The following is a 144,179-nucleotide window of genomic DNA, read 5'->3' as shown; positions in this document are numbered from 1 at the left end:
TTCTTAGTAGTGTAGACTGAAAACAAATGTCTTCCTGAAAGTCACCTTTGTGAATCAAGGACTTCTCCAACCTGGCTGCTAGCGAAAACAACATTACACTCTCACAAGAGCTGTGAGACAACCTCACCGACTTCTTCCACAACAAGATCACAACCATACACAGAAACTTCAAACCCCAACCCATACCTACGTACTTCCCTGACAGATGGTCCGCTACTGCAACTGACACTAATCACAGGCTGACCAACTGGAACATCCTCTCCAATCAGGACACCACCTCCACTATGAAATCCATCTACTCAGGAGCTCCGACAGGCCTATGCCCACTCCATATCTTCAATCTTGGAAACCAAAGGATCAGCCGGGAACTCACCACCCTGCTCAACTCCTCCATCACCTCTGCACCATTTCCTGATGTCTGAAAACATGCCAAAGTCAGACCAATACTCAAAAAACCCTCTCCCGAACCCACCAACCTCCAAAAAGTACAGACCAATCTCCCTGCTCCCATTCCGAGAAAAGGTACTGAAAAGTTCCCCAACAAGCAAATCAAGACACACCTAGAACAGAACCAGTTTCTCAATTCCTCCCAATCCGGCTTCTGCAGCAATCACAGCACCCAGACCACCTAGATCGCAGCCACCAACGATGAACCCTCCTCGACCAAGGAGAAAGAGTAGCTCTCCTTGACCTCTTGGCAGCCTTCAACACCATATCCTACCGCATGCCTACTGGAGGGCTCCACCGCATCAGCATCCAAGGGTACGACCTCAGATAGATCACCTTTTTCCTCATTCGAAGAGCCCAGAGAATCACCTTCCTCCTTTTGCCTCCGAACCCAAGGATCCTGTCTGTGGGGCCCCACAGGGCTCATCCCTTAGACCCATGCTCTTTAATGTATATATGACCCCGCTGGCCAACATTGTCATATCTTAACATAATTTCCTACACAGATGACACACAACTCATACTCTCACTCACCGAGGATCTCACCGCCACCAAAACCTGCTTGCACAGATCCAGGACAAGCGTTGCGGACTGGATGAAGAATAACTGCCTGCAGCTAAACACAGATAAACCAGAAGCCCTAATATTCAGCAACAGCAGCAATACTTGAAAGGACTCCGGGTGGCCATCAGACCTGGAGCCTGCACCCTATCTGTCTGACCACGCCAGAAATCTCAGACTCATCACTGACAACAAGCTCACCATGAAATCACAGATCAACGTTGTCTCCTCCACCTGCTTCTGCACCCTGTGCATGCTATGTAGGATCTTCAAATGGCCACTCCCGTGAGACAGGCCCTCTTCAGCACCCGACTGCTCTACACAATGCTCTCTACATAGGAATCGCCGCGTACCTCCTACAGAGACTTCAGACCATACAGAATGCCGCAGCCAGACTCGGCCTCAACCTTCCCAGGCGAATCCACATCACACCCCACTTCATGCAACTCCACTGGCTCCCTGCACAGAAGAGATGCAAATTCAAGCTACTAACCCACACACACAAGGCTCTGCACAACCAAGGACCCACCTACATTAACCACCACCTGAACTTCCACCAACCATCAAGGACACTATGCTCCACCTCTCTATCTCTTGCTTATGCTCCCAGCATCTACTGAAGCAGAAGTGGAAGATGCTCCTTCTCACACATTGCAGCAAAGACCTGTAACAGCCTTACCACAACACTCTGGACCATCCCCCACAAATGGGATTCCAAAGGACCCTCAAAACCTGGCTGTTCAAATAAACCTCTAGTAACTGCAAGCACCTGGATACCCTATTGGGTGATTAGCTATGCCATATAAATCCTGATTAAGGTTGGATACAGAATCTGTACCAAGTTGCAGACTAGTGGAACCATTTCAACCTTTGTGCAGTTTATGCTATAAAGCTATAGTGGTATGAAAGTTTATGTTCACCTGTGTAGGGCAATATAGATGCAGTTCATCCTATGAAACGGCAGCTTCATGAAGATGTCCCTGATGTGTAGGGCTACCTCCTGGGCATTGACCGGTTGGGATATGCATCGAAGGGGAAAGGCCCCTTACCCTTCAAGACGCTACAGGCAAGAGTATCAACTAGCAGACATGGTGCGTTATCACTACTTACAGATGGTTTATGCCCTAGGAGTACACATACCGTGGGGGGTACAGGTGGAGGAGTCATCCCCCTTGGAAGACAGGCTACTACTCGATCTTATGCCAATCAAGGCCATTTCATTAATTTATAAGAAGATTATGAACATTACCCCAAACACACTGGGCTCCTTAAGAGATAAATGGATGGCTGACCTCGGAGAAAAAGACAATGAGGAATGGGGGGAGACACTACAAGGCCCCAGAGTTATCGTGATTAGAGCAGGGTTTCAGCTAGTACAGCTTGGCATCCTACACAGGTCCTATTACTTAACAGCACACAAGATAGGACGGGTGCCTGCATATCACTGTTTAAGATGTTGCAATCAAGATGGCATGTTTTACATATATTGTGGGCATGCCCAATTGTCCAATCCTTCTGGGAGAAGGTGACAAGACTGGTGTCAAGGGTAGTGACTATTGAGGTTCCGATGGATGCCAAGTGGCTTCTTTTAAATATACATGGGGAGAGTGATTGGCCTAAATATACAAAGTTGTGGTTGGAGATCAGGGCTGGGGCAGCAAAAAAGAATGTGGAGTAATCGTGGGGCACATGGACCCCTCCCAAGATTCACTAATGGGAGAAAGACATGGACCGGTGCCGCAGGATGAAAATGTGGTGTACCAGAGCATAGGTAGCCCCCAAAAATGGGAAAAAATAATATGGGGCAGCTGGTGTACTTCCCGTGACAATGGAGATGTCTCAGGGTAGAAACATTGATGGCGGAAAGATGGGGAAGTCTGCTGTATTGAAACGAGGCTGTTAGGGTTACTCACCTGTACATGTATTCTGGGCTACCACTGTGTCCCGACGCAATATTAATATATACCATTTCAATGTGCAGCACCTTGAATCTTCTTTTCTGCAATGTACCTGGGCTGCTGTGTTTAAAATAAAAAAGATATTAATAAAAAAATAGATTGGTAAAATATCATCAAAGCCAAACTGAAATTAATAAAAGCGACCCCTGACACGTGTTTCACTCCAGTTAGAGCTCATCAGAAAGGTGCAGCTCCCATTAAAAGTCAAGACAATACCCTTTCGGGTTTAGAGTTATGCATATATTATGTAAAAAAAGGAAGCAGGAAACTATTTCCAAACTTTGAGCCTATGAGCCTGAAAGCCAATCATGCAAGGGAGAGGGAGTGAAGGTTATCTCATTTTACAGTAACTCTTTTTCAGAAGAGCCCTAAGATGCATTTGCGTTTGCCATAAATTAAAAGAAAAAACAGAAGTTTAAATTAAAATACAGTTCCCACCAAAAGCAAATAAATATTTTTGATTATACATTAATCATTTTTATGGTTCAAGTCTGTTTTATTTATTTTGTTTTCACCAATTACACAATCATTCACCTGCAACCATCGGCTGGTGAGGTAAAACTGGGATTAAGAAATAGGAAGGGGAAAAGAGGAATAGGGAAGAATGGGTGGAAAGCATGAAAGGGTGGAATCAGTAGGGACAGGGGGTGGTTTCCTTCTTGGTGCTATCAGTGTTCTCACAAATGCAATAGTTTATGTAGCCAATCATCATGGTCCGGGACGGAGTCGGTGCTCCAATTAGCAGCGTTGTTGACCTGTTTGGCCATACAGCGGATTTTTGCAATGGCTTTTCCTTTGTGGGAGTGCAATGAGTAGGTTAGTGCATTATAGAGGCCCAGTAAGATATAGCTCAGGAGGTGGGGTAAATCTGTATCGAAAATCTCTGGCACACTCCATCACTACCTCTCAGTAGCTCTTGAGCTTGGGGCAACATCAGAGAAGGTGGGTCAGAGTGTCCACCTGCCCACATTTTCACTAGAAGTGGTCTGAGCTGCCGCACTTCATTTCGCAATTCTCACAACAGTATAATACAAATAGTGTGTCACTTTGAGTATTGATTCTTTCCTTGCCATGCTAAAGGAGGAGATGCTGGCTCTGTGAAGAATATCTGAACATTCTTTAGCAATAAACATGTATTTTATCTCCACTTCCCACCTTCTCTGAGATGGGGATTTTTTTTAGGCTTTTTTTCTTCATTCAGAAAATAATGTATGTTAGAAAGGGGGTTTTCATTATCAGTTTTAGCGATCAGCCATTACTCAATTTTTTTGATGGGGTCTACTAGCCATGGAGCGACTACGGGTTGGGTAACCCAATGTTTGATGGCGGTATAGCACCATAGTTCTCAGTCTGATAAGAATTTTCTAATTTTAAAATGCGCTGTATAGAATGTATTTAAAAGTAATTTCATGATATTATTACTTTAATATTTTTAAATGGAAAACAGTTATTAAAATATGTTAAAATTAACTCTAAATATGTACGATTTATATCATTTGTTTTAAATATTAAATTTGATACTTTTTTATTTTTAACTCTTTTAACCATCTGGTGCATGGGGCAAGCTGGTCTCGTCCTGGCACACGGTCGTCCTGCACCCGGCCACACACCACAGTCGGGGATGAAAGGGGAATCACTTCCCCTTCCACCCCCAACATCCCCACCAACCCCCAGTGATGTCTGAAGACGTCAGCACGCAAATAGCACACTGACCTCATCAGATGTCACCTCGGATGCTTCCAGCACGATCCCGGAAGAGAAATGCTTTTGCATTTCTCTTCCAACCGGGAGGTGGGGTGAGAGGGACATGAAAGGAAAGGAAACACCTTTCCTTTCCGATCGGGCAGCAGAAATGCCCACTAGGCAGCAGGGATTTTGTTGTTGTTGTAGATTTCAATAAGGGGAGTGGCCCCTTGGGCAAGGGCCACTCCTGAGGGGGCCGAATCATTTTTAGGCCATTTCTGCCCCCCAGGGGGGGCAGAAAACCCCTGGACACCAGGGCTATTTTTTTTGTTTATTTTTATTTCTTTATGTGTGGGGAGCGACCCCTTAGGCAAGGCATGGTCCTGGGGGGCAAAATTATTTTTTGACGGCCTAATATAATTAGGCCGATCTGCCTCCAGGGGAGGCAGAAACCACTAGACACCAGGGAATTTCTTTTTTTATCAATACTTACACCTAAGGGTAGCGGCCCCTTGGGCAAGGGCTACTCACTAGGGGAGCAAATTATTTTTAGGCCATTTCTGCCACCAGGGGGGGGGCACAAAACCCATAGACACCAGGGATAATTTTATTTTGTTTATTATTTTTTTTAATGTGTGGGGAGCAACCCCTTAGACAAGGGCCACTCCTTGGGGGCAAATTATTTTTAGGCCATTTCTGCCCCCCCTGGGAGCAGATAGGCCTAATCTAATTAGGCCGATCTGCCCCCAGAGGTGGCAGAAACCACTAGACACCAGGGATTTTGTTTTTTTATCAATACTTATGCATCAGGGGAGTGGCCCCTTGGGCAAGGGCTGCTCCCCAAGGGGGGAAATTATTTTTAGCCCATTTCCCCCCCCCCCGGGAGTAGATCAGCCTACACAGAAACACCCTAGACACCAGGGATATTTTGTTTTTGGTTTATTTTTTTTTATAGGTGGGGAGCGACCCCCTTAGGCAAGGGTCGCTACCCGGGGGGAGAGGAAAATTATTTTCAGGCCATTTCTGCCCCCTTTGGGGGCAGATCAGCCTATTTTTGTTAAGCCAATCTGCCCCCAAGGGGGACAGAAACCACTAGACACCAGGGATTGGTGTGTGTGAATGTGTGTGTTATGTTTGGGGTGCAGCCCCTTGGGCACAGGTCGCTCCCCATGGGGGCACATTACTGTTGGCCATATCTGCCCCCCTTGAGGGCAGATTGGCCTATTTTTGGAAGGCCCATCTGCCACCAAGGGGGGAAGAAAGCCCACCAGAGACCAGGGAAGATTTTTTATTCAAAATCAGAGGGTGGGGGTATGGCCATACTGTAGTGAGCAAGACTACAAGTAAAGAGAAAGGTAAGTCCTTTTATTAATATGTAGACCGTTGCGATGTCGCAGCTACCGCCTCAACCGTCCTCTCAACTCTGAGTGTCTCGAGCTCACTCTCATGAGCTCAGGACGTAAGACGGGAGTCGTGAGGACGCGGCAACACCATACATACCCCCACCCCAAACAAATGGGGCTAAGGTTGTTCTGCCCACCAGTGGGCAGATTGGGAAATTACCCCCGATCCACACCCCGGGGGGCAGAAAGTCTATTAGATGCCAGGAAATAAAAAATAAAAAAATTGTGGGGTGGTGGCTACCAACCAGTATGGGCCTGGTTATACCCCCACCCCAACTGAAGGGGGTAGCAGTCTTTCAGACCTTCCCCGCACACTAAAACATCTTATCTCACGGAAAGCAAGATGACATTTGAATATTTTGGGTTTTGGTTTTACATTTGGGGCATGAGAGCTTGGTAACTCTCAAAATTGTCCCACTTGGAATGGAATCTACAAGACCTACACACATCTGAAACCTAAACATCTGGTTCACATGCACCCGCACCATTTTTTTACCCAAAATGCCCTGCAAACCTCTAACTTTGCTGGAAATCACACATTTTCCCTACATTTTTGTGATGGAACCTTCCGGAACCTGCAGGAACCCCCAAAATTCCTACCAACCAACATTGTCTCATCTATACCGATAAAAATTCTGCTGCACATAACAGCCTAAAAATGTTTTTTTCCAAACTGCCCTTTTGGTCCCGCTTTGGTTCCCCCTCAATTTCAACATGTTTTTGGCTCTTCCCTGTCACAGGCACTTGGACCACCTACACAAGTGAAGTATCATTTTTATTGGGAGACTGAGGGGAACGTTGGGTGGCAGGAAATTTGTCCCGGTGATCCCACACAGAAATGTGGAAACAATTTGATTTTTTTAGCTAAATTTGAGGTTTGCTAAGGATTCTGGGTAAGAAAACATTGGGGGGATCCACGCAAGTCACACCTCTCTGGACTCCCTTGGTTGTCTAGTTTTCAGAAATGTCTGGGTTTTATAGGTTTAGCTAGATGGCTACTGAGCCAAGGACCAAAAATGCAGGTGCCTCCCCCGCAAAAACAGGTAGTTTTGTATTTGATAATTTTGATGTGTCCAGATAGTGTTTTGGGGCATTTCCTGTTGCAAACACTAGGCCTAGGTGCCGGCTGAGCTAGAGGCCAAAATCCTCAGCTAGGCACTACAAAAAACAGCTCGGTTTTCTTTGGGAAAATGTGATATGTCCACATTGTGTTTTGGGGAATTTCCTGTAGCAGGCGTTAGACCTACCCACACAAGTGAGGTACCATTTTTATCGGGAGACTCAGGGAAATGCTGGGTAGAAGGAAATGTGTGGCTCCTCTCAGATTCCAGAACTTTCTATCATCGAAATGAGAGGAATAAGTGTTTTTTTGGCCACATTGTGAGGTTTGCAAAGGATTCTGGGTAACAGAACCTGGTGAGAGCCCCACAAGTCACCCCATCTTGGATTCCCCTAGGTGTCTAGTTTTCAAAACTGTGCAGGTTTGCTAGGTTTCCCTAGGTGCCAGCTGAGCTAGAGCCAAAATCCACAGCTAGGCACTTTGCAAAAAACTGCCCTGCTTTCTTTAGGAAAACGTGATGTTTCCACGCTGTGTTTTGGGGCCTTTTCTGTCACGGGTGCTAGGCCTACCCACACAAGTGAGGCACCATTTTTATTGGGAGACTTGGAGGAACGCTGGGTGGAAGGAAATTTGTAGCTCCTCTCACATTCCAGAACTTTCTGTCACCGAAATGCGAGGAATAAGTATTTTTTTGGCCAAATGTTGAGGTTTGCAAAGGATTGTGGGAAACAGAACCTGGTGAGAGCCCCACAAGTCAGCCCATCTTGGATTCCCCTAGGTGTCTAGTTTTAAAAAATGTGCAGGTTTGGTAGGTTTCCCTAGTTGCCGCTGAGCTAGAGGCCAAAATCTACAGCTAGGCACTTTGCAAAAAACACGTCAGATTTCAATGTAAAAATGTGATGTGTTCATGTTGCATTTCCTGTCATGAGCATTAGGCCTACCCACGCAAGTGAGGTACCATTTGTATGGGGAGACTTGGGGGAACACAGAATAGCAAAACAAGTGTTATTAGCCCTTGTCTTTCTCTACATTTTTCCCTTCCAAATGTATGACAGTGTGTAAAAAAGACGTCTATTTGAGAAATGCCCTGTAATTCACATGCTAGTATGGGCACCCCGGAATTCAGGGATATGCAAATAACCACTGCTTCTCAACACCTTATCTTGTTTCCATTTTGGAAACACGAAGGTTTTCTTGATACCTATTTTTCACTCTTTATATTTCAGCAAATGAATTGCTATATACCCGGTATAGAATGAAAACTCATTGCAAGGTGTAGCTCATTTATTGGCTCAGGGTACCCAGGGTTCTTGATGAACCTACAAGCCCTATAGATCTCCACAACCAGAAGAGTCCAGCAGACGTAACGGTATATTGCTTTCAAAAATCTAACATCGTCGGAAAAAGTTACAGAGTAAAACATGGAGAAAAATTACTTTTTTTTGTACCTCAATTTCAATATTTTTTCATTTCAGCTGTTATTTTCTGTAGGAAACCCTTGTAGGATCCACACAAATTACCCCTTACTGAATTCAGACTTTTGTCTACTTTTCAGAAATGTTTAGCTTTCCGAGATACAGCATTGGTTTCACACCCATTTCTATCACTAACTGGAAGGAGGCTGAAAGCACAAAAAATAGTAAAAATGGGGTATGTCCCAGTAAAATGCCAAAATTGTGTTGAAAAGTTGGGTTTTATGATTCAAGTCTGCCTGTTCCTGAAAGCTGGGAAGATGGTGATTTTAGCACTGCAAACCCTTTGTTGATGCCATTTTCAGGGAAAAAGACACAAATAATTTTTTCCCTTTTTTCACTGTATTTTAGCTAATTTCTTGGACTCCTTCACAAGAACCTACAAACTCTGGGTACCTCTAGAAACCCTGGGATGTTGGAAAAAAGGATGCAAATTTGGCGTGTGTAGCTTATGTGGACAAAAAGTTATGAGGGCCTAAGCGCGAACTGCCCCAAATAGCTAAATGAAGGCCTGGCACCTGAGGGGGGAAAAGGCCTGACAGCGAAGGGGTTAAATCATTTATTTAAATTTAAAACTATTTCCTTTGTGATTTCATTTTAGGTCAGTAACTCTAGGATGGGGTTGCTATCTCCCTGCTACTATTTCCGGCCAAGGTGTTAGGGAAAAATATCACTAGACGCCTGGCCGAATTCCTCAAAGAAAACCAAATCATCAACACCACTTTGTTTTCAGACCCAACCACACAACTGGGGAGTATCTCAAGCAGGAACCGAGTCAAATTTCCAAGCATCAATAACTTAGATTTGTTTGGGTTGATGCACACATGCACTGACAAAAGTGATATATATATATATATAGATCTATATATATATATATATATATATATATATATATACATATATACAGAGATCTATCTATAGATATATCCGTGTAGATAGATATATCTATCTACATGGATTGATATAGCTATATATAAATCTATCTATCTATCTATCTATCTATCTATCTATCTATCTATCTATCTATCTATCTATCTATCTATCTATCTACCTATCTATCTATATATAGATCTGTATTTTTTTGGTATTTGTAGGGTTTCCTTGGGGGCAAAAATGGCCCTGAGGGAAACCCTACAACCACTAAAAAAAAAAAAAATCCCTGTCCATAGTCCCTGTCAAATTATTATTATTTTGTTTAAATTAACCCCCCAGGGGTCACTAACCTTGAAATTAAAAAATTTGGCCCTGGGTGGGGGGGGGGGGGGTTGGTGGCCCGTTTTCCGAGGGGGGCTGACCCCCCCAAGTGAAATCCCTGGTGTCTAGTGGTGTTTCCTGGCCCTCGATCACAGAGGGCCAGAAATCGCGTTCATGAAGGTCTCGTATGAAAGGGGAGAGTTTCCCCTTTCATACGAGGCATTCCCGAACGTGGGGAAGGTCGTTTGGGTCCATTTTCCCCATCGGAGCAGGAAGCGGCCCTACGGCCGCTTCCTGCTCCGATGCGGAAAACAACACTGTGACGTCACAAAGGGGTGGGCGGGGGCCGGGGGGAGACACGGAAGAGCTTCCGTGTCTCCCAAGGCTTAAAAAAAAATAGAAAATCATCCCTGGTGTTGGCCACTGGTCGTGACCCGCACCAGGGAGGTAGGGAGCTAACTACCAGGGAGGTAGTGCGGGCGTCGGCCAGTGGCCGACACCCGCACTTAACGGGTTAAGAGAAAACTGTATCCAGTGCCATCAGACATTAGCACATCTGTAAAATGTAGGTCACACAACACAAAATCCATATATAAAGGGAAGATCAAAATAAAATTTTCTTCAAATGGTCATGAGATTTTTTTTTGTTTTTACTGAGTCATTTCTTGAGAAAGTTATCACAATCAAATGCAGTCCTTCTTAAATATCCAATGAAGCCGGAGCCATAACATCATTTTTCAATTCAAATTCTTTATTCTTTTAATAATCATTCAGCATCGGGCTAGCCAACACATTTCGTCCCCAAAATGGGACTTTATCAGGGTTTTTTCAGTTTATCGGGTGATTCCTCATCAGTGTCCCATGTACTTATTCATTTCAAATACCAACCATCACCCTGTCAATAGCAAAAATACTCATAAAGTCCTGGTAGAATAGGTATGTACTCACAAATATCCAAATTTATTAAAAATGCCCCATCTCAAGTCTTAAGTCATCTTCGCACCACTTACTCAAAACAGAGTTTTCAGTATTCCACAGGGTTTTGGGTTTTTAGATGGCACTCAGTTCTTCAAATTTAGCACTGCATAAGGAAATGGGCAACCTCAGTTTCACCATTATATTCCTTTAAGCATCCAATGAAAAAGGTTTTCATTAATTCCCTGCCTAGTTATAACATATTACATTTGTCATATTCATGCCTCTAAGTGACCCTCAATATTAAGTACACAATTTTTTTAAGTACTGTACTTTCTGTGCCCTTACCACATTCCACCTTAATCAATCAAAAGCACTGATAAAGTTAGATTAGTGTGCTGGATGCCAGTATCTACAGCTATTATGCACCCAGTGACGATCATCATACTTCCTATCGCATGTCACCTAATCCATATCTGTCAGAAAACATTTGGATGTATGTCCCACCGACCTGGTACATTACTATCCAACAATACCTAAGATACATAAAGGGGGGGGGGGGCTATCATTGCAGGAATTGGGGGACCTACTGAAAAACTCTCCGAATATGTAGATCAATTCCTACAACCACTGGTTGTTAACTTGCCCTCATATGTGCAAGATACAATGGATGTTCTAAACAAACTAGAGGATGTGGTATGGATGATAAGATGATGTTTATGTCTTTGGATGTTGTAGGATTGTATACGTGCATCCAGCATGCATTCAGAATACATGCTTTGAGATTGTTCCTGAGTTCTAGGAGTGCCAGTATATGGGAGGACTCTGAAATGCTGACACAGATCAGTAATCCTATCTTGATCAATAATGTTTTTCTATTCAATGGGGAGTGGTACCAACAACTTTAGGGGACTGCTATGGGGTCCAGGTTTGTGCCCTCCTATGCCAACCTGTTTATGGGATGGCTTGCAGGGGTGCATACCTGGGCCCCAGCAGCCAAGGATTGGGCCCCATTTATATTTATGGAGGGTGATTTATTGATGACATCTTAATGACATGGACTGATTCGATAGCACAATGGAAGGATTACTTTATATACCTGAATAATAACTCATGTAATGTTCAGTTTACTGTGAACTATAACAGAAAGGTGATTACTTTCTTGGATGTAAAACTGTTCATAGAAAGAAGGAGGATTTATAGTATGTTTATTTAGGAAGACAACAGCTACAAACAATATATTGTGAGGAAACAGTGCACCCCCTCCCCCCAAATATGTCATCAGTAGCATTCCTTATAGGGAAATGGTTTGGATTTGATGGAATTCCAGTAGGAAAAAGATTTTAGGAATGAGATTAAAGCTTTAAGAAACTGATTGAGGGTGAAGGATATCAGATAAATGTTTTGGACCAGGATGATGACAGAATTGTGAGGGTAGAAAGAAGTTCTATGCTAAGGAAGAAACCAGATAGGAGAGTTTAAAGGAAAATTCCATTTATTGCGACTTACAGTGCTAATCATGAAGAAATCTATTAAATCTTACAATGCCATTAGGGTCTCCTACGGGGGGTTTCAAGTTTAGCTTGATATATTTCACCTGCAGTGAGGGAGAAGAAAAACTGGTTACCGACTTCACCAAAAGGGAATTATGAGTGCACTGAATGCAATGTCTATCGCTATAGCATCAATAAACTGAAGAGTTTCAGTTACACTTCCGTTAGAAGGTAATCGATTGGAGAATTTATCAATTGTAACAGTACTAATGTAGTTTATGTGATTATTTCTAATTGCCAACTAATTTCTGTGGGGAGTACCACAAGACAATTAAAATTGAGAATACAGGAACATGGGAGGACAATTAGAAGTGGAGGTGAGAGATGTCCCATCTTTCAACACATGAAAGCAAACCACCCAGAAAATCTAGACTTTACTTTTCATAGAATACAAAGAGTTAAACCAAACCATAGGGGAGGAGATTTTACATTAATGTTAAAACAATAGGAGGCCAAATTGATAACTAGACTGATGACAGTGGAGAGAGGTTTGAATACTGAAAAAGAATTCCATTACTTTTTATGAGTTTTTAGATTGACCCCTGATTTCTGATTTGATTACTTTTTGATTCTTAATAGACTACAAATGGCTGTACACTTATCGATGTTTAAGCATTATGTGCTTACACAAATTTCTTGCCCTCTCCTTTATGCTTTCAGCAGACATTTTGTAGCTGATGAGACTTTGCAGATACCTGTAGCAACTACTGGAAAACAAATTGCAGTACTTTCCATGAGCTTTTGGGTTAACCCCTGATATTCTGATTTGATTAGATTTTTTTAGGATATAAATGGCTGCATACTTTTCAAAGTTTACACACAATGCACTTACACAAAGTTTATTCCCCCATTTTTTTGGTTTCAGTAGACATTTTTGTGGCTCAAGAGACTTTTAGAAACCTATAAAGATAAGGGAAGAAAGATGTAATTTAATGGGATATGTTGGTTTAGGTACTGAGTAACCATGTAAAGATGACGCCCACCAAATCTTTCTTTGAAAGCTTAAATTTCCTTGTAGGTAGGTGAAATATTATCAGATGGTTATTTGGCTGGATTTATGTGGACACAGGTTTGATTAGTGTAATAGTCTCAAAGACGTTATGAGAGGTTGTGTGATAGTTGAGTACCACTTAGTCCCCGTGTATAGTTTCAAGGTGGTATCTACTGGGAAATCAAAGGCTATACGATCGGACCTACTTCTTTATATATGAAAAACCTCTTTTGGTATTTCACATGCTTTGCCATTAACTGTAAGCTTTTATTGGCGAGTGAAGCTAAATTGGATGATAATTTTGGAGGAGATCCATGTAATTATTGTGGATCAGCAAAGAAAGTAACCATTCAGGAATTCTTAGGGGGGGAAAATTCGGAAGTTATGAAGTGAAGATATTATATTTTAGGTGTTACTTGTATAGTTTCAAGATGGCGTCTACTGGGAAATCAATGTCCATAGGCTTGACGATCGGAACTACTTTTTAAAGATGAAAAACCTCTTTTGAGATTTCACATGGGTTGCCATTAATCGTAACCTTTTATTGGTGAGCAAAACTAAATTGGATGTTTATCTTGGAGGAGATCCATGGAGTTGCCATGGATCAGTGAAAAAATAATTAATAATGAAAAGCGGTAGGATAGCCGAGCGCCCATTGAGAAGGCTTGGTATGTGGACACTTTTGCTCGTACAGTTATTGATAGATTTGGTGAGTCCAGGCTAAGATTTAGGAGTAATTATTCAGAAATACTTAAGATTTGAAAATGTGAAAGTTATGAAGTGAAGATGTTATTTTTGTAATTCTTTAGTTGTTACAGGACAAACCTGTAATGTTTTAAATTGAAACAAAATGCCTTACAATATGGCGTTGGTTAACCAGCCTCGCACAGGTGAGGGGAATTAGCACTGAGTGAATGGGTTTAGAAGCAGAGTATCTGCCAAGCTAGATTCAGATAGCAGGGTGTAAGGAAACCATGCGCTGATTTGCCCTTGATGCAGATTGAAAAGGTGAGCAATAAAGAGAATGAATGGTTTTATACTGATAGAGGGGATGAGTGGTGAAAGATTTAAAAGTTTAGATGAATTAAATGATGTCTGATGTGGATACTATTGTTGGGGAATAATGTACCAGGTCGGTGGGATGTACATCCAGGTGATTTCTGACAGTAAGGCGATATGAATTAGGTGACATGCAAAGGGAAGAATGATGATGATTTGGATAGTCACTGGGTATATAATATTTGGGGGATGTGGTCATCCAGAACACTAATCTAAATTTATCAGTGTAAATTTGTAAGATCATTTGATTGATTACTGTGGAATCTGTTAAGGGCACAGAAAGCACAGTACTTTAAACAATTGTGTACTTAATATTGAAGGTCACTTATGGATCTTATTTAGAGGCATGGATATGAACAATGTGAATGTTATAATCGGTGCTTAATTTGTAAATAAAAAGGTGCCTGTGCCCACAGCCCTCCTCTTAAACACGTGGCTGCTGCAATTAAATGTGTGAATACAGAATACTGAGGTGGCGTAATCCTGAAGCCATCTCGGGCCTCTTCAATCCATATAAAGCCACTACATGCCCCTTCAGCTCACCCTAGGAGCATTCTACTTTCTCCCTTTGTGACGCTTTTTCATTTTTCTCTTCCTCCGTCTTTCCCATGTGTGTCTTTTGCTTGCAGCAAATGCTTGAGGCAAAAGAATAAGCGCCAGCCCTCAAAAATAAGTGCCCATGCTCAGCACCGGAAACAACAAGCACAAAATAAGCACTGGTTATATATAGGCAGGGATTGAATGAAAAACTTTTTTGGGTGCAGAAAGGAATATTATGGTGAAACTGAGGTTGCCCATTTCCTTCTGCAGCACTAAATTTGAAGCACTGAATGGCATATGAAAACCCATGCCGCGTGGAACACTGAAAACACTGTATTGTGTAAGTGATGAGGCGATGACTTAAGACTTGAGATCGGGCATTTTGTGATACATTTGGATAATTGTGAGTACATACATATGATATTGGGATTTTGGAGTATTTATGCTATTGGTAGGGGGATGGTTGTTTTTTAAAATGAATAAGTACATGGGACTGTAGGATATACATAAAATGGGCAATTTTTTTTTTTATGTATTTATACCTGAGGGTATACGTTTTTACGTAAAATGAAAATAAATAAAAATTGCTTTCATACAAAACATTTAAAACTTGAAAAAAGGAACAAAAAAGGGGATTTAGTATTTTCTATACGGTGTTATATTGTTTGATGAATGTTTTTTAGGCCCTGATGAAGTCTCAGTCAAGATATGAAACATGTTGGCTGGGTCTGCTGTATTGGATTTGAAAATTTTAAAATAAAGATTGCACCTTAACTTCATGGAAAGCCCCTTTTTCAGGAACATGATGGACAGTGACATGGGCAAAAAAGAAGCGTGACCACCCTCTGCTGACTGATGTATGAAATGTCCCAGAGAGTTTGAAGGAAATACTAAGTAACATTAGTGCCTTCCTCCAAAGGATAGTGAGATCAATTTTATAATCATATCCCTAAACACAAATGATTTATTTTCTAAATCTCACAAAAACTTTCAAAAACAAGAATGTAAAGTCATTACCTGAAATGTAACCTCAAATACAGGAAGCAGATTCACTAAGGGCTTGTGTTGCCCTTGCGTGACGCAATTCGTCTCTAGGCAACGCAAGTACTTTTGTGGGCTTTACCAAGTCACACAAAGCAACCTTGCATAGAGGCATTCTATGGGGAAAGTATGGGCATTCCCATGCATTCACCACAGTTTTTTAACAGAATCCCAGATTTACCTGAGATTGTGCCAAAATTGTGCCTGACCTAGGTGTAATGAGGAGAAATATTTTTATTTTTCCTCTTTACTTCCTCTATACATCCATGCAGCAGCACCCTTGCACCATGGCGTAAGGTTGCCTGCAGTGACACTAGGCAGCCAAAAGTGTCCAGCGCTCTGAGGTAGCAGATATGCACCTGATATTTATATAAGTGGCACATTTCTGCTCTCTCCCTTTCATGTAACATAGCACAGCAAGTTGTCTTGCTGCATTGTGTTGCATGAAAGAATAGTAAATCTGCCACCAAGTTTGCATTACTCTCATCCACAAACTCAACGTATCAATTAAATCCTGGAGTGACTCCTGTTCTCTTCCCAATTACAAACCAGGCATTGTGAACAATGCCAAATCATTGGGATTTGTTTTAAGCCACTTTATTAATGGCCAAGAGTGCACAGTATCAACTTAAACTTCAATGGGGCATCAGGCAATTCATTCCTTACCAGGATCTCAAGTTGGTGCTCAGTAACTTCTGTGTTCCGGTTTGCACTATGGTAACTCTCCTCTCACCATCCCAACTTCCATTCAGCCCCCCAGAGCCGGGCTAAATGTGGCTGCTCATTTTGTGTATTTTTGCAAGAAAATCGGACACATTAACCCAGGTCCAAACATCATGCTAACTGCTTTCCACAGAAATGCACAGACAATACAGCATGCAGCACTCACAAAGTCCTTCACATGTCTACTCCCTCTAACTTCACTGAGCAACTGAAAATCTCTGGTGGCCAGAGTTGATCTAGAGGCACTCAATTTCTTCTTCTTGGGCTTCTAGCATTAAAAAACATGAAGGAATATGAAGCATTCATTCTTGTTCAGTGCCACAGGAATCTGTAACTTCCTTCCTTCAGATGTAAGCACCTCTAATTGAATTGCAAACTTCTAAAAGAAGCTCAAAGACCTATTTTCTAATAGACACTTTGAGTGCATTTGAGAGGCTGCTGGTGTATTGGTTTAGCCACTTGTTCTGCTAGTGTATTGGTTTTAGCCACTGGTTCGGACCCTAGATGTCACCTGTGTAAGTACTGGTACTCTTTATCATATATGTTCTATATTTAAATCCAATGTTTCTGATCTTTGGCACTTTAGTTTATGCTATAGAAAACTGTGGTGTAGGATCAAATTATAAAGTAAAAAAACACGTGTTCATCCTAGATAAACAGTCCCGAACTTGTCTCATTAGACGTCCAGATGAGTATAGGCTGACTAATGGGAAGCACTGCGTCTTGTTCATATTGTTTACCCTTTTCATTTTATATCATGTGGAGCTTGTGTAACTTTGTACTCATATACACATTGCAGCTCCATATGTAATGCCTGTGTTACCTCCTACATTTATGTAACATGCTTTGTCTTATGTAAAGTGCACTAATGACTTTGGGCAATGTCCACACTATATAAAATGAATAAAAATACATTCCCTGGACATGATGGTTGCAAAACAAACCACCTGCGTCCTGAAGCATTTAGTGCTGGTTGTTGCTGTCCTCTTGGTTGGAACAGCCTAGATCTGCCACCTCTTCATTTGCCATGGTTGTAGCCCACTCTGCAGTCATCTTCTGCCCCTGCTTGTAAACATGCTGGCTCTGTACCACTGGCTGGCCGCTGTTTCAAGTAGGAAAACAGAGACAAAAGCCCATCAAATGACCTTTCAAGTAAAACATTTCATAATGACATGTGACACTAGAAAGAGTGTACTCAATCCCCAAAGCGGCAAGATTTTTACCAGGTGACTTGATCTCAGGGCCACAATATCTTCCTTCTCACTACGATGGTGTTGACCCACATCTGGTCAAACCAGATAGTTAAACAGGAGGGTAGAGTTTGATCAGAAACACTGATGACCTATAGGAAGATACCATACTTAATGTGATGTCACCCCCAGAGCATTTACCCTATCTGCTCTGCTGGCTTTAGATCTCTGTGAACTTTACCCTTTCTAACCAGCAGTAGAGTGCCTGTACTTCCCCCTTTAACCATGGTTAAATTGGTGTATTCCTGAGTGGCAAATTTAACTTGCCTGTATGTCCCAGATATATGGTGTATCAAGTGCAGCCATGGTCTGGAAACTAAATACTTCATGCGGACTGCAACAACTATTGTGCCATCCACAACAAAATACTCCTGCCTCTCCACTCAATCCATGACCTAGCTCGGCTAAGAAAATAGGTTTTTCCTACTCAGAGATTCTCCATAGCATCAGCGCTGATTGAGTTGACCCTCTTCATTAATCTGTCCAGTCTTGTGGAACTTATTGTCGGATATAGCCACAGCCTTTCCCCGTTGAAGAATTCTGAGCTCCTAAATAGAGACTAAGGGCTTGATTTAGAGTTTGGTGAAGGGGATAACTCAGTCACAACGTGATGGATAGCCCGTCCACCATATTATGATCCCATAATATCCTTTGGGGATTGTAATACGGGGGACAGGATATCCGTCATGTTTGTGACATAGTAACCCATCTGTCAAACTCTAAACAGGCCATAAATCTGAAGGTAAAAACTGGGACCTCATCATATGCTTCTCCGACTTCGTAAAGTCTTTTTCAGATACAGCCTACTGGCTTGCCCCTCGGAAGGATTTTGACTTCCATATAAAAAGATGAAGCCCTAATGTAAAGCCTCCAACCAGGCCTAACCTGGTTGCTTCATCTGACCAAGGCTCCATCGTGGTTGATCTTGAATCACACTGAGGTCCTGATTTACAACGACCATTGACTACTGTTGGGACTTTGCACTTCTTGGTGGTATTTTGAATTAAAACTTTAAACTCTATCTCCATTTCCCCATATTGGATTTTTGTTGTTTTGATGTCAGTTTATTAATACAATTTTACTCTTTTTTTAACTTGAGTGGGATTTTTGTTGTTTTGAGTGTTGACTTTATTACTGTTTTGGTACTGCATAAATACTTTAAACATTGCTCTATGTTGAACATGTCTGCTCTTTGCAAAAACTAGGAGAGAGCACAGCCGAGGTCAATTTAGTGATTTTAGGAGTTCGCCCTGACAAGAATTGCTTTGAGGATTGGGCATAATTCCTAGTACACCATCGTAATTCACGTAATTTCAGGAATTTCACATTACATTTCTTACTCGAAATCCTTCAAATTACTCTATTGCATCACTTTGCGTAATTACAGGCCATTCATGGTAAAAATACATGCAATTTCAGAAAACATTTACTTTGAATACAAGGGAACAACGGAACTCAAGACGGCGTTGTTCGCAGTGCTTTTGATGAGATGCATCTTTATATACATCAAAAGCATTTCTTGCTAACATAGCGCAAAACGGCAGACTTGCATTTCACATAAATATCCACAACTTCACGTATTTGTGCTGTAATTTCTTCTAATGACATGAAATCAAATTAGGTGAATTTCACACACTCCTAGTTGTGATTATTTCTTGTAATTTCTTAGAGGAACCATAAACTGTTCACTCAAATCAGCACCACGATTTTGATGTAACTGGATTGCGAGAAAAGGTATTAACCTACCATCTAACTGTACACCCCTGCAGAGCAAACATAGCTTTGAAAAGTTCATTGAATGCTATCAAATGTGTGAGTTAAAGTATTTGAATGAGCAAATCATCGACCTACAATAATGTTGCCGTGTGTCCTGCATTTGCATACAGTTCACATGGCAATATGAGCACCTTTTCACCGTGAATCTCCCAAATATTTCGTCCATGCAATCTGTGGGTCACACTTAGACCTGTAACATTGCAGTCACGTCATGTTTCATCCCTGTACAAACACAGGCATCATGAAACATTTCCCAGTTGTTATCCTGTCCACATAATTAATGATCATAGAAGAGTATTACCTTCAAAGAACTGATGAAATGCCAATGGTGGCATAGTGTAAATATTTGTTGTGTTTGTGATCATTGTGAAATTTCAAAACCAGGCAGGCGTGATGACAATGCTGTCATTGTTAGCTGAATGCACAACTTTAATATTGTGTAAAAAAACATAATCAGTCGTTAATATCAGTACAGTAGCATTGTAATGTATTTTATATTGTGCGATTTTTCATTGCAGGTAAGACTATTTTTTTTAATGTTTTACTTAAGATCATTCTTTTCATTGTCATTGTATGTAATATAATTTATTTTATGTTAATTCTTTAAATTATTTATTGTGTATGTTTTTGTTTAAATATTTCTAATGTATAGGAATTTGAAAAAATAATTTTTGGTTGCAGGGTATTTAGGGGGATTTAGGTGGGAATTTTTAATTTATTTTTTACTTTTTTTATTTGGATTTATATCCATTTGTAATAATTAAAACATATTTTTTCACGTTTTATGTGTATTGCATAGTGATGCATTTTTCCAAAATGTGTTTTAATTATTTATTTTTTATGCACTATATTACTCAGGATAAGTGTTTTTGAGGTTCCTGTTTTCTAAGAAATTGGGTTTGGTTTTAGTGTTTTATATTAATATGCATTTTTCATTTTAATGGTATTTGGTTAAGATTGGAATGTGAATGTTAAATGTAACCACCCCCAAAGTCCAAGTCTTTCTCCACTGTGATGAAGTTTGGAGTTGGAGTAGTATATGTAATACCCTGCCCCTAAAGTCCAAGATTTTCCCAAATGCTGTACAGTTTGGAATAGGAATAGTAAATCTCACCTTCCCAAGGTTCCACAGTTTTTCCAATGTCATAAAAGGCCTTATTATGACCTTGGTGGATGGGATACTCCATCACATACGTGACGGAAATCCCGTCCGCCGTATTACAAGTTCCATTGTACCCTATGGCACTTGTAAAACGGTGGTCGGGATATCTGTCACATTTGTGACAGAGTATCCCATTGCCAAGCTTGTAATCAGGCCCTAAGTTTGGAATGGGAATAATACATGTTATCCCGGAGCCCCCAAATTCCAACACTTTCCAAACATAGTTTAATCTGGAGTGGGAATAGTAAATCCCCCCTTCCCCCCAAAGACCTACACTTTTCCAAAATGAGTTAAATGTGCTGTGGGAAGAGTAAATTTGTCCTCCCAAAATCCACCACCTTCCTTAAAGGGGTTAGGTTTGAAGTGTAAATATTTGTTGTCAGTTACATAAATGAATACTTGTAAAGGACCATGAGTCAGACTGAAAGCAACTGGTTGTGCCCAGAAAAAGACTTTTAAGGTTTGGCCTGACTAGGGCCTCTAATCACACCCTCAAAAGAACTGAAAAAATATTTGAAATATTTGAAATTAGCATTCTGCTTCAGCCTCCTGAAATGCCCACCCTACAATTATAATATTTTAATTTCTTCCTTGCAATCCTTCGAGCTGATTTGAGGAAATAAAAAACACTTTAGGTGCACAGTGTGGTTTGCCTTTGTTTTTAGTGAACTTTGCTCCACAAGTCTCTTGTTGAAAGGAGCATCCATAAGAAGCTGCTGTGTTGATTTGTATCATTTGTATTCTGTTTTGATCTCCCTCTAATATCTTCCAAGGGGAATTTGTCCATAACCAGACCATATGCTTAACATGTGATATTAGCTGATCTTCAAAAGGTGGTGTGAAAAGAGGCAATATCATGTGACAAATTGTGGCACTGAGTGGACTGGCCAATCTGGATCCACATCAAATTAAATAAGATAGTGTTTTGTCCAGTACATACATCAACTCTCTTAGTCCTTGAGTTGGAAAGAGAGCAGCCGTGAATGATGCAGCAGGGATTCAAACCAATAATCCATATTTTCTTCAGCTGGAGCCAGGCAAGCCGATGGAGGCTGAACACGGATCTCTCAACACGGATCTCTCCACAAGGCCTGCAGTAGTTGGCTGCACAAGCCTGACTCAGGGATGTCTCTAACACTCCATACCTTTCCCCAAAGGGCACCCTGCATTTCTACTTTTGTGCAGGTCAATGGGAAAGATGTTCACTTCTTTGGAGGAGATCATGCCACCATGCAAAGGAGAAACCCCCATCGTATGCATTGCACTGATACAAAATATGAAGCCTGACTGGTATCTGAGGACCCTTCTGTAACACAAAGGTGCAACAGCAGCAGTGAAGGCAGAGGCAAACACCTGGGGCACTTCTGTAGTATCTACTCTGTTCACTATGTTGAATTGTTGCTTTTCAGCACCTTCTCTCCGAGGCCCCTCAGATGCCTTCACTTGGTTCATGTATAATTTGCATAGTACTCCCTGTAATGGAGCTGTTTGGACACCAACTCATTATAACCTGCAGAAGTCATTAAGAGAAGTGTGGGCTGTAGCATAAAGTTGTCTAGAAAGGCGATGAAGCAACCTTAAAAATAGGAAGAACAGATATAAAAAAATAAGAGTAACATGAAAATGTTACATGGAAATTCAGCTAATGCCACGTGGAAACTCAGGTAGGAAAAATCAAAATGTGGAAAACTACCTTTGATTGTATTTTCACACGAAAGACAGTATGGAGTTGTGAAAATGGGAGTATTTCTGGATGACTGCAAGTATAAGCATAGAGATGTATCTGGAAATAGTCCAAGATCAATGTCTGACTTTAGTGTTTCAAATACAACTGCCTAGTGTTCATATATGCTAAATATAGCAGATTTAGGGGCCCTACGGCCTCCTTGTGCTGCCCTACCATAATTATTATTTTTTTACACTAGGGTGGCGACAAGGAGTCCTTTTCCCAGTGCCAGATTTACAAAGTGGCGCACTGCATGCAGTGCGGCACTTTGTACCCCTTGCACCATATTATGCCTGCGCCAGGCAAAATGTATGCAGGGTGGCGTCCTCCCAGTAGGAGGCCCAGAAAAATGGTGCAGTGAAATTTACGAGTTTTCACTGCACCATTTTTCCCATCACTTTTAATGTATGCCCATGGCAGGTGTTAAAGTGACGCTCCCATAGTTTGCAGTGGGCCTCCCCACACATTGCTGGACTAGCGTCATAATCTTTGGCGCTAGTCAACCAATGCGCCCCAATAGCATGAACAATGTTAATGCTACTGTGCTAACGTGCGCAATGGTGCTCTACCATGGTGACGTTAGAGGGCACAGGGCGATGCAAGAAAAGTAGCACATCATGGCTGATGCACCATTTTCTTGTAAATATGCCCCTTAGTATTTCTGAGATGTTTATAAGCTTATCCTGGCGCAGAGGTTTTAGTAAAAAAAAAAAAAAACATAAAAACACTCCACTGACCTTTTGGGCCAGGTCCCACTACTATGCTTTTAAAATAACAAAATGGCACACTGCCAGACCGAAATCTCTGAGTCACGTGAATCTAAAAAATATCACCCATCTTTCAAATGAATAACATTTCTGCATGATATACTCGGAGAGGGAGACAAAGTTTTAATAAATATGTAGAGTTTTAGTTTGGTAGATGTGCAACATGCACGTTAGACTCAAATGTCTCTGTGATATTTGCACTTACTGTATTACCGAGACGTAGGCACTCGTCAGGGTATCAGAAACAATTCTATGGCCATCGAGGCTTCAGTGTGCCACTCCAGCCAGTGGTTGCCTTCGTCATACCTCTAATCAATGACAGAGTCAAACCTATAATGTAGGCTCTTAGTAGAAATTGCTAAAGATTCCCATGGTTGTTTATCCACAGTTTTGCCACCTCTCTCACTTAAAAGCTGAGCTGATTCAGTTGCTTTCAGGCATTGCTGCAACCTGCCGCTTTCATGTCCCCGAAGCGCTGGCAGATGTGCGGAGCACAGCAGTCTGGGTCCCGGGAGGTTGTGTCAATGTGACCACACAAAGTCAACTCACAGGATGCCATAAAGCCAATCACGCTGCTCAGACACCCTGAGACATTATTTAATTCTTAATTGCAATCGAGTGCTTTCAAATGACCATTGTCCTTCGGCAGATTACTCTCACCTTGACTTCCAGATGGGCTGGCTCTACACTCCCAGCCTGAGCGCGTGCGCAGCCCTATGGGAATGGAGAGATGCGTATTTCTGCTGCAGACCTCAAACTGTGCAAGCTACAGTACAGATGCCTCATATACTGCTGCAGTACTCAAACTGTGCAAGCTACAGTACAGAAGCCTCACATACCGCCACAGACCTCGAACTGTGCAAGCTACACTGCAGAAGCCTCATACACTGCAGCAGGCCTTGAACTGTGCAAGCTGCAGTACAGACCCCTCATATACTGCTGCAGTCATCGAACTGTGCAAGCTACAGTACAGAAGCCTCACATACAGCCGCAGACCTCGAACTGTGCAATCTACAGTACAGAAGCCAGCCTTATACACTGCAGCAGACCTCGAACTGTGCAAGCTGCAGTACAGAAGCCTCATATACTGCTGCAGTCCTCGAACTGTGCGAGCTACAGTACAGAAGCATCATATACTGCCGAAGATCTTGAACTGTGCAAGCTACAGTACAGAACCCTCATATACTGCCGCAGTCCTCGAAGCTACAGTACAGAAGCCTAAATACTGTTGCAGACCTTGAACTGTGCAGGCTACACTACAGAAGCCTTATATATTGCTGTAGTCCTAGAACTGTACAAGCTACAGTACAGAAGCCTCATATACTGAACTGTGCAAGGTACAGTACAGAAGCCTCATATCCTGCTGCAGTCTTTGAAATGTACAAGCTACAATAAAGAAGCCTCATATACTGACTCAGACATCGAGCTGTGCAAGCTACAGTACAGCAGCCTCACATACATAGTCCTTGAACTGTGCAAATTACAGTTTAGAATATGGCCCAGTACTCGAACTTTACAAGCTACAGTACAGCAGCCTTGTTTACTACTAGTCCTCAAACAGGACAGCAGCTCATATACTGTCGTAGTCCTCAAACTGTGCAAGATGCACTACAGCAGCTTATATACTGCTGCAGTCCTCAAACTGTCCAACTACAGTGCAGCCGCCTCTTATATTGCTGCAATCCTCAATTGTGCAAGCCACACTACAGAAGCATCATATACTGCAGTAGACCTCAAACTGTGCAAGCTACAGTACAGAAGCCTCATAAAACTGCAGCAGACCTCAAATTGTGCAAGCTACAGTACAGAAGCCTCATAAAACTGCTGCAGACCTCAAATTTTGCAAGGTACAGTACAGAAGCCTCATGTACTGCTGCAGATCTCCAACTGTGCAAGCTACAGTACAGAAGCATCATATACTGCCGCAGACCTCGAACGGTGCAAGATACTGTACAGAAGCCTCACATACTGCCGCAGTCTTCAAATTGTGCAAGCTACAGTACAGAAGCCTCAGACACTGCTGCAGTCCTCGAACTGTACAAGCTACAATACAGCCACCTTGTTTACTGTTGCAGACCTTGAACTGTGCAAGCTACAGTACAGAAGCCTCATTCACTGCTGCAGCCCTCAAACTGTACAAGCTACAATACAGCCACCTTGTTCACTGCTGCAGACCTCGAACTGTGCAAGCTACAGTACAGGAGCCTCATAAACTGCCACAGACCTCGAACTGTGCAAGCTACAGTACACAAGCCTCATATTCTGCTGCAGTCCTTGAACTGTGCAAGCTAAAGTACAGAAGCCTCATACACTGCTGCAGTCCTTGAACTGTGCAAGCTACAGTACAGAAGCCTCATACAATGCTACAGTCCTCGAACGGTACAAGCAACAATGCAGTCACCTTGTTTACTGCTGCAGACCTCAAACTGTTGAAGCTACAGTACAGAAACCTCATATACTGCCACAGACCTCGAACTGTGCAGGCTACAGTACAAAAGCCTCATGCATTGCTGCAGCCCTCGAACTGTACAAGCTACAATACAGCCACCTTCTTTACAGCTGCAGACCTCTAACTGTGCAAGCTACAGTACAGAAGCCTCATATACTGCTGCAGTCCTTGCACTGTGCAAGCTACAGTAACAAAGCCTCATATACTGCTAGAGACCTCGAACTGTGCAAGTTACCGAACAGTAGCCTCATAAATATAGTCCTCGAACTCTGCAAGTTACAGTCTAGTATATGTCCCAGTCCTCGAACTGTGCAAGGAACAGTACAGCAGCCTTGTGTAGTACTAGTCCTCAAACAGGGCAGCAGCGCATATACTGTTGCAGTCCTCAAACTGTGTAAGCTAGAGTACAGCAGCTCGTATACTGCTGCAGTCCTCAAACTGTCCAACAACAGTGCAGCAACCTCATCTATTGTTGCTGTCCTTGAACTGTGCAAGCTACAGTACAGCAGTCCAGATATTCTGGGATCCTAGCACTGTTGCAGCATCCAATGTCAGAGGTATTAAAATAGAAACAAAGACTTAGCAAATCTATGTTGACTATACACAATCAACCATATACAGCCACAGTCATTTAAAATCTTAGATTAAGTAAGCTCTATGTTGCCCTCTTAATGGTTGAAGTTGCTATACAAATGTAGATAATGTTTGATAACAGTATAAAAGGTTAAAATATGACAACATGTCAGGGATGCAACTAAAGAGCAGCTATAGTAGCTTTCACACATCCTACCCTTAATTCAATATTGTAGGACTTCTTGGGCTAATTCCCATAAAAGTATGAATCACAAAACATAACAAATATCAAATATCACGAAACTTGCTTCAGGAATTGTTTGTGAAGTCCTTAGGCTTGAGTGAACACTATTCCATGCTTTCTGTGACAAAATGGTGACAATCTGAGGCCAGATTACAAATATGGCACAATCTCCCTGTCTGCTTCCTGTCACGCATTCAAATTGGTGTTCCTGGCTCAAACAAGGACAGTGTGCCTTATTACATATAATGCACTGCTTCCATGGCAAATGCAAACTGGGGGCAGCACATCCATGAAATACAGAGGGTCTGATTGGAACAGGTGCTTAGTCTTTTACTTCGTATGTGGCGCCTATCTGCACTTTAAATGGGTGGCAGGGATATACCTGCAGGCGGATGCAGTCAGTGACTGCAGCTGCCTAGTGAGACATGAATGAGATAGGGGGCAAGTGTTCCCCCTCCTGATGGCTGCCCTCAGGGCAAGCACTGACCATGTGCCACCTTTTTGTGGTGCTGAATGCCTGCCAGAGTTATCAATATTACAGAAGGGGTCACACTGTCATCTGCAGCCCCTTCTCTAATCCTTCTCTAATCCTTCAGCGAACACGCTCAACACCTCCAACCCTGCTACCAACTTCGATCAGGAAGTGAAAAACTTCAATGTCTGGGTCACCAATTGAGCCGATAGCATCGTCCCCATCAAGAGCAACATCCAGAGAAAATCCTCCAAAAAGGCCAGCTGGTACACCCATGAACTCAGAACAACGAATCAAGACAGCATACAGCTGAAGAGGAGACGGCACGTCAGCAAGGACATCTCTGACAGAGCAGCCTACAAGATCTCCTTCAACCTGTACCACTGCCTGCTGAGGGCAACAAAGACAGCCCTTGCCACACGCATTGAAACCTGCATTAACAACACCAAGGAACATTTCAACATCATTAAGGAATTCTCCAACCTGGCTGCCAGCGAAAACAATATCACACCCTCACAGGAGCTGTGTGACAACCTTGCCCACTTCTTTCATGACAAGATCGCAACCATATACAGAAACATCGAACCCCAAACCACACCCACGGACTTCCTTAACAGATATGCCGGCACTGTAATCAACACAAATCGCATACTGACCACCTGGAACATCCTCTCCACCCAGGACATCACCTCCACTATGTCATCCATCAACTCAGGAGCTCCCACAGACCCAGGCCTGCACTACATCTTCAACCTTGGAAGCCAAAAGATCGTCCAGGAACTCACCACCCTGGTCAATACTTCTATCAATATCGCAACATTTCCCGATGCCTGGAGACATGTCAAAGTAAGACCACTACTCAACAAATCCTCTGCCGACCCCTGCAAACCCAAAATCTGCCGGCCAATCTCCCTGCTCCCATTCTCAGTGATGGTACTGGGAAAGATCATCAACAAGCAACTCATGACATACCTGGAGCAGAACCAACTACTTAATGCCTCCCAATCCAGCTTCTGCAGCAATCACAGCACCAAAACTGCCCTGACTGCAGCAAAAGATCATGTTCGAAGCCTCCTCCACCAAGGACAAACAGCAGCTTTGATTCTCCATGACCTCTCGGCAGCCTTTGACACCAAAACCCACCACACGCTGATCAAAAGACTCCAATACATCGGCATCTTAGGAGACGCGCTCAGGTGAATCATCTCCTTCCTCACCAGAAGAACCCAGAAGATCCATCTCCCACATTTAATCTTCAAATCCAAGGAGATCTCCTGTGAGGTCCACTATGGCTCATCTCTTCAACGCATATATGACCCCGGTGGCCAACATTGGCAGATCTCACCGTCTCAACATAATTTCCTATGCAGTCGACACCCAACTCATTCTCTCACTCACCAATGACCTCTCCACCACCAGAACCAGCTTCCACAGATGAATGACAAGCATCACTGATGGATGAAAAACAACTGCCTGCATCTAACACAGTCAAGACAGAAGTACTGATCTTTGGCAACAGCAGCCACACATGGAATGACTCCTGGTGGCCATCATACCTAGGACCCACACCCACTCACTCTAACCACACCAGAAATCTCAAAATCATCATTGACAACAAGCTGACCAAGAAATCACAGATCAATGCTCTCTCCTCAGCCTGCTTCCTCACTTTGGGCAAGCCATGTAAGATATTCAAGTGGCTACATGTACACATGAGACGTACCGTGACACGGGCCCTCATCACCAGCTGTCTGGACTACAGCAATGCCGTCTACATAGGAATTGCTGCACACCGCCTACAGAGACTTCAGACCATACAGAATGCCACAGCCAGACTCATCCTCGGCTTTCCCTGATGAACCCACATCACACCCTACCTTAGGCAACTCCACTGGCTCCCAGTACAGAAGAGATGCCAATTCAAGCTGCTGACTCACGCACACAACCAAGGACCCGTGTACATTAACCATCACTTGAACTTCCACCAACCATCAAGAAGACTATGTTCTGTCTCCCTTTCCCTTGCCCATACTCCATGCATCTACCTAAGCTGAAGTGGAGGATGCTCCTTATCTCACGTTGCAGCAAAAACCTTCAACTGGCTCCCCACACACCTCTGGACCATCACCTCACTTCAAGAATTCTGAAGGGCCCTCAAGACCTGGCTGTTTGCATATACCTCCGGGACCGGCAAGCGCCTGGATACCCTATTGGGTGATTAATCACCCCTTATAAATCATGATTGATTAATTAAACAGTGTCCCAGATGTGTAAAAATCATGCACACGTGCCCTTTGAATCCCCAAGGAAGTGTCTGTAATTTGATCCTAGAATGGTGTAGCATTATGGAGTGCTCTATGTGTGATGCATAAAGTCTTGAACTTGAACACAGTTATTGACTCACCTCAAGAAATGTCACTTTTACGAATGATGAAGATGCCACATTGGGTCTATCAACTAAATCAATTATTTTAAGCTCACTGATGTGAGTGTATGTTTATAAAGCAGTGCCAGCCAGCATCAGCCATTAAAAGTACATTCTATAGCCAGGCTGTACCAGTGGGAAAAGGTGGCCGTTTGCATCTTGCTTTATGTGCCTCTAGTGTTGAATCTGTCCAGGTGGCTGCAGATCGAGGGTACCGGCGCTCATTATTAGGGGTCAGGACTTATTTTTCACCATTACACTTTAATCGAGAGAAAGAAAGAGAAAGGCGCAAAAGAGAGCAAGGAGGAAAGAATGGAGAAATCTTGATGAAAAAATACTCTGCAAGAGTGAGTTAAAGAGACAGGAAATGCAGGGTGGTGGAAGAAAGAGGCATGGGTTGGAATCAAAACGAGGGGGCTTTGGTATTCGGCAGTGCCAGCTGCAGGCTTCTAAGGAAAATGATGCTCCTCTACCTTTATCTGCTGATGTATTCTACAAATTAAGAACTCTGTTATGGACCTCTCCAGTGGGAAGAGGACTTTAGTCTCCAAAGCGGCCTGGCTCTGACATTTGTACAAGCAGATAGTTCACAATAAATAAATTGCTTTTCAGATTATGTTCTTGAATACAAAGGAGTCATATAACAAAGGTTATTTCAGAACTGAAGTCAAGTCCTATTAGTCATTCTTCTGTAGCTAGAAATGGACTGTGCATCAATTAGTGCCCCTAAACGGAGAGCACTCGCTGAAATCCTAATAAACTATCAAATCATTTCCCTCTTACGTATATGGAAAATTAATACAGTCAAGTGGTTAGACTTTTTCCCAGGGTTAGGGAGCGACACTAATACAGTATGTGCATGTTTTATTAGATACAAAAATGGATATTTTGGTACAAGCACCACATGTATTGCAGATCAAACTGCTAGGCTCCTCTGGGAACCCGCCCCATCACCTTCCGAATGCAAGACAAGCAGAAAGCCACTGCAGCAATGAGGGGAAAAATATCAGCTTGAAAATAATTAAACAGCAAGGCAGCCACCCATAATGGTATTCAGCAGTGCACATTAGGGACAGTTTGCTTGGAATGCACAAGAGCACTCCAGTTGTTTAATTAACATTGAAACGGTGGTTCCACAAGAACTAAAAATCCTGTTAATTTATGTGTCTGTTAATGATGCTCATTTAAATACTGTCAACTTTTCTACTGTTTAATATTCATGATTTCTAGTCATTAAAATGCGAACATCATTCGGTGGATTTTCGTATAAACTGAGACACACATATGGCTTGATAATTACGCTTTCTGGAACTTTTTTACAGCGCTGTATAAATCTGTTATAGACACGGCACACTGGCGTATTTGTAGAGCGCAAGTGCACTCCCCCCCCCCACTGAGGCTATGGAGTACTATTTTACGTAGTCTTACATATCTTTGTGCATTGACCCCCAAAACATCTAAAATGAGAATACAATTAGAAAAAATCAGGAATATTTATGCAGCTAGTACAAATAGAAAGGGCTATGCCCTCATGGCACTTTTACTAATAGGGATTTGGGTGTTTCATGGCCAATTCATAAAGGCGTGTAAAATTGCTTAAAAGAGTACACCTGTAGTACTGCTTCCCATTCTAGTATGTGCTTTTAATCACCCTCAGATACTTGGAATCACTTGTGGCGGCCAACATTAAAAATTGTGGGGTGTAACCTTTGGCTCGAATTCCAGTGAGAAAACATGAATTCTTGGTGAGTCAGACGATGCACTCAGTCTCTCAGTACAACTCTAGCTCACTTAGGGCCAGATGTATCAAAGGGTTTTGCCCACTGATTGACTCACTTCACTGATCCTCCCACTTCTCTCTCTCACACACCCATGCACAGACATGCTCCCACATATGCAAGCTTTCTCTCACAGACACGTTCTTAACCAAAAACTCACACTGTAACCACGATGTTTAAAAGCTTTAAAGATTGTTTTACTTCCCTTGCTGCAGGTCCTGTTTTGACTCTTGTTCCTTACAGCTTCTAGTACTGGGACATAAAGCTGAAACTTCAAACCTGTACTGTTGCAGGGACCAGGTGTCAGTCTGCCTTTTCATGCCATACTTTTCCAACTTCAAGATAAGTTGGAAAAGGGAGGGTGACGGGCTGATTGGAGTGCAGCCATAGACACTGCAGGGCTTAAACCTGCAGTGCTCATGTCTACCTTTAGCTATGACACTTAGGGCCAGACTTATGCTGGCCTTGTCCCGTTCCAACTTCACATTGGCATCATTTTTTTGACACTAATGTGGTGTTGGAAGGGGAAAAACACTGCACCATATTTACAAAGTGGCGTAATGCACCAGGAATTATTTGTGCACAAGGGGGATGTTCTGGTGCTGGGGGGGGGTGTAAAAATGCCCTGAATTAATCTTTTTTAATGCCTGCTAAGTGCAGGCTTTAAACAGAGGCTCCCGTTGATTACAATAGGCCTCTGGGTGCTTTGCAGGATTAGCATCATAATTTTTTACGCTAATCCTGCAAAGTGCCAGACTAGCGTAAAAAATTATGATGCTAGTCACCTTAACTACTGCCATGGTTCACCGTATTTTAAATATGGCCCTACCATGATGGCGCTAGGGGGGCACTATGGGGCGCAAGTAAAGTGGCGCTTCACTAGGAGCAGCACTTAGTATGTCACCGAAGGGGGAAGCACAGAGGTATTCCAGGGCCCCAAGGTCAGGAATGGGATTTCTCCAGCCCTGGTAATTGTAGTGTCTAAGAACTGTAAGAGCTAGGACCACATGACTAGGTGCAGACTTTTGAAGAACATTATGTAATCGACCTGGGAGGTGTGAGGTTGTGGTTTCTTATGGTTATTAGGATTTTGAGAGTTCAGTTGAATATTGCATGCTGGTGAGTAAAGACATTAATTACGAGCTTTATTTGTGGTTTGTTCTTATGCATGCTACCAAACTGGGGAGGACAGGACAACTGGCGATGAGTAGGGGATACATGCCCGAAGAAACAGAAGTGATCTCCCTGAGAGTCTCCAAGAAAAGCAAACTGCTTGTGCATTCCACATGCTCCCAGGCTGAAATGAAGAAGCCTGCAGTTAGTGTATGTGAAGTGCAAGCACCACTACAGACCGTATGAGGCCTCGTGGAGGAGTTGAAGGCCCAACAAGGGAGCACCATTGGAAAAGCCCACCAAGACTTGCCAGCGAGGGTAAGGAAAAAAGAAGGTGCTGCACCACAACACAGAGCCTTATGCCATACAAGGAAAATGCTAATGGCAGTAACAACCAAGTACCAGAAATAAATATATACTCACCAGCAAGACCAGCGGTCACAACTGAAGCATCAGAAACACCAGTTGAAATCTGCTGGAGAGGCCGATCTGCATCCAAAACATTCTGAAACTCTCCTCGAGTGAGGTTGCTTTAAGGCACGGCCCACAGATAGCTAGTTCATGAGTTTGGCCTGAAAAAGAAAGCTCCCAAAATACACAAAGAAATGATTTAAACAACACAAAAAGACGAAAGTAAAGACCAGACCATGCAAGAAACAGAATTTGTACTCATCATCAAAAATGAAGAAGGTGCCACACATCCACTGAGCAGGTCCACTGACTCAAGTTCAGGCACTGAGCTGGTACTTCCAGAAGGCGTGGGTTCAGGTGCACAATGAGTGCTGCCTGAACAGCACATACTCTCAATGTCAGAAGAAAGAAAGTTGAAATACACTGCAGCTGCTTTCCTGAAACCTCTGCCACTATTTGATACTGCCAAAAACAGAATATTGGTGCGAGATGTACCACAGGGATCAAGAATTTTGATGATTTCATAGATGCTCTGGAAGATATAAGTGATGAGAGAGAAAATCATTACATACTTAAAGAATTTCACTGGTGATGGAGTGAAAGAAGAGATAAAAACACTTTTACAGAATGAGACAATATCTGATTGTTAAATCAAAGAAGCATTAGGAGCCAAGTTCAATCCATTGCCAAACGTCAGCTATGAACGGTACATTTTCAAAAAAGCAAGACAAAGAGTTGGTGAAACAATGGATGAGTTTGTTGAAAGGCTTGATTTGCTCATAAAATACCATAAATGTAGTGAATTTAATGATAAACAAGCCATGTGCCTCAGAGTCATTGATGGTTGTTTATCTGATTCATTCAGCAGATACACGTGTTGAGAAACAGTCTAGAAAAGTTATTATTGGGTACTTGAGCTGAGGAACGAGTCAAACACAAATTGCTGGCATGAAAGCAGGAACAGCAAAAGTCATGAAGAGTAAACACCAGCGCCAAGCAGATGCCCATAAGAGCACATGCTTGGAAAAAAAAAAATCTGTGTTTCCGATGTGGATCTTCATTTCCACATGAAATAAATGTACAGAAATTGGACAAACATGTAAAGGGTGTGGAAAAGAGAACTACTTTAGAACTGTTTGTGAAGCGAAGGAAAAACCAAATGCATTACAACAGGATGAGAAGTTGGATGCCATAAGTTTCTAGAAGCAGTCTTGCTGCATCCACAAAGACAAAAAACGATCTAAAGTGCAAAAAGTCGAAACTAAACCAAGTTGATCATCATCAGATCCATCCTTCACGAGTTCCTCAACACCATCATTAAGCAACAGTGAAGAGGGTGATCGTGAGATGATCATAGATAAAACGGAACAACATGCACAAGTGGGCCTTGCTGCTCGCACGGAAGTGGGAAAGAGGGCAGAAACAAGTGAGCTGAGAAAGCAAAATAACTTATATGTACATTGCCCCAAAATCCAACTGAAAATCAATGGTTGCCCTGTACCCTTTTTCTAATCAATAGTGGTGCATCAATCAATATCATGTTACTTGAACAATTTCACAGTTTATCGCCTGTACCATGACTCAAAGTATCAAGTACGAAAGTGTACACATAGGCTGCTTCCAAACCGTTGTGGAGTCAAGGTTCATTCATAGCAATCCTGCAACATAACAAGACGAATGCTCAGGCCCCAATTTACTTTCTTCAAGGTACTCCATTTAGTGATTGCCTACTTACCTTTGCAACTGCTGGGTTGGTATCCATCAATTACAACCCAAATATGCAACTTGAAATTGTGAGTCAATTCCTGCTACTGTTTCATGGTCTAGGAAGGCTGAAAATGATGAAGGTGCAACTTCACATTAATGAAGACATCAGGCCTGTTCCACAGTGACACCACAGGATAGCATTTTATTTACAAGAAGAGGGCGAGAAGGAGCTAGAAGCTTTGCTGAAACATGACATTATTGAGTGCTCTACTGGTCCCACACCATGGGTGTCGCCAATTGTGGTACTGCCAAAAAAGGACAGTAGAGGTGCAGTGCACATCTGGGTGGATATGTGCCAAGCCAACAAAGCAATTGCAAGAGAAAGGGACATCCTGGTCCGCACATTGCAGATATGAGTGTGCAGTTGAATAAAGCCAAAGTTTTCCCCCACCTAGACCTAAACAAGGGCTACCATCAGCTTGAACTTGAAGAGAACTGCGGGTCTATTACCACTTTTTCAACTCATGTTGGTTTAGTTAGATATAAAAGACTATGGTTTGGAGTGACCTCTTCTGAAGAAATATTCTGACATGTTAACCACAAGATTATTCAGACTGTGACACATGCCTTATATTACAGTGATGATATATTGGTATTTGTCACAACACGGAAGGAGCATGATGAAGCCCTAACACAAGTGTGTCAATTACTTACAGATGCTGGCCTCATCTTAAATGCCAAAAAGTGTGAATTTCCCAAAAACAAAGATCAAGTTCCTTAGACATGTATGTTCTGATGGAGGGATGACTCCTGATTTTGACAAAGTACAAGCACTATCAGTCACCAGTCCACCACAAGGTGTCACCATGGTACGGTCTTTCTTGGCTTAGCCAAAGTGAGTGCCCTTTTTTGAGACCTGACAAAATTAAATGTCCACTCCTGATGGTATGCTGAGTGTGTTCACAGTTTCAAAAATATAAAACATGCCATCAAAAATGTGACTGAGATGGCTTACATTGATGCTAAATTGAACACTGAGATCACTGTTGATATGAGCCAAGTGGGGTTGGGAGCAATCCTTGCTCAGTGGACATCCAAATGCTCAGAGACACACTGTGGCATTTGCCAGTAGGAGTTTGTCTGAGACAGAATGTGCCTATTCCCAACTGGAAAAGGAGAGTCTGGTGGTGGAATGGGCCTGTGAACATTTTCATGAGTTTCTGTATGAAAAGGATTTCGTGATCGTCGCTGACCACCAGGCGTTACTCACCATTATTGATGAACCAAAAGCCAAGATGCCCCTGTACATCGAGAGGTGGGGGTTGCACCTACAAGAGTACAACTATACAAGTGTGCACAAACCAGACAGGAATCAAAACCATGCAGAATACTTCTCATGAGTACCTCAACAGTGGCACAGTTCAACGTCAAAAACTGCAGAGGAGTAAATCAACGGCTTTGTCAAATCCAGCACACCTCCAGCTCTGTCCATTGAGCAGATCATCAATGCTCAAAAGGCCATGTGTGCCCTTAAATACATTATTGTAGCCCAGCCATGGGGAGTGTTTGACCTTAAAGTAACAATGCTGAATTTAAAAAATAATGCAATGTCCAAGATGAACTGTCTGTCTCTAATGAAAGGATTGTTCTAAGAGGATCCCAGATTTTCATACCTGCAAGTTTAAGACAGGGAGTTAATGAAATAGCCCACAAAGGCCACAGTGGCATTGTAGCCAACAACAGGGCATTGAGGTATCATGTGTTGTTCCCTTGCTTGGATGATAAAGTGGAGAGGGAACTAAGGGAGCGTCATTTATGCAACTGCTGTCTCGCAAGATGACCTAGCATCCCCTGATGACATCAGATCTCCCTGAGAATGCATGTGAAATTATTGCAGTTGATTTCTTTGGGCCTTTGGCCAATGGTCATCACCTTATGGTGATCACTGATGAGCCTTCCCATTTCCTTTAGTCTGGTAGAGGACATCATTCACAATTCCTGACAAAGGGCCTCATTCTGAGTTTGACGTACGGGAATGTCCATCCGTCAAACTCCCAACAGAGTGGCCGCCGCCTTCGTGGCAGCCACCCCACTGGACCTATTAGGAGTTTCCCGCTAGGTCAGCAGCCGAAAACCTTGATTTCTGCCCTCGGGCCTAGCAGAAAACAGGCTACAGCATTGTCTCCGATTCGCAATCTAGCTGGGGCAATGCTACAGCCTGCAGGGTGTACCAGTACCCTCGCAAAGTTCACTGTCTGTGAGGCAGACATTGAACATTGCGAAGGTGCTGGGCAGGGGGAGCCCTGCACTGTCCATGCCAAGTGCCTGGGCAGTGCCGGGATTCCCCTGGTGCTCCCTGCACCTGTCCTCTGCCAGCCTTTTCATGACAGAATGTGGTCGTAATCCACAGGGCAGCGCTGCCCTAGCAGATTACGATCTCTGCCACCGCCAGGCCATCAGGATCATGGATCCCAGACGTGCTGGCGGAACCCTGATGGTCCTGACTGCCACCACGAGGCTGAAGGTCTGAAGACCACCAGCCTCGTAATTAGGCCCAAAGTCTTTGAGATACTAGACAACATCCTTGCAGTGTGGGAAATACAGGACATTCTCACATCTGACAATGGTCCACTAACAGTGGTCCACTCTAATGGTTATTGGAATTTTGAAAGCTCAGTTGAATGTTGTACACTGATGAGAAAAGACATTAACTATGCGATCCGTGTGTGGTGTGTTTTTGTGCCTGCTACTGGGCTGGGGAGGAAGCAAAAGTAGTCTCTCACTGAAGACTGGTGTAAGCACTTACATGCTCCAGCCATCAGACATAGACTGTTGCCGGACCCGAATGAGGTCAGCATTTATTTCAATACCAAGAGTGCATAATAGGTTATAACTAATTTTTGGCATAATAGTAACAAACAAGCTAGAAAACAATAAGACACAGCCCCTCTGACAATTAAGAGGATTAACCACTGCTTGGAATAGACGTGGCAGTCTACTGACTCACCAGATGTGGCCTCACAGTGCGTGCTGCCTGTTGGTCTCACGTGCCCAACACTTCCAGCCCGGATGCAAAAATAACTACATAACAACACTGGCATTACAGAGAGGCTTTATCTTCAAAAGGAGGCCTCCTGAGTGAATGGCTGGATCACAAATTGATGCAAACAGTTATCAGATTAGGTTGTGGCAGAAGGCACCTATTGCACTAGTGAACTATTCTAGAAACAATCCTGCATAAAATTGTGTCCATCTCTACAGCAGATAAAAATGTGTATGCCCGCATGATTAGCATTTGTCAGCAATATTAACCTTATCACAGACACAGATTTGTCATGTTGTATTTGACCCTGGCATTGCTGAGATACACATCACGTGGGCAGACATATATTTTAGACAGCGTATCACACTAGACACCTCTCTACATATAGATTTTGAAATAGCAAAATCAAGCTAATGGTTGGGTGTTTCTTAGGCTGTGGTGGAGGATGGGGAGAAAAGAAGAAAGTAGGGGATGAAACCAGCAAGTAGTGGAGAAGGGGTGCATGTCCAAAGCCTACTGAAAGAAATTTCTTCAGCAATTGAGCCTAGTTCTCTGTGATAGGGTTCCGATTATGATCTTCTTTGGTGGATGGGTAAATGGAACATTAGGGATTTTCATGAGGAGTGGTGATGCTGATTTGAAGATACGGTTACAAAGGCAATAGCCATTTATTCTTCAGATAATTCAAGTATCAAAGACTAGGTTTTTGTTCTAAGCAAATACATTCAAAGTGTGAGTGTTCTTTGATGAGTAATTAGTGTAGGATTTTTGCCTCACATCAATAGGACATCTGAGGACAGCAGGAGCACTGTACATTTGGAACCATTAACATTTAGGGGGTCATTCTGACCGCGGCGGGCGGCGGTCGCCGCCCGCCATGCGGTTACCGCCGAATGACCGCACCGCGGTCAAAAGACCGCAGCGGTCATTCAAACTTTCCCGCTGGGCCGGCGGGCGACCGCCAAAAGGCCGTCCGCCGGCCCAGCGGGAAAGCCCCTGCAACGAGGAAGCCGGCTCCGAATGGAGCCGGCGGAGTTGCAGGTGTGCGACGGGTGCAGTGGCACCCGTCGCGATTTTCAATGTCTGCAAAGCAGACAGTGAAAATCTTTGTGGGGCCCTGTTAGCCCCACAAACCCGTTCCCGCCATCCTGGTTCTGGTGGTGTGGCTGGCGGGAAGGGGGTCAGAATCCCCATGGCGGTGCTGCAAGCAGCGCCGCCATGGAGGATTCCCTGGGCCAGGGGAAAACCGGCGGGAAACCGCCGGTTCCCCTTTTCTGACCGCGGCTTTACCGCCGCGGTCAGAATAGCCCAGGAAGCACCGCCAGCCTGTTGGCGGTGCTTCCGCCGCCCTCCGCCATGGCGGTCATGGACCGCAAGGGTCGGAATGACCCCCTTAGTGACTAGTTTGGGGGCATACTATGGGATATTGCAGTAAACTGGGACTTCCAGGACAGTGGAGCAGACAATTGTGTATTTTTGCTAACAGGGTATATGTAACTTAGAAGCATATGTTCCCCAGCAACAAATAAGATGTCCACAAGTTCTGCATATACCTTCGTCATATGGCTAAATCTTTCAATGCACATATAGACACTCAGATGGAAATACACATGTGCAAATAATGTACGATTATAGCTTCTCTTTCACTCTCTCACTGTTGTGACTGACTGTAATGTGATACTGGAGATGAAGAAATGCAGGGAGTAAAGGACTGGAAGTGAGGCCATATCCATCGAAGCACTGAGGATCTGAAACCACATCCCTCTCAAAACCCTAATCCATACCTCTCAATTTTCAGCAGCAGTGCTGTGGATGACATTTCAGGATGTAGAGTCACTCCTAGTAGAGACACTCACTTTAGCAGGAGGCTCCAGTTATTTTTTTATCCAAAAATTGACAATTGTTACTGGATTACTTACTCTTTAGGCTCTTTTGAATCAATCTATAAATATCAATTCATGGGAGGTCCTGTTTTGCCAAGCAGCACTGCTTTAATATATGAAGTCAGGGAGTTGCTCATGTCTTTGGCTTAAAACTATCATAACATGCACTGTATTCAGTGTCAGTTCATCAGAACTGCAGAGGTACACTGGTGAATTCAGCAGGCGGGTGAAGAGATGTGTACGGGCAGGCTGAGCAAAGGTAATCTTGACAGACACTAATCATAGTCAGATCACTTAGCCAGGCACTTTAAAAGCTCTAATGTGCAGGTACTTGATAGCCGGAGCCAAGCTTTGAAGAGCTGAAGATTTCATAGCCCTTAGGGTGTGACCTCATCAGTCCAACAATGCACTATGAGACCTTCCTTCTCACGATGAGAGGGAATGTCGCTGATGGAATCAGACCTAGCTGCTTCACTTTAAAAGTCCTGAAGTGCAAAGGGCTGATTGTCTATCGTGGTGCCTCACCCCATAGTACAGTGGCCTCAGTAACTCCTAATGACTCCATCCCACTATGTGACACGTGAGAGAAGGTCCTCCTCTCATTGACTGACCCATTAACAAGGTCGACTAATTAGAGGAGGCAGAGGAATTTAAAGTCATAACCTTCCTCCCTCAAAGCCTCCTGGAACCAAAGAGCCCTGTGCGCTTCTCCCTCCCACCACCCGGTGTCACTGCCGCGGCCAGGTAAATGGCTGTTAATTGTTGGCTGCATGTGTGTATGTATGCATGTGTATTTGTGCATTCATGCTGTGAATGACTGTGTGCATGTGTGTATGCTTGCGAATGGTGAGTGTATGTATTTGTGCTTGTGAATGGAAGGGTGTGAGCAAGTGTGCTTGTAGATGGGTGGGTGTGATAATGAGTGTGTGCTTGTAAGAGGTTGGGTGGAGGTGAGTGATACATGTGTGCCCATCCCACTGCTCAGCCAGATTACTGGCTGCACTAGGACTGGGTGAGATTTCCAGGGTTCGTAACACCACCAAAGGCCGGTGAGTGGAGAGGTATGCTTACCACTTGTACACCCCTGCAATTCCAAGAGGAATGGAAAACTAATTTATTCAAAGACCATTATCTACTCTCCGCCCCCTCACATCCCCCCACAAATAAAATACGTAACAGAATCGTCGCCTTCCTATTTGTAAACAACAGTGACTTACATCCGAGGTCATACACTGATCTTCAGCACTGAGTTGCTCCCCAGCTAGGTGTGCACTATACCAGTGGTTCCCAACCTTTTGATTTATGTGGACCCCCATTTTAACATTAATGGAACCCAGGGACCCCCACTGAATCATCATTGGAATCCAGGGACCCCTGCCTGATTCATTACTGGAAGCTGGGGACCTAATTTGTCAATATTTGCTAATATTTTTTAATTTTCAAAGCAGTCGTGGACCCCCTGAGAAGGCTTCGTGGACCCCCAGGGGTCCCCGGACCACAGGTTGGGAACCACTGCACTATACAAATACAATCACATGCATACATGCAGTTTGCTATATCCCGGGTTGCTGAACTACCTTGTCTGTCTGTCCAACCAAAATGCAGAGGGCTGCACTGATGAAATAGCTCATCTACGAAGCAAAGAGAGGTGCAGACGTGAGGATGCATAAAACACTGTATCCTGGCGGCGTGGTTTGAACCTGTAATCCTCCTGCACGTGTTTGGAGTGCCCTCGTGTTCCATCGGATAGACGCCTGCTGAAATGACAGCAGATGTGCCGCGAGCCTGCCTGCGTATAACGAAATAACCTTGATTGGCTGTGATGTGATTAGGCCCGTGCTGTTTAGTTACACAAAGCAGGTGACAGCTGCTTGACCCTTTAGATTACCTCATTCTTCAATCATAAAACAAACAGAGCTCTGATGCCATCGCGACGGATGCAGGCGCAGAACCCGCAGTAATTGGCCAACGCAGCATGGCTGGACTGCAGGTTTAGGCTTGTTAGCTGCTCTACCCGCGTGCAAGAACTGCAAGGCTATCTGTGGGTTGGTAGCACTTACAAAATCCTGAAACGGCCGCGTTTGCAACAGAAGGGTGCACTAATGAATGGTAAATGGGAAAATATGTTCCAGTGTTACCAGTCGCGCGGTCCTACCAGGGGTGATGCGAATGGACCAGCCATCGAGTCGCCTGAAGATCAAACGGACTTTGAAAGGGATTAGCTTTCTCTTCTTTATCTATTGCTGGTAATAGCGGGGCCTGGTTGTGGCTCATCCAATAATAGGTCGGTAACAGTGCTTAGTAAATTAAGACATGTTAATGAACCCACTGCAGAGATTATCATGAAATCTGCTGCTCCATCACATTGATTTTTGGGTGCTCAGCTATTCATCCTCCTGAGGCTGCTTTAGTGAGTACCGCTGAGCGATGTAGCAGTGGTACCGCGTATTTACAAAGATACAACGTATATTCTTAAATCCATAACCACCTAGCATTTGTTGTACAAAAAATGGTCTCAAAATAACTATCAATTTTATTGTTTTAGATGTTGGCGGAAGTCAATAAATCATTAATTACCACACAATCATGAACAATCATAAAACCACAATAACTGAATCCTTAAACCCCCTGTCATATATAATAATAAAACGTAATGCAGCATTAAAAACACATACAAAATTACAAATATTGTTACCAATGGACTCATCATTTTGTGGACATAACATAAAGGTGGTATACACAGGACAGCTATATTCAGCATTTTAAAAGTCACAAATGCTCCAATTCAGCTTTTCTAACAATTAAAGTACTTTTTCTTATATGATAATTGTTAGAAATTGGGGTTCTTGTTGGCAGAAGTATGCACCCTGTCCAAGCAGGAACCATAATCCTAGTCAGGTTAAGTCAGGTTAAGTGGGATACACACCATAATTTAACCTGTGTTCACTCTCTGGTATCCTGGCACAGATCAGGCAAGCTTAATTTAGGAGGCAATGTGTAAGGTGTTTGTGCAACACTTAAAACAGTAAAACAGTGAAAATAACACACAAATAACCCAGGTTAGAAAAACAGAGCTTAATTTAATGAACAAAACAAGACCACAACAGCAACAATCCAATAAATAGAAGCCAATATGAATTTTTGAAGAATACGTGGAAATGTTGTGCTTAAAAGCTTAAAGCATCAACCAGGACTAACTGTTCATGCTAGACCCGGGTAAATGCAAAAGTTCAGGCTAACTGCATTTGAGTGCGGCTGACTACAGTGCCCAAACCTCGTCCTGCTGAAAAAGTACCTTGGATGGAAGATGCATAGACGTTGATCCTCCCAAGGCGATGAGCAGGCGATGTGTTCGTTCCGATCCGCGCAGTCAGGGATACATCATTGTTGAACCATTGGGAATGAAGGTGATGAATCATTATCAACCTGCACAGCCAGCGATGCGAAGGGGATGCATCTGTACTGAGTGTGATGCATCAATTCTGAGCCATGCAGCAGGCACTGCAATGTCCTCATCCTTAGGGGCTGCTGGGGTGTGTGTGGAAGAGATGCAGTGGTTCCAATTTGGGCAGTGATGGCGATGCATGGATTTTTGTAGAAACAGCTGCAGAACCCACTTCAAAGGGCCCAGGATCGGATTGGCACCACTTGGCAGAGCAGGACTCACAGCAGAGCCCAGAAGCTGTAGCAGGGGTGAGTGAAGTCTCTGATATCCCTGAGTCTTCAGAGCAGGAGGCAAGTCAGCAAGCCCTTGGAGTTACTTTGGTTCTGGGGATGTAGAGATGCAGGTCCAGTCCTTCTCACTCCCAGGCAAGGAGGGCTGCAGGCAGCAGGGCAGGCAAAGTCCAGCAGAGTAACAGTCCCTTCAGCAGCACAGCAGTCCTTCCTGGCAGAATGTCTTGCGGTACAGAAGTGTACTGATTTTGGTAGGGTCAGAAGTCCAGTTCTTATACAAAGTGGTGCCTTTGAAGTAGGGGAGACTTCAAAGAGAGGCCTTAGAAGTGCACAAAGTTCTGCCCTTCCTGTTCTGGCTCCAGACACACTACAATGGGTTATGCAGCCCTTTGTGAGGGCTAAGGACACAGCTCATTTAGGTGTGAGAGTCAGCTCCTCCTTCCCACCCTGCCCAGAAAGGGCCATCAACATGCCAATGGCCACTCGGTCACACTTAGTTCCCTTTGTGTGTGGTTGTCTGGAGGGAATGCACAAGAGCCCAGCTGTCACCCACCCAGATGTGTGTTCAGAGACAGGCAGATGGCATTAGATGATTTGCCAACTTTGTAAACGTGGCATTTTCAGAATGCCACGTTTCTAAATTTGGCTTTTTCAGAATTACAATTAAAAATTTAGCTTCACGAAGTAATAAGGCAATCCCAATGTTATCTGAAGGGAGAGATAGTCCCTGCAGTAATGAAAAATGCATTTAAAAGTTTTTCACTACCTGGACATGTAAAACTTAAAATCACATGGCCAACTTTTTAAATACACTGCGCCCTGCCGTTGGGGCTGTCCAGGGCCTAACTTAGGGGTAACTTATATGTATTAAAAAGGAAGGTTTGGCCGGGAAGAGGGTTAACTTGCCATGTCAACACAGCAGTGTAAAACTGCACCATCAGGCTCTGCAATGGCAGGCCTGAGTCATGTTAGAAGGGCTACTGAAGTGGATGGCACAATCAGTGCTGCAGGCCTACCAGTAGCATTTAATTTACAGGACCTAGGCACATGTAGTGCACTATACTATGGATGAATAAGTAAATTAAACATTCCAATTGCGGATAAGCCAATTGTATCATGTTTTAGGGAAAGAGCACTTGCACTGCAGCACTGTTCAGCATTGGTAAAGTGCCCAGAGTTCTAAAGTCAGCAAAAATGAGGTCACCAGAACAGGAGGTCAGAAGGCAAAAAGTTAGGGGAACCCCACCAAAGATGCCGGGGCTAATACCAATCCATTGAGATTGCAAACAGATACAAATGTGGCACCTGGAAAGGGCATCTTCCAAATACCAAGTTGATATCTGATATATCAATACTTTTCTAATGAAATATGGTCAGAAACATTGATTTTATGACACAACAAAGGAAGTGGTACAGTATTTACAAAGGGGAAGGGATTTCCTTGGGATTCCTTCCCCTTTATGAACGTAAAAAATGTTTATTGGTCAATAGGATCACTGCTAACTCTTAAACAAATAAAACTGATTTTCTTTCTAAACACAGTCCTGTTTCTTTTAAAGAAAACAGACTGCATTAAAAAAAATAATGATTTATTGAAAAGCAGTCAGAGACATATTGGCCTGCTGGTATCAGCAATCCACCACCCCCTATGATTGCCTTCAATTGCAGTGAGTCACAATTAGCAACTAACCTCATTATTATTCATGGGATAGGTTGGATTGTGACTGTGAAAAAGTGTTTCTATTTGGGTTGTCACCTCCATTTATTGTGGAATGATACTGGTGTTTTTCAACTCTGTGAAATAGGACACTGCTACCCATGCCCGAGGGCATATGTTCTTAACCCTAAAACATAGTAAAAGTGGCTAACTCCTAACTGGTATATTTAACTTTCCTAAAAGCCCATACTATATGGAGTCCAAAATACACCTCTGGCAGGCAAAGTTAAATGCCCCCTATGGATCACAGCATTCCCGTGCCATTGCTTAGTGTGATGAAGCAAACATGGCTTCACATTTCTGGCACTGTGCTCAGGCTCGCGACAGTATTGCTTTGGTCTGGGCTCCTGCCGCAGCCTGTTTGTCCTCAAGGTGGGGTACTGGATAACCATTTTGTTTTCCCTTGCATGTCAGCTCAATCAAACCAGCAATGGATTATGGGTCTGCTTCATCATTTCATTGGTATGCCGCACTAAGGGAGGTTTTTACTGAAAACCATGGCATACTAGAATACCATTAAATATATATTAGGATACAATCTATTGTACAGTGTTGTTCCAAAATTCCTTGCAATGTACCACTATGTTATACTATGATTTTGAATATGTAATCATTAATTATTTTCTCAACCCAAGATGGCTAAACCACATTCTGATGTATGTCACTTCCTGTCTGGTACTATAAAAGGGGAGTCCATTTTCAGCCAAGTTGATTGCAATTGCTCTTGATTGATTGCTCACTCACTAGATTTGTGGAATCTTTGCTTTCTCTATTTCTTGAATGTTTCTCCTTGTTTTTCACCTTGCTGCTTGGCCTGGGCAGTTGAAAGGTTTTTCTGGTCTCAAGTTTTTCTCTTCCTCTTGGAAATTATATTCTGGAACAATTCTAGACTCCTGGTTTCATTCTGGTGTCTGAGTTTGTTTCTGGAGATAGTAGGCTGTTCCTATACACAAAAAGACTCCACTCTTGTTGCCACAAAGGCCTGTTCTTGACAATCCAGGCCTATCACAGTAGGCTGGATGTTGCAGTTTTAAACCTGTAGTCCAACCTGTCAAAATAACCCTTTTGGACAGGAGAAAACCTTCCTTTTAAATACTAACAAGTGACCCCTATGGTGCCTTGCAGCCAACAAGGCAGGCCTCGTGGTATTTAAAAGTAAGACATGTAAAATGTAAAGTTACAATGTTCTTACAGTGATTCCCTGAGTGCCCTCAAAAAGTTTCTGGTCTTGCTGCCTCTTCAGTCATGTAAAACAGTCAATCATGCTTTGATTGCTTGAGCAGCACATACTACCCCTTGCTACCCTTAAAAGATGTTCACCGTCCATTTATCTGCATCTGCAATCTTTGTAATTTGCGCAGCTAAGGTTTTCTGTGTGCCAGTCAGATGATGGGGCAGTGTGTTGATAGAATTAAATTGACAGCCTAATTGCCCTTTGAGATTGAGGCAAGGGAGAAAAGGTTACTTTTACCCAAACCTGCAAGGGTACATTAAGGAATCATCCCAAACATTGCGCAGACTAAAATGACAGTATGTGATAAAGCATTTTATAGATCTATATTTGTGTATCATTAACAATGTTTAATATGCCTTCTAACACATGCTTTTACATCTACAGTCAGACAGTGCAATTGCCTTTCAAATTATTTTCCTATGATGTATAGAACAGAAGGCATTAATGTGATTTAGTTAAGCCACATTTCTGTGTAAAATGTCATCTTAGAAAGGATGGATGCATCTCTGACACTAACTTGTGTGTCTCCCTGTGCACATTCTATCCCCAAAGACTCTGTATAACACAGTCAAACTAAGGTCATATTTGTTTACTTTCATTGCTGTATGGTTTTGCTTGTCATGACCTTTCTATGTTGGGGATGTAAGATTGAAATAAGTATCTAGGATTTCAGTTTCCTCACTGATCCTATACATTCAGAGAAAGCCTTATTGTTCAAAGTTTCATATTTGTTGAAAACATCTCTGGATGAAATTAGCATTGAGGGTTCTGAATAATTGTTCAAAGAATTGGTATGGTGCTTATTTGTTAAGGTACTGAAGTTTATTATTCTCGTATTTTGATTTGCTCACACCACAATGAGGTTTCAGTATTGCTAATACTCCTGCAAGAATTGTATATAAACCTGCTCGGTTTAGGGGTGAACCAGAAAACCTTCCAATGTTACTATAGATGCTGCCCAAGTTTTAATGGATTTGATTCCCATTAAGACTTAGAATATTTTTTAATTTTGGCATACTTTGTATAGCTCTGCAACAGAAAGCCTTCATGGCATTTACTCTGTTTTGGCTTGTTTTGAACTTTTCTAATACAACCTCTTAACTTTTTCTTGATCATAGAATTTATTTATTGAGTGGACCTCATTTACTTATTGAGCTTTGTTGCTCTGCTAATTTGATATTCGGGGAAGCACCTTAATGTGGGTACACATTGCCTAAAGAATTGAAGATTTAACACAATCTCTGATCCTTTCAACTGTGGGAGAACCAAATGAGATACATTTTGGGGTGTCTACATTTTGGGGTACCGTTTTGCTCCCACAAATCTTGGTAGCAGAGGATGGTTGCTTATTAAAGAGCAACTCCTTTTGTTAAGAGACCCCTTTGGGTTCCTTTTTACTCCTTTATGCCCAGTCCAGAGTAGACAGTGGATTTTTCAGTGGAGGTTCTGGTGCTGAGGAGTTATTGAGAGGCCTGACTTGCAGTACCTTTCCTAATAATTTGGAGTGTATATGTGAATTAGCAGAATGATTCTGTGAGTTGTGTTTGTTTCAGAGGTGACTGTGGTATGTGTTGAAATTGTGAGTTTTCGAGATGTATTGTTATGCTATTTGTGAAGTGTCTGGTTATGCAATGTTGATTTTATTGCTCAACTGGTGATTCATCACTGTTGTCTAGAGGTAATATTCTCATTTGTGATTTATGTTTTATAAAGAATTTGCCTATTGTTAATTTGTTTAGTTATCAAATTTGTCAAAATCCAGTATCTCTAGATATTGTGGTGTACCTGTCTATTATTAGTATGTAGTGCAGGTTCTTGCATGCACACAGATAGAGGTTTCTGAATTAACAAGTTTTTCTTTTCAGGGTTGCATGTCTAATCTGGGCTGATTTGCTTTGGTCCTCAGTTCACAGGAGTAATTGCATAAGCCAGGGTAGATTGCCACTGGGCAGGAGTCTGCCTAGCGCAAATTGTGATTTAAAGTGGTCCAGTGAAGGGTGCTGTTCTTGTTGTTCTTGGGTCTACTGTGAGATTTGTCCTACCTTCACTTGCTGATTGTCTTCCTATTTATGTTGAGCAGACAAGGTTTATTTCATGTATGTTATTGAGAAAGACTTTACAATTGCTTTCCTCATTCACTGAGAAGTTGCACTTTGATTGGTTAGTCAGGTAGGGAACTGTGCTGGGATTGGTGAGGTGTCACCACAAAGCTGTTCTGTCATTGGTTGATCGCTAAAAGAGCCACGCTGTGATATGTTGACCTTTGACAGAGCCGCCCTGGGATTGGTTGCTGTTCGGTCATTTATTTTGTGAAATTCAAAGAGAAGTAGCACTTTGATTGGTAAGTCAGCCAGAGACTGGGGAGACACTGCCAAAACGCTGTGCTGTCATTGATTGGTTACTTTGATCGTTTTGAGCAAAAAAAATGTGTGCTGCGTTGGAAAAGTCTAAAGTTTCTGTTGTACCTTCTACTGAGTGTCAGAAATTACCTGCCTAAGGAACACCTGTAATACCAAATGATGACAGACATTGGGTTCTATATGTGTACCTGCATTGGAAGTTGGATTATTAGTAGGTGCAGGTAGCTGCCTACAGCTAGTAATAAGGCCACAATCACACATAGGGTCCAGTCAAGGTCTCAATAAATTAATCCTTTCACAACCCTTGGTAGCTTGGCTGTGAGCAGACATACTTCACTTAGGAGACAGGTATGTAAAGCACTTAAATACGCCAACACATTAACTAAATAAGACACAAATCATAATAAAAATCCTATATCAATTTATACAAATAGCTTCTATTTGTATATTTAAAATGACACCAAAACAAAAAAAATCCAATGTTGGGAACCAGCGATACACATTTTTAGAGATTAAATGTAAAAATGTGCTTACTAGTGCTAAAAAGCAAAAAGCTCATATGAGGGGCATCTGGTCACGCGTGACCGGGACCAGGGTTTCCACCAGTTAGCCCAGTTGGAAAGGTGTGGCAGCATTGTCGCCGGCTCAGTTGGAAGGTGTGGCAGCATTGTTGCCGACTCATAATAGAGCCGGCGACAATGCTGCAGCACGCAGGGGGCACCAGCACCCCCGAAATACACACTCTGCACAGCAGACAGTGCGCATTTCAAGGGTGCTGGGCAGGGGTACCCCTGCACTGACCATGCCATGAACATGGGCAGTGCAGGGATCCCCCGTGGCCCCCAGCACTTGTTCTCCACCAATCTTTTAATGGCGGTCAAACCGCCATGAAAAGACCGGCGGAAAACAAGGTTGTAATCAGCAGGGTGGCGCTGAGTTCAGCGCTGCTCTTGCTGATTACAACCAGACCTGCCGTCAGCCCATAAGGATCACTGATCCTGGTGGGGACGGCAGTAGGTTGGCGGGTCTGCCCACAGCCGCTGCGGTCCGGCAGCCACCAGGAGGCTGGCAGTCTTCAGACCACCAGCCTCGTATTAAGGCCCTTCGTCTCTTTTCCAGAGCTTTTTCTCTTGATGTACAGCGGGTCTCCTCAGCAGGCCGGCTTTGGGTTCGACGATGGCAGCTTGCTTCATTTGAATGCCTCAGTTAGTTCCTGGAAGTCTCATCAATGACAAAGAGCTTCGGAGTATCAGCGGAGCAAACTTAAATTTCAGGCAGAGTCCCGTTTAGGCCTAGATGGCTTGTCTTTCAACAACCATTTGGTTCACTTATTGAGCTTTTTCACAAAAGTTTCCAAAATGTCTCCAAACTTCTGGATCTTCTTCCAGAAGGCTTTTTTTAGGGTTTCAAAGTGTCCACATAATCATCCAAAGTTACAGAATCTCTAACTTGCTTCTTGGAAAGTTGGGACTACAATTCCCACAATACACCTTGTCAAATCCTTAAAAGTCCAGTTGAAGGTGGTCAGCTTGGTTTTTCTTGGTGGAGATGATGCACGTGGAGCTCTTTTAACCTGTTGCTTTCAGGGAGTCTACTTCTTCAACTTTCACAGCAAGGCACGGTCTTTTTGGGCTGAAGACAAAAGTGTGCAGCAGGTGCAGTCCTTCTGAGTGCAGTCCTCTCTTGTGTAGTCCAAGGGTCCGACAGGGCAGTCCTTCTTCTTCTTGTAGTTTGAACGCAGGGATCTGAGTTGCTTGGCAGCTCACCCATATTTATTTACGCTTGTGGGCTGGTCAGGGGGGAGGTATCCCTGAGCAGTGGAGTCCCACCCTCTGTGGTAACCACTTTCCCTGAAGTGTGGCATATTCTTGTCCCACAAAGCACTTAACTTTATTCCAAAATGGAGAAAAACTCTCATGGAGCTTAAAGTCTGGCTTACCTTACCTACAAGAGTGGGTAACTCCCTAGTACTCCCCTTCTAGTCCCTCTGCTAATTAAATTACCAGGGCTCCCATCTGGCTGGTGGTACAGGAACTGGGGGTGGGCCTTTTTCTGCCCCAAACTGCAACTCCCTCTTTCAAGACCAGTTTGGCTACCCAACTCCATCCTTTCCTGTGCAAGGCAGCACCAGCTTTCCTCCCACCAGATGTCTTCTTTGTCTCAATGTAGGCCATGTCACACCTCAACAGAGCACCATGGCTCAGCCTGTCAAAGACTGCCAAATCAGGAGAGGCTTCTCTAGGACTAGAAAAACAAGTTCTATAACTTCTTTTCCATCGTAGATATAATAAATCTAACCTTGGAAAGCCGTAAGATTTCTTTTAACTATTATTTCGATACTTTGGGGCATATTTACAAGCCCCTTTTGCCACCTTGCGCTCCCCTAGCATAACTTTTTTTCTTCGCTAGGGCAGTGTTAAGGAGGCCTTTCTCCTGCGCCATATTTACATAGTGGGGCAATGCTCGCATTGAGGCACTTTGTGAACCCTTGTGCCACATTATGCCTGCACCAGGCATAATGTATGCAAGAGGGACATTGCGACGCAGGGAGGGTCGAAAAAATGGCTCAGTGAAATGTACAACATTTCACTGTGCCAATTTTTTCTGTCATTTTTAATGACTGCTCAGAGCAGGTGTTAAAATGATGCACCCATTTTAATCAATGGGCCTCCCTGTGCTTTGCTGCACTACCATCAACATTGTTGATGCTAGTGCAGCAAAGCACCACAATCGCATCAAAACATTTTGACGCTATTGTCCACCATAGTGCTCTGTTTTGTAAATATGGTGTACCCATGGTGTCATTAGGTGGGGCAGGGGTGACGCAAAAAAATTGGTACATCAGGACCGATGCACCACTTTCTTATAAATATGCCCCTTTGAATTATGATTTACTCTCATTCATGTCAATAGTCAGATTTTATTACAGTTTAATAACAGTCTTCCCGTGTTAGCCTAGGGAGCTAGTGCACTACAATGGGGAAAAAACGAAATTGCCATTTTTCCTTCACTAGGGTATTTAAACATCTTGTATCATGTCCCTGCTTATAGTTACAAGGCACCCTACCCCCGGGGCCCCGAGGGGAGACCTAAGGGGTGACTTACATGTAAAAATAAGGTTGTTTCAGACTTTAAAAGCACCTTTAATCCCAAAGTCGAATTTGCATATAACTTTACTCTAAAGGCAGCATGCAAGGCATGGCTGGCTTTTAAAATGACAGCAGGCATCACAGTAGTGCACACGTAAGTGCATTAAATTTGCTAGGCCTGAAACCCACACCCCTACCATATAAAAGGGACTTACAGGTAGGTAGGTTGTCAGTAACACTTGTAATTGTAACTAATTACCATATACTTTTTTACACAGAGCACTGGCTTCAGTTAGCAGAGCCCAGGGCACAATCATAGTCAGAAACACCAGTATTAGTCAAAAAGAGGAGCAAAAAGTAAGTGGACATCTGCAAAAAGCCCAGTTTTCTCACAACTTGGTTTTCTGAATGATATGAATATACTGCTTCTGATAAAAACCTACAATTTCCTTTAAGGGTACCTTTAATATTAGAAAGCTAGATTAAAGGCTATTATCTAGACCCAAAGAGCTGGGTGCTACACAAATGGGATAAAATGGTTACTGAGAAGGAATGAAAGAAAAGGACGAAGCAAGTGAAGGGCTCAATTAGGCAGTGGCTAGAAAAGGAGTGAGATCGATAAGAAAAATGCTGGAGGGGGATACTATGGAGGGTGGAAGAGATTTCTCATGCAATAATCAAGGAAACTGATGACAAAAAGAAATCAAATGAGGGAGAAAAACAGAGTCATGGTACATCTGAGGAGGATTCTTTTTTAAAGATCTTTTGAATGCCATACCTCCTCTATACACCGGTAGGACACAGGGAACAAGTTCAGTTTCTAGTGAAGTACCAGATATGGGTGCAGCAGAAGATAGTAAAGTGATATAAATACAGCTGTGGTTATGAGTACAATTGCAAGTGGTAAATCTGAGATTGCAATAACAATATTGCTGAGTTCTATCAAAGATATCAGTGGTGATTTCCTGATGCAAACTGATTCACCTGTTAATACGGGTGTGGTTGAGGAGTCCCCTGACAGCAGCGCTAATAATGTTCGACTCTTAGAAATTAAATTTGGGAAGATTTTGAGGGTGACAAGTGATTTAAACATATTCTTGAATTACAATATTGATGAAATGAGGTTAAAGACACAGCAAGACATGCAAATTAAGCACACAATAAATTCGAAGAAATAGCTGATGAATGTGAAAAATAAATGAAATACTATTGAAAAGATGTGGATTTAAGGACTACAATAGCTCGTATTAATGATTTAATTGAAAAGACAAGGTACTGGAGTGTGTTCTGTAGTGTCGCAAACCAGTGACGGAACTGGTCGCCGGACACTACCATCGTGACCCAGATTTTAGGGGTGAAAGCAACCCACCATTCCACCAATATCCCCCCCCCCTGCTGTGACCACCTGTTGTGGTACACCGAGATCACGAGGTGGATGACGAGCAGAAGAGCGCAATGCTCCTCCACTTAGGAGGAAGGACATCTACAAAATCTCCAAAAACCTCCTGGAGGACACCTCCAAGACGCACACTACTCTGATTGCTGCCTTGAATAGACACTGAACCCATGGCAAATACAGACTATGAGCAGGTCGTTTTTCGACAAGCCCGCCAGCAAGCAGAGGAGTCGATCGACCCATTCCACATGAGGCTAAGGGACTTGGCCAGCACCTGCTGGTTCGCAGACGAAATGGAGGAGATAAGGGGACAAATAATCCAGGGCTGTGAGTTGGTAAAGCTCAGAGAATGGATTCTAGAAGTATCAGGATGACCCCTCCAGACATACTCATGATGGGGCGCACAATGGAATTGTTTAAGGCCAGGGCGTCCCATATGGAGGCAGCCCTGCAGAGACCGATAAAGGAAGAAACCGTCAACACCGTCACTACTTCCACAAATAAGACCAGAGACCACCCAAACAAACCGCCAACGAGACAATGCGGATACTGTGGCGGCTCGTCACACAGACCCTCAGAGTGTCCGGCAAGAGGAAAGAAATGCACAGGCTGTGGAAAATTGCATCACTTTGTGAAGGTATGCAGGTCCAGCAAACAAGCCCAAACAAGCAGCGCGTCCATTAACGCAACGACCGACAAGTCGGAACATGGCAGTGATATGGACGACGATGACGCAGAAGAGCATGTCATTCACTCCTTTTTCGCCGTCCGAAACACAACACAGTCAGCAACAAAACTGCCAAAGTGCCCAGTCCAAATATGCACCCATGACATCCTAGCTGTCATTGACACAGGAGCATCAATAAACATTCTAGCTGCTGAGGAACTTCGTGAACCCAGCCCCCGTGCTAACCAAAGCGAAGATCAAAGTATATGCGTACGGACAGAACACACCATTAGTTCTGAAAGGAATGTTTCAAACTACCATCACATATGAATCCAAAGCCATCCCTGCGAGAGTATACGTAGCTGAAGAAGGACATGGGATGTTGTTGGGTTGCAAGGCAGCGGGCAAACTAGGGGTAGTCGCCTTTGCATTCAGCATACATCGAGAATCACTGACAGTGCTGCTCGACCAATATCAGAAGGTATTTCAAGGGATCGGGTGTCTAAAAGGCAAAAAAGTGAGGCTACATATTGACAAGACAGTGCAACCTGTCGCCCCCTTTGCCATCGGCGTATTGCGTTCCACCTACGACCCCAGGTGGAAAAGGAGTTAGAACATCTGGAAAAAGCAGGCATCATAGAAAAGGTGACAGGGCCAACGTCGTGGATCTCGCCCATCGTTGTTGCAAGAAAACCCAAACAACCAGGGGAAGTCTGCATCTATGCAGATATGCGACTCTCCAACGTCGCCATCAAGAGAGAGAGGCCCCTGACACCCACAATTGACGAATCATAAGTGAGCTCAGTGGGTCCTGTTGGTTTCCGAAACTTGACCTACGATCTGGATACCATCAGCTAGTATTGTCCAAAGAGACGTTATATCACAACCTTCTCCACCCCAGTGGGGTTGAGGAGGTACAAACACCTGAACTTTGGAATCTCAAGTGCAGCTGAAGTATTCCAGAATGTGATACACAAATTGCTGACTGACCTGCCAGGCACAATAAATGCCAGTGATGATATTCTAATCCATGCCCCTACGATAGCGGAACATAACTCAAGGCTCAAGAAGATACTGAACCGAATCCAAGAATCTGGTTTAACACTCCATCACAATAAGTGTGAGTTCTTAACAGACTTGAACCAGTTCTTCGGATACGTATTCTCCAGAAATGGAGTGGCGCCAGACCCCGCAAAAGTGCAAGATGTCAAAGATGCACCCCCTCCCACGTGTGTGACTGAGAGTTTCCTAGGCATGGTAAATTACTGCGAGCGTTTTATCAAGGACCTGTCATCTCTTATACAGCCTCTCCGGAGACTGACCAAGTCATAAGAATCATGGACATGGGAATCCACAGAACAAGCAGCATTTGACGCCATTAAAGAAGCACTGTCAAGTGACACAACCCTCAGGCACTTTGATCCCCAAAAAAGAGACCAAAATCTCAGTTGACGTGGGACCGAAAGGATTGGGAGCCGTGCTGTTCCAAAAACAAGAAGGTGGTGATTGGTCCCCAGTAGCTTTTACCAGCTGGTCTCTAACCGAGACAGAACAAAGATATTGTCAAATAGAGAAGGAGGCAATTGCCGTGCATTGGGGCTGCAGACACTTCCACCTCTATGTGTATGGTCACCCCTTTTTAGTAACGACTGACCATAAGCCACTTATTCCCCTGTTCAACGGCACAAGGTCAAAACCTCCTCCCAGAATAGAGAAATGGATGCTCCAACTACAGGACTACAGATGCCAGTTGGAGTATCATCCCAGGGCTGACAACCCTGCTGACTATTTGTCAAGGCATCCCCGAGAAGCGTCTGACAATGAAGTGTGTGATGCATAGGAAACAGAAGAGTATGTAAAATACATCTCTGACAGATCCAGGCCTCTACCCCTCTTGGTGGCGGATGTCGTCCAAGCAACAGCTAATGATGAATGTCTTCAGAAAGCTTTAGCTGCTATCCAGACAAATCAATGGTACTTGGTGAAGAAACAAATACCTAGTCTCACCTCCAGCTCTCAAAGCATTCTCCGAAGTTTATACAATGTGAGAGATGAACTCATAGTCGATGCTGACGGGTGTCTTCTCAGAGGTTGCAGAATAGTCATCCCCTCATCCCTCAATGCAAGGGCCATGCAGTTAGCTCACCATGGCCACCAAGGAATGGTCAAAACCAAAAGTCGACTGAAATCCAAAATATGGTTCCTCTCATTGATGAACAAGTGGAAAGCGTGGTGAGGTCATGTGAATGGTGCCAAGCATCTAGAGATCCTAGCTGACCACCCCCAATTGAAACTGAACCCGGTCCAAAATCGCCATGGATATCTGCCAGTCTTGATTTTGGAAGCCTCCCCGATGGCCGTCACACCATGGTCATGATTGACGACCTCTCTACATACTCTGAATTAGAGATCATACATGCTCTCACAGCTGAAGTAGTGATACCTCGCATCGAGAAGATAACCCATGGTCTCATCTTGGAGATCAAAACTGACAATGGTTCTCAATGGTTCTCCATTTCAAAGTAGAGAGCTAGCCGAGTACTTTGCGAACATTGGTGTTCGACACAGGCGGATCACACCTATGTGGCCCCAAGCCAATGGTGAACTGGAACGTTTCATGCGAAGCCTGAATAAAGTCACACGAATTGCTCATGCTAGTGGTCAAACTATTGACTATGCCATAAATTCCTTCCTACGGAGCTACCGCCAGACTCCCCACTCCACAACTAATCAAGCCCCGGGGCACACAGTGCTCAGGAAAGCTGTAGCTGACTCAATTCCACACCATCGGTCCTGGGCCCCCGTGCCTATAACCCATGGCCAGTCCCAAGACAAGCGACTAGCCAACAATCGCTATGCAAGCCAAAGACAGAGGGCCAGGCCCTCAGACCTCACTACTGGTGACCTTGTACTTCTAAAAGAACCACCCTCTGGCAGCAAATTCCGTATGCCTTTTGATCACAACCCATGGACAATTGTTAGGCAGAAGGGATCTGCGATAATGGTGCAACGCGGTGCCGACACTGTGACCCGCAATGTGTCCCTATTCAAAAAGTTCAATCCTTTACCCAGTGCAGCTCAAGATCCTGATCAGCCTGCAACTGATGATGATGATATGTCTGTTCCTGATGAAGACATTGTGGACAGAAACAACTACGAAGGACCTAGCGAAATCTCACAGACTCCTGATCCGAGTGTTGGGCCACTAAATAGTACAGGGCAACACACAGATCAAGGGAGGTCGGCAGCCACCAAGTACAATTTACGCAGCAACCCTGCCCCCTCTGTGAAGCTACGTGATCACCTTTTAGATGTGTCAAGTATTGTTCTGTGTTTTACTTGTTGTTTAATTTTAGGAGGAATGTAGTGTTGCGAGCCAGTGACGGAACTGGTCACCTGACACTACCATCGTGACCCAGATTGTAGGGGTCAATGCCACCCACCATTCCACCAGTATTTCCCCCCTCCCCCGCTGTGACCACCTGTTGTGGTACACCCGAGATCACGAGATACGAGCTCTTAAATAAAGGGCGTGAACCAGGGTGTGGCAGTATACGGTGCAATCAGAAAGACAGTGAGGGTGAGTACCAAGATATCTGCAGCCTAAGGCCCTGTGACACATAAAACCATAAGCCTGTGTGCCGAGTGTTTATTTGGGGTCATCGGTGTCGGCAATGCCCGAAACTACAGTCTTCAAGAAGTAGAAAGAAAAATGGAAGAGAGGGACAGCAAGTGAAAAGAAAGCAAAAATGTCAGAAAGCAGGGCAATGGGATCAGCTAGTGATCCGAAGCAGGAACAGGAACGACTTTGGAATTTCCATTATGGGGTTTACATGCAGGGAGTTTAGTGCATGTGTTTTTAATGAGAGCTGATCCTTATGCTCTTTCTACGAATGTTCCAAAATTGCAAGAGAAGCCTGAAAGATGATACAAGGAGGTTCATATGGGTGACTACAATTTCACAAATACTGTGGACTGATTTGAATCCATTATTTGAAATTGTAATCACTATGTTAGCGCGTCTGACCTTAATAAGTAAACTTACAATGGGACGCGAATAGGTCGATGGACCTTTGGACTCGCAATTAAGGTGATCCCACCATAACTCCCTCTACATGCAGATCAATAATCAATAATTCATCGATAACATCAATAATAAATAATAATCAACAATATTAGTAATCAATTGGAGTCAGTAATTGTCACACACCATGACCTTTCAGTCATGAATAACCACACCTTTTAGTAAAAGTTCGAATATTTACTTCCCCATATTAACAATGCTAAAGTCATGTTAATTAATCTCAAAATCAAATGATACACGTACATAAACAACACTGGCTGTCCAAATCTACGGAAGAACCTCAACGTAATCAAAACTTGAACTATTACACATTCTAAGGTTATGGTGCAAATTAATAACAAGAACAACTGTGCAAACGAGATCACATACATTTAGATTCAGCAGAGAAATTCATCGAACATTATTCCCTATTAACAGAGTAAGAAAACTTTAACTAACACCAGATTAGCATTGGCATGTTGGAATTCATGCAAAACAATTTAGTAACACAAATTTGGAAAACATCTAACTATGGCTCTATCCAAACCACTGCAGTTGGTACCTAGAAAGATAAAGGAAATATGCATGACATTCACATGGGTATAATAATACCTTTCCTCAGTTGGGTCAGCAAGCTAAGATAGTCTTCGTCATCAGGACATCAGTCAATAAGCAAGGCATAAGGATTCAGCATCAAAGTTCAGAAAACTTAAAGTCTTTAAGCATTAAAAGTTAAGCATGTCTCTTGTCAAGATGCACAAGAAAATATTGACTTTTCGGCCAGCAAGTAAATGGGCAATGGCTGTCTTCTCTCTTGTTAAGTTAAATTCCCTAAAACTAATTCCCAAGTCCTTATAGGTCAAGGGATCTCATGTTCACACTTTGTCCAATAAAACTAAAACTTTATATCTATGAATTCTACCACTACTCCGTTCACATGTCACTGATTGGTTTCTCCTGCAATGTCCTCATCATCCGGCTCGCCAGGTAACAATATTGTTGCAGCTTATACTCCAGTCAGTGTCTCCATTGTTCTTCTTCTGAGAAAGACAGTCTCACACACATTATACACATAAGGGGTCATTATGACCCCGGTGGTCGGTGAAAATGTGGCTGTAGTACCACCAACAGGCTGGCATTACATACTGCCACATTATGACATTGGCGGGGTGGCTGAAGCCAGCCCGCCAATATACCACACCGACCACCATGGCAGTAGCAGGCATCGGGCCAGAGAGAAGAATCTCCAACCCGGCAGCCGCTAATGTAACCGCCTGCGGCATTTCGACCCTGCCTACCACCATGGTTTTCGTGGCATTTGTAATGCCACGAAAACCATGGCAGTAGGCCCTATCAGTGACAGGGAAATATTTCCCTGTCACTGGTAGGAGGCCCACCCACCCCCCTAACACTTCCCAGATGCCCCCACCCCCCTCCATCCACGTAACCCCTTTCAATCCTCCACCCCATACACGCACACTAGCAGACACGCAACACGCATACACTCACTCACTCACACAGGCATACACGCATGCATCCATTCATTCACGCACACATCCGTACCACATTCACACTAACACACAGACACGCATTCACAGTTCCATTCATACACGCATTCTCACAAATGCACACACACATGCAAACAACACTTAACACATTCACATTCACGCACACACTCACACATTCATGAACATCCCCCCCACACACACACAACACCTCCCACACCCCTTCCCCCCTGTCGGAAACCTGACTTACCTCCATCCAGGGGGTCATCCGGCAGGGGATGGGAAGGGGCGCTGCTACTGCCAGCAGCGCCCACCAGCAGAACACCGCAGGTCGTATTATTTTTCATAATATGGCTGGCGGAGGTCTACTGGCGTGGCGCTGCTGGTGGTAGCAGCGCCACCTTAACACCATCTGCCAGTATGACCAAATCTGGCTGTGGTCATATTTTGGCGGCTGTCGCTGTGGCCGTAGGCGGCACTTACCGCCAATGTCTTAATGTGCGCCATAATGTTACATTTAGCAAGAACAGCATCTTCTAGAAGTCAGTTCTCATGAGAAAAGGAGCACATTTAAACTACAATGGAAAATCACAATTTAACTCTCTAGGACAGCCATTTATTAAACATTAAGAAATACAGCTTGACATGAGGCAGGGCAACTAGGGCAAGACCTTCACTAAGTTAAGGCCTACAATCAATAAAGCTAATACATAATGCATAACCCTTAATGTGACATATTACTTCATTAGTCAAACACATGGTCAACATTTCATATTAATAAACTACTAGTAAGTACACTTTGTGAACATTGGTGGCCACTCATCATGATCACATTTTCCAATGAGTGCATTCGTTTTCCATGTTATGTTTTCTACACAAATCCATTACTCGTACTACATGAACACCTATTAAAAATGTTTATTAAAACACCTGGGCTAGCAATCCTTCCTCTGATGACTAAATGTGTAATCACACTATCACCCACAAATATTTGCATCAGCTAAAACTCTGTCAATTTAATCCCTTCATACTTTTGTTCCCTTTTTGAGTTTTCCCTGAACATTTTTTCCCTTTTTTTCCCTTACCTCTTCTGATCATTCTCTGACCTTTTGAATTTAATTATTTTGCATAATGTACGCATTACCCATATTCCAATCAGGCAAACCATGAAAATTAATATCCCCTGCAATATTTTCAATAGAATCCCATTCCAAATATTGCTGAGACAATTTCCCACTGAACCAAAACCTTTGCCAACCTTTTCCCAAACACTTGGTTCTTTCAATTCTTTCAAATCAGCACTTTCATTAGTCAGATTAGTAATTACGTTTCTGATTTCTTTACTATTATCAGGACTATACGAGCAACAATGCCTAGCATTAATCATTCTACAAACTCTACCATCCTTCGCTAAAAGAATGTCTAAAGCAAGACGATTCTGAAGAGTCAAAGCTCTATCAGCAGCTAACTCAGTATCTATCAGGAGTATGGCCCCTGAAAAATTTGTCAGCATGTTATCCACAATGGTAGACAACTTTCGAATCTTTATCGAATTCAGAACAACTCCCACTGAGGGAATCATTGCTCCATATATATCTCCCACTATACCAGGAGGAGACTCCATCCTCTGTCTCATATGATGTAATTCATTCACTTTCAGAAGCTTCTTCAAATCATTTATTTGATAAATCTTTGGGAAAACTATCCCCAAGTAAGATGTCCCATACCATCCTTTTGGAAGACGGTAATAAGCATTAGGACCACAGATGTAAGAAATCCCAGGAATAGGTTGGTCCTGTCCATTCAACATAAACGTCCATTTACTTTGAAACAAAAACACATGTTCACATTCACTCATTCCCACAAAGTGTCAGTGCGTGATCTAGGCCTACATATACAAAGTTTCCCTATGTGTTGCTCATCTAAAACAAATTTTCTTTGCGTTTGAATTGCACTATAAGCATAATCATTCCTTTAAGTCCTTTTCTGTAAGCCTTTTTCTAACTTCTCCTTCAACGTCTTTCTCCCGTCATCTGTGTGATCAGGAAGCTTTTCTATAAAGGTGTAAGCAAGCGTGTTAAATTGTTGCAATGTGCGTAAGCTGTGCCAAATGTCAATGTAGGTTCAAAGAAACCTCTAACTATTACTATGTCATTATCCCTAGCTATTCTACTCAAATATCTAATTATAGGGACAAATGAAAACACCACATCGTAATTCGAGGAAAAGTACTGAATGTACTCCTGGTTATAAAATCTTGTTAGTAGCAGACTACAACTTATTCCATATGTTAGAGGCAGACTATGGTACGTACCTCCTTCCTCAACTCATGAAGGAATCTGAGTACACACATAACAATTCCTCGCATCCATCGTCTCAACATACTCACTCAACAAGCAATAGAAGACATTAGAAGAAAGTTCTCTTTGCGCATTAGTACTGTCATGCAAATACTTCCCATCTAACCTGAACCTCTGTATTGCTGTTTGTACAGTAGTTGTCTCAAAAGCAGAAGTACGGTTGGCTTCACTCTTATCAAGAACAGACATACCCATACTCAATTTTGCAAACAATATCCCATACATAATCGCTGATAGAAATGGGGTCTTTGGTTGGCAGCCAGGTTACCCCAGTCCAAGCAAGGACCCTCAATCTAGTCAGGGTAAAAGAGAATCACCCTCAGCTAACCCCTCCTTACCCCCTTGGTAGCTTGGCACGAGCAGTAGGCTTAACTTCAGAGTGCTAGGTGTAAAGTATTTGTACCAACACACACAGTATCTTAATGAAATCACTACAAAATGACACAACACAGGTTTAGAAAAAATAGAGAATATTTATCTAAACAAAACAAGACCAAAATGACAAAAATCCACAATACACAGGTCAAGTTATCAATTAAAAAGCAAAAGAGTGTTTTAAACACACACTAACACTGTTAGTGTGAAAATGCACCTTGGGTGCATCAAAAATAACCCACCACGGGCGAGTGTGCGTCAAAAAGGGCTTGCGATGCGTCGATTTCACTCACGAGCGAGACCTTGCATCGTTTCTCCTTTCGTCTGGTCGGGCGCGTCGTTTCTTCTCTTTGCAGGAGAGTGATGCGTCGATCCGGTCAGCACTCTTAGGTCCGGGCAGGCCTTGCGGTGTTTGCGTCGGAAATCCAGTCTCACGATGATCCGAAAACCACACAGGTTGCGATCTCCCAGCCTCCGTCAGCGATTCTGTGCGTTGTTTCTCCAGCTCCATGAGTCGATTCTTCAGTCACATTACAGGCGGGCGGGGCGTTTCTTCAGCTGCAGATTGGAGTTGTGTCGATCTTTTCCCCTATATAGCGCTCTGTGCATGGATTTCCTCCTCTTAGGCTGCCAGCTTCTCCTTTTAGGGTCCCAGGAACTGGATGAGCACCACAGGACAGAGTAGGAGTCTCTCCAGAGAATCCAGGTGCTGGCAGAGAGAAGTCTTAGCTGTCCCTGAGACTTCAAACAACAGGAGTCAAGCTCTAAATCAAGCCCTTGGAGAGTTCTTCTCAAGATAAAAGGCACACAAAGTCCAGTCTTTGCCCTCTTACTCTGGCAGAAGCAGCAACTGCAGGATAGCTCCACAAAGCACAGTCACAGGCAGGGCAGCTCTTCTTCCTCAGCTCTTCAGCTCTTTTCCAGGCAGAGGTTCCTCTTGGTTTACAGAAGTGTTCTAAAGTCTGTGGTTTTGGGTGCCCTTCTTATACCCAATTTCCCCTTTGAAGTAGGCCTACTTCAAAGTAAAGACTCTTTTGAATGTGGAATCCTGCCTTGCCCTGGCCAGGCCCCAGACGCTCACCAGGGGGTTGGAAAATGCATTGTGTGAGGGCAGGCACAGCCCTTTCAGGTGTGACTGACCACTCCTCCCGTCCCTCCTAGCACAGATGGCTCATCAGGAAATGCAGACTACACCCCAGCTCCCTTTGTGTCACTGTCTAGTGTGAGGTGCAACCAGCCCGACTGTCAAACTGACGCAGACAGGGAATCCACAAACAGGCAGAGTCACAGAAATGGTATAAGCAAGAAAATGCTCACTTTCTAAAAGTGGCATTTTCAAACACACAATCTCAAAATCAACTTTACTAAAAGATGTATTTTTATATTGTGAGCTCAGAGACCCCAAACTCCACATGTCCATCCGCTCCCAAACGGAATCTACACTTTAATCAGATTTAAAGGTAGCGCACATGTTAACCTATGAGAGGGACAGGCCTTGCAACAGTGAAAAACAAATTTAGCAATATTTCACTGTCAGGACATATAAAACACATTACTATATGTCCTACCTTAACCATACACTGCACCCTGCCCTTGGGGCTACCTAGGGCCTACCTTAGGGGTGTCTTACATGTAAGAAAAGGGAAGGTTTAGGCCTGGCAAGTGGGTACACTTGCCAAGTTGAATTTACAGTTAAAACTGCACACACAGACACTGCAGTGGCAGGTCTGAGACATGATTACAGAGCTACTTATGTGGGTGGCACAACCAGTGCTGCAGGCCCACTAGTAGCATTTGATTTACAGGCCCTAGGCACCTCTAGTGACCTGTACTTGGGACTAATTAATAAATCAAATATGCCAATCATGGATAAGCCAATTACACACACATTTTGTAAAGGAGCACTTGCACTTTAGCACAGGTTAGCAGTGGTAAAGTGCCCAGAGTAACAAAAACAGCAAAATCAGAGTCCAGCACACATCAACAACCTGGGCAACAGAGGCAAAACGTTAATGGAGACCACACCAAGGATGAAAAGTCTAACACATGTCCCCCCTAGCTGAAAGTGGGGAGCAATTACCCTACCTCATGGGAGTTCTCATCACTAAGGCGGAAGAACCTGGACAGACTATCAGCATTGGCATGCCCTGTACCAGGACGGTGTTCCACTGTAAAGTCCATCCCCTATAGGTAAATGGACCACCTCAACAGTTTTGGATTCTCACCCCTCATCTGCATTAACCATCTGAGTGGCCTGTGGTTTGTCTGAACTCTGAAGTGAGTCCCAAACAAGTAGGGTCTTAGCTTCTTCAGTGCCCAGACCACAGCAAACGCTTCACGTTCTATGGCACTCCACCTACGTTCCCTGGGTAGTAACCTCCTGCTAGGCTCTTCATTATCTGTGAGAGTACTGCTCCAATACCATGCTCTGAGGCATCTGTTTGCACAACAAACTAATTGGAGTAGTCAGGTGCCTTCAGCACAGGTGCTGTGCACATGGCAGCCTTCAGGGCATCAAAAGCGTTCTGGTAAGCCTCTGTCCAGATCAGTTTCCTGGTTTGTTTCTTCGAAGTCAACTCAGTTAAGGGGGTAACAATGGTACAATATCCCTTAACAAACCTCCTGTAGTATCCTGTGAGACTTAAGAAGGCTCCAACTTCAGTCTGGGTCTTGGCCACCTGGCCACTCCCTACCTGGATTCCTAAGTACACCACAGAACCCTGCCCTATTTGGCACTTGCTTGCCTTAATAGTGAGGCCTGCCTTCTGCAGGGCCTCTAACACTCTCCAGAGGTGTTGCAGGTGTTCCTCCCATGTGGAACTAAACACAGCAATGTCATCCAGGTAGGCGGCACTGAACTCATCCAGCCCAGCCAACACCTGGTTGACCAACCTCTGAAAGGTGGCAGGGGCATTCTTCATCCCAAATGGCATCACTTTAAATTGAAATTGTCCATCTGGGGTAGAGAATGCTGACCTCTCCTTGCCCCCCTCAGTTAAGGCAATCTGCCAGTACCCAGATGTTAAATCAAATGTACTGAGGTACTTGGCAGCTCCCAACCGGTCAATGAGCTCATTAGCTCGGGGGATGGGGTGTGCGTCAGTTTTGCTGACCGCATTGAGTCTGCAGTAGCCCAGACAGAACCTGAGTTCTGGAGTAGCACAGGTGCAGCAGCCTTTGGGACCAATACCACTGGGTTGGCCCAAGGACAGCTGGAGTGCTCAATAACCCCTGGGGTAAGCATTTTGGATACCTCATGCTTAATGCATGTCCTGACCCTGTCAGTCACCCTGTAAACTTTCTGCTTAATAGGTGTACTGTCTCCAGTGTCCACATCATGTGTGCACAAGTGTGTGACTCCTGGGATCAGGGAAAACAGTGAGGAAATCTGTCCCAACACGTGGTGACAGTTACCTTGCTGCTCCTCAGTCAGGGAGGGGGAGAGGACCACTCCCTCCACTGACCCATCTTTTTCTCCTGCAGACAGGAGGTCAGGAAGAGGCTCACTCTCCTCCTCTACCCCATCATCTGTCGCAAGGAGCATGGACAGTTCAGTCCGCTCAAAGTGAGGATTGAGTCTGTTGACGTGCAGGACCCTTAAAGGGTTCCTTGGAGACCACAAGTCCACCAGGTAGGTGACTTCACTCTTGCGCTCCACCACCACAAAAGGCCCAGTCCACTTATCCTGGAGCGCCCTAGGCTCCACTGGGGCCATTACCCATGCTTTTTGTCCAGGTTGAAACTTGACCAGAGTGGCATTCTGGACATACCAGTGTTTCATGTCTTCCTGGCTTGCTTCCAGATTCTCCTGTGTGAGACTCCTGAAGCGGGCAGTCTGGTTTCTCAAAGCCATCATGTAACTGAATACATCCTGGGGGGTTTACTAGGAGCTTTTTCAAAAGCCTCCTTCACCAGACTCAAAGGTCCCCTCACAGGGTGGCCATAAATCAGCTCAAAGGGACTAATCCCAAGTCCCTTTCGAGGCACCTCCCTGTAGGGGAACAGAAGGCATGGCAAGAGGACGTCCCATTATCGCCTCAATGGCTCTGGCAGGCCCATGATCATGCCTTTCAAGGTGCGGTTGAATCTCTCAACCCGACCATTACTTTGGGGGTGGTAAGGGGTGGTGAACTTGTAGGTTGCCCCACACTCCTTCCACAGAGACTTCATATACGTGGATAGGAAGTTGGTACCCCTATCAGATACCACTTCCTTGGGGAACCCCATGCGGGTAAAAACTCCCATCAAAGCACGACCCACCACAGGGGAAGTGATTGCTCTCAAAGGAACGGCTTCTGGTTACCGGGTGGCGTGGTCCACCAAGACCAGGATTAACCTGTTGCCCATGGCTGTCTTGGGATCCAGAGGCCCCACAATGTCAATGCCTACCCTCTCAAAGGGAGTACTCACAACAGGTAAAGGTTGGAGGGGAGCCTTACATTTCCCCCCACTCTTGCCACTTTCCTGGCAAGTCTGACAAGACCTGCAATGTGCATCTGAGTGCCTGCGCATTAGGGGCCAGTAAAAGTGGGTGACAAACCTCTGAAAGGTCTTGTCCTGCCCCAAATGTCCAGCTGAAGCCACATCATGAGCCAACCCCAGTGGGGAGGTCCTGAAGCACTGGGGTACCACCAGCACACGGGCTGACCCATGCTCAGGAAACGTAGGCTCACTATACAGGAGGTCATCCTCCCAATAAATCAGGTGTGATCCTGGCTCCTTGCCAGCTGCCTGGTCTGCAGCCTGCTGCTGCAAACCCTCCAGAGTAGGGCACGTCTTCTGTGCTGCACAGAATGCTTCACTGGTGGGCCCCCCTTTCTGCTGCCACTTCGACAGCTCAGGAACTATCCCCAGTTCAGCCACCTGTTCCCCTGTAGGCTCCGGGGCGTGACACTCAGGCTCCACCTCCTCCCTAGCTGTGGGAATTTCTGGGGCCGGTTTCCTGCGCCCCCTGCCCTTCCTCTTCTTGGCGGTCCCCTGGGCCACTGTTTCAGGCTCTTGGGGCTCTTGATTACCCTGACGGGCTGCCATTGACTGGGTGGATACGCATACCCACCCAGACAGACCCAACATCTCCAAGTGAGACCTGTGTTCCACCTCCTTCCAAGATGAATCCTCCAGGTCATTGCCTAGAAAACAATCAACAGGCATGGTTGACTCACAGCTCAAGGAACCTGAGACCTCCCCATTCAAGGGGAACCTGCACCACTCTGCACAAGTGCTCGCTCTGAGTTGTCCACTGCATCTACTTGGTGAAGTACCCGGGGATCAATCTGCTCTTCAGACACCAGCTGACTCCTCACTGTAGTCACGCTAGCTCCTGTGTCTCCCAGAGCCTCTACCCTCTGTCCATTAATAGTCACCCACTGCCTGTACTTCTTAGTGCTTTCAGGCACTAGGGTTCTCTGGATCTGGACATCTCACTGTCCCCAAGTGAGACAATGGTCATCTCAGCTGTCTCCCACCCACCCGGAACCAACTCCTCCCCAAGTGCTACACTGGCCAAACCCTGGGACGGCGCACCAGTGGGTGCCAGTGTACTTTTGGGGCATGTTGGGTCCCTCCTCACATGACCCACCTGGTCACATGCATAGCACTTATGTGGGGGACCACCTGCCACTAGCTTCCCTTTGGAGAACCATGGCTTCTTCTCACGGCGGGGGTTGGGAATCTTTACCCTGGGAAACAGTTTTGGGCCCTTTAGAGAACTCCCCCTGTTCACCCTTACCCCCCCCCCCTTTCTTCTGAGAGGGACCCTGCCCACCTTGGCGTGGTCTCCCCCATACCTCTTTTGTACCCTGGTGCTCTCCCAGCAGTCCGCTTCCTGCTCAAGCTTCCTGGGGTCAGGCAGCTTGCTGTCAATCAGGTGCTGGCACAGCTCTGGAAAACATAAACTGTACAAGTGCTCTCAAGCAATCAGATTGTAAAGCCCCTCATACGTAGTTACCTTACTGCCCTTCACCCAACAATCCAGTGACCTGCAATAAGAATCAATACATTACAACCATGTTTGGGATTCCTTCTTCTTGGAGGACCTAAACGTATCCTCGTACTTCCTCAGGGGTGACACCATACCTTGTGAGCAAGGCATCCTTCATGCTAGAGAAGGTGAGCTTCTGAGCATCCCCTAAGGCTGTCAGTGTATCCCTTCCCACTACCTCAAAGTGCTTCCACAGACCCGCCCCCCAGTGCACTTCAAGGACCAGATTCATATGGAGAACAGACTCATACCCCTTAAACCACAACTGTATGTCATCCTCCCTTTTATAATCCTTCACAAGATCTTTAGGAATGTGTACCCTCCTTTCAGGGTGCACTGTGATGTGGCTGCCACCATCCCTACTAGACTGGCTCCTCTGATCCAGCTCCCTCAAGCTGAGCTCATGAGCCAACAATCGCCAATCGCCAAACCAATACTCATATATTTACAGCACCTAGTATTCCTACCCTGCTGGCTCATGTTACTCATGCCCTGTAAAGAATCAGAAAGCAGAAGAAAATTTAGAAAACCTGTGCAAAATCAAAACAAACAAACTCTCATTTCAGCTGCTGTTTACAGCCCTCAGTTTCACTTCCAGGATCTCTTGTCAAAATCGGTAAGAAGCTTGTCAAAATCAGTTTCAAAAAGTCAAATCCGGTTATCAATGTCTCTTCTGGTTACTTTCTACAGTTTCTTTCTCACAAATTTTCTCAGATTATCTCTCAGATTGTTTCAACAGTTCAGTTCATCAGCTTCCTTCAAGTGCCAAAATATTGACCCAGAACGTCTCTATCAAAATAAAAAGACAAATATTCTTGCTGCCATTCACTTGTAGTTGCGTATGCCCATTCAGGACCTGCATATCTTCAACTTGCTATTCTCTTTCTTTTCAACTTTTGATCGCCATTCAATTCTTCTTCACTTAGATCTTCTCTCCTTGTTGTATTTACTTCTTCCTCGATTTTTGTCTCAATAACCATTTCCTTTCCCTTTCCTTGCGACTCCAGCCACTTCTCTCCTTTCAGTGGACCCTTAGTCAGTGTTCTCTTCAGAGTCGAACTTGAAACTTACCATTGTTCTGTCGTGTTTTCTCTTGATGGACCTGCAACAGGGTTAGGAGGAGTCAGACCACAGTGACTTTGAACCACCTCCACTACTTTCCCCTCGGGGTCTGGCAATTGCTCTGTTTGTCTCTTAAGATCATCTGCTTCTGGGAAAGCCCTCCTCTGACTAGGCTCTCCTGCTGCCTCAATTGAGATAGGCTCTCCGTCACCCTCCTTGAGGTCCTCTTCTTCGTCTCTCACAGGAGTGACTGAACCGTCCTCAACGGGCTCAGATCCGGTCTCAGTTTCTCTTTTGTCTCTTTCCGTCCCTGAGACTTGCTCTGCTGTTGTTGGTACTTTCAACAACTCTTATTCATGATCCAGTGGACATGCCACTTTCTTTGTGTGACTGGCATGGATCCAGTTCAGAATTCCAGCGCACTTCACAGCTGTGGTAGTTGTCAGAACTACCTGAAACGGTCCTTTCCAACAATGTTCCAAAAACGTTTTCCTCATGTGTTTCCAGACCACAACCCAGTCTCCGGCTCTCAGGTTATGACGTGGGTCATGAATCGGTGGCAGTGTGGTAGCCTCCTCCTGCTGAGAGAAAGAGCGAACCACATCAGCCAGACATTTGCAGTAGTCCAACACCATATCATCTGTAATGTTGACAAGTGCATTTGCAGGCACGCTGGCAACCTCATGGCTCGGCCCATAAGGATTTCATGCAGCGACGATCCTGTCTTCCTGTCGGGTGTGTTTCTCATGGACATCAAAACTAAAGACAATGGGTCAGGCCATTTCAAATTCATGGAAGCACACATCTTTGCAGCTCTTGATTTCAAGGTACCATTAATCTGCTCCACTAGTCCTGATGCTTCAGGGCGGTAACTACAATGTAACTTCTGCTCAATGTTCAATGCTGCACACAGCAATTTAATTACTTCGTTGTTGAAGTAACTTACCCTGTCTGATTCTAAAGAGAACGTAAACCTGACACAAGGTATCAGTTCACGAAGCAGTAGTTTTGCTACTGTGAGACTGTCATTTCTTTGTGTAGGGTCAGCTTCAATCCAGTGACTAAAAACGCAAACAATCACCAACACATATCTCAAACCTCCACATACAGGCGACTCAATAAAATCCATCTGCATTCTGTTGAATAGACCTCCTGCTCTTCCAATGTGGCTCAAATTAACAACTGTTCCTTTCACCTCGTTCAATTGTTGGCAAATGACACAACCATGGCAAACTGCTTCAGCAACCTGTATAAACTTTGGGTTGAACCAATCATGTTTGAACAACCGAATCATGGCATCCCTCCCAACATGTGCTTGACCATGATAATGCCTAGCCATTTGAAACAACAGACTGTTTGGCAAAACCAATTGACCCTCTTCTGAAACCAACAATTCATTTGCCTTTGCACACATTTCATTTTATTCATGAACCTTTCACCTCCATGTCAACATTATTCTGTAACATTTTCAATTCCTCCAAGGTGTCAATTAATTTCAATGCAAAACTTGGACATGTTTCTTCCTCTTCAGGTAACATGTCCCACTTATCTTTGAACAATAAACAGTTCAATGCGCAAAATCTTGCGACTTGATCCGCATATCCATTTTCCAATGATACAAGGTCCTGCGACTTCAGATGTGCACTGCATTTCAACACAGCAGTCTTTTCAGGCATTCAAATAGCATGTGACAGTTCTTTAATCCTTTCACCATTTCTCACAGGTGAACCAGAAGAGGTCATGAAACCTCTCTGTGACCACAACTGGCCAAAATCATGGACTATTCCAAATCCATACTGGCTATCTGTATAGATTGTAACTTTCAGCTGAGCAGAAACATGGCACGCTCGAGTAAGGGCTACCAGTTCCATTATTTGGGCAGAATACACTCCTCAAAGCCAAGAAGCTTCCAGAATACCAGTAATTGTGCACACAGCATATCCTGCTCTCAGTGTCCCTGCATTGTCTCTCAGACAAGCACCATCAACAAAGATAATTTGGTCATGCTCTTCCAATCGGGTATCTCTAATGTCAGGTCTCGGTTTTGTGCACAAATCAGTTACTTCAAGACAATTATGCTCAACGTCTTCCATCTTTTCAATTTCAACATTTTCATTTGGGAGTAAGGTTGCCGGGTTAAGCACTGTACATCTTCTCAATGACACATTTGGTGACCCTAGAATACTTGTTTCATATCTGGTCAACCTTGCACCAGTCAAATATTGGGTATTTGACCTTGTAAGTAGACTCTCAATAGAGTGAGGGACCATTATAGACAGAGGATGTCCTATCACAATGCCTTCACACTGTATAAGGCTTTGACGAACTGCTGCAACTGTGCGCAAACAACCCAGTAAGGCTGCTACAACTGGGTCCAAAGTAGCTGAAAAATATGATAATGGGCGGTTTACACCTCCATGGACTTGTGTCAAGACAGGCAAAGAACATGCATCACGCTCCTGACAAAACAATGTGAAAGGTTTTGTGTAGTCAGGCATACCCAAAGCTGGAGTCTTGCACAGACTCTCTCTCAATTCAGTGAACTCTTTCATTCCAGCCTGGTCTAACACTATGGGGTCAGTGACTTCTTTGTGAGTCAGCTTCTGCAATGGTCTCGAATTGACTGAAACATTTGGAATCCATTGGTAACAGTAACCTACCATCCCTAAAAATATCTCTGTGTGGTCGGGGGATTTATCTGCAATAGGGCCGTAATTCTTTCTCTGGATATCTTTCTTGATCCTTTCTCAATCTGGTGACCCGAATAATTCACTACTTTCTGACAGTATTGCAATTTTTAAGCGGAGACACCTTATGACCATTCTTTGCCAAATGATTCAGGAAGGCAATCAAATCACACATGCACTCATCCCTTGTTTTGGACGCAATCAGCAAATCATCAATGTACTGTACCAAAGTCGATTGATAACTCCAAGGACTCCAAATTCTTTTTCAATATCTGATTGAATATGGAAGGTGACTCTGAAAACCCTTGAGGGATTCTGCGCCAACAATAAACTCGATCTAGAAATTTGAAACAAAAGAGAAACTGGTTGTCCTCATGAAAAGGCACGGAAAAGAAGGCTTGTGACAAATTAATGACAGTTCAGCATCACATGGAATCTGGAACATTATCACAACTGGATTTGGCACCACAGGACAACATTTGACCACAATCTCATTTGTTTTCCTTAAATCCTGGACAATTTGAAGTTTCACACAGGGATTTTGCAAACCCATTATCAGTGAATTACATGGGCTGCTCAATACTTCCTTTAAAACCCCTTGCTTTGCAAAGTCTGCAATTATCTGGTCAACTTTCATAATGACATCTTGTGGCATGTGGTACTGCGGAAGTTGAGGGAAAGCTGCATTCGGCTTTACAGTAACTTTAACTGGCTCAACTCCTTTTATCAGACCTACTTCTTTTCCTGTCAAATCCCATACTTTCTCCTGCAATCAGGATAAAGCTCCTTCACTGTGAACATCGAGAAAAATTCAATCAGAGGGTACTTCTCATTTGTAGTTTCACCTTCTATCGCTGGGGCTTGGCCATCTTCATCATCACTATTCGTCTGAATCTCAATTCCATCTTTTGAACAAGTAATCAAGAATTTTGTCTTACACAGCAAGTCTCTTCCCAGTAGGGATACCGGACTTAAATCGCAGACTATAAATTTGTGCAGTCCCTGAAAATTGCCAATTATAACCTGAACTGGTTCAGTAATCGGGTTGGTCAAATACTGATTTGCTACTCCTACAGTCTGGACTGTTTTCCCTGAAAGGGGCAAGTTTGGAACTTCTGCACTTCTCACTGTAGAGAATGTAGCTCCTGTGTCAACAAAGAATGAAACTCTGTGATCCAAGACCTTTCCCTTCACATAGGGACCTCTCTGATCTACTTCTAAGGAGGTTGTAAGCACACCTGGCTCCTCATCTGAACTGTCGCTCATCCAATTATTGTTTATTTCATTCTCACTGTGTGACTGGAATTGGTGTACTCTGTTATTACTTTGGATAAGCCTCTGACCCGTGACCTGTTGAGAAAGCACCATCTGTTGCTGTTCCATTGGGGCTTGAGGTATTTGAATTTGCTGTCTAGGTTCCATGGGAATCTGCTGCTGCATTGGCAGCAACTGTGTCATTTGTACACCTGACATTTGCACCTGCTGCATGAGTTGGAAATTCTGCACCTGATTCACATTATTTTGAAAATTTGGATTAGGACCTCTCACCCTCAGTTCTCTCATGTCCTGTAACGAATTGATATCATTACTCTGCAAACGTGACATGGCAATAACTTCTTCATTCACTGCACATCATTCTGAACCAATACAGTACCTAAGTCTGGACCGATTCACATTTCCTCCGCGACCTCTAACTCTCATCTGGGGCTGAAACATCATATTTCCCTGCTACGGCTGTGATACCTGTTGAGGAAAATTCCCTTGCATACCAGTTTGAGCAGCTTTAATTTGCATCACCATCGCCTTATCTTTCAGATTTCTCTGCTTTAACTCAATCTCATCACCATAGTACTTTGCATACTGCAACCCTTCATCAATCGGCTTTGCTTGGCAGCAAATCAAATGACTCTTAATCATCTGGCTAGTTTCAGGTCTCAAACCTTCCACAAATCTGAACACAAAATGAATCATGTCTTTCGCCTCAATTGTCTCTGTACCACTGTAATGCCTGAACGCTTGTAACAATCTCTCATAATACGCATGTATCGACTCCTTTGCTTCCTGAGCTGTCCTGTCAATCCTCTGCCAATCAATATTCTTGTTTTCAAAAATTCAGTCACCATATTGTAATATTTCATTACCTCGTAGACGGTGCACCTGTATTCTTGTCTCTTTCTGGTTCGCTTGTTAGCCAAGCTACACTCCTCTTACACTCTATCCACAGATCAGCTGGAACCACTTTCTCTAGTAATGTGTTCAAGTCTTCCCACAGGCACTTTGCAAGTTTCACAAACCTGTCTGTCTGCTGGTACCACTCTACTGGCTTCTTTCTCAATTTTGGATAATCATTTGTAAATGATAGAATGTCACTTCTGCTCCAAAGGACATGAATACAATTCCCTCCTGGAATCTCTGTCATTGGTAAACTCTTTACTGGATCCTTATCCTGCTGCACATTTGCAGTCAGCTTCACAGAATCCCTTTTTCTTTTGTCTCTTTTCTCACCCATGTGCCTTCCCCTTTGTCTAATGCTCCCCAAGTCTGGGCACATTGAAGCAATTCCTTAAGGTGTGCCCTCATTCCGGCTGATCTCATGTGTTCAAAATCTTTAGTCTCAAAATCTAATCTATAACTCCGTTTCAAATGCTTCGTCTTCTCTTTTTTTATGCCGTATTTCTCTGCCAGGTCTGCTAGTTTCTGATGCACATTGCTGACTTCCCTCGTAATCTTCGGGCACAAATATCTCAATTCTGCCTCTGTGTACGATTCTAACCTATTCACACCCATAGTTCCTTTAATGAGCTCACCCTCTTCTATGCTTAGCCTAGCATAATTCAAATACTCCTCTCCCTTAGAAGCACTCTGGAGGGTGTTCAGCTTTTCTAACTATTCAGTCAACTGCTGAGCTTTCAATACTTGCAACAAAATGTTACCGGCTTGTACTGGTGGCACCTGCTGTGCAACTGCATTCGGGGACTGCGGTGTCAACAATTTCAAACTCTGGCTAAGGTTCGACCCTACCATAGTGTCTGGAAGTGTTCCAAATAGACTAAGGTCTAACAATGATCTTGATCCGTCAAAAGTCTGTCCCACAGGAGAGACTACTCCAGCATTTTCTTCATGTCCTCCCCTCATCATATTTTGGGACATGGCACACTGTTCACCTACACTAGGTTTCTTTTGTGCAAATAGGGGCATGTCTGGACCAACAGTAATAGGTAACGATATAGCATCTGGGGTTGGTCTGGCACTTACGCTTTCTGGGAGAGTAACTCCCATGTTCTGATTCATCACTGAAGTAATCTCTGACTGTGTCCCTGTTACTGGACTGAATCTCGGCATGACTTGTGGCTGAACCCGAGGCAGTAAAAGCGGAGTTGGTTCAGTCTGACCCAACATCGGTCTCGGGTAAACCTGTTCCATAGGCACAATTAAGCTCAAAGTTGTTTCCATAACGGGCACATCAGGGTAAATTCTTTGAACCTGTGGCGGTTGCACCTGGCTTTGTACTGCAAGAGTAGTAGGCATGTTAAAGCCACTCTGCATCGTATTCTGTGTCAGGCTAGCATTAACCTGCATCGGGCTCACTATCTCATTAACCTGTGTCGAAGCTGTGGGATCAGCACTGGTGCTCGAACCACCCTCATGTGCTGCATATGGTGGTAGGCGATTTCTCAGTAACTGTGTATGAAACTCATCATCATCTGACTCTTCCTCCATTGTCGAAGACTTTCTAGCCTCCCTATTTTCAGATGGACTTCTGTTAGTCTTTCTAGTAGCTTTCCTTCCTTCTTTCTCCTTGTCCTGTGTAATTGCCGGAAACAACTTAATTCCGTGCAAAGTCTCCATCCTCCAAACTCTCTGATCACTGTCACACCTAGCCTCTGTTAAAGTCTTTTCTGCCTTTCTCATCCTCCTCTCAAATTTCTCTTGCTGTTGCTGTCTGGCTACTAGCTCCCAAATCGCTAAGGCCTCAAACTGTGCTGGTCTTGGAAGGGGCTTCGATTCTTATAGCACCATTCTTAAATGCTCCAAAACTCTCAAATTGAACATCCCATTCTTCTCTGTCACTTTGTACCATTGCATTAGCCAAAGACATGGCGTGACACCCTTCTCTTCCATTACAATGTAAGCTGGTGTACTTTCTGACGGAGTAGCTTCGCTTATACTCATTGTAATATAGGTATCTCCCCTTAAAGCACTCTTTAAAGCTTTGAAAAATGTCATCTTCTCGACCTTTTGTTATGCATATACAAATCAGGAAGTGACTTTTAATCCCAAAATTCCATTCATCTACTTTCTCAACCAATTGCCTCTCACAGACGGCTGCCAAACTGTGTGCAACCCTTCTCACTAATTAACCTATCCCAGCGTGGCTCCAATGACATCACACTCACACGTTCTGCAGCTGACAAAGTCTTGTGGCTTGTCCTCCCAAACTTCGATTCACACAAAACTAATGCGAAAATTGCAAGCACTAATCAAAACCCAAAAACCAAATCTGCTGGTTCACTACAGGAAAGGTAACACAATTGCTTTCAGAAACTTTATGGATTTTTCACTGACGGCTCTTCCCGCACTTACAGCTACTCCTTCTTTCTCAGTCTACCAGACTCGCAAGCAAAATTCGACCCGCAAATTTTACTCTCAACTGATTAGTGGGTCTGTCCTGGTGCACACAGGACTCGCCAGATCTCAGTCAAAATTTTCTTTCACTCACTTTGACTCACACTGTGACTTGTCGACCACACCCGATCGACCTACTAAACCAGACAGATTACAACATAAAACCAAGTGTCTCATACACTTTTCAATTTACTCTGGAGTCTTAGACCACGCAGGGTCCATATATCAGCAACCACGTGGACATTTTTTAGCACAAAGTGGCACACACATGTGAAGTTCGATGACTTCCCTACTCTCACACTGCAGAGTCGCACACTCCTTCTACAACTTCATTTGGAGTACTCAAACTCCCTAAACACTCACAAACCTCACAATTCACCTGTGATTTGCGTAAGCTGTGCAAGCGCAACCTACTTCATTCACACTGTCACTAGAACACCAAGAACATCCTCAAACAACAATTAGCAAGATCCAAGATTCTGGGAAAGTCATTTTTGGACTTAGGGAAACATGTTCTCTCCAATTGGCATTATTGAAAAATAAAATCCAAATCTCAGTAATAATGAACTCTCAAAGGACCAAATCATCAAGCTACCACCATCTCTGGGAACACCTACAACAGGCTCTTAGGGAGACGAACTATCTCTGCTATCTTCTCTGTACCAGAAGTCTATGGTGAGCTCTTAAGGAGACAAACCATCACCCCTCTGCTCTTACTCTGCACTGGACATCTATGGTGAGATCTTAAGGAGACAAACCATTACCTCCCTGCTCTTATTCTGTACCGGACCTCTATGGTGAGCTCTTAAGGAAACAAACCATTACCTTGCTACCATTACTGTTAGTGCGTCTGACCTTAATAAGTAAACTTACAAGGGGACGCAAATAGGTTGATGAACCTTTGGACTCGCAATTAAGATGATCCCACTATAACTCCCTTTACATGCAGATCAATAATCAATAATTAATCAATAACATCAATAATCAATAATAATCAATGACATTAGTAAACAATTGGAGTCAGTAATTGCCACACAATGACCTTTCAGTCATGAATAACCACACCGTTTAGTAAAAGTTAGAATATTTATTTCTCTATATTAACAATGCTAAAGTCATCTAAATTAATCTCAAAATCAAATGATACATGTACAGAAACAACACTGGCTGTCTAAATCTACGGCAGAATCGCAACCTAATCAAAGCTTGAACTATTACTCATTCTAAGGTTACGGTGCAAATAAATAACAAGAACAATTGCGCAAACGAGATCACATACATTTAGATTCAGCAGAGAAATGCATCAAACATTATTCCCTAATAACAGAGTAAGGAAACCCTAACTAACACCAGATTAGCATCAGCATGTTGGGCTTCATGCAAAACAATTTAGTAACACAAATTTGGAAAACATCTAACTATAGCTCTATCAAAAAAGTGTGGTTGGTACCTAAAAAGATAAAGCATATATGCATGACATTCACATGGGTACAATAATACCTCTCCTCAATTGGGTCGGCAAGCTAAGATAGTCTTCGGCTTCAGGACATCAGTCGATCAACAAGGCAAAAGGATTCAGCATCAAAGTTCAGAAAACCGAAAGTCTTTAAGTATTAAAAGTTAAGCACGTCTCTTGTCAAGAAACACAAGAAAATATTGTCCTTTCGGCCAGCAAGAAAATGGGCAATGGCTTGTTAAGTTAAATTCCCTAAAACTATTTTCCAAGTCCCTATTGGTCAAGGGATCGCATGTTCACACTTTGTCCAATAAAACTAAAACTTCAAATCTATGAATTCTACCACTACTCCGTTCACATGTCACTGAATTGGTTTCTCCTGCAATGTCCTCATCATCTGGCTCGTCAGGTAACAATATTGTTGCAGCTTATACTCCAATCAGTGTCTCCATTGTTCTTCTGCTGAGAAAGTCAGTCTCACGCACATTACACACATAGGCCCTCATTACAACCTTGGCGGGCGACCTCGGTTGAACCACCGGGCGGCCGCACTCCCGCAGGGTCTATTTTGAGATCCCCGCTGGGCTGGCGGGGATCTCGGCCGCAACACAGGAGCTGGCTGTGCGATGGGATGCAGACAGTGAAAAGCTGCATGGGGCCGTGGCAGGGGGCACCGCGACTCTTTCCGCCAGCCTTTTCATGGCGGTCCAAACCACCACAAAAATGCTGGCAGGAGGGGGACTCGTAATCCCCTGGGTAGCGCTGCAAGCAGCGCTGCCCTGGGGGATTTAAACCGCTGGGACTAAAGTGGCGGGAAACCGCCGGTCTCGGCGGTGCGACCGCGGTGGAATTCCCCTGGAAGCACCGCCAGCCTGTTGGCAGTGTTTCCGTCAAAACAGCCCTGGCGGTCGAACACCACCAGGGTTGTAATGACCCCCATAATGTTACATTTACATTTAGCAAGAACAGCATCTTCTAGCAGTCGGTTCTCATGAGAAAACTTTCCAGCTACGAGCACATTTAAACTACAATGGAAAATCACAATTTAACTTTCTAGGACAGACATTTATTAAACTTTAAGAAATACAGCTTGATGTGAGGCCGGGCAACTAGGCCAAGACCTTCGGTAAGTTAAGGCCCACAATCAATAAAGCTAATACATAATGCATAACCCTTAATGTGGCATATTACTACATTAGTCAAACATATGCTCAACATTTCATATTAATAAACTACTAGTAAGTACACTTCGTGAACATTGGCGGCCACTCATCGTGATCACATTTTCCAATGCGTGCATTATTTTTCTATGTTATTATGTTTTGTACACAAATCCATTAGTCATAATACATGAACAACTATTAAAAAATTTTATTAAAACACCTGCTCTAGCACTTGTGACTTGTGTTCTGAATGTAAGGTTGCTCTCCCTTGGCCAACTAGCTAAGGTTGCTCCTAATAATGCTCCTTTTGAGTAGGTAGCTAAAAAATATAGACAGGATACTGAACATTTGAAGGTGTCGGAAAAGGATATTAATTGGCCAAAAATTCAGAGAAATTATGGGTTTGCATCCTGAACATAGTAATCATACAGAACAAATTGCAATGTGCTAACAGACAAAGAGAATACATGAGATTTTGAAGCTGGCCAAATACAATAATGATTGGTTTGACAAAAAGAAGAAGAGGATCAAGGAGAAGCTCATGGTTGCCCAGACAGAGCAATTTGAGAGGAGTGGTTGGAATCAGTTGAAAGGTTCAAATTTCAATTATGTGCAATCTGGAAATGTTGGAATGAACAGATGACTCAACGTAAGGTGTGAGAGTTGGAGATGAGTTAATGCACATGCTAGGTGGTGGAAGAGGGATGGTGCACAATTCTGGAATGAATGCAAATGTTGAAATGCTAAAAATAAACACTGCTCGTAACTTCTGTGGTATAATTGAGCACTGGAAACAGGAATGTAAACAAAATCCAGGTAGAGTGCAAAATGAATTTGCATCCCAGACGCAGACAAATGCATTGTCAATGGCCCAAGTCCAACCAATGTCTGTGCAGATTGTGCATGATCCGAAACCATTTTACATGCCTTCAACACCAGTGTTGCAGCAAAACATTAAAAACAAAATACCATATAGTACAGAGTCCATTGTTTCTGAATAATGATTAATTTCAGTTTCTTCAGGCAATAATGCACAATGACGGTGCCTGAGAGGGAAAGATGATTACTTACTTAGAGTCATTCTGGCTTTAGGCCAAAATGGCCCATATGTTGATTGTGAAGTCAATGGCTATATTTTTTATTGATACAGGGGCTACTTGTTCTACTGTTTGATTTGTGGAAGCTTGGGAAGAGAAGTCCAATTTGTAGGGATCAGTAATAATCAAATTGTTAGTCAGGTGCCAGCAGATGTCCCAGTTGAAAGAACAAATGGAAAATAAACATAAGTTCATGTTGTGAAGTTCAAGTTCTATGAAGTTGCTGTGCAGAGAATTGCTTTGCTGAATTGTGTGATTTACTGCACACAGGATGATGTTATGATTGAAACACGAGACCAGGATTCAGCGTTCAAAGTCAAATCACAAGTTTCAAGGGTTCAATTATTTCCAGAAAGATGACATACATCTGGATTTAAGACATCCAGTCAAAGAAGAGAAGAGGAATTTCTCTGGTAAAGAAGCAGCACTTATAGAAAAATCTAATCAGTAAAGAGTAGAGTGAAGCCTCTTTGCCATTCCATGTTGTTCAGTGGTATCGAACCCAGCAGTAATTATGTTGAAAATCCCATCATATGTGAACGGTATACAGTCATTGGCTTCTGCCAGTCCTTCTTCCACACACCTCTTCATGAAGACAGACAATTTTTATTTGCATTCCAATTCCAAAATAAAGGTTTCTTTGGTGTAGCATTCCACAAGGGTATGCTGAAAGTCTTTCAATCTTTGGTCAAATTCTGAAGAAAGTTCTAGAAAATTTAAGGTTGCCCTGTAACTCAGTCTTGGTCCAATATATTGATGACCTACTGGTTGCATCAAATAAAAAAGAGGATTCTTAACTTGACACAATTGGTTTGCTGAACCATTTAGCTGGTAGTTGGCACAAGGGTTCCCAAACAAATATACAGTACTGTAAAAACTAAGGGGGTCATTACAACCCTGGGAAGCACCGCCAACAGGCTGGCGGTGCTTCCAGGGGAATTACGACTGCAGCAGAAGCGCCGTGGTCGAACCGCCGGGACCGGCGGTTTTCCGACACTTTAGTCCCGGCGGTTTAAATCCCCCAGGCTGCCTAGGGGATTACGAGTCCCCCTCCCGCCAGCCTTTTTATGGCGGTTTGAACCGCCATGAAAAGGCTGGCGGAAAGGGGAGTCGCGGGGCCCCTGGGGGCCCCTGCACTGCCCATGCCACTGGCATAGACAGTGCAGAGGCCCCCTGCCACAGTCCCATGCAGCTTTTCACTGTCTGCGTAGCAGACAGTGAAAAGCTCGACGGGTGCAACTGCACCCGTCGCACAGCCGCAACACGGCCGGCTCCCGTGTTGTGGCCGAGATCCCCGCTCAAAATAGACCCCGTGGGAGTGCGGCTGCATTGGCGGCTGCCCGGCGGTTCAACCTTGGCGCCCGCCAAGGTTGTAATGAGGGCCTAAGTAATTTATTTTTGTTATCACATTTGAAAAGGTGTGTGTTAAATCTTAAAATAACTCATTTTAGTAATGCTGCAAAATAATCCTCCTACCACCCAGTGTGAGGCAAGGATGTTACAGGGAATTGTTTGGTACCATCATAAATGGATTCCAAACTTTTCCTTTATTGTGAAACCTCTAATAAGGGCAACTGATAGTGACATAAAGGACCAGGTACCATTTGCCGAAGAATGTACGGAGGCATTCTGGCTATTAAGACCACATTTATGCAATGCAACCGCCTTTGGAAAGTCTGACTATAATTTGATTTTTCTCTTTGCGCTGTCATGAGAGAAGTGAATGTTTATTATCAATTCTTACCCAGCCACATAGTAAGATGGTAAGAGTAGGAGTCCAGCTAGCTGTGTTGGATCCAGTCTGTAAGTCTACCTTCTTGTTTGAAATTTGTGGTGGCTGTTTGCATTGCTATTGAACAAAGTGAAGGTATAGTCATGTGCCACGCTTTAATTGTATATGTATCACACTTAGGTGAGGTCCCATTAACACATACAAGAACTCAGCACATGACAAGCAGCTGGTTGTCAAGAAATGAGCAAGTCATACTGGCAACAGAGAACATCTTGATTAAGAAATATGTGTAATTCACTTAATCCAGCAATGGTGCTTTATATTCCAGGCAAGGTTTGTGAAGACAGTGACACTGATGAAAATGGTGATGAAGATGATGAATATGAATATGATTGGATACCAGTTACTAAAATATGTGCCAAACTAAGACCAGATATCAAAGTAAACCCTGTAGAAATGGCTGATCTACCTTTATTTGTTGATGGTTCTTTTTTAAGACATATATTTGGAGCAACGAAGGCTGCCTATACAGTATGTTCCAAACTTTTGCTAAGGGGACTGATTCCGCATTATGGATTCTCAACATTTATTGCAGCAGATCTTGTATCACATTTTAAAAATGAGACTTTGCAACGACTTTTTACACCTCTCCAGATTGATCAGAGGTTCTATTGTGGTTATTGTCCTCAATTTCCTAGAGTAGTTGAAAGGATGAATGGAACTCTCAAGACCAAACTGCCCGAAGTCTCTGCCTTTATAGCCCTTGCAGGTTTAAAATAGTGAATGCTCTTCCTCTTGTTTTGATGTGCATCAGATGCACTCCAGATAAAAAAAAACTTGGTTTGTCACAGTTAGATAATCATGAGCAATGCAATGAGATTGGTTTATACTCCCTTAGATGCACTTGTTTCAATAACTGATGGCTAGTGCTAGATTACTGCAGAGGTCTGGAGCGATCTGCTGAAATCTCTTTCTCATCAGGTGAACTTGGCAATAGAAGTGACAAAAGAAATTCAGTGTCATAGACTGAACCCTTGGGGAAAATGTGAGGAATACTTGTTTGGAAATGCATTTGAGGTGCCCATACCAGGTGATATTGATGACAAAGACTGAGGTAAAGTGTGCTGGAATTCCACAGTGGATCCATGCTGCTCACTTAAAAAGAGTGAAGGCGGCAGATGGAGAAGTGATTTAAACAACCACTACTTTACAAGGTCAAGCTTAAGGTCACTGAGTGAATCAATGGGGGTGAAACTTTTAAAAATGAATATTCTGAAACAGCTGAAGAAAATAACATAAGTCCAGATCAGTGAAAGGTATTATTCTTACTATTATGAACATCCTGTACCTCTCCTAGCGGTGCTGCTGTCCAGTTTCAAAGTGAGAATCAGAGGGAAGAACTGTTGCAATGTCAAAGTCAAAGGCATGAGTGGCAGTCTCTGATCCAAACAATGAAAGAATTCATTTGAAAATTAGAGTCAGGAGACCCCACCAGGCCCCAGAGGAAGAAAGCAGTTCACAGTGAATTTTGCATTGAAATTGATCCGGGTTCAAGCTCATTAATAGATGAAGAAGACTCAATAGTTGGTACAGGTGCAAAAAGGAAGCCAATGAAAACAAGTAATTGAAATTGAGTTGCAAAATTAAACACTGTAAAACAGAGAAACAAAAGAAACTGCAGCCAATCAATGACAAATCAGAAGTAATTAAAGTATACTTAGAAAATAGAGAAAGTGAATCACCCATTGCTAAAAGACCAACATGAAAGAGAACTCCAGATGGAAAGTATGCAACACTTGAACGGGTATATCTTGCTACAATGTCATAGGAATAAGAAGAGTCAGAGTTAGATATGTAAAGCCCAATATACCTTAGAAAGTAAACTTGAAAGTGAATTGAAAGAGGATGAAGAACCACCTTGAAAGTTTTAAAAGACTGTAGAGACAGGGACAAAGTGAAACATCCAATTGAAATAAAGGAAGAAAGACATTTTTAGAGTACACATTGGAATAAGTGCTTGAAAACGAAAATTAAATTTTGAAGTTTAGTTTTAATTATTGTATGGAAAGAAGTAATAATAAAGAAGTAACCTATTATTGAATTTAATAAACTGTTTGTTTATTTTAACATTTTTGGAACCTCACAATGATTTTATTTCTAGTATCAATAGAAATTAGAGTACCGCAATTGCTGTAAAAGTATTAGTTTAATTGTTTTATTAATAATGCTAATGCATTTAGATGCCGATTGTACTCATTATCTCCAGTGGGATATGTCTCCACAAGAGCTGAATTAACTACAGTACATAGTGAAGTTAACCATAACATAGAGAACGTTATACATAGGGAAAGTTTAGTTAGTGGGTTTCAAGCTAATATTTATGTTAAAACGATAAAAGAATATTCTGGAGTAACGAAAGTTAAAAAATGTTTTGTAATTATTTTTTCTGCAGGCTAGGGTTCCACATATTCTCAACTTCCCATTTCATATAGTTTGTCACATACAGAGTATGGCAGTGTATGTAGTAATAATTAATGTTTGCTAATGTTTCATTGGAGGCCCTGCCTACCTTGGAGAATGAGGAATCTAATAAGGGCATTAAAAATGGTATATTTCTGCAAATGATCGCACAAATTAAGCATAGAACTTGGGGTAAGATGTACATAAGTTTGGCTTTGTGATTTCCAAATAGTAAATGTTTGCGATTCGCTATTTGGGAATCGCTAAGACACATATACAAAAGTGTGGTTTAAACTTTCTGCAATTCGCAGTTGGGTTGCAAATAGACCAAAATCATTAATATTCATGAGGTAGTTTTCGCTTTGTGACAGATTGGGAATCACTAAAATCATAGGAATGGTGGCCTGCTGAGGTCAGCAGACCACTATGTCTGTGACTGCTTTTCAATAAAGCAGTCTTTTTTTAAATGCAGACCATTTTCCCAAAAGGAAAACTGGAGTGTTTCAAAAATAAAAATGAAAAGTTTTCTTTTCATTTTTTTAAGCATAGGCAGTGGTCCTTGGGACCAATGCCGGTTCTTAAAAATGTTTTCACCAACATTCACAAAGGGGAAGGGTCCCTTGGGAAGCCCTTCCCTTTTGCGAATGTGTTGCCACCAACTCGGAGTTAGTGGTGAAATGTGAATGTTTTTTCTACCGCATTTCAGTTGCAAAAGATTCACACATACAAGTGCAATTTGGTATTAGGACGAGACACACAATCATGATTCACAGAAAATCACAATTAGGAAGTTGCTATTCTTAATGTTAGTGCATCTGGCCTCTACTTCCTAGATGGTGGTAATTACTTGATTGTTAGAAAGCTGAATCTGAGGGGATTCATTACCTGTGTGGTATGAATGCTAATTATAATTTGTCACTTAAATGGGTTGGATCTTGTTATCTTCCTGTAGGTTTAACATATGAGTCGAACGGATGATGCTGTTGGTTTGAGGAGAATTAAACATTGATTTTGACAGGTAGTTTTGGAAATATTAGGTGCTATTATTCCCCCATTAGGTGTGATAATGAATGATAGGAAAATTAGACATTTATCTACATTAGTGGATAGACCTGCCTTAGACATAGCTGGAGCATTGACTCAAATTAATTTGGAACTAATTGCTGTTAGAGCTGTAGTGATAGAGAAATGCTTATTGGTAGATATCCTTCTTGCAAAAGAAGGCAGTGTTTGCAAGGTACTTAAAGTTAAGAGATGCTGCACTTTCATACCTGATAACAGCCCTGTTATTAACTCTCATATCACAAACGTGACTAATGCCTCTAGTGAACTTAATTGGAAGAGCATGGCTTATCGTAATCTTTAAGTTCATGGGTTGGTGAAACAGGGAAGGGTTTTAATGATGTTGGTGAATGAATCAATAATTTGGGTGGGGGGACTTTCTGTTTTATACTAAGCCATGTAATAATTATAATGATTTGTGCAATTGTTCTATTTCTTTTGTAGACATTTTCTGGGTGTCTGATTACAAATTGTGGGTATAAAAATGAGAAGATATCATTAAAGAGGAAGTGGACGGTATAACATGAGACGGAGAATATCAAATATGACGGTAAAGTGACGGATATACCACCAGCCGTATTACGAGTCCATTATATCCTATACGGCTGGTGGTAAATCCGTCACATTTGGGACGGATTAACACCTCCTCCAAAGTTGTAATCAGGCCCATTGTGTCTACACCTAGCTAAAGATGATGGAGGAGAATTCCAGAAAGAAACAGAAATGAATGCAGACTGAATACTTTCCTGATTAATAATATATATTTTTTTTAGTGATTATAGAATAATCAGAGGGGGAATTGATAAAGTATCTTGTAGAGCTATATAACTGTGGATTACTAACAATGTATAATATGCCTTTTCACGCAGACGTTTACATCTACAGACTGATGTAGAAGAATTGCCTTGCAAATACATTTCTTATGATGTACAGATGTGAAGCTATTAATGTCATTTAGTTAGAACACATATCTATGTAAAACGCCATCTTAGACAAGATGGATGCCATATCTCGCACTCCTGCATGCTTCCCCCTGTGCTCATCCTCTCCCAACAGGTTTGGTAGCACACAATCAAACTGAGGTCACATTAATTTATTTTCATTGCTGTGTTGTTTTTGCTTACAATGAACTTTGTATGGTGCAAATGTAAGACTGCAACAAGTATCCATGTTTTCAGTTTCTGCATTGGTCCTATTCATTCAGAGAAAGTCTTATTGTTCAATTGTTTATATCTCTGGATGAAATTACTATAGAGGGTGCTGAATAATTATTCAGAGAATTGTGGCGGTGCTTATGTGTAAAGGTAATGACATTTAATATTTTTGTGTTTTGATTTGCTGAAGAAATTATACTTTCGCTCATACCACAATGAGTTTACAGTATTGCTAATATTCTTTGCAAGTATTGTATGTAAAAACCCGTTGGGTTGGGTGTGAGCAAGAAGACTTGGCTATTTTACTAATGATTTTGCTGCCCATTGAGACTTACAATATATTCAGATTTTTGCATACGCTGTATAACTCTGCAACTGAAAGCCTTAGTAACATTTACTCTGTTTATTTTGAATATTTTTTTTATAAAACCCTTTAACTTTTCCTTGAACAAGAACTCATTTATTGAGTGGATGGCTGTTAGAAGCTACGTTACTGGTTTTCTGGGTGTGAGCCCTTATCAAGCAGCAACCATAATCCTAGTCAAAGTAAGGCACAAGCAAACCCCAAATTAACCTGTGCTCCACACACTAGTGACTTGGCACAGAACAGTCAGACTTAACTTAGAGGAAATGTGTAAAGTGTTAGTCAACCATTTCAAACAGCAAAACAGTGAAAATGCCAAACAATAAGATCCTATGTCAGGGTCGGAAAAAATGTAGCTTTATCAATAAATAAAACAAGACCAAAATTAGAAAAAAACAATCAGTAGAACCAGAGTTATGACTTTTTAAAGAATAAACTGCAATATAGTGCTATAAAGCATAAAGCTCTAACTGGGAATATCTGGTCACGCTGGACTGGGTCAAAGTCAAAACTTCAGGCTGACCACAATGGAGCGTGGGTCAGACACAGTCCCAGATTAGTCCAACTGAAGTTTTATCTTCTCAAGTTTTGTGCCAAGAGGCCCGATCACGTTAGAGAGGGCCACAAGGAGCAAGGAAAGTGTTGCGAGTGGTGGTTGGCGTGGTGCCAAGGGTGGGTTGGAGTTCTGTGTTGACAGTCCCCCACAGGCTGCTGATGCTGCTGTGAGACGAGATGGGCTGGGGCGGCTTGCCGTAATTTTTAGTGTGAGCAGCATGGTTCTGGTGTGCACGGGGCGGTTGGCTGTTGCGAAGAGCTCAAAAACTTGATTTCAAGAGCTTGTGAGCCACCCCATGGGTCTAGGATCTGAAAGATAACACTTGGGGGTCACAAACTCACTGAAGACGGATCCAGGAGCTGTTGGGGAGCCTTTTATGTCCCTGTGGCTCAGATCAGGAGACCAGCAGACTAACCTTCTGAGTCACTCGGGGGTCCTGGGCTCAAGATGGGTTGCAGGTCTTGTGCTTCTTCCCCAGACAAGAGGGCAGCAAGCATCAGGCCAGTGTACCAAAGTAGCAGTTCCTTTAGAGCAGCAGCCCAGCACAGTGGCAGTCCCTGTAGCAGCATAGCAACCCTTCTTCCTAGTAGCACCCACAGATCAAGAAGCGTACTGAAGTGATGGTACCTGAGACCCTTCTTTTCTACACAGTTTTGAAGAGACGAACCTAGAGGCATGCTTTTGACGTGCAAAGATGTCCTGGCTCCAGACTAACTACAGGGGATATGCAGCCTTTTGTGTGGAGACAGCATAAGTCCTATTCAGGTGTAAGTGAGGCTGGGCCCAGCTCCTCCCTCCCATTCTGCCAGTGATAGCCCATTGATAGCCCATCGAGGTACGCCCAAGCTTCCATTGTGTGTGGCTGTCTGGGAGGAATGCACAAAGCCCAACTGCCAACTACACCTAGCCATGTGGCCACAGACAGACTGCAAGCACCAAATGGCTACCAAAAGAAAATGACCACTTTCCAAAAGTCTGACTTCACCATATGTTAGGAATTTCAATTAGGATTCCAGAGACACAAAGCATGAACTGATTATCTCTTCCCATTTAGAAATCACATTTATAAAATGTAATAAGGCAACTCCATTGTTATCCTGTGATAGAGATAGGCATTGCCCTCCCTACCGCTCCACCTTCGCCAGACCCAAGACCTCTTGACATTCAGGAAACGCCTCAAGACATGGCTCTACGACCAGTAGCCCCCCCCCCCAGCGCCTTCAGACCCTAACGGATGATTAGTGCGCTCTATAAATCCTTGATTGATTGATTGCGGTGGAGAAAAATCAATTTAGAAGATTTCCTGTACCAGGAAATGTAAAACATAAAAACATGTCCAACTTTTCACATACACTGCACCATGCCCTTGGGGATGTCCAGGGCCTACCTTAGGGGTGGCTTATGTGTTTTAAAAATGAAGGTTTGGGCCTGGCAAAAAGTCTATTCTTCCAGGTCGCTATGGGAGGTTAAAACTGTGCACACAGACTCTGCAATGGTAGGCCTGAGACATGTTTAAAAGGGCTACATAAGTAAGTGGCACAATCAGCGCTGCAGGCCCAGCAGTAGCATTTAACTTACATGCCTTGGGCACATGTAGTGCACTTTACTAGGGACTTCTAAGTAAATTAAATATGCCACGTACGTATACAAAAATATTGTGATGCAGAATTATTGTTGACAAGACTACTGTTGTTTTTAGATAAAATATGTTTTTTTAAGGAATATCTGTGTTGTTAACATTCTTTGCAATAATTTAGTTTAAAAAAATATTATCTCTACTAGTTTTAGTTCCTATATTAATTTTATACATCAAATATTCTTTGTATAATTAATAATATTTGTAATAATAATTTGTAATTTTAAGTGGTTTATCATTTTTAACTAAATTGATAAAAGTAATAGTGTCATAGTGGGTTGTGAGGTTTGTAGGAGTACAGGGTGGGAAGTTAATTAAGTATAATTGAATAAGGAATAATTATGTAAATTGTCTAGTTTTATTTTTTACATATAAAGTGCAGGTTGTGTAGGGGGACAGAGTGGGAAGTTATTTCATTATTTATCCTATAATAATTATTTTTAATAATTATTAAAGTAATTTATCATCATTATCATCATTCGAGTTTTATTTCGGCAGCAAATACCATAAAAGCAATACAAATACACACATAAAACCAGGTTCACAAGAGCATATATAAAAATATGATAAATAATAAAAGTAAAAGTAAGATCCTCAAGATAAAAAAGCATTTCACATTATCAATGTCCAGGGTGTGAGGACCACATGCCAAATGTCTATGTCAAGAATATATGTGGCCTATTCCCTTAACATCTGTAAGCCTATAGTAAGCAATTGACCAAAGTTGGATTCTAGATCAAACAACAAGATAAAACTTAAGCACGTACATTTGGATTTCTAAGATTCTATGAAGTCCCTCCCTATATTAAAAACGTCTGGTATAATACAGACATATGTTCAAAATCTAAAATGTACAATAATAATCGATCTAAAGCACACTCACTACCCTTAAATACATATTGTATCAATTTGCAAAACCTGCTCTATAACGCCAAATAGCAATTGACCAAAATTGGATTCTAGATCAAATAACAACAAGATAAAACTTAAGCGAGTACATTTGGATTTCTAAGAACCTATAAAGTCCCTCCCTATATTAAAAAAGTCTGGTATAAAACACAGACATATGTTCAAAATCTAAAATTTACAATATTAGATCGATTAAAAACACATTCGCATCACTTAAGTACATATTGTATCAATTTGTAAAACCTGCTCTATAACGCCAAATAGCTGCTAAAAACGTTGCCACAGCACACACCACCAGCCAATGGGTATTAGTACTACACATCCTGAGGGCCGAGTGGTGATCCCTAATGCCCATGGTATTACAAAGGGGTCTTATCCAACGGGCCCTTTGCTTTTTATATGCAGGGCAATGGAAGAAGCAATGGCTAATTGTTTCCCTAGTATTGCATCCCATCAGGCAAGAATCTGACAGGCTAGTAGATTGCTTCCATCTGGCGGTAGGATCTGGTAAAGATCCTAGTCTGAATCTTAAGTAAAGTGCACGTGCCACTGGATGCGTAATGATATCCAAAAAGTGCCCAAACTCATAGTGCCACTTGAATGATAATAAGCTATCTGTCACACTACCCAACGGGACAGCTGCTAGAGTTAATGTCTGTGCATTTGCCCAATGTGCATCCTTCAACATCTGTGTGGCATTTTTTGGAAGGTGCAAAGTGTCCGTTCAGTAGGACCCCAACCCAAGTTTAAGGAAACCCCTTTTTACATACTTGCACCATGGGGTTTTCCCAAACTGAGAATCTCTTAAAAGCACTACTAGCCATGTCCTATAAGGATCTAACACTAATGTGGACCAAATCCGAATTCAATATTGGCGCGGTCTCAAAGCAGCAATGTCTACCATAGAATGCAAGTTAAGATCCATTCGGATAGGCAAAGTAGGAGAACTCAAAGGAACTTTTAGCAGGGCCTTCATAAAAAGATTTTCTGCTCTTCCTATATCATGGAGTTTACCATGGCCTCCTGTCTTTTGTTTGAGGGACATGGCACACTTTGGCAGGTGTGATGTCCAGTTATGGGAGTTGTCTAACCTAATTCCCAGGTAATCAAAATCGCTGACACGTTCAAGAACCTCACCATCAAGGACAATTTTCTTCTTTGATCTAAATTTTGGGTCACCAAATACCATACATTTGGTTTTGGTGCAATTTATTTGTAAACCGTAATCCTTGCAAAAATCCAAAATTGTTTCCAAAAGCCTAGATGATCCAGAGGCAGTTTGGGATAGAAGCAAGGTATCATCAGCAAACAACAGGCATGGTGTCTTGATACCACCCAATTTCGGTGCATCAGTTTGGGTATCAAGCAAATACAGGATGCAGGCATTTGTAAAAAGTAAAAAAAGAGATGGAGCCAACACACATCCCTGTCTGACACCTTTCTGCAAGGGAAACTCATCAGATAGTTCTCCATCCTTCTCCCACCTTACTCTGGCAAAGCTATCTGAATGCAGTTCCCTAATCAAATTTAGCAATGGGCCAGGGACTCTAATTTCGGTCAAAGTCTCCCACAGCTTGGAACGGGAGACCAGATCGAAAGCAGATCTAAGATCAACAAAGGCGACAAAGAGCCTACCACCATCCAGGTCCACCACGTTCCATTTTATTGTGAGAAAGCGAAAAACTTGGTCCACCGTGGCTGTCCCTCACCTGAAACCCACCTGTAAATGGCTTAAGGCCCCATTTTCTTCGATCCAGGCTCTAAGCCTACTTAAAACCTGAAAGGAGAAGATTTTTTTAAGGTTATCTAAGAGGCTAATCGGTCTGTAGTTTCCCAGAGCCGATTTGTCCCCTTTTTTGTAAATGGGGACACTTATTGCACCCTTCCACGAATGAGGAAAGATATTACTTTCCAGGATAGCATTTGAAATTCTATTGATATAAGGGCCCCATAGTGTCAGATCAGACTTGTACAAATCGGATGGAATCTCATCTAACTCAGGAGCCTTTCCTCGGTTTTGGGCCATAATAGCTATCTCAGTTTCTTTCCTAGTGAACGGTGCAATAGCACCTGCCCAGTCACTCCTATCCATATGTACATCCTCTATACCCACTGGAAAGTCAGAATCCTGGCTATAGAGTTTAGTAAAATAGGAGATCCAAATATTTGGTGGAATGTGGCAATCAGGCCTAGAGCTCAAATTCCAACCTTCTTTGGAAACCAGGGACCAAAAACGCTTTGTGTTTGAATCCCTGGGTTCTACCAACAATTCTTGCCATGTGTAAAGAGTAAAGTAATTAATAATTATGTGAAGTGTGTAATTTTAATGTTTTGCCAGTTATATAGTAGGTGTGGGTTGTTTCGTTTGTAGGGGCATTGGTGGGAAGTTGTTTAAGTAATAATTATATACCAATTAATTATTCACTGATTAATATTTATCTAATTGATTTTTCTGTTGTGTCGTACTTATTTATTTTATGTTTTAAGTGTGGGTTGCTAGTTTTGTGGGAGTAAAATGTGAAAATGTACTTACATAGTAAAGGAATAACACTTTTTAATTCATAATTAATTATTACATTTTTTATTAATTATTTAAATTGTTTAATTGTTTTTTAATTGTTATATATGTAATTTTCCTAATGAGAGTTTAATGTTCTGGTCAATTAATATGGTTGTTACAATATGTTATGTGTTTAAAGTGAAGTACTTTCTCTACTGCTGCACAGACTCTAGTGGGAAGAGTAAATATTACACCAACACTTTTCCTACTGTAGCTCAGACTGGAATTGGAATAGTAAATTTAGCCCCTGCAAAGTCCAACATTTACCCTACTGTTGCGTGAACTGTAGTGGAAATAGTAAATATAACCCCTTCGAAGTCCAACGCTTTCCCTACTGTTGCCTAGACTGGAGTGGGAATAGTCAATCTAACCCCTCTGAAGTCCAACTCTTTTCCTATTGTTGCATTGATGGGAGTGTGAATAGTAAGCTTAACCCCTGCAAAGTCCAACATTTTCTCTACTGTTGCACAGACTGGGATAGGACTAGTAAATTGAACCTCTCCAACGTCCAATGCTTTCCCTACTCTTGCACAGACTGGAGTGGGAATAGTAGATTTAACCCCTCCAAAGTCCAACGGTTGCCCTACTGTTGCACGGACTGGAGTGGGAATAGTTATGTAACCCTTCCGAAGTCCACCACTTTCCCTACTGTTATGTAGAGTGGAATGGAAATAGTAAATTTCACCCTCGAAGTCCAACGCTTTCCCAACTGTTGCACAGACTATAGTGGGAATAGTTTATCTATTATTTCTTCAACTTAAACACTTTTGCTTAAATATATAATAATAAATATAATTGTTTGTTTAATTTTCCATTATTTGTTTATATATAGATTATTTTTTACATTTTTATAATATTGTAGTAAATATTTTTAGGTTTTTATTGTTTTTTTATATATTAAAATGATTTGGTTATTTATTTAATGTTTGCCATTGATTTTTAATAGTTTTTTATGTTTCATATGTATTTATGCTCTTTACAGTAGTGAACTTTAAAAAATAATAAAAACATTTTAATATAAAATAATATATATATAATTTAATAGTATTACTCTATATATGTATATATTATTTATATATATATACATATGTGTGTATATATATACATATATATATATATATATATATATGTAATTATGTATATATCTGCATATATAAATAGACATGTATGGGGTGTTTTTATGAGTATATTTTTATACATAGAATTAAATATTTTTAAAAAATATTTATTTTACATTATATTAGTGTTATATGTTAAAATATTTAAGATTTAATAGGTTAAGCTCCATATATAAAGGGCATCAATATTTTTATAATTTTTAAAACCATATCATTGTAAATAATATTTTTTCTAGATAATTTTTGAATTTGCCAGTATAAGTATAGGCAGACAATGATTTTGTAATCAATATTTGTGTCAAAATATTTCTGTATCTCCATATTGTTGGTCTCAATATTCTGTCAGACATCCATACATCTTATATACACAATTGTTGCGCTACCTATAGAGCTAAAGGCATTCCTTTACCAACTGAGCAATGCAGAAACACTATCAACCTTTGGGAGCAACCCTGAGAAGTATATATTTCCTTTTTTTCCTTTTTTCAGAACTGTTGTAACACAGGGGTTTTAGTATCCTTTTATTGTAATAATGAAGAGATGGAAGAGATTGAGGGGATGGCATGAGGATTAAAACCTGATACTTATGACAGGACCTAATTAGGACAAAGGTATTAAACACAAATACACAGGAAACAGGGATGAAGAAACTTAATCATCAAGGTAGTGATTGAACAGGAGAATGTCGAGTTTTCTCCCGAACTAAAGCAGAACATTGCCATTCGATTTCTGCTTTTCACTTTTGCGAAGGTACTGGTGCACCCTGCAGGCGACAGCATTGCCACTGGCTTGATTATGAGCCTGAGACAATGCTGTAGCCTGTTTCCTGCTAGGCCAGCGTGCAGAAACTTAGGTTTCCGCCCGTCGACCTAGCAGGAAACCACAGTAGCTCTGGCTTGGGGTTCGCCACGTAGGCAGCGGCCACCCTGTCTGGAGCTTGGCAGACGGAGTTTTCTGTCTGCCAAACTTGTAATCAACCCCCAAGTGCCTTCTCTCACCATGACTGGACACAACCCATGGTGCCCCTACACCCTCGAACCCCCCACACACACAATCGGGCAGCACATATTGAGTAGGTTAGGGAGGACACGTCTTGTCCTATAATTTAACTCCAGCGGGCGGCATATGCAATTCCTGGGGCCCTGTGCTGCCAGGACTATGAAATTAAAAACATTCTGCTGATGCTGCCCTTGTGAATCTGATCCTGGCTTGACAGTGACAGCCAGTCTCTGCCCACGTGGACCTGAGAGGAACCAAAATCCCCATGGGCACCAAAGATGGCAGATCAGACGATGGCCGTTGATATGCATCAGAATGGCCAAAGTGGCCAAAAGGTCATTGTCTGAAGCACAATAGTGGTGCGGTGATGCACATTTCCTGAAAAAACAACAGGCAAGGCACCACACCTCTAATTCAATTGAAGGCAGAGCACTACCAGATAGGGGTAGTTGAATGCAACTACAGGCCATGTAACATCATGGTATCATTTCTGCGGCAGCTACAGCGGGGTATCAGCTGTTTGCTTATTAATACAGTCAGATGAGCCCAGCCCACAGCACTCTTCCTGAGGTGAGAGCAGTTGCAAGCCGCTTAAATATATTAATACTCAATGTCAGATACTTTATTAATTCTACTGACACAAAAGACCTAAGTATGAGTCTTGCATCATTGCAGTCAATCCTAACTTCTTCCCCACAGCAAGTGGTGTCAAGGCTCTAAAAATGCATGACCAATGTATTTTACGACAGTGATGACACTAAAAATGCATCAGTCTAACCCTTGATGCGTGGTACTTGGCAAGGCTGCAGACATGATTACTTCAGCCTAGGAGCTACTCTGGAGTGCCGTAGGCTACAGACAGTGGTTTTACACCTGCTCTATTTTTTACATTGTTTTTTCTAATTTGCAGATCCGGCGTGAATCATTATGTCACATACATTCCAATTCTGCGGGACATCCGCAGATCTGGTGTGATTTTTAACAAAACTTAAAAAACATATAAGCAAGTTATAAAAATCATTCATTGAGGTAAGTGCTTTACTATATTGGCATAGAAACTTACATTTTAATAAGTGCATTTATCTTAGAAGGCTGTTTTATTAAATATTTTCGGACTCGCAGTGACGTCGGCAGTGTGAACCCCGCGGGACTGTGGAATACAGGGAATTGATTGTTTGAAACTCCTTTAATGGTTTTCTTAAGGAATTAACCTCCCAGTTTTGTTCTCCTTTGGGTGTGGTTGGTTAAATTGCACCTCATACATACTGGAGCTGTAGTTTTGTTTCTTCAATTGGTGTTTTTTGCAATTAGGCAATTTTTTTATTCTAAAATGTCATCTGAAGATAATTCACAGCAAGAGCAGCAGGACAGAGACAGCAGCTCTTCCAAGGAGGAAAGCCCGGCAAAGAAACCATCCATTGAGTGGGAATCTGGAGAGAAAAAAGTAGTCATGAAAAATGTAAAGTGAAACGTGTGTGAGAAGGTGCTATCCAGGGGAACTTTGGAAAAGTACTCATATGGGGCAAGCAGTATGCTCAAGCATCTTAAAACTATACATTTTCGGCAGCTTGCAAAGGCGGAGATACAGCGTGATACGCTGCAACCTTCTACATAACATGCAGTGCAAGTAGCACCTTGCGACAGTCTTCCACCGGAACTAGAACAACATGTCCCTGAAGGAGCTCCTGTGTTGTCAAATATGGAAACCTTTTGAATTCTCTGCAAAAAAGTGTTGACTGTCGGTCAACAGTCCATCGCTGCTGTTTTTGAGGCTGCACATTTGTGTTATTTTTTTTACAATGACACTTGTTGCACACATTTTGTGCATTTTTTTAAAAAAGATTTTTTTTTCTACGTGCCATTTTACAACATAGAAAACACCAAAAAACCAAATTATTAAAAAGAACACAAAAAACAAGTTCAGAAAACTAAAAAAAGGTTGTTGTTAGAACCACTTTTCTTGGTTTAAAAAAGGAAGAGCTATATGTTACATGTTTGTCTATGAATGTTTGAATACCTGTTGTTAAATATATATATATGGGTAAGTGAGTGGATGCATGGGTGTGTCAGTGGGTGTCTGAATGGTTGTGTGGGTGTGTGAGTGGGTGGATTAGTGGATGTATGGCTGGGTCAGTGGGAGTGTTAGTGGGTGTGTCACTCTCTCTGCTTGTGTGAGAGTGAGTATATGAGATTGTGAGTGGGTGTGCTCATTGGTGTGTGAGTGCCTGTATTAATGTGTAAGTGGGAGTGTGTATGGCTATATGGGTGTGTGTCTGGGTCTGCTTGGGTGAGACAGTGGCTGTATGTGTGTGTGCCTGGTGTGCCAGTGGTTGTATCTGTCTGTATCAGTGGGTGTATCACTGGATATCGATATGTGCCTGGGTGTGTTAGTGGGTGTATTGGTGTGTGAGCGGGTGTGTGCCTGTATCAGTGTGATGCCTGGGTCTTTAAGTGGCTATATCGGTGTATGTGTCTGAGTGTGGTAGGGACTGTATGAGTGTATGCCTTGGTGTGTTAGAGACTTTGGCGGTCATTCTGACCCTGGCGGTCAAAGACCGCCAGGGCGGAGGACCGCGGGAGCACCGCCGACAGGCCGGCGGTGCTCCAATGGGGATTCCGACCGCGGCGGTAAAGCCGCAGTCGGACCGGCAACACTGGCGGGCTCCCGCCAGTGTACCGCCGCCCCATTGAATCCTCCAAGGCGGCGCAGCTTGCTGCGCCGCCGAGGGGATTCCGACCCCCCCTACCGCCAACCAGATCCCGGCGGTCCGACCGCCGGGATCCGGATGGCGGTAGGGGGGGTCGCGGGGCCCCTGGGGGCCCCTGCAGTGCCCATGCCACTGGCATGGGCATTGCAGGGGCCCCCGTAAGAGGGCCCCTAAATGTATTTCACTGTCTGCTGCGCAGACAGTGAAATACGCGACGGGTGCAACTGCACCCGTCGCACAGCTTCCACTCCGCCGGCTCGATTCCGAGCCGGCTTCATCGTGGAAGCCTCTTTCCCGCTGGGCTGGCGGGCGGCCTGAAGGCGACCGCCCGCCAGCCCAGCGGGAAAGTCAGAATTACCGCCGCGGTCTTTCGACCGCGGAACGGTAAGCTGACGGCGGGACTTTGGCGGGCGGCCTCCGCCGCCCGCCAAGGTCAGAATGAGGGCCTTTATCTGTGTGTTCCTCAGTGACACAGTGGCTGTATCTGTGTGTGATGCTAGGTGTGTCAGTAGCTGCAGTAGTGTGGATCTAGTGTGTCAGTGCTTGTATCGGTGTGTGTCGGTGGGTATGTCACCCGCTGTTTCAGCGTGTGCCTGAGTGTGTAAGTGGGTGTATTGGTGTGTTGCTGCATTGGTGAATGTCTGGGTGTGTCAGTGATGGTGTTGGTGTATGGCTAGGTTTGTCAGTGGCTATTTCAGTATTTGGTTATGGATGTCTGTAGCTGTATTGGTGTGAGTCTGGGTGTGTCTGTGCCTTTCTCAGTGTGGATGTCTGGGCATGTCAGTGGCTATATCAGTGTGAGTGCCTCAGTGTGTCAGCGACTGTATGAGTGTGTGCCTTCATGTGGTAGAGACTGTAACTGTGTGTGCCACAGTGTCACAGTGGCTGTATTTGTGTGTGCCCTGATGTGTCAGTGGCTGTATTGTCATGACGAAAGGTGTGTCAGTAGCTGCATCAGTGTGTCTGATTGTGTCAGTGTGTCAGTGGGTGTGTCACTGGCTGTACCGGTGTGTGCCTGGGTATGTCAGCGGGTGTACTGGTGTGTCACTGGGTGTGTCAGTGGCTGTATCAGTGTATGTCTGGGTGTGTTAGGGGCTGTCTTGGTATATGGTTGGGTGTGTCAGTATCTACACTTCCAGCTGTTCAAAAATGCTTTTGTTTATATTTAAGAGAGACGCTTAACGCGTTTCCACCAAATATGATGGCCTTGCTCACAGCAAAGAGACATCATTTTCTTCCTGGTTATATACACTCATGTGACCTTTTGCATTATCATATACATAAATGTTTTTCATTGCTACAGCTCTCCCAAATACTTTTCATTGTGTAAAAGTACAATATACGCAACTTAAATTCAAAACCTTCACAAATAATGTCCTATTCACTATTTTTGTCATCCAAATGGAACATAAAGACACTACCTCGTGCCTTTCAGGCACGTACTATTCATGAAAAATGTGCTTCATGGACATAGAAGTTAGTCAATTCTTATGAAATGCATTAAATCATGCTAACAACTATAACAATTAATCAATGTGTCAGTGAATTCAAGGCAAAATGTTTTTTGTGGTGCAAAAACCATTAAATAATTTATTCATATTGTTATCAACTTGACAATCACAACGCTAGAATGCTAACATTTATCTTAATGACAAAAAACAATTACTTAGAATAATGACACTAAGTAGCCAGCATCCTAGACGTATAAAGATCTCTTTGTAATGTTTCCACAGTTGGAAAAGTTATCAATAAGATGATAGTGTCAGGAATAAGGCTGAGTGTGGTCCAGGACCCACCCTGACCTCTGCTTCACGTCTTTGCGGCGCGTCATGCGCACCGCTTGTCATCCCCGCTTGCTCCAGAAGTGGTCATCAGCGTCGCCTGCCCTGTGGTAAAGCTCATGTAGCTGCAGGGTCAGGACATTGGTGAACAAGATGCACTTATCAAGGCCATTCTATGAATGGACAACAACTCCCAAGTTTTTAGAGGCAGCGGCCATCTTGGGGTGTGGCAGGCCTATGAAGCCCAGCCACACCCAAGCACATTGCTCACTATTTTGAAGACTTCGGAGCAGTCGGACATTGTGGGGAGTTTCTCTGAAGAAAGCGGATTTCCTGCATGGCAGAGTGGCAGCATGTCAGAGAATCCTTGTTTTCCAGGGTGAATTAAAAAACGAGTAGGTCATACTCGTATCGGTAAGGTCTTGATGAGTTAAATCTTGAAGGGGGTTGTTTACTTGCAAAAGTAAAGTGCCCCTTAGCAAAACGAGCGAAACACTTTAGACCAAAAGTAAAGCGCTCCTGGCACGACGATCAAAGCGCTTCAGGCCAAACGAGTAAAGCGCCCTTGGCGCGACAATCAAGCGCTTCAGGCCACACGAGGAAAGCACACTTGGCACGACAATCAAAGCGCTTCAGGCCACACGAATAAAGCGCCCCATAGCACAACGAGCAAAGCGCTTCAGGATAAACTAGTAAAGCGCCCTTGGCACCATAATCAAAGCGCTTCAGGCCACATGAGGAAAGCACCCTTGGCACGACAATCAAAGCGCTCAGGCCACACGAGTAAAGCGCCCTTGGCACGACGATCAAAGCGCTTCAGACAAAACGAGTAAAGCGCCCCTTGATACAACGAGCAAAGCTCTTCAGGCAAAACAAGTAGAAGCGCCCCTGGCATAATGAGTAAAGCGCTTCATGCATGACAATCAAAGTGCTTCAAGTTCAATTAGTAAAACTTTTCAGGCCTCAGTTGAAAATGTGAAAGCGCTTGAGAAAAGCAAGCTGTAGTTTCATTGTTTTTTGGGAAGTACAATATGTGAGATACATTTTTAAATCTTTGTGCATTTCTAGGCTGAGATCAAACGTTTCTGTTATGAACGCATAATTGCTACATGGTTAATATTCAGAGTATGATCATAGCCCAAAGCTCTTGCCATCTTTAGGTACAGAGATTGCAGTTCGTTCTTGTTCCATGATTCAAAGAGTCACACAAGGGTCTCAATCCGATATCACAGAGACACCTTTGTTCCAGAGTCTATTGGTGAGTTTATACTGCTATGAAAGAGTTTGTGCATATTTGTCCTAACCATTTTCTTTGCAGATCTCTCTCTCTTTGCAGTTTCCTACCCTAATTCCCTTCCCCCCGCCTGGCTTCATCAATACTCTGCGCTCTGATAGTTTTCTGAGTTGGTGACGCCGGGAGGTGGGCCTTTTGGTCAGCAGCTTGCAGATCACGGGGAAAGGGCACTGTGACAGATAGTCACAGTAAGTACAAATTGTACTCCTTTTGACATATTTTTCAGAGTGAGTAAATTTGCAAAAATGTGCATGTACATAAACATCCCAAGTGGGTCATAGTGATACATTCATGCATTCTCGCTAAGTAATCATACTCAAACAAATTTCTAATGCAATAATCTTATAAAAGGGTCATATGCATCAATCAATTTAAAGCCCTCATTGTCTCTGCCCGAGGAGAATTATAGAAAAGTGTGCAGATCTTCCTCCACGTTCAACCTATTCTGGTATTTACTGTCTACTAGAGTATGTACATATTTTGATTCAAGCTGGTGCAGCATTCTCTCCCTGCTGCCACCTCACGGATTTTTGGAAAAACTGTGAACCACAAAGTACTGAAGCAACTTCAATTATCCTTTATGCTGAATATCAAAATGGCAGGTAACAGGGTAAACTTTATCCAGGTTCTTTATAGCATGCATTCCTTGCAGAATACACTTATGTACTTGATGTACAGCACTTCCTACATATATTAAATGGCACAGACAGGTAAGTATATAGACTACAAAATCACTCTTACACTTCAAAGCTCCCCTGATTTTGTATGCTTGTTTTCGAAACGGTGTGGTGTACTCAGTTTTATTTATGACACATTGGCATGCTTTACTGCTTTACATCTAGTGCATCTTCTAAAGCCCCTACTTTTGGTTAAACAATTGATCTAATCGATCCTCTCAGAAGTAGTATTTTCTAGGGCATCTCTCATATATTTTCCAATTCAATAGGTAATGAACAGTATTTTCAAAACCTTTTGACCAATTATGAGATCACTTTTTACCAAGTGACAATGTTTTGACATTATTCCTCCAATTTGCTGCCACTCTGCACTGTAGTTGTTTAAAAATCCCCTTTCACTGGGAGATTTATTCCTTTTGCTCTCTTTCTTCTTCCTAAAAATTAGCTCTTCTCTCTTCACTGGATGCACTCATGTTCTTGCTGCTAATAGTGTGGATTCAAAATAACCCCTTTGTTTAAATGAAATATCTAACTCACATAGGGCCTGATTTAGATGTTGGCGGAGGGGTTAGTCTGTCACAAAGGATTTAGATTTAGATTATGGTGGACGGGATATCCATCACCATTGTAATGGACTAACCCCTCTGCCAAAACTTAAATCAGGTACTTGGAGGGTTTCTTCTTTCTCACTGCAATTTCTTTTGATTCTGAGAATCTCTCCATATGGGTGGAGGCTAGTGTCATGGATGACATTATTCCCTGCAGTCAATTTGCAAAAGATCCTAATATGAAGCCTCCCATCTTTGACATATACTGTGGGATCTAGAAAAGTAATTTTTTTATTGCTTATAGCGCTTGTTAACATTATATTAAGGTCATCCTATTCAGATCCCTGACAAAATACTCAGCACTTTCAACTATTCCTCTCCAAATGACAAACAAGTTTTCAATAAAATAAAGCCATAAAATGACGCTTTAACCATTCTCTTTCAAATTTTACATGGAACACTTTGCTCCTCCCACCAGCCCCTATGCAAATTAGCATAGCTGGGGGCAGAGCAGGTCCCCATCGTCGTCCCAATGACCTGTTGAAAACTCTCTTGGTTAAACACAAAATAATTGTTGGTAAGCACCACTTTGCCATCTCCAATAACATTTTCGTATGCTTCAGTAAACACATCGGACATGCCAGTAAAAAAGTATTCTATTGCATTTACCCCATTCTTATAGTGGATACTCGTATCCAAAGATATTACATCAAAAGTCATAAGGACATATTTCTTGTCCCATGCAATGTCATAAATTTGTCTTTACAAAGTCACCAGTATCTTTGACAAACAATGGCAATGCCCTTATATAGTCTTATGAGAAATGGTCAAGGCATCGTGACACTGAAATAGCCCACCAATGGCTTATATTATCAGATGCTCTGAGGGTATGATTTAGTTTTTATGTAGTTGGCATCTTTGTAAAATCCTTCTTTAGGAAGAAGTATTCCTCTTGACTCAACAAATCAGTTGTTCCATCTGTTTGTTGACAACAATCACAATGCTAGAACTATAGCCTTTATCTTCATGTCAGAAACCAGTTCCTTAGAATACTGAGAACTATAAGGATGGGTTGAATGCAATGGTGGACTGGAAAGTTATGTTGATGAATTTTCAAGGTTTAAAAGATGGAATAATTAGAGGAAGAACAATAACTTGGGTAGGTTAGAGCCACAACGTTAGAGGCAGCAAAGAAAGTGATTTCAAAAGAAAGAATGCACAAGCTGCTGAGACTAAACCAGGTGTATTTGACTGGTTGAGCACAAGGAGTCTGTATTTATATGTACCTGACCACTAGAGGGCAGATAGGGACGGCAAGGCCATGTGTGAAAAGCAGTGTATTGAGTAATCACCGGACAGAACTTACCAGTACTCTTATGATACTTCTTTACTGCATTACACCTCAATTGGAAGAAGCATATATTATGTAAATAGGTCAATAGGGCACCCACACAGAGTATGTGCTTCTCTGTCACACCTTCAACACTCAACTTTACCAATCTATTCATGATCCATCACTCCTACAAGCTGAGCAGTGATGCAAAACATGGGCATATATGTACGACACAGCCTGTCCTAATAAGAACAACAAAGAGGCAGATGTAATAACACAGCTCCATTTAAAAATGAAGTGGGGAAAATAGAAACAAAGATGATTAAAAGGCAACCAGTGAAGAACAATGAGCCAAGGAGAGGGATGAGCAGCAGAGGAAAGCTTATATGGTAATCGATTAGCAGAGTATGAACATATTCAGGTGGTGCTATGTGTAAGTCAGAAGGGGAATAAGGTGAGACGAGCAGCCCCGAATACAAAACATAAAATGATAGTTTTAGTAGCAGAAGAAACGAGGGGAGAGTGTTTTTTATAAATATTGTGGATCTGGAAGTGATAGAATTAGTTCAAAAACTGTGGGTGGAAGAGAAGAATTCAAGGAAGGAGGGAGGAAGAAAGGTACAGGACCAGATAGAAGATGAGTGAAAGTAGGGAGGCAGTAATTCGACGATCCTGGTTTGGTGGGGCTGAGATGTAAGGAGTAAAGGTAAGAAAGAGATAAATGGCTGTAAACCATCAACATAAAAGTTATAGTGAAGATAGAAGGAGACAGATAGAAGTGCAGAAGAGCACTTGGAGAGATCACTTGGAAGCCTTCTAACAGTGGTTATGAATGAGAGAAAGAGTTGCCCAATGCTATAAAATATCATTGGTTTGAGGGATAACAATACAATCAGGACAGTGAAGTGCCAAAGAGCCATTAAAAGAAAATGTGGACAGGGAATCCTGCAGACAGATCAATGATAAACATAAATATCCATATGCTCAGTCCAATAAACACAAGATATATTTTATTAGCAATTGAATTACACAAAGAAATGTAATTGGAAAAATGTTCAATAAGAACAGACTCGAGCAAATCTGTCAAAAAAATAAATACATCTTATAAGTCACAATTCAACAAAGACATGGGATAGTCCTCATACATGCAATGTTCAATTCACATAGGGTCAAGGTGTCAAAGTCGACGATGTTTTGATCCTTTTAGCAATACTAGGATCATCATCAGAACTAAAATAAAAGTAAGCCTGAGGGCACTGTACACAAAAATGAAATAAAGGGAGGGAAAAAAGGAGGGAGAAAAGGGGAGGGAAAAAACAAGGAGGGAAAAGGGAGGGAAAAAAGGGGGGCAAAGAGGAAGAGAAAAAGAGAGAAAAAGATAAACTAAGTTAAGTTAAATGGACAAAAATCACAAAAATAAAAGTGTCAAAATTGGTACCAAAAATAACTGGGAAAAAACATAAAAACCACAGTGCCCAAATTGTGCACACCAACGTGGAAAATCGTGTTTTGAAAAATACTGAAAAAGAGGATATATATCTGAACATGTAGGGGATACTACATTAATATGGGCTAACAATGAGCAGTAAAAAGTTCAAAAAGCGCTACTACCTGTAACATAAAATGTGAGAAAAAGAATGATAAGGTAACCTTACATCGCAGTCAGCTTCTGTGCTGACAAATCCAGATGCAGACTTTTTGTGTTATTTGGCCAATATACACATGGTTGCAAAGGCAAAAAATAGCATAAATCAAATTGCTAGTTTTGTAAAGTCATCTTTATTTCAATTATAAACAAATTCCTTGATATCAAAAGTCAAATCACAAACACTGCAATTTCCACATTTAAAAAGACCAGTCTAAGGGGCAGGTGCCCAATATTAAAAAGGTTTTTTATGGGTCTAATAGGAGAAATACCATCCCTGACCACAAAGTGGTCATTCAAGAGGGTCCTCTCCTGCATTTAAAGCACCCCAGTGTTTCAGGATACTTTTTGACCAATTTAGAGATGGGAGAACAAGTTGTGACACAGACTAATCTGTAACTATTAGTTTTTTCTTTTGGTGGCAAAAGAACGTCCCTGGTGCAATACCAGACTCTATTCATTGATCTTCTTACTAGTGTACGTGGATCCCCCGTGACAATAAATATATTCATTAATGTGGTTGCCTCACAAAATAAATCTTCCTTCAAGAATCAATTCCTCCTAATCCTTAAAAACTGAGAATAGGGAAGTGAATCTCTAAGTGATCTAGGATGATGACTCGTGTAAGCTAGTAATGTATTTCTTTCTGCTGGCTTCCCGTACAATGATGTATAAATGTCTCCATCCTTGATTCTGATCATAAGATCGAAGAAAGGGTTCTCATCCTTGCTATATGTGAAGGTGAACCTGAGGCCCTTACAATTGACATTAAGCCACCTTTGGAATTCCAGCAGGTTGCTAATAGATCCACGCCAAATCAAAAATATGTCATCAATAAGCTGCTTCCATACAACAATATGGTTGCAGAATGGATTGATGTTAGAAAGAATAACTGCATTCTCAAGATCATCCATAAACAGTATTGCCACATTGGGTGTAAAAGCTTCTCCCATAGATGTACCTGCGATATTGTTGATAAAAATCACCATTAACCTCAAAGAAATTGTGGGTAGTGTGAGTCTGCAATTCTATAATAAATGATGTTAATACCACATGAGGGCGTGCTCCTTCTTCAAGAATTTTCTGTATAGCTAAAATACCATCTTGCTCCAGAATTATGGTATTTAGTGACTCAATGCCCATAGTTTATAAAAAACAATCGCTTGAGTCAAAGGGCAAATGCTCAACGTGATTTATTAAGTCCATACCATCCCTTACATAACATTTTGTAAGGGAAACAATGTCCTGAATAAAAAAAAAGTCAACATACCTTCCTAGAGGTTCAAAAATAGACCCATCGTCAGATACAATTGGTCTCCTAGGGGTAAGTTCTTGGTTCTTATGTATTTTGGGAAGTGTATAAATGATTGGGGTACGAGGTATCTTAGTATTAGGAACTGCACTCAAAAAGCCTTTATTTTTACCCTTTTCTGTGACCTTAAGAATAAGATCCTGTAATTTTCTGTAGGGTCAGTATTAACTTTAAAATAGTGTGTGCTATTTCCAAGTTAGCTTAAGATCTCATGTTATGTTTTGGTCTAAATCTTGAATAACAATGCTGCTACCTTTGTAAGTAGGTTTGATAATGAGGGACTGAGTATGTTTAAGATTAGAAAAAGCATGCTTCTCCACTTTAGTATTATTATATGAGATAAACCTGCATTGATGTTCAAGGTTAGAAACATCTTTAAGTACTAATCTCTTAAAAAGTGTGCACCTCAGGTAGAATAGCATCAGTGGGAGGAAAGAAAGTGGGTGTAGGTCTGTATTGGCAAAACTGGGAAGATATGGATTATTATTAAGTATAAGTGTAGTCTAATCTTCCTAAAATTTAGAGTAATTCTGTCTGTAAGTTCAAAATGTCAGGACAGTATCAGGGACAAAAAATAGGCCATGACTGAAAAGTTGAACTTTTGCCGATGAAAGAGTATGTGTTGAGAGATTGAAAATAGGAATAGTCTGCAAATTACATGGTATCATGGCCATCATGGCGGGAGTATCGTCCGGTGGCTTATGAACAGGTTGTGGAGTCACCACTTATAGCACTTTCTCTGGTTTGTCGGTCTCCCGGTGAAGTGAACCACCCTTGGCCTCTTCCTCGCTCTATCCTTGGAGGTCTGGGTTGGCTTCTCTCTCAAAAAGTAGTGTTGTGTGTCACAGGAGCTGAACTAGGGCCTTCACCACGGTTGGAGTTGTCAGAGGAATTTTGCGACGTATCAGAAAAAGTTACAATGGTATCAGTTTTGTTAAATCTGCCCCACGGGCAGCTGAAGGAAGAGTTGGAGCAGGTTCTATTAGTGTAGAAATGGTCAAGCAAATATAGATATGTCCTCTTCTGCTTATAATTATGTACACCCTTTTTTTATTTATTAGCTCTCTTGCTCTCTTCTGTTAAATTCAATGATTGTCTTTTCTATCTTCTCTAATAGGTTTTTCAAATCTCTAACTAAAGTAGATTCCGTAATCTGCTTAGCAAATTCTATAATTTCCTTAAGAGGTTTTTTGGAATGCTCAATGGAAGTGTCTATACTTGACACTATCCAGTGGCGTCCACAGATTGTAGCAATATAGTTAAAGTCCTGCATGTATTTCTTGTCATCAGTGAATATTCCTGGTATTTTTCTAACCTGAAGTCCTACTGGTATTACATCAGACTTCAAATACGCAGTCAGTATTTTAATCATCAATTGTAACCTAACATATTTTAACATTGCTCAGATAGGCTAGATCCTGTTGATGTTGTCCTATCTTCTGTGTCTGAAAAAAGTGATGGCTAGTCAAGAATCTTCTTAATATACTTATCAGAGTATGGTGGAGGATGATCTGACATGTTCTAATTGTGGGGTACTCAAAAGAAGACTGAACAAAGTGGTGGGAGATCAGAACAAGAGAGAGAAAGCTAATAATAAAAAAGTGGGAAGGGGAGAGAGAAGGGGAAAACCAACAGAAACCCATAGAAACTGCAACTAAAATGTTGTGCAAAGTATTGTTATAAACAACAAGGGACACATGAATTACAAGGGACCAGGATTTCACATATAATTATTAAATAAACAATTGTATCTAATTAAGAGATAAAAAAATTATATATGCATATGGGAGAACTATCATACCTGTATGCACTGTCCAATCAACACAATATATATTTTATTAACAATTCGAATTACACAAAAGAAATGTAGTGGGAAAACATGTTCAATAAGAACAGACTCATGCAAATTTGTGGCAAAAATAAATGCGCCTGATAAGTCACAATTCAACAAAGACACAGCATAGCCCTTATACATGTAATGAGCAATTTACACGAGGACAAGGTGTCAAAGTCGACGATGTTTCAATCCTTTTAGCAATACTTGGATCATCATCAAGACTAAAATAAAAATAAGCCTCTGGGGACTATACATCAAAAGCAAATAAAGGGAGGGAAAAAAGAAGGGAGAAAAAAGAGGATGGAAAAACTAGAGGAAAAACAAGGAGGGAAAAAGAGAGGGAAAAAAAGGAGGGGCAAACAAGAAGAGAAAGAGAAAGAGAGAAAAAAACTAAAGTAGTTAAGTTAAATGGAAACAAATCACGAAAATCCTGGACCCAGTAAAAAACAGCAGTCCTCGTGCTGCTCGACCTCTCTGCGAACTTCCAAACTTTCTCCCACAACACCCTCATCAGAAACTCAATGAGATTGGCATGCAAGGATCCCCTCTCAAATGGATCTGTTCCTTCCTCATGGGAAGAACCCAAAAGGTCAGGCTTCCACCCTTCTCATTTATGACCAAAACATTTATATGCGGTGTCCCACAGGGATCGTCCTTCAGCCCTACTCTTTTCAACATGTACATGACACCACTCGTCAACATCATCCGATCACAAGACATCACTTTCATCTCTACACCAAGGACACCTAACTCATCCTCTTTCTGATTGATGAGACAAATGTCACCAGAACCAACTCCGCCAACTGCATGATCTTGGTAGCAGACTGGATGTGACCCAACTGCCTGAAGCTCAACTCCAACAAGATGTAAATACTGGTCTTCGGCAACAAGGCCTCCTCCAGGTGATTCCAGTTGTTGGCTGTCTGAGCTAGGACCAACACCCACACCCAGAGACTACACAAAAAATCTAGGGATCATCCTAGATGACAATCTCAACATGACAGCGCAAGTCAACACTCATCTTACTCTTATTGTAAAAGATGTTTTCTCAAATTGTTGCCTCTGACTACCTGATGGACTGTCACACAAGAACTCATAACCAGCAGGCTGGAATACAACAACACTATCTATGCCAGAATCTCCAAACAACTCCTATACAGACTGTAGACCATCCAGAACGCAGCAGTAAGATGCATACTCGACCTCCCACGCCACACCCACATCCCACCACACCTCAGGAAGCAGCACTGGCTTACCATTCACAAGCACAGCCAATTCAAACTTCTCACACACACATATAACAACACACGATCAGAGCACCTGAACAGCTGCATACCTTTCACCTACCCACCAGACACCTATGCTCTGCTTCACTCACACACAATCCTGCATCCGCAAAAGCGGTCACTCATTCTCCTACATTGCACCCAAGAACAGGAACAACCTTCCTCAACACTTCAGAGCCTGCTTCTCATTTATTGAGTTCTGCAAGAAGCTTAAGATCTGGGTCTTTATAAAAGCATGGCGGGATCACACACCTTCATACTTTACCCAAGCACCTAGAGATCATCTCCAGTGATTACTGTGCTATACAAATCAACAGAACATAACAGAACAAATATCAAATATCAAGACCAAAAATACTGACAGGTAGGTATGTAAAGATGTTCTTTCCTATACATAACTCCACATATATTTGCCTTGACAATATAAATATCTTCAAAAACACAGATATGGAGGTAAGAATAGTAGATCTATATTTCCCTATGTGCACTTGCCTTTCAATTTTTTGGTCCTCAATATTGCACACTACAACCATAGATCATACATACATAGGTACCAATTTAGAGTTTGATGGATCGGGTACTCCATCGCAGTGGTGACAAAGTACACTCTCTGCTAAACTGAAGCTCAGTCTGTGGCACTTGAGTATGTCAGCGAAGGAGACTTCCCCATCCCGGCTGCTGACATACAGAGTAAGTACAGAGTAAGGACTGCTGGAGATTTGGCCATTTGTCTCCTGCCCAAGTTAGAGTGGGAGGTCAAATGGCCAGTTTTCACTCTCCTTCAATGCCAGGTAAAACTGCAAAGTAACCTCAAAATCCTCAGAGACAACTCCCACAGCGTGTGAGTCATTATTTATTTTAAGTTCAAAAACAAAATCTTACTTTGGGATTTTGTTTTTGAAAATAAAATAACAAAAAGGCCTAAAGTTTGACGGATGATACTGTCATGTTGACTAAGCCATCCATCAAACTAGTTATACATTGAGAGGAATCGCCATGATGGCAGTTCCAGCCAATGTAATAGATGTCCGCTCGGCAGGCAGACATCTCCAGATTCGGAGGGCGGGTACTCCAGCAGGGTAACCAAGGGCCCGATGTATCAAAGCTTTTTGCATTCGCATACGGTGCGAATGCCCGTTTGCGAATGCAAAAAAACATTTCAGAATGTATCAAAGGCATTCTGAATGCAATTTTAAGGAATCGCTAAAATAGCGATTCCTTAAAATTGCGACCCTGTTTAGAGAGTCGCAAGTTGCGACTCTCTAAATAAGAAATCGCAAATAAGGAATCCTTATTTGCGATTTCTAAAGCACATCTAACAAGCAATTCCTTATTGCGAATTGGGCATTAAGGAATCGCTATTTACCACCAAGTCTAACTTGGTGGTAACATGTGCAAATTTTAAAAATGCATTTAAAATGCATTTTTTAAATTTACATGTTTTGGCATGTGTGCACCTTACATGTTGTAAAAAAATATTTTGGGGTGCAGCAGAGGGGGCCTAAGGCCCCCAGCACCCTGGACTTTGCATTTCCAAAAACTGCAAATTCCAGTTAGGAAAAAAATCGCAAATTTGGGCCCACAGGCCCATAGGTGCGAATGGGGGCCAGTATCGCAATTTGCGATTCGGTAATAGCATTTGCGATTTTTAAGAAATTGCTATTACCTAATCGCAAATGTGATACATTGCATTTTGTGAATCAGAAATAGCGATTTCTTTAAAATCGCTATTTCCGATTCACAAAAGGCCTTTTTCATACATCTGGGCCCAAGTCTTCTACTCCCCGCTACTATGGAGTAAAGACAGTTCTCTGTGGTCCGAATCGGGCCAATAGTCAAGTGACTCAACCCAGGAAATGTGTAACAAGAATGGCCTACACTCCCAGTAGATACAAGTGGTGTGAAAAGCACATTGGCCAAATTCTTTCATTGTGGTGCATCACCAGACATCATTTCACTTGCATACCAAGACAATGGTGCAGTAGATTACAATCCTAACACATCCTGGTATATAATAGCAACATATGGAATCACTAGATGACTATAATGCCACCTGTAACAGTCCACAATCCAGTAGATGATAATTACCCCTTTGCAGCACCCAGGCATTGGAGTAAAAGTTTTAGAAGGAAGAACCCTTGGATCTGGCTCAATCATGAATAACAGTAAAGGTGAATGAAATGGGTGAATTTAAAACAAATGCACATGGAAAATCATTTAGAGCACAAAATGTGTATTTCCTGATATTCACGGGTTAGTAACATAAACAATATCACAGCTTAGATTAGTACAGTAATTAAGGATAAAATATACACAATATTCAACAGAAATTAAAAGATGATGGGTTAAACAAGATTCAAGATGTTATAACAAAATGATGACTGAGCATTTGACTAGCATCTCCTCCTAAAGCCCACAGTATGCCTCTTTGCTGTGAACACTATTGCTCAGCTTCTACCTTCCTTACTCTGGTGTGCTGGTCTGTTGCCCCTCCTCCACAGATGGGTTGCTCAGATTTCCTGCCTCCTCACCAACTCCAACTGGAAGATCAGGCATTATTAGTGCATTAGACGTTTGGAGGTCCTCTACCGCAGATGTGTTTTGCAACATCCCCCCTTTAATGGACAGGCTCCACCTGGAGATTAACAATATGTCTGCATAGAGTAGCGGTCAAATTAGACAGCACCTACTCTCAATCCAACTAAATCTCAAGATTAGCCATGGTATGCACCCTGCTTTATCAGATGCACCATGTGGGTGAACAATGCACCATGAAAAAGAGTGGCAGCAGCAACCAGTGCTGAATCACTGAGGGGGTGGGACTGCAGGAGCAAGAGTGAATTTTTTTTATTTAGGAGCATGATCAGCCCAAGAGCTGAAGAGAGCAGGGTATGGATCCAGAGCAGAGAACCTCAAGAGATTCCTTTGCATCCATTTATGTGTGTGCCTGTCTGACATTGAGCCCCTTCCAAATAAATAGTGTTGCTTCCTGGAAGCTACGTTTAGTGTAAGGGACTGCCAAATGTGTACAATAGCCCTCATCATACAGGTATTATCTTTGGCACAATTGAGTCTGCTCATGACATGATACTGCCAATGGCATAACAATGGTCATCACTGATTATTTTGGGCATTTTTGGTCTAATTTTGGTCTAATTGTGGCGTAATGGGAGCTATCAGTGACATCCTGACATACCAACCTGCCTTCTTTTAGCCATCTCTGCCAGAATGTTAAAAGCCCCTTGCATAATCATGGCCGTAACTGATACATAAAGGGCATTCTAGCCCTTATGGCCTCCAGCTGTGGCACAATGGTGGCCCTGGCAGAATAGTGGGCATTAGTGGCATAACACAAATTCCCTTGGTGTTATGGGGGGTTATTCTAACTTTGGAGGAGGTGTTAATCCGTCCCAAAAGTGACGGAAAAGTGACGGATTTACCACCAGCCGTATTACGAGTCCATTATATCCTATGGAACTCGTAATACGGCTGGTGGTATATCCGTCACTTTACCGTCACTTTTGGGACGGATTAACACTCCTCCAAAGTTAGAATAACCCCCATGGTATGCATCCATGGCCTATGATTGTAATTCTTGGGACTTTAAAGCACAGTCCTTCCATTTGAAGCATTTTACATTGTATTACTTGATGAAAACGACAAGCTGATGTTTAGGGACTATGGGGGTCATTACAACCCTGGCGGTCCTAGACCGCCAGGGCTGTTATGACGGAAGCACCGCCAACAGGCTGGCGGTGCTTCCCAGGTCATTACGACCGTGGCGGAAGCACCGCGGTCACACCGCCGAGGCCGGCGGTTTCCCGCCACAATGGCCCCTGCGGTAGTAATCCGCCAGGGCAGCGCTGGCGGTACGGGGAGTCGCAGGGCCCCTGGGAGCCCCTGCACTGCCCATGCCCTGACAGGGCCCCGTGCAGCTTTTCACTGTCTGCTATGCAGACAGTGAAAAGCGCGACAGGTGCAACTGCACCCGTCGCACGGCCGCAACACCGCCGGCTCCATTTGGAGCTGGCTCCTGTGTTGCGGCCGAGAACTAGGTTTCCACCCGCCGGCACAGCGGGGATCTCCAAATGGCACCGGCGGGGGTGCGCCTGCATTGGCGGCCGCCCGGCGGTCTGATCTTGGCAGGCGGCTGGTAGTAATGAGTGCCTATATTTTTCTGAAAAATGAAAACTGATATTTTCAAGGCAAAAATAATATTTTGTTTCAGAAATGAGTTTTCCTCTGGAAAAGTGTGTTTGTTTCCATGAAAATGAAAGTGGTATTTGATAGAAAAATGTGAGTGTTTTCAGAAACTGACATGCTGACAACACAAAATAGTACAATGAAATAATTAATTTAACGTTGATAGATAGCTATAGATTAATAAACTGAGTTGAGGAGACTTTCTGCTGTGGTCATGTCCTTTGTGCCACAGGGCATATGATGAGCTGAATGTTACTTCAATAGGTGATGGCAGTTGACATTCAGAAAGCTCTTACTGACATTTCTGCAGGGAACTCCGCCTAGAATGCTTGGGTGGTCACCACTGATCATTCTGCATACAGTGGTCAAAGTGTATTATTATCACATAATCACAATTTTACATGATAAAATATGCTAGTAGCTTGAGAGGACTTTCCTAGAGCAGAAGTAACTCTCTGTACAGAAAATGATGAAGACCCCGAAGTTAGACTGCTAACTCTTCTCACTGATCTGGGTGAAATACACTGAAAGATTGTTTGCCTGATGTACTTCGGGCCTGATTTAGATGTTGGCAGATGGTCACTCCATCACAGTGGTGACAAATATCCCATCCACAGAAATATAAATCCCATAGGATAGGATATTTCGGCGGACGGGAAGTCAGTCACTGTTGTAACGGAGTAACCCGTCTGCTGAGATTCTTGGGGCCTCATTATGAGTCTGGCAGAGGGGATCACTCGTCCCAAACGTGATGGAAATCCTGCCCGCCCTATTACAAGTTCCATTATATCTTATGAAACTTATAAAACTGTAGACGGGATAGCGTCACGTTTGGGACGGTGTAATCCTCTCCGCTAACCTCGTAATGAGGCCCTTAATCTCCACGTCACACATCTCATCAGAACGCATTATATAATGCTTGAAATCGCTCTTAGGCAAAGTTATTTGTGAAGAAATTGGCAATGTTTCCACGCCAATGGTCTTTACTTTGTAGGAAAGAGGTGTGAGTGAGGGCCAGTAGACAGAGCCGGACCACAAACTTGCCCACGTCTCTGCTCTTCGCCGCGAGGGTCAACTCACTCAGTGGATTAGACAGTAAAATGGTTGAACAAGCTCAGAAGCCGCTTCGAGCTCGAGCTCGCTATTAAGATCATCAGACTATTCCACACAACCGAGAAATTGCATTGCAATAATTAAGGCCCTGTCTGACGGTCATTTTGCTTTAACTGCAGGAAAAGAAGATAAAAAAGATATCGAAATATATTCATACATACATAATTGAACCATATTAAAGCGGGCATTGAAGTATTCCATTTGACGCATTTGCTGAAAAAATTGGCAACGAATGATAAATGTGTAATGTTACAGATTAGGGCTTGAATAATGAATGATTTGAAGTTCTGGTGTTTTGCATGCGACCTACCCTCAGCTGATTTGTTACAAATATAAATAGATATCTGAAATTTTATTTTGCTTTGGGTGCAGTTTGGATCTGTAGAAAATGATACTGCATACGTTTTAAATATACATACATATAAAACCAGAATCATATGTTGCTTTGAATTAATGATGAACCTCTATTGCCAATTATCATGGCTGAGTGCTTCACATAGGAGAAAATCTCCTTGACTGTGCAGAGTATTATTGCAGAAAGCAGCCCTACCGAATTACACGGCCCCAGAGGCCCCAATCACGAGCTCTCCAGGGCCCTATCACATATGAAGCAGCTTCCCAATTAGTTCACCCGAGTCACAGCGAGCCCAATGCTCTTACACTTCGGTTACATCCTCATCTCCCATCTGTGCATTTATTCTGTTTCCCGAGTCGCTCTCAACTTTCAGAACCGGAATGGTGTCATGTGTGAGATAGTTAGTGGAGCAAAATTCAATAATGTCGCATTGATCGTCCAATCAGACTGCCACGCGACTGGAGGCATTGGGAAGCAATCCCACTGGTACCAGATTTGATGCCATATTCTTTGAACATGCAGGTCCTTAAACGGAAAGCCTAAATTCTGAGCACAAGTTGTGTGGACCGGAAACACAGGGGCTGAATGACAAAATGGCTGTGTTGTTGAATCAACTATAGTAGGTGCTAGAGATGCAGATGGCTCTGTGGGTTGAGCATCACTGGTCTGCCGCTAAACGGCCGGATATGGCAATGCTATACTGTGGAAGCCAGCTGTGAATTTCAAGCACCCCCTAACTGATACTTTTCTGTGTTTTTCTTTCAGAACTAAAGAAACTGCACACTATCCAAAATAAAGCTCATCACACGCAAACTTTTGACCTCTGCCAGATTATGAAACCACTATTAGCAAACAACAAAGTATACATAGCTACGCACCGCTTCATGCCTTTATCATTTTGCCAGTTTTGTTTGGGCTTCACAGGTTGTTTTGGAAATTGATCTGATTAAAAGAAACGCTAGAGGAATCATGTTTTACTGTTCCAGTCGATTAAAGGAGAACCAGTCCCACCCTTAACTCAAAAGTACCTCCCAACCCCACCCCGCCATCCCAGTAGGTCTCCTCTGTTCCACTAACCTACAAAATAGTACAAGGAATGCAGGGTCAGAAGTCCTTGTACCTGATTGTTTACAATGGAGGTGATGACCTATGACCCTGAATGATAGTCATGTTCTTCACGTCATTTAGAGGGGTCTGGCGTGAGCCCCAACCATTCAGGACTCTTTTTATTAGCATTCTTTAGGAACCTAAAATCTGGCAACTTTTCTCTTATACTACCATACCCGGCTGTGCATCACTTAACACTGCACAGACAATGTGTAGGTAAGTGGGATTGCACATTACTGAATACTCAAGCAAGGGAATAGTTGTCCCAAAATTATATAATCAAAAGTTGCTACACTGCAATGTTCAGTGCAAAGAGAGCACTGGATTCTGGCTTTAAGACCATTTTCATTTAAATCACGTATAATTCCCTTTGATGTGTATTTTGTGTAAGTGGTGAATATCATACAATACTCCTTCTTCTTATAAACATACTCTATAATGTAACTAATTAGCAGCTATAGGTTTTACGTTGTTATACTACAGCAGATAGCTGCCTGCACACATTTTCTATGCACAAGGGGAGTGCGAGCATGTGGTTCCCTGAGGAAGATACCTGCCCACCATCATATTTGAGACTCTATTCCTCTAAGCAGAGTAGCAAAGTTGTCACTGTCAACCATCACAAACAAACTGGTTTTTGAAAATTGATATGGATATTAGTGAAGTTGTCAGTATTTGAAAGACTGGCTGTTATCACACTGACTCATGCAAGAGGATGTGCAGTCAAAAAACCTTCACTGACATTTGTCACACATTTTCAGATGTAAGCAAAATATCTGAATACCCTTATGTTTTTATTTCAAATTTAATGAGTGACTGAGTAAGTGAGTGGTGAGTGACTGAGTACACTTCTGACTGAACAACCTCTGGGCAAAGATATTAATTTCATTAATGCTATTATGGATCCTCCAAATCTTTCTGAACCAAGGCATACTATACTCCTTCTATAATGGGATCTTAAAGCCTTGGAATGAATGTTTGGGAACACAGTGGAGACACCCAATTGTTAACGGCAAATGTGTGATCTAAGCATGCAATTTTACACATGACCCATTGTTTCATAGAGGGCTGTAGGAGTGAGTTTCTGTATTCAGCTATACAGGAATTATGAGTTAAATGAGGATGATTAATTAAAGACCTGTAGTGTTTCCAATCAGTAGTCAAGGCCTCATATCAGCAACAAGACCTCCTCAAGAGACTCCACTGGTGGCCATCCGAGCTAAGACCAACAACCACACCGACAGGCCATGAAAGAAATCTAGGGATCATCCTAGGTGAGAAGCTCAACATGATGGGTCAAGTCAATGCAGTGTGCCCCTTCTGCTTCCAAATCCTACGCATTCTGCAAAATTCTTCAAATGGTTGCTTCTGAACACCAGATGGACCATCAAGCAAGCATTCATCAATAGCAGGCTGGACTAAGGCAACACACTCTATGCCAGAATCTCCAAACAACTTATACACAGGCGCCAGACCATCCAGAACACCACTGCAAGGCTCATAGTCGACCTTCCACTCTGCACCCACATCACACCGCACCTCAGGAAGCTTCATGGGCTCCCCATTCACAAGTGCAACCAATTAAAACATCTCATGCACATTTCCAAAGTCCTACATAACACACAAAGAGAATACCGGACCAGCCGCATACACTTTCACCAACCTACCAGACACCTACCTTCTGACTCACTCTCACTTGCATGTATTCCCTGCATCTGCAAAAGTAAAATTGGAGATGTCTCATTTTCATACATTGCACCCAAGACATGGGACAACCTCCTTCAACACAGCAAAGTCTCCTCCTCACTTCTTGAGTTACGTAAGAAGCTGAAGACCTGCCTCTTCATATAAGAATCTTGGAGACCACAGACCTACTCACCTGCCCAAGCGCCTGGATACCCTAAAGGGAGATTAATGCACTATACAAATCAAAATAACATAACATACCATAACATAACATACTATAACATAACGTTTACCATATGACTCTATCAAAAAATGCAATAAATTATATTTTTGCTTCCTTGTCCCTGAATATGACCAATGGTTGCATCAACGTTTGGTTTTATTGCCTGGTTCTTAACTACGACCAAATCTAAGCATCGCTTTTTGTTGTTTAATCTTTAAAAAGTGAGGTCGAGTTGTCAGCTATTGAGGCAAGGAAGGAAAGGAGAATGGAAGCCATGCTGGAGAGGAAGGAGGGCACACAGGACGAGGGTATGTAGCTTCTCTTGAATATGTTTAAAAAACAAAAAAGGAGTCTCATGGAGTGGGGAAAGAGGGTGAAAGGGCAGGTGCAGTGGAAAGAAGTGACACAGAGGAGGGACTGAGCAGGAGAGATGGAGGAGCAGGGGAATTTCAAACTGCCTTCCCTAATTAGGTTTAGAATTTAAAAATGGAATAGTGCATGGATGGAACTTGCAATGGCCCTAGCACATGATGTGGAGTTGTGGGCTACTGGAGAGCACCAGAGGTCAGCTAAGTGGCAGCCCTCCTGAAGCCCTGGTCAGTCTGCACCACAGAAGTCAAACTTTCCTCTGTAATCAAGCCATGGAGCACTTCCTCGTTACCTAGCTACTTGTCCAGCTAATTAGAGTTTGTAAGCAGTTGCAAAGACAGATGAAAAAAGAATATCTGGAAATAACAGGTTACAGATCCAGAAAAATATCTTAGACATATCAGTGATGACAGCACATACTACATTCAAAGTCTACCTCAAGATCTTTTAATACAGCTAGAGATACTTCTTTACTCGAAAGGGTAACAATGGAAGAAAGTTCTACTTTCTGTGACCAAAGCCATTTTCGCTTTCGTCAGATCCCATCTTCTGCCTGGTTTTAGCTGGAAGGAAGCAGGACATTTTCACAGACCAGCCTTTGGTTGCCAAGACCCCTCCAGTAGTTTTAATAGTTTTGTGTTCCACCTCCAAACGGATGCACTTCCAGAGTAAGACAATGCTAGGTAATTGCCTAGGATACCTCCAAATTAGGTGTCATATTGCCATAACAGGCAGTAAATGTAAATGAGCAGGACAGCAAAATGTCCCTTTGACTACATTAGCAAAAGTCTTGGAGCCGAAGATAACTCCATTTCTCAAAAGTCCTGAACAATTGTCATAATAGTTCTGCTGTGATGACACCTTGCTAAAATGTCACATTGAAAGATGTTCACGAAGGACCAACTGAGCTCTTAAACAGAATTGGTCTCATTGACTTCATTTGTGAGCACAAGCAAACAAACGTTGAGATCCAAGGTCATAATGGAAGCTTCTGTCTTGGCGTCAGCTGTATATAGTGCCAAGAACGGGATCCAGGCATGACATCCTCCTTCAGGCATCCTCACGTGTTTCTAATCAATTTATTTCCACTAACAACCCATGCTAAATAAATTCTCCTGCAAGGATCGATGTCACGTTTTCTCTCTGCTGTTCGATTACAACACTCACTTCACCCTGTAATTACCAGCATAATTGGTGATTTTTCTAAATCATCTGTACGTAGGGAATGCGTCTAACCAATCCCAAGGTCCCTGCATGTATGAATAATTTCTAGATCTCTAGTCCCCTATCTTTTGTCTCTAAATCAGCTGAAAAGCCTGGTGACATTTAGAATAATGTCCCATCTGTTCCCTTCCGTGACAAGCATTGATTGAGTTAAATCTTGGGAGGTCTTGTTTCCTGTAATGGAACAAGCAGTAGCATTTGATACCTAATTGTGCCTAATGACATTTCTCATAGCATGAGCCTTACCCGCAGTGCATTTTAAAGTCCCTGCAATAACAAACAAACCAATGGTTTCACCCCCTCCTGATTGACACACACACCATGATAGCAAAGGCATTGTTTGACCTTGGAAATGCACAGATGCTCTCTTGTTTCACAAAATCTGCCTCATGCACAGTGATCATACTGCCTTCCCGAGTTGTGTGCATCCTTTTAAGTATAGAATCTCATGCAAATAACTGTATAGACATATTTTGATACTAATTAAATTCACACAATTGCATACATTTTAAACGACATCGTTTAAAAGTGTGTTAAAACATATTTTAGCCGATGCTGTATTCTATTTTAGATATTTCCCATTCTTCAGTTCTTTTCTATACAGTGGTGCTTGTACTGAGATTATCTTGCACAACTACGAAACTTATATTTTTAAAACAGAAAGGACAGAAGTCTACGAAATTTTCAAGCGAATCCACAGTGTCGCTTTCTGTTTCCATATATGCTGATGGTCTAAAGACCTATAAGTCCATGCACATTATAAACCACATGAGCTCATCCAATGAGGCACTTCATGAAAACAAGGTAAAGAAAAACAACAGAGCAAATGCCATTTAAAGAATGGGTCCTTGACTAAATGGTACATCTTTTTAAGATGAGTCAATACGCCCCAGACATGGAAACTATTCATTATGTGGAAAACCTTAATAATATTTCCCATATGGTTTAGTTCACATCTTAATTCATCAGTTGAAGAGGTTTGTTATAACTTTCAGATGGTTCCCAAATCTCTTAAGATTGCATCTTAGTGAAATAGGTCTCTGGTTATGACCTCAGGTCAATAATGACGTAAGGCCCCATCGTCTTGCTCACAATTACGAATCACATTTCCAACCATAGCTACATAAGATATTTAGACCAATTGAGCTCTCGTTGTTGAACTGCGAGGGACAAACATGCGGTCTGTTCTTTAACAAAAATGTGGTTGAAACTGATGCACCTAGTCACATAGGAATCTACCAAAGAAAGACCCAGATGCCTGTGACTGTTAGGGTAGTTCGAGGAAATCTCCATTGTTAGCAGCAAACAGGTTTCTCACAGGATAAATTTTGTATTTTCAAATCAGCAAATCAAATGTTTTTAAAATCCATATAAACATTTTCTGTATATAACTATAAATGATGTATATGGTAAGAGGTAAGCAGGTTCTCCATTATCAATGTACATGAAACAATTTAGAACACATTCCACAAAACGAATACCTCATTACAAGGTTCTAAGAACACTATTGCCAGGGGTGATGATACCTCTCTGGCAACTACAAGTTTTCCAATTTCCCTAGGCTCAGAATTATCGGGCTGTCAAGCTCCAGACTGGACTATTCGGGTCCCAGAGACACAGGACCCAGGGGCCTGTGATGAGGTACTTTGCCACAAGAAGACAAAAAAGCTCCCACAGCTAAAGTAAAAGAAACTCTGATCTCCCACCCCCGATGACAACTCTCTGTTCTCACCAGGACCAAGAAAAAAAACTAAAAAAATTAGCACCTGCTCCAGGAAGTAAAAAGTTTTAAAAAAGGAATGATGTCACACATAAGAAGACTCTCCATACATTTGTCATCGTGACACTGTGCAAAAGTTGTTTTATGTTTCATACCATCTTGGATGATGTGGCACTCATCCACACCAATTCCATCCCCTTACGTGTTCCAATGAATATAGGCTGCAAAAAAGCAGTCTATTGCACGTGTGCTTTGGAAGTAAGAATGAGTTAAAAATGTAGGGCCATATTTATACTCCGTTTGCGCCGAAATTGCGTCGTTTTTTTTGACGCAATTTCGACGCAAAACTAACGCCAACTAACGCCATATTTATACTATGGCGTTAGAGGCGAATAGCGCCAAAGTTCCCGGAATGTGCGTCATTTTTTAGCGTGAACCCCTTCCTTGCGTTAATGATATGCAAGGGAGGCGTTCCCGTCTAAAAAATGACTCCCAGGACTTTACGTGGTATTTATACTCCCGGGCAAAAGAGACGCCCGGGAGTTGGCGTGGCTAAAAACGGCGCATTTGCGCCACTTTTTAACGCCTGCTCAGGGCAGGCGTTAAGGGGCCTGTGGGCTCAAAATGAGCCCACAGGTGCCCTCCCATGCCCCCAGGGACCCCCCCTGCCACCCTTGCCCACCCCAGGAGGACCCCCAAGGATGGAGGGACCCACCCCAGGGACATTCAGGTAAGTTCAGGTAAGTATAATTTTTTATTTTTTATATTGTTTTTTGGTGGCATAGGGGGGCCTTATTTGTGCCCCCCTACATGCCACTATGCCCAATGACCATGCCCAGGGGACAGAAGTCCCCTGGGCATGGCCATTGGGCAAGGGGGCATGACTCCTATCTTTACAATGATAGGAGTCATGTTGATGGGGGATGGGCGTCGTTAAAAAATGGCGCAAGTCGGGTTAAGACGATTTTTTCGACGTAACCTGACTTGCCCCATTTTAAGACGCCCATGCGCCATTTTCCCCCTACGCCGGCGCTGTCTGGTCTACGTGGTTTTTTCCCACGCAAACCAGGCAGCGCCGGTCTGATTGCGCCGTCTAACGCCATTCCATAAATACGGCGCCCGCTTGGCGCTTCAGAATGGCGTTAGACGGCGCAAAACTTTTTGACGCTAAACTGCGTTAGCGCAGTTTAGCGTCGAAAAGTATAAATATGGGCCGTAATACCTTATGCCACAGGTAAAGTCTCATGTTCGTAAGTTATAGAAAATAAATGTGTCCCATTATTAGAAATAGTGTGATATCAATCAATAATGCAAAACAGTAACGGAATATGCACCGACAACATACACCATGTTGGGCCTCTTGTACTGTTCATCGGTTACAGTAAAGTAAACTACCTCTGAGTAATAGAAAAGAGGATGATATAAAACACACCTGTTGCCAGGGGCACACTTCCTCTGACATAGTCCTTTGATGCAGCCTATTAGGCAACAGCAGTTGTGTTCACTGTCAGCTCTGCGTAGATCTTGTACTTTTAGCTGGTTGTAGGAAAATCCACCTTTTTGCCCTGGTCACCCCCAAACCTTTTGACTGATACTGGTAGTTACTGACTCTGACTGTGCCCTGGGTACTGCTAACCAGTCCTAGGGCAAGTGCTCTGTGTAAAAGGGATTATGCAAATTAGGCTAATTATAATTGGCTGTACCAAACTACCCATAAGTCCCTAGTATATGGGAGGGCATGTAGGCTTGGGGACCACAGCATCAATAGTATAAGCCCTTGTAAGGATAAAATAGACACATTTGTGTTTCACCATTGAGGTGAATGGGCTCCATAGGTTAACATGTAGAGACTTTATTTTAAAATAATAAAGTTTTGTTTTCCATAGCAAGGAGCTAAATATAGCATGTTTAGTATCAAATTAAAAGTCATAATAAATCCAACAACTTGCCACTGTTGAATTTAATATAACTTGTACCTTGAAATAGTTTTAGAACTCTTGCTAAACTTTACCAACTTTAGCCCTTTAGTGCCCTTCTTTGCTTGGCCAGCCTCTGGCAGCTTGAGCCAGGGTGCCTTGATGAGGTGTGAAGTGGCCTGGGTATGAAACAAAGAAAGCATCTGGTGGGAGGAGATCTGTCTCAGCAGACTGTAGAACAGGATGGGGGAAGAGCAGCTAAACTGGTCTTCAAAGAAGGGTAGGACATTTGAGACATCAACTGTACCTCCCCAATTTATTGCAAACCCAGACAGCCAGGTGCCCACTGATTAAATTAGGAGAGAACTGGAAAGGGGTGTGTTAAGGGAAACTTAGCAACACCAGTGGATGGACTCAGCAAAATCTAAACTCTAAGATTGAATTTTTGCCATCTTGGATTTTGGAGGAATGTTGCTCCCTAGGATTGATTTTTGCTGCACTTCCCAGTAAGTGGTCACTCAAGAGGGTGGTGACCTGCACATGATTGGACAGGAGCCCTCCCACCTCAGGAGCAAGGATAAATGTGGCAGAGCTGCACCCACTTCAAATCCCTACTGGATCAAGACCAGAAGAAGAAGGACTGCCCTGCTGGACCCCTGGCCTTCACTTGGATACTGTACTGAGAAGGACTCCACCAGCTGCACACTTGGGTTTCACCAAGAAAAGGACTTTCCTGGCTTCTACTACTCCAAGAAGGGACTCCCTGTAGGCAAAAGGTAAAAAAGAGCTGACCAGAGTCCCTTGCATCAAGCCCTACAGAAATTGACCAGCTGACCAGTGACCAGTGGCCATTTTTGGATTCAAACTAGGTGCATTCTGGGAGTTGGATTCCTAACACCCAAGGAGCAACTCAGAGCTTCTGGAACCTTTAGGTGAGTTGTTGACACCCAAAGGACCTTGAATGTACTTCTGGAAGAAGATCCAGAAGTTTGGAGAAATTTGGAGCAACTTTGGAAAAAAGGTTCATAAGTGGATGACCTGACGTCGTGAGTCAAGTCAGCAAACGTCGATCACGACCTGGCCTGACCTGCAGGTTCATCCCGCTGAAAAGCTCCAGAGCCCAGACTTCCAGGATTTTACTGGGGGCTTGTGGAAAGGCAATCCAATGATATTGCATTGAAATCGGCTTTCTGTGGAGGGTCATCCAACGTCAGGGAAGAAAAGCTCCCAAAACTTTTCTATGTCAAAAGGTAAAAGTTTGACCAAGGCTTCCCACGCAGTGTATCTGAAGAGCGATCCATTGAGGTCGGCTTCAACTTTTGACTTGGTTCCAGATGAAGATTTCCGTCTCGAAAAGTTTCTAAGTCCGAACTTAGAAAACTTGGCCAAGGCCTCCCACGACGTGTATCCAAAGAGGGCTCCAGTGAGGTCAGCCTCAACTTGTGACATTGTCCTGGTCAGTGACAACTCTTAAAAAATGTATCTAAATGTGAAGGTAAAACTTTGACCGAGGCCTCCCGCTCAGGGAAGTCGAGCAGGGCTCCATCATGCTTGGTCTCAACTTTTGACTTTGCCCCGGTCGAGTGTGATCAGATGTCCAGATTGGCACTTTTGATTTCTAAGTGCTAAAGAACATTTAGGCTCTCATTATGACTTTGGCGTTGTTTTGGCAAGACCGCTGTCGGCGTGGACGCCAAAAGTCCGCCAGTGTTGGCAGTCTGAAGACCACCGTATAGTGACCCACCAACGGATTTCTACCCATTGACAAACAGTAATCCAACACCGTCGGCCTGACTGACGGCAGGTGAGAGGCGGTTCAACTGCCAGCACCGCCACACCGCAAGGACTCGGACAGCTGTATTTTGGGACGTAATACAGCACAGCGGTCCCTGCATGGTGGTTTGGAGCTGGCAGTGGCACTGCCGATACCCATCCCCTCCTGACAACCATTTTGTCTAAATTGGTGGGTTGACCGACCTGTGGGGGCTTTGTGTGTGGTGTTTGCATGTGTGTGGTGTGTGCGTGTATGGGTGTATGTATCGGAATGGGTGTGTATGTATGCGTGCGTGAAGGGTGTGGGGTGTGTAAGTATGCGGAGTGGGGTGGGGGTGTGAAAGTATGCAGAGGGGGTAGGGGTGTGAATGTATGAAGACGGATAGGGTGCGCATCTGTTTGTGTGTGTGCAAGTGGGGGTGTATGTGTGTGCGATCAGGTCGGGGTGTGTATCGGGAAGTGCATGGGTCAGTGGAGGTGCATGTCTGCTGGTGTGTGGATGTGTGGGGGTGCATGTGCTGGTGACAGGAATGGGGTTCCTGTTGCCGGGTGCATTTCTGCCAGGGTTTTCGTGGTGGTGCGACCGCTGTGAAAAGCATGGCAGTTTGCTGAGTCGTAATGCCGCAGGCAGTTTTAAGCTGCCACCCGGCCGGAGGTGCACACCTCCGGCCCGGCGGTCTGACCGCCCTGGCAGTCCTGGTGGTGTTGTGGCCGTTTGGCTTAGGCCAAACTGTCGATGTCATAATACGGCAGTCTTCCCACCAGACCCGCAGCGGTAAAACCGCCACCCAGAGTGTGGTGGTCTTCAGACCGCAACAGTCGTAATGAGGGCCCTAATCTTTTAAAATTCATATCTCTGGTTCCCTTTATTGGATTTTTGTTGTTGTGTCTCATTTTAAAGATTAAAATATAATCTATTATTATACATTGGTGTTGGATTTTTATATTGTTTTCTGTTTTACTTATTTACTGTTTTGTTGATATTAAATTCTTTACACACCTGTCTCCTAAATTAAGCCTAACTGCTTGTGGCCAAACTACCAGGGGTTGAGCCAGGATTAATTTATTGAGACCTTTACTGGATCTAGTGGGGGTTTGCGTCCTTTTGCTAAGTGTAGGCACTTACCTGCCCTTACCAATAATCCACTTTCCAACACTGGTTCTAGCAGAGATTAGCAATGGCCACCGGTGCTTTGCACCAGGCACATCCAGGTCAATCAGGTCTCTTTATACTAAAGCTCCTGATTGCCACCAGTTATCTTTATGCTGATGCACTTGCATGTCATTTAGGTCTCTTTATGCTGATGCCGTTGAGTATCAGTCAATGATTTTGTTTTGTGAGCATCCTGGAAAGCATCCCAATGTCAGCTGACCCTAAGGATAAGGGTCGACTACACCTCTCACTTGGAATTACTGTCTGCACAAGACTCTAATTGTTATATATATGAGCTTTGTCGTTCAACCCATAATGGCCAAAGATGGACATCCATCATTAAAGCTATGATGCAATCCCTCAGCTTTTATTGTAGATATTTTATTATCTGTGTATGGCATTTTAGTATTTTGTGATATCAGATCTTTTCTTCACCTTTTGCTTTTATTCTCTTCCTTCTCAGACAGAAAGTCTATGTTTCTAGATCTGCAGAGTATGAAGTCATGGATTTTCTCCATTAATCACCAACCGTGCAGGCGTTAACATGAACTTTACCGTAAAAAATAAGCCTAATTTCAGTTGAGCCTCTTGACAAAGAATGTTATGTCCACTAGCATTGGGTGAACCTTCCTAAAAGAGGCCTGCACAACACAACATATTTATTTGGCAGATGCACACATGGACACATGACTGGCCAGGTAAGCCAGGTGTGATATGGTCTTTTTACACAAACTTTTTTGACTCCTGTTCCAAACTGATCTTAAATGTTGAAATGGATATAGATGTGAAGGAGATTGAAAAAGAATATCAGACAGCTTGAAAAGCTAGGGTTGTTGACATCCTTTTGAACTCTCTTTGACAAAAAAAGATAATTTAAACCCATGTATTTAAAAAGACCAAACTCCCCAAAACAGACCACTTTCTACATTTTGTTCAGGGAGTTTATCTTTATGTTTAAGAATTTGTCAGACCACCTTTGTGGAACCCGCATGACAGTCAGGTGCTACTGTGCCGCAACCATGGTGGTTGAGTTTGATTTTCACTTGTGCCCTGGGGTCTCATCTTTTATTGGTCTGCAAACTAGACCAAGAATAACCCATTCTGCACATGACTCTCGGGGTAGTGAGTGAAACTCTCAGGGTAGCGAGCCACAGGCTTCTCAGGAAGGTATTGTGTGGGTAGGGGGGCTGCAAAAAGTTATATCTCAACAATCAACCAACAGACACTATAAAATATCGACCAGTCCAGTGCTGGTTATTTGAGTAAAAGACTCTTTGGCTATTCCCACAAGATGGACAAGGTGGGTTTGTCCTGCAAAATCTTCTGTGGGACCAGCTACACTCCTTTCCTCTCAAAACAGGCAAACTTATTTGTACTAAGGAGATCTTCAGCTCCTCTCGCACAAAGTGCAGACTTCAGATGATGTCCCTGCTCTGCTGGTAGACTTGCTGTCATGTAGACGTCAATCCTGGTAACAGAGCTGCCCTTCCAGTTCTCTGCTGCTCACTCCCTTCCTTGGTCATAAAGAAGGTAGAACAGGTGGTGGGGTAGTTTTAGAACCCGTTTGGTTTGATCTCTTTCAAATGTCATTTTCAGGCTGCCCTCCAGACACATTCTTTATGCAGAGTGATGGGCCTCGCAGCCATTAGCAATGAGGCTGGTTTGAAGCAGGAGTATCCAAGGGTAGGTACACTGAAATTTTAGTTTGCTGCCCCTGGCTGTCATTCACCTTCCTGAAGCAGCAATCAGAAGCATACATACGAGCCTAGAGTCTTCCTTACCTTGAAAAACAGAAACTGCAATCCCACTACTCACCCTTACAACTTACAAAAGTGGTGGCGCTCAAGACAACTCCATCACCTGTTGTTTACTAACAAAGTACTCTTTGAAATTCTAGTAGTAGCTTTGTCTTTTTCTCTTCCCTCCATTGTCTAAGTCTCTACCCTCCGGCCACAGTAATGCAGATGATTCACTGCCAATGTCTAGGGAAAGCTCTCACCAACCTCTGTCTTGTGCCATGCTAAACCATGTGCATCCAAAATAGATCCTACTAGCCCTCAGTGGTAATGAGACTCAAAACAGACAGAGGCCTACTACCATACATATGCAATGCATGCACTTGACTTTATTATGGGATGTCAGTGCAAGGGTCTGAGTTTCACACCACAACTGAACTTTACGCCTGTGTGTTCAGTAGATTGCACTAAAACTGGCACAAAAAAAGCTCTGGTCATGCTATCGTTTTGAAAAACATGTATGCTGCTCCTACCGCTTAAAGTGATAGACCCAGGGCATGGACAGTATCCACTGCCTATTATGAGGGAACTCCTGATGCACCCTTAGGTCACAGGAGAGGTCCCGGACCTTGCATTGTCAGGGACAGGTCTAGGCCTGTGCGCACATGCTGGATTAACACAACACAAGGGCCAAAATAAAAGTCAGGGTACCATCTTCACTTGCATTCCTTAACTCAGTGCAGGCGTACAAACTTGCTTATCATGAAGGGACATTCCTTTCTCTTTAGGATTTGATTCAAGAGGTTATATTAAAGGTATGTCAGTAGCATACATATATATTGCTTGAAAATAAACTCTTACTATTGAGTTATACTGTACTTCCTCTCAAACTTTAATCTGCGCCAGTCATCAGCATTGGTATTAGGAAAATGCTATCACCAAAGAACTGCATCCAGCAAAATCCGGTTCCTTCATTCATCTCCACGGGGAAGACCTCGCCATCCCTATTGTGCAAACGCTCCCACAGAGAAATGGCTTCCCTGAAGCAGCTGTTTCCCCTCCAGCTTGACTTACTGCTTGGAAAAGCTTCATTGTTTCTATTGTGCAAAAGCAACCACAGAGAAACTGCTCAATAGAAACTGTTCTTTCCCAAGAAGCTTGACACCGCGCGATGATCATTAATGTGTGAAATGTATAATCGATAATCAGAATCAATATTCACATTACATAATGGTGCAAGTTCTTACTAAAAAATTATTGTAAACCATTGCTGTGTCTTAAATATCTGGAACATTTAGCAATTTAGCGCAGAAGTTGCACAAACGTTGTAATGCAGAATAAAGTGACTGAGTAACCATGTTTGCTGTATTCGGTGTTCTTTGACTTGTCCTTATAACGCCAGTTCTACATGTTCCAGGGAAAACATGTTAATGGAGTTAGTGCCGGGCCATCGTTTGTGCCTCCTCTGTGCTCAAGCACATTCCTTGACACTTTTCATTCTCACAAGGAAAGAGTTTGCTGACCTAAATGGCTGTCCCGTGACCATATGTAAGCAGAACCACTGTCACCGAGAATACGGTGGGTTCAAGGCAAGCACAAAGTTCAAAATACTGCCATCTCCGGAAGTGAGACTGGTACCTTGATTTTTATTCTGGCTCGGGTATCATGAAATCTAGCATGAGCGCAGAGGCCTGTCTCTGAGAATGTTAGGTCCACCACCGGTTCTGTTACTCGGAGGGAATGGGAGGGGACAGTGCTTAATTTGTAAATAAAAAGGCGCCGTTGCGCAAAGCCCTTCTCTTAAACATGGCTGCTGCAATTAAATGTGTGAACAGGGAATACTGACGCGGCGTAATCATGAAGCCATCTCGGGCCTTTTCAATCCACATAAAGTCACTCCCTGCCCCTTCCAGTGCTTAATTTGTGCTTTTTGTTTCCGGTGCTGGGCACCGGCACTTATTTTTGAGGGCCGGCGCTTAGTCTCCCGCCTCAAGCATTTGCTGCGAGCAAAAGACACGCTTGGGGAAGACGGAGCAAACGGACCAAAAATTGTACACGTTTAGGTGTTGTGAGGCACAATGGCAGCGCAACACACGGTGGCTGACAGCTCCATTCCATTTCTCTCTAATTATCACTGCCACTTCCATTTTCACTTGAATTACTAGGCTGCTCGTCAGACTGAGACTCCTAAAGCAGATTATTTAAATTTCTTTTCATAACAGCCCTTGGTCCATCCTCTGGATCTGATGAGATTGAATAATGATCTTTGATTCTTTCCATTTTTACATCATATGTAACTCCCAAAAGTCAGACCAGTCGCAAAATGTGGGTGCGTGTTTTTGAGACTGAGAGACTCATGTTGTGGGCCATACCCTGGATCTGAATTTCTCCAATTCTACTTCCCTGACCTTTGATTGACTTCACAAGCTTCTATGGTCAGATCATGCCATTATTTACTTTCTAATTCCCTGATCTGTTAAGTGTACCACTACCCGGACCAAGTAGTCAATGGTCCAAGATTTCACCTTCCTCTTTTGCTGAGGTAAACCACCCATCTACATTATCAAAAGTGACGGATGTAGATGCAGGGTTGGCTGACTATCATTAAACACTATCCTATGCCTTTCACAAATGAGCGCTTTTTAAATCCTGTTCAATAAAAAAACACCACACGAAGGCCCCCTGGTTTACCCCCGAACTGCGTAATAAACCTCATGTAAAAAACTCGAACAACAATGGCAGCATTGGAAGGCTCCAAAAGTCCAAGGAATTGTTCAGAATAGCCTTGACTAACTATGACCGCAATTTAAGAAAAGCAAGCAAACTTTATTGATCCAATAAAATAAATACAGCCAGAAACTCTTCCAAACAGCTATTTCAAGTTCTTAAATCCTTTATTCAGCTACAAGCCTGTCCTCAAGATTACCAGACAACCTCAGGTCTGTGTGTGAGAATCTGGCTTGGTTTGTAGTGGGTACCAGAGGTACTTACACCGTATACCAGGTCCAGTGATCCACCTTAGTGAAATGTAGGTAGTGTCTAGCAGCTTAGGCTGTCTATGGGTAGCTGTAGCAGAGCAGCCAAGGCTGAACTAGGAGACATGCAAAGCTCTTGCAATACCACTATAGTCACACAGTACTTATGCACAAGAAAGACAATACTCAGTGTTACCAAAAATAAAGGTACTTTGTGACACAAGGACAAAAATATCATAGAGAATACACTCCTACTGGGGGTAAGTATTATACACAATTTATACACTAGTAACCAAAATCAGGTAAGTAAACAGTCATAGAATAGTGCAGACAGAGAAAAACACACCAGATTGCAATGGGACTGGGGTAGCCTAAACCCTACACTAAAATTGTGTAATGCGAATGTCGGATTCACCCCTAGGCAAGTGTATTGTGTAGAGGGGTGCTGGGAGAGTAAGAAAACACCAAAGGTAAGTAAAATACCCCACCACAGAGCCCAGGAAAACAGGAGTAAAGTACAGCAAGTTTCCTCAGAACACACCAGTAGTCGTGGTAAAGGATAATGCAAGAACCAAGCAAGACTGCAAGAAACCCACAATAGATTCCTGGACCTGAAGACCTGTGGAGAGAATAGACCAAGTCCAGAAGTCGATGAAGAGTGCATGAAGAACAGGAGTCCCTGCCAACCTGGACGAAGGTGCAAAAGTGAATTCTCCGGTTAGAAGAAAAGTACAGAAATGCACCAAAGAAGACAGCTGCAGGCTCCTGCTTGGTGCAAGAGATGTCCTACGTCGAGTCATTGGATGCAGGCTGTGTTCGTTGTTGGATTCCACCAACAAGCATTGGTTCATGCAAGAATATGTTTTGCATCAAAGAGGCGCTGCTTGAACTCAGGAGAGACTTGGGGGTCTCAACTCAGACTGAGGAGACAGAGGGGGCTATCAGCACTTCAGAGAGCCCTCAGAAGACCAGACAACACCCACAGAAGTCCCAGGACATGGGGACAAAGGAGTTGCAAAGTGTGGTTGCCGCAGCACTACACAAAGGGATCCCACACTGCCAGAGAACAACTCAGGGAGCTGAGCATGGCATGAAAGAGTGCTGTGGACCTGAGCTATGCTGTGCACGAAGAACTTTTGGAAGAAGTGCACATAAGCTGCAGAAGATGCAGTGCACTGGAGTATTGTCTGGCACAGGGAGTCAAGCCCTTACCTCCACTAAATTTGGACAGCTGGACCTTTGGACACAGGTGGTGGACATTTTGGTCCACCACCTGTGTTCCAGGGATCATGCTCGTTGACAGGAGAGGAGTCCCAGAGTACTGATCATTGTTGCAGTTAGGTGCCTGCTGAAGCAGGGAAGTGACTCTGTCACTCCACGGGAGATTCCTTCGGTCCTTCTGGTGCAGAATGAAGACAGGCAGTCCTCAGAGTGTGCACAACCTGGAAACTGTTGCAGTTGCTGACTGGAGCTGAAGTTGCAGGGTCACAGTAGCCTTTCTGGATACTTTGTTGCAGTTACAGCGGTTCCTGGAGCAGTCTGCGGTTGATCCAACGGTCAGAAGCTGAATCAGAGAATGCAGAGGAGTCCTGGTGGAGTCTTGCAAACCGAATCAGAGGAAACACCCAGAGGGGACACCCTAAATAGCCCTGAGAGAGGAATTGACCAGCTACCCAGATATGCACCTATCAGGAGGGGTCTCTGACGTCATCTGCTGGCACTGGCCACTCAGATGTTCTCAGAGGGTCCCCACACCTTGGAATCCAAGATGGCTAACGCCAGGGACACTCTGGAGGAGCTCTGGCCACCACTCCTGGGGTGGTGATGGACAGGGGAGTGGTAACTCTCCTTTCCTTTGTCCAGTTTCGTGCCAGAGCACCGTTTGTGCCCTTCAAAGCATTTCCAGAGGCTCTGGGAGGATACCCCTCCCATGCATGTAAAGCCTATTTCCAGTGGAAGAGGGTGTAACACCCCTATCCTAAAGGAAATGCATTGTTCTGCCTTCCTGGGATTGAGCTGCTCAATTCCCAGGAGGGCAGAAACCTGTCTGTGAGGTGACAGCAGCTGGGGCTGCAGTGGAAACCTCAGAGATCTGGTTTGGTGGAGCCCCCAGGGTGCATGGAATTGGCCTCCCAATACCAGATTTGGATTGGGGGTTCGATTTCACAATCTTAGACACCTCACATGGCCATATTCTGAGTTACCATTGTGAAGCTACATATATGTGTCAACATATATGTAGTGCACGCATATAATGGTGACCCCGCACTCACGAAGTCCGGGAAATTGGGCCTGGACAACGTGGGGGCACCTTTGCTAGTGCAAGGGTGACCTCACCCACAGTAACTTTGCACCTAGCCTTCAGTAACTGAAGGTTAGACATATGGGTGACTCATAAGTTACCTGGTGCAGTGAAAAATGGCTGTGAAATAGTGTGTGCACTCTTTCACTCAGGCTACAGTGGCAGTCGCGAAGGAGTGTTTTTATGAGCTCCTTATGGGTGGCAAAAGAAATGCTGCAGCCCATAAGGATCTCCTGGAACCCCAATGCCCTGGGTACCTAGGTACCATATACCCGGGACTTATGAGGGGGGGGGTCCAGTGTGCCAATCTGAATTGGAATATGGAGTCACTAAACTGTAGTGACAAATTTGGTAAACAGAGAGAGCATAAGAACTGGATGTCTGGTTAGCAGAACTCCAGTGACACAGACAAGCACACTGATAACACATACAGGCCACAAACTATGAGCACTGGGGTCCTGATTAGCAGGATCCCAGTGAGACAGTAAAATAACACTGACAAACAGGCAGAAATTGAGGGTAACATTCCAAGAAAGATGGTACTTTCCTACACTATGTGATTCTTTAGCTTCTCATTTTGAGAATAAAATAAATAAAATGTATGCAAATTTTCCCAACTGAACGATGCACACAAGCATAAATTCAGAGGTAATCAGTGATAGTGACACATGCAATTCTAGATTGGAGGATTTTATTACTTTTACTAAAGAGTCAATCCTGTTTGCCCTCACCTCTGCAAAATATGGGTCTCCCTTAGATATCTATCCACCCAAGATAGCAGCTTCTTTCTCCAATATTCTTGCTCCTGCTGATTGCACTCTTTTCAACTCATCTATAACCACTGGGAAAATACCCTCAGCTTTGAAAGCAGCTTAGGTAATCCCTATTTAAAAGAAACCGAACTTGTCAGCCTGATGATCTTAACAACTATAATTGCATCCAACTACTTCCCTTACTAGGTAAGCTACTGGAAGGCTTGATAAACAGGCAACTTTTGGTTTATTTTGAAGCTGGGCAGCTCCGTCCCTTCCACAGCACGGATAACACTCTTGTAGCTGTCACTGACCAGATAAGACACTTCTTAGACACCAGTAGTCCCATTATGTTAGTATTGCTGGACCTGTCTACAGCATTTGACACTTTGTCACGTTCTCGCTTACTTTTGAGACTTAGGGAATGTGTCATTGGTGGTCTTGCCTTTCAATGGTTTGAAAACATTTTAGCTAACAGAACACAGACCATTACTTTAGGTTCTTTCAGATCTCGTACCATGAGGCTGGAAAAAGGAGTGCCCCAGGGCTTTTGTATTAGCCCCACGTTGTTTACTATCTATATAGCACCCCTGGCTAAGGTTGTTAGTGAACATGGGTTGGGAATCTAATCCTATGCAGATGACACGCAATTGTTGTTGGCTTTCAATGGCAAGTCTACCACAGTGAAAGAACATTTTGGAGTCAGTCTCACACCATGCGGCTGGATAAAGGAGTGCCCAGGGTTTTTGAATTAGCCCCACATTGTTCACTATCTACATAGCACCCCTGACTAAGCTTGTTAGAGAACATGGGTTGGAAATCTACTACCATGTGGATGACACACAGTTGTTGTTGTCTTTCAGTGGTAAGTATTACACAGTGAAAGAACATTTTGGAGCCAGTCTGAGAGCCATTACCACCTGGATGACTGAAAATTGTCTCCACATTGTTGCTAGCTAAACTGAGATCATGCTCTTCCAAACTTCTGGACATTGGATTGGTGGCCGGCAGAACTCAGTGATGCTCCCTGTCCTAATATGGTCGTAAAAATACTAGCAATTTATTTGGACCAATCCCTTACCACGGCACAACTGGTTCAGAAAACCACAGGATTCTGTTTCCATCTGCTTTGCATGTTAAGGCTGGCCTTTCCCCTTGTCCCATCCTCTTCCAGGAAAACACTGGTTCAAGCCCTTATTATAAGTCACTTGAACTATGGTAATGCTATATTTGCTTCCATAAATGAGTCTTTGATAACTAAGCTTCATATGGTGCAGAATATGGCAGCACGCCTTATTTGTAATGCTCCGACAAAGACATCATCTGCCCCTCTACTACGTTCCTTTACATTGGTTGCCAGTGGATCATCTTTTACATTTGCTGTATCACACAAAAATCACTTCTTGGAAAGGGACCTCGCTATTTAGTCTCTTGGCCTATTCCTTGTTGTCCTGGAAAAGCCTTACGATTGTGTGACAAAATGCTGCTTACTGTTCCCCGAATCAATAAGACTTGGCCAGGATGGAGTACATTCTCCTACCTGGCCTACACTTATTGGAATGCCCTGCCAATCCACTTATGGCAGTGCCCTGACCATCTCAAATTCAGGAAGCTACTCAAAACAAAGTTGTTCTAAGGAGATATCTTTATGACCTCTGCCTTACTGCTGAGATAGCTCCATGCGCTGAGATACCCCTTTTGGGGTTAGTCATGTGCAATATAAATTATTTTACATTAACATTAACAGAGAAAAAGAGAGAGGAAAAGAGAGGGAGATAGAGAAGGAAGGCGAGAGAGAGAGTAGGGCATTGCACGGTGCCAGCACCAGAGAAGATGGTATAATAAATGGAACAGTAGTAGCAACAGAGAAAAGGAAATCTTGTAACTCAGTGTCATTAGACAAGGGACTGAGGTGTTCTTTAACAGCATTTAGAGAGGAACTCTTCAACCAATGCTGGCGTAGTTTCCCTACACTCTATGTCGTCACTATACCTGTGTGTTCAGATGACACATAATGAGGGTGAGGCCTACTTGTTCTAAAAACCCCCATAGAGTTTACAAAATGTTTATGACACCCATTGGTATCTATTGGCCACAATAACCACCCACCAGGACATGAAAGTGAAGCATTAAACATGCCATATTGGACCCATTCATCAAGCTGATCTTCAGTTGCATTTATATAATTTTGCCATTTGTAAAAGTTTGCAGGGGCAGGAATACTGGGCGCATTCAAATCCTTAATTTTTGTCAAGCCTAAACAACTTGTCTGTTGTACAGTTTCATTCAAAAATATCATTTGAACAGGTATCAGGCCTCCTCTAAATAAAGCTTCCATGACCCTTATTTGCCACTGTTTTGTTCCCACACACTTTTTAAGTCAATCGACTTCAACCAATATTCATAACCTTCTATAGCCAACCGGGAAACAAAGGAATCCGAATAAATGAATTTTGTATCTGTAAATAATATATGTACATTTTCTATAAATGGCAATTTAAAATAGTATGACTCAGCATTTTCAACATTGTGCCCAGAGAAATATGCACATTTTTCAGAATATGTTTTAGAACTTCCTTGTGGAGGAGTTGGACAATGTTCCCATTGTGTGTAATTAAAATAGTCTTTGGGGTACTTGATCTGTGAATGAAATGGTGTCCATAATAATTATAACAGAACGTCTCCATAATTTTCTTTGAATTGATAAAAATCCTCACTTTCAAATACAATAAAATACTGCAACTCAGTCATTATAGAATCAACTGTATTCACATCCCAGTCATCAGAAACAACTCCGGGTATTATTACATCATTCATAGAATGTTTAAACACATATGGTATTTGAATGACCTCCATCGGGCTACATATATCAAATGTGACTTTATCCCAAACAATCCCATCAGGAATTGGTATAGCAGAAATGTTCACGTAAGACAAGTCTCTGTGGACCTTGTGAAAAGAAAAATGAGGTTTCAGGACCTCATCTACCAGTTCCACTGTTAATCGTTCAGGAAGGTAATGACCATGTATTAGTAGAAAGAAAGTAATGAGAAAGCCAGTCCAAAGGAGGAAGGCCAAAATAGACAAGGAAAGCCACAGATAGTTCCATGGGAGAACAAAGTAATTTGTTTTGAGCCAAATTACCAGCTTACGTTTTCTTGACAGTTCAGATGCAGAAGAGGCAGACGAGCCCGAAAAGGTGTCATTAACGTCGGCAAAGTATCCAGAAGCAGTTCGTGCAAAAACTGGAATCATATTTTGAAGAGGAGAGCTAATAGTGGTCTCCTACAGTGGTTCGTAATAGACAATGCCATCCGTTTGTGTAGAATTTAAGAATGATCAGTCAACATTTTCTGTATACCTAAAAGATGCTAGTGGAACTAATGAAAGATCATTTTCCACCCTCCCCAAGCTCGGAGAGGTGTCAGCGTTGCTGTTTAAAACTTGTGGAGGGACACCTTGACCAGTAGTGAGAAGGATTTGGGCACTACTGGCTGTTCCTCTTGGTCTGCTGTGCAGGATTGGCCACATGGTGTAACTTTACATTGTCGATGGAGACAAAGAGGTTTTCTTTAGAACCAGGCAGCGGTGGTAGAATAACAGTTCTGGTACCGTGTATCCCCAGGACTGAAACCGGTGCACAATACGAAGGACCGAGCTCCTTTTTCACAGCAACTTTTTCACGTACTAGGTCCCCAACCTTTGGGATCCAACTGGTAGATGTTATTAGTACATCCTTAAGGAGGCAGCACTGGCAGAAGCATTGTTGTCACGTAACTATTGTCATTCCTGCAAGACATGTTCATTTATGTCAGAGGGTGTTTCTGCTGCCTCCACGCCAGGACCATCAAGATCTGAAACATACATTTAAGTTCCAAACAGGCACTCGTAAGAAGTACGACCACCCAGGGACCTTCTAGGCAGATTATTAAGTGCTCTATGGACTCCATACAGGTGATTAATCCAACTACGACCCATACCTATTACTCTGGCTGTTAAGGATTGCTTTAAATCTCAGTTTCCTCGCTCCATGACTCTATTTCCCTCGGGATGAAATGGAGACGACTAATGGAGTTGGACTTCTACTGAGGCCATGCGTCCCTGAATGCCCTTGAGGTGAAAGCAGGGCCCCGGTCCGAGTGAAAAGCCGCAACTGCATATGTGCTGATAACAACTTGCAAATCTTAAATAACAGTCCGAGCGCCAGCCGAGCATTGTGGCAACACCCATAGAAATCTGGGGAAGGAGTCAACAGTGACTAAGATGTATTTGTACGCAAATTACCACAATGGTCCAGGTATGCACATTGTAATGGTTTGTTAGCAATTAGGAGGGGTGTCTGTGGTGGGCGTTTAACGGTGGACCCCTTAATTTGTTGGTAGATCACAACAAAGGACATACTTCTTGGTCTGTTTGTATAGACTTGGGCACCAATAACAAGCCAGTAACAATGATATTGTAGCCGCCACACCTGAATAGGCAGAAGCCACTCCCTCATGTGCTGCTTTGATCAACTCTGGCCTTAGGTCTTTATTGGGAATTAGTCGAACTCCGAAGATCGGGTATTTTTACTTCTGTGTCAAGCATGCCTCCCATCCGGTAAGAATATTTAATGGGATATCCTTTAGGTAAAGGTGGGCCGTCAGTCGAGGCTTTCACGGAAGCCAGTATTACATTGTCCCGTTTCGTCCTCGAACAAGTTACTGCAGCAGCAGAAGCTGTAGCTACTGTTGATTTGGCTGCTTCATCAGCCAGTGTAATTCTAGCAACGTGTATTCCAACACGCTGGTGTCCAAGTGTATGTCAAACATGGGAAATTGGTAGCATATCCTTCAGATCTGCTACTTTCCCCCACAGAAGTCTGCGGTTGATGGTGTTACCTTTGGAATCTCTGAACCCATTCTGGCACCAGATATTCTTTGAAGGACTGGACACAATAGTGCAAATCACAGACAATCAGTGTTAGCTGGTCAGGATCTGTATGTTCCAGTGCCATCACCAGAGCCTTTAGCTCTGCTAGTTGTGCAGTGCAATCCTCTAGGGTTTGCGTAAAGGTATGTTGTGGATAGAATTTACTACCTTCCATATATCCGCTTATGTCTGCACAAGCAGCAGAGTATTGCTGCTTTGTGCCTATAGCAGGTTGTGCTGAGCCATCGGTGTACATGACTCTTTGATAATGATCAATAGGCAATGTATTTGTCGGAACTGGGTATTCTAGTTCATATTGAAAAAATTATTGAGTTTGTAACTTTGGGTCAAAAATATAATCAACATCAGTGGCTGTCAGAGACATCGCCCATTGGATCCAACGTGGATGTAATGCTTTAGCGTTTGGAACACTGGCTTTGGTAACAGCCTCAAGTGCTGGGATTGGAGATACAACAATACTGCGTTTCCCCTGGGCTAGTGGTCTTTCTTTAATGTCAGCAACCTGAACAGCAGTGAGAATTTTCTCAGTGGGAGGGAAACCTTCTGCTGTTGAGTACAAATGTGATTTGTATGCAATCAGGACTGTCTCACCTTCATTGAATCTTACATAGGTGAAACCAATGGCACAGGCAATTACTCTGATGACCAGATGTTTTTTATTGTCCTTTGTGTGTAGGTGTTGTGCTGCAAGCTTGTCTTGTTGCAATGCTCTGAGAATGTGTATGTGTTTGACTGTCCAGAATTTACTGAAAAAGTCAGGACGTATCAAGTCATATAAGGGTTTGATGCGTGATGCATAATCTGGAATGTATGTTCTGACAAAATTTAGAAAACCCAATGGTAACTGGAGTTTTTTAATGGTATTTGGAGGTTGTAACAGTGCACATTTTTCTAAGAATTGTGGTGCTAGGCTCTTTCCTTCACTTGATAATTCATATTGCAGCCACAGGACACTAAGGAAGGCTATTTTTGTTTTTTTAAGTTGAATTTATAGTCGAATTCAGCAAATCCTGCAACAATGCGGGCTACCCGTCTTAGATGTTGCAATAATTCATCCTCCGTAAGGCAGATATAATCTACATAGGACAATGCTTCAGGGTGAATGTCGTGCAATATTTTGAAGTTACACGAGCCGCAAACAGTCCTGTACTGTTCTTGTACCCCTGTGGTAAACAACAGAATTTTTTCTGGGAGCCTAGTGTGCTGAAACTTGTTAGTCTGTACTCTCAGGTGCTGTATTTTGGCAGAAAAAGCCATTGGAAATATCCAATGTTGTTTTGTAATTTTTGCGTGCTATACTCATACGTGCCGTGCTATCAGAGTTTTGTATAGCACATGTGTATGACTGTTGAAGTGTCTGTAGTCTAAGACTATTCTGTATGAGTGGTCCGGTTTAGCTACAGGGATTAGAGGATTATTCACACGGTTCGATTATGCCCTGGTACTCTAGTTGAGTGAGGATTTTCCTCACAGATGTTTTAGGTTCATGTTTTATTGGTTATTTGGGGTTGAGGTTGATTTTTAATTGGAATTACATGATAGGGGAATCTTTATCCCACCCTACATGGTTGCGGTATAATGCGGGTGCCTGCACCAATGCCCAATCAATGGCGTAGGATTCTGCGAGCTCATCAGGAACAAGGGGCGAGAAAGAAGGTTTGATGATCTCTTGCCCTTACATGCAAGTACGGACAAATTCAGCTGGCCAATTCTTTTCAGGCAGTAAAATATCATAAATGCTGACGTCGCAGTCCCAAAAGAGTGCATCTATTGTGCGTTCGATGTCTTCTACTAACTGTATGATTAATTTGTACACCCTGTCAGGCGTGGAGATACGTAAGCCCGCAGATTAAACTTGTAAGAAGTCATCAGTTGCTTTCACATCCAGATGCTCTTGAAGATTCCGGCGAACTATTGTGACCTCTGCTGCGCTGTCTAGCAGAGCTAGTGCCAACTTCTTGTTCTTTAATAGAGCCCTCTTTTTGAGTGGGATGACGAATCACAGCTGCTGCCACTTTTTTCTTTTTAAATTGGGGTTTTTGCTGGGGATGTTTCTCTTCTTTTTTAACAGAAACTTCTGTTGAGTGTTATGATTCCTGTCTTGGTTTCATGTACTCAGTTCTCTGCTCTGACCACCCACCTCTCTCACTGCGTTTTTCCAGTGAGTTCTGAAAGGAACGAGATTGGCTTGTATCAGTATACTGATATCTGTAAGGCGTTTTTATATTATCTCTATTTCTGAGATAATATCTATACTGCGAGGTCTCCGAATACGGAGATTCTCCCCTTTCTTTTTTAGGTATTTGTTGTTTTTTATCCCAGTGTTTTTTAGAACCTTAAGGTGCTTGCTTGGTAGAATCTTTATTAGATTTACCCTGAAACTGTGGTTTTGTGGGTCTGGCCCCCAGACTATCTCGACCAATAATAGAATAGGTCCCCACGATAATCTTTGGCAGCTCACGTTCTTGATTCTGTGCAGGAATGTCCCACAGCTGCAGACGCACTGCTAGTGCTGCTGCTTCCCCTTTAAGGTTACTTAATATAATTGAAGATACAGTGGCAAAATTGCCCATAAGTTGCATCCGAAGTCCAGAGCCAGTGAAGCCCTGTATTCATCTTGAATTTGTTTTAACACTTCCACAAGATTGGCAAGTGTCGGTGTACTGTGTGCGGTAGTATAGAGCGTGGCAAATACTGTGCACCAAGTATTGCAGTTAAACACTGTGGGAACCATCCCAAATGGCAAGCACATAGTTAATATTCTGTGCTTATCCTGAGGTCCTGTTTGGGGAAATACTGCTTAGAGTGCATTTATTTTTTGAGCTAACCAAAAAGGAAGCTCTTCCCGTTTGGCGGGTACTTTACCCATAATCGAATGAACAGTCGCAGGATTAATACATGGCGTTGCTGCATGTGGTTGCACTGGGGCAGCACGTGCTGGGTTTCTATTTAATGTTTGCATTACAAACTTACTAATAGTCTGTACATTGTCGTAAGCTCAGCATGTAAGTAGCAAAAATCAGCTACCGCCGAGGTTGCTGGATCAGGGTCCGTTGTATATGTGGCCAGTAAAGGCCAGGTAGGACCATCATTACTAAGAGGACCTAACCTAGCATGTAGGACTGTATGGGGTAGGGCACCATCAAGTCAATTATTATGGTCTTGATAAGATAGAGGTATTTCTAAAGAAGCATAAGCTCTGTCTTGTGCAAGTATGTTTGCAGGTGTATAATGGTGAAATGTATTTGTATTCCCATCGGCTGCTGAGAATGTGACTCAGGAATAAAAAATGTCTGTTCTGTATGCTGTATGAGCTTCAACGACAAATGTAACTGGACCCCCCTGGCTTGGGAGGCCATGTGCCAACAAATGTGCAGTAAGGGGTGGTCACATATTAACTTCAATTACTACCCATTGGGGGTTCGCCATGGTAAATAGTAAAATTTGTTCAGAAATTAGCACAACAAATGGGAATTATCCTTTTAGTGTTCAAGCTTGAACAACCTGCAGCGTTAGCTAGGTACTTCCTACTTAGCTGAGGAGGAAAAATCCTGAATACCACAGACGTCTCCGTAAATAGTACTGTGGTATCTTTACATGTAATGAGACAGAGATACTCCGAAGGACCCGGAAATTAGTGTCTGACCAAACATTGGCAGCTCCATGTTGCGTAGGTTCTCATTATCCTAATGAGACTACTGGATTCGGTAGGCAGAATCACCTTACTGCGGGTGACTGAGACCCTCATTATGACATTGGCAGTAAATCCTGCTTATCGCCATGCACGACTGCTGCCAACATAACGCCGCTGCCGCGGATAAACGCCAAGCATATTATGACACACATACCAATCTGTCACTATACAGCCACACACACAAATCCACCAGCCCAAAGGTCAGTGATAAACTGGCGATATCCAAACCCACACCGCTATCCAACAGAACTCCACCCACAGCATTATGACCCGCGAATCACCGTGGCGGACATTCAATGGTGGTACATACATACCTCACTCAAAATACACACAGTCAAACAAAACTACACCACATTGGACAATTCAAACTACACACACCTGACACTCATACACACACCACACCACTATAAAACACACACCCACACTACCCACAACCCTTTATGACAAGAATGAAGTGCCACCAGAGAGAGACAGCAAGAGCACACACACAACCAGAGCCACATAACATAATCACCTATACACATCCACGCACCTTACATGACACACCCCAACACATCATCCCATACACCCTCACCCACACCACTCACACTACACCCATGGTACCACAACGACACCCTAGATTCTCTGAGGAGGAGCTAAGGGTCATGGTGGAGGAAATCATCTGGGTAGAGCAACAGCTATTTTGATCACAGATGCAGCAGACATCCATTGCTAGGAAGATGGAGCTATGGAGGAGAATGGAGGACAGGGTCAATGCCGTGGGACTGCACCCAAGAAATAGGGATGACATCAGGAAGAGGTGGAACGACCTACGGGGGAAGGTGTGTTCCGTGGCAGCACCACACCAACTAGCTGTACAGAGGACTGGCGGTGGACCCCCACCTCCTCCCCCACAACTAACGACATAGGAGGAACAAGTCTTGGCAATCATGCATCCTGAGGGCCTGCCAGGAGTAGGAGGAGGACTGGACTCTGGTAAGTCAACTCTACACTACTATCACCTCCCTAACGCATGTCATCACAAACCCCCACCCTTACCCTCACTCCTATCACTTCACCACCTCCCACATATCTCACCATCACAACCCACTCATCCCAATACCAAGCCCTGCATGTAACACCAATACATGGACACCCCTCACAGACCTGCCTGGAAACCTATCATCACTGCATGCACACTGGAGAGAATCACCTAGCCCACCAAATAGTAACTCACACAAAGGCAAATCTGCCAGGGCAACAACAACCATAGAGGCCAACACACCCATGCACATGATGTCACATGCAGAAACAATAACACTGCATTTACATCCCCACAGGTCCCCCAGCCAATATCACAGGAGAAGAGGTGCCAGGAACATCCAGTCCCCCCACCGAAGAGGCCCACAGTGATGACAGCAGCTCCGCTTGCCTGGATCTGGATGACCAACCTGGCACCTCAGTGACCTCCGGACAGTCGGTTACCCAGGCACACTCTCACAACACCACAGAGCCTCACCCCTCAGCACCCACACAGCGGGCCAATACCTCTGTCCCCAGGACACATCAATCAGCAGTGTGTCCACCACTACAGGGACCCCAGGCCACCCCACAAACACAGGACGATCAGGGACCTGGGGTCAGTGGCAGTGGGCACACGGTTCAGTGGACAGAGGCAAATGACAACAGGGAAGCTGGGAGGACTGCTGTGCGACAGGGGAAGGACAGGCCCACGGAACCGACTCTCCAGGAGGCATTCACTGGGATCCTGGGAACATACCATCATTCCCAGGAGATGATGGGCCAGATACTGGACAAGTTGCAGGAGAACATGCGGCTGCAGCAGGGACAGTACCTGGGGATCAGGGAGGAGTTAAAGGACTCCATGGTCTCCATCGCAAGGCTGCTGGCAGACATGGCCAACACTATGAGGGAGGCAGTGGCACACCAGCGGGCCTCTGCCACTAGCCAAACCAATGAACAGCCCTCCACCTCCGCTGCCGCTAGTGGACAGGAGGCCCTACCACAGGAACAACAGGCCCCCAGCACCCCTGCCCCTGCAGAAGGTGAACCACCCCGCAAATGTTCCCTGCGATCCAGGCAGA

This window comes from Pleurodeles waltl, chromosome 4_2 (assembly GCF_031143425.1).
Source record: "Pleurodeles waltl isolate 20211129_DDA chromosome 4_2, aPleWal1.hap1.20221129, whole genome shotgun sequence".
NCBI lineage: Eukaryota > Metazoa > Chordata > Amphibia > Caudata > Salamandridae > Pleurodeles > Pleurodeles waltl.
The sequence above is the reverse complement of the archived record's forward strand: the minus strand, read 5'-3'. Positions refer to the sequence as shown.